The sequence below is a fragment of the Mauremys mutica genome, chromosome 8 (assembly GCF_020497125.1).
Source record: "Mauremys mutica isolate MM-2020 ecotype Southern chromosome 8, ASM2049712v1, whole genome shotgun sequence".
Classification (NCBI taxonomy): Eukaryota; Metazoa; Chordata; order Testudines; family Geoemydidae; genus Mauremys; species Mauremys mutica.
Window position 1 is genome coordinate 64838625 of NC_059079.1, and position 135420 is coordinate 64974044.

At 49.7% G+C, this 135420-nt stretch overlaps 3 protein-coding genes across 4 annotated transcripts; 1 reads left to right on the top strand and 2 right to left on the bottom strand.

Annotated features, from left to right (window-relative positions):
* Positions 1–841: 841 nt before the first annotated feature.
* MYOC (myocilin) lies at positions 842–22316 on the bottom strand. Its single transcript, XM_045027999.1, has 3 exons — positions 21669–22316; positions 5795–5923; positions 842–3450 (listed from the first exon to the last, which is right to left on the bottom strand). The coding sequence occupies exons 1-3, from the start codon at positions 22258–22260 to the stop codon at positions 2666–2668; spliced, it is 1506 nt and encodes a 501-aa protein (XP_044883934.1). The 5' UTR covers positions 22261–22316; the 3' UTR covers positions 842–2665.
* Positions 22317–40562: 18246 nt separating this feature from the next.
* Positions 40563–77878, bottom strand: VAMP4 (vesicle associated membrane protein 4). 2 transcript variants are annotated; one of them, XM_045028000.1, is made up of 8 exons: positions 77709–77878; positions 74860–74989; positions 69699–69745; positions 69194–69244; positions 53738–53838; positions 50578–50657; positions 46467–46518; positions 40563–41186 (listed from the first exon to the last, which is right to left on the bottom strand). In XM_045028000.1, exons 2-8 carry the CDS (start codon positions 74923–74925, stop codon positions 41158–41160), a joined length of 426 nt encoding a protein of 141 aa, XP_044883935.1. In that variant the 5' UTR covers positions 74926–74989; positions 77709–77878; the 3' UTR covers positions 40563–41157. The 2 variants fall into 2 exon arrangements, with proteins under 2 accessions (XP_044883935.1, XP_044883936.1); XM_045028001.1 differs by having other exon boundaries at positions 77688–77878.
* A 33044-nt stretch (positions 77879–110922) lies between these two features.
* METTL13 (methyltransferase 13, eEF1A lysine and N-terminal methyltransferase) lies at positions 110923–127727 on the top strand. The gene is made up of 8 exons (XM_045028191.1): positions 110923–111232; positions 114182–114935; positions 118197–118396; positions 121978–122173; positions 122743–122907; positions 124648–124863; positions 125966–126097; positions 126969–127727. The coding sequence occupies exons 1-8, from the start codon at positions 111080–111082 to the stop codon at positions 127241–127243; spliced, it is 2091 nt and encodes a 696-aa protein (XP_044884126.1). The 5' UTR covers positions 110923–111079; the 3' UTR covers positions 127244–127727.
* Positions 127728–135420: the final 7693 nt, after the last annotated feature.

Consider the following 135420-nt stretch of genomic DNA (forward strand, 5'->3'; position numbering starts at 1 on the left):
GATGCAAAACAAGATTCTGTCAGTCCTGCTCTCGGCCAGAGGCTGTCCAGAAATGCTGGGTTTAGCTCCCCTGCTCAAAGGGGCCGTTTGCTCCTGGGTGATGTAGAGAGAGGTGTTAACGTGCAACTTTCCAAGATTTAATGCTGATTTAGACCTTTTTAGTTGCTTTTTATACTGAAAGGGCTGACACAAGTTATTTCTTTACCTCCCCAATACTGGAGGTCCCCTCAAGATAATCAAATACAGATGATCTGAGGCTCCATCAGTTAGGGGTTACAGCTAACATATATTCTACTGGCTGTAAAAGGTAATCAATTCGATATTTTTAAACCAGCTAATGTTAATTTCCCAGCTTTCTTGTAATCAATCAGCTCTATCTCTACTGCAGGCTTTACGTCTTTCCATTTCTCTGCCTCCTCTTATTCTACAGTGGCATTTGTTATAGTCATGGTGATATTCGTTCAGTAGATGAAATCCTGGCTCCACTGAAGTCAATGACAAAGTTCCCCTTTACTTTAGTAATAGTAATACCTAGCTCTTATCTACTGACCTTTATGAAGGAGGTCAGTTTCATCATCTCCGTTTTCCAGATGGGGAAACTGAGGCACGGAGCAGGGACATGACTCAGCAAAGTCACCCAGCAAGCCTGTGGAAGAGCTCAAATTAGAAACCAGACCCCTTATTTTAGTGCCTATATGGGAGCTGAGCTCCTGAAAATCGAACCCTGTTTGCAGGGACTGAACTCTCCTGTAAAGGTGGCTTTAGCCTGGAATTCCCTCCAGCATGTTGCAGTGAAACAAGAAATCTGCCAACAAGAAGCTGCCACTGGATTGTTGTGGGGGAGGAGGGTTTATTATCGATTCTTATCACAGACTACTTCCACGTAATCATCAGCACATTGGACCTTCGCTTTCATCCAGGAGGCTTCAATGCAACAGAAAAACCAAGTCAGCTACAGGATTTACACATTAAATACTTCAAATGTGTGTGTTCTTAAAAACAGCTGTATGCTTAGCCATACCTGCTCTAATGCTATGCCTATCCCAAAGAGTGTCTAAACTACAGTGTAATCAGGGGAGTTATCTGGATTGAGAGCTAGAAACGGCAAGAACAGTTAGATGTTGCTTCTCTTTCTGAGTTAATAACCATAATCTGGGATAAATAGAGATCTGTTCTATTGCTCACTGGAGTCAATGGGAGACTTTCCATTTGACTTCAGTGGATTTGAGATCATGCCCTAAATTCTAGGATCCCGTTTTTCATGAACAACAACCCTCCTTACTTTTATTTTGCTAAAATGTCTAATGACTTCACAGAATTGTGTTAAACAAGTAATGCTTCATTTTTGTCTTTAATGGAAGGGGAGCTGAGGTGGCCATGTTTCTTGCAGGTAGGTGGCTAGTTCAGTCAGAGCCCTGCATGCTCAATGGCTATTGTGATACACTGAACAGACTCAAAGCCCCTAGAGCGGAATGGCCCTATGCTTAGGTGAGGTGTGGATCATTGGACCTGGCCTCTCTGCAGCTTGGGCCCATCTTTGACTCCTGCTTTAATTACTGGTCAATTGCCACTGCAGAGCAGTTGCTTACGCTGCAGAGATACCAAGCTGGGTGAGTTCCTGTCTTCTCCTCCCCTGTTCTCTGGCTCATGATAATCTGTAGTGGTGGCTGGTTGGCTCCCAAGGGAAGCTTGGTCCTGACAAAGCGTGCACTGTGCTTAGGAGGAAAGAGGCTGGCAATGGAAGGGTTTATATGCAGCAGCTGAAAGCTCTCTTGCAGAGTGCCCACTGCCCGGGATGTCTAGTCATTTTTAACTCCTGCAGCACATTTCTGAGATGCCCCCGCCAAGTCAACCCACTAAGGACCCAATCCAAAGCCCAGTAAAGTCAGCTGGAGTCTTTCCATTGGCTTATTTGGGTATTGGAGCTAGGTCTTTAAGGCCTTGATGTTCTCCTACTGAATCTGGGTGTGACACAACTTTGCAGAATCTCCTCCTGTCAATGCCACTTTGGCTAGTGCCCGGTGTTGACTGCATAGCACATTCCCCTTGTCTCAGCTGATGCTGGGCAGGAATATGGTTGGCTGATGGTCGCTGGGTTTTTATTAGCCATTCTGTGAAGGTGGTACCCAGCCACCTCCCTCCCCTAAAATATTATTTGCCTCCTGCTGTGAACGGTTTGGTCTGCTTGGCTAGAATCGCAGTGTCTTTTAGCCAAGGGCGCAGGCAGGTTTAGTCATTCTAAATCTATCCCTGTACAATTGGCCCACACATGCCAAATGTTGCATAACGCTGAACAACTTGTTACTTTTTTTCTACATTGTCCAAATTCATCCCGTGTGTAATTCAGAGAGAGGCAAGGGGATTGACGCCAGGGCTGTAATTGCCTATGCACATATGTTCTCAAGTGGCACAAAGTTATTCCCACTCTATCGTTATTTGAGCCCCACCAGTGCTCTCAGAATATGAACCTCCGATCTAGGGCAAGGCCTGGAGTCTTTGCCCAGCTCAGTGAACGCTCTGCCTTAGTAAGGGGCTCACAGCTGAGTCCAAGGAAAGCTTAGGAAAAGCGAGTGTATGAGACTGACAGCTGGCTAGACTTGCCCCTAGCCCACAAGCTGCTAGTTAGCAATGAGCGTGGTGTGTCCTCCTCCTGCCCTGAGGTTCCTCATATCATGGAGAGTCTGATGTCATAGGTGACCATGTTGAAATTGTCCCAAGCGAAGAGCTTTCTCTCCGTGGGGTTGTAGTCCACCATGCTGCTGTACCCATAGCGGTTCTCGAAGCGGATGCTCAGCGGCTCGCTGGTGCTGGTGGCCGTGTGATAGGCAAAGTTGACCGTGGCGTCTGGGGCTGAGTAGCTACTGATGGTGTACAAGGTGCCACAGATCATAAAGGAGTTGGCCACAGCTTGCTTGCGGATGTTGGTTTCCCAGGTCTGCTCAACCTCCAGGGTCTCTGGCTCCAGTTTGGAGAGGACGATGGCCCCTTTGGCTTTGTCTGTGCTGTATGTCACCCACAGTCCCATCTCATCAACAGCTAAGTCAATATCTGTGTACCCACCCCAGGAATAGGGGAATTGGCCATGGTAGCCAGCACTGGGGATGTCCTTTTGGACTGTGATCGTTTCTGTCTTCAGGTCGTACTTGGCCATCGTCCTGGATTTGCGTTTCTGGAAGTACAGGGAGCCCCTGTATATGATTGCTCCGGTGCTCTCCATGGACTGGGGCAGGACGTGGACCTTGGAGGGATAGCCCTTCATGAACTGATCAGCATTGTCATATTCAAAGACCTGGCGGATGTCAGTGCCAATGGCATCGACTCTCCAGGTGGTCTCACGGGTGTAGGGGGGAACAGGCTCTGGGTCCTTCATCCACATGCCATACTTGCCAGCAATAGTCTCAGCCCTGCGGAAGGTCACAGGTTCCCCCACCCAGACCAGCTCTCCACACCCTGTTCAAGGAAGAAAAAAAGAGACCTTCAGTTATTCTGTCTGTCATCAGTGGCAGATTTCCTACTGAAAGGCTAAAATCCACAAAAGCCACACTTACCCAGCAATAACTAGCAGGAAAGATCATTTACAGGATTCTAAGTAAGGAAATAATTCCATGAAGCTGATGGAGATACCCCCCCGCCCTCAATTTACCAACAGCAGCCTTCCAGCACTCGTCAACACACCGGCATTGCCAAGGCTATGCTCCTCAGTAGTGCAGGCAGACAGAAAAAAGAGGAGAGGACAAGGAGAAAAGAAGCAGGAATCATTGTCTGTGAAGAGAGACGGGAGGTGGGGGGGGTGGGGGAAGAGGTGAATAGTTTGGAAGGGGATTTCACAGCATGGACTTTCTTGCTCAGGTGATATTTAAAGGTTTTAATGATGTGGTTAAGATGAAAGACCAAGATGTTCATTTTTCTCCCCCCCCAGTGGGACCTCAGCTGCAATAACCCAGGCACTGTGTTTTAATAGATCCACTTGGGTTTCCTAGTAACATTTCAGATAGGACAGGGGAGCATCTGCAGTATGAACTCTGATCTGATGTGGCAGCTACAAAGTCTCAACTGTTAAATCCTAGTTTTAAAAATGGCTCCTGATGTCCAGCCAGTGGAAGTCAGAAGCCAAGGGTAGAAATGTCCTAGGGACTGACTTTATTTCTGAAAGGCAGAGGCTGGGTTGCAGGGCTTAGATGGACAATGTATAAAGCAGCAGCATGGAGGGAAACCATTACAAGAAACCAGCCCAGAAGAGTAAGAGTCTTTGACCACAATGAACAAAGTCAATGAAAGGCAAGCTCAGAGGGTGCTTTAACAATTCTCCTGTCCACCATCTGCTACCACCCTGCCGTAGTTGGACTTCACCAGGGGTGTTCCTTTCGATGGCCAAAGAGGTGGTTTACAAGCAGTAGGAGGCCTTCCCTTTTCCTCTGTCATACTCCGTCTAACAGCACCAGGCACAGGTAGGTGGACTGGGAATGGACCCCAGAGCGCTTAGCTACAGGCCACTCAACCAGCACCATCCCTTCCATTGCTCTACCTCTGGGATTAAAAAACAGGTCAGTGACCCCTTCCAGCAATGGTGCTGACATAGCTGTGGACAGTGCCAGACTTGTCTTGGTGGAGCTCATTGTGGTGTCACACCAAAGCTGAATCCAGGGCTTGTTTCCATTGTGCATGGGCCATAAGGGCATTTTTGGTATTGCCAACCCGGCAGATTCCAAAATCCTGAGTCTGACCCTCCACGATCATGAGATTATGGTTTTCAATAACTTTTGTGGCTGCTTTCTCTTTGCCTTGGGGTTTTTGGGCCTTTTGTGGGCTCTCGCTTCACCTTTTCAAGCTTTTCTCCACTGTCATGCAGGCTGGAACCTTTTTTATTTAAAGTAAAGCTGAGCTGCTCATGCCTACAGGTGCTGGGACTTTGGGAAAACACCAAAGTGTGTGCGAAGTGACAGAAGCTGGCAGCACAGCAGGGATGTGCTAATCAAAGAAAAGTGATTCAAGTTCACAGTTTGTTGCTTAACCAATAATAACAGAAGGAAACATGGCATGGTGCCACCGACCTCATTTTAAGAGCAGCCTCCTGATTCTATTAGGTCTTACAGGTAGGGGGAAATCCCCATAAGTTCTGTACTAAGTGTTTGTGCTTTATTACTTAGAGATGGACCTGATCCCTGGGTTCCGAGCGATCCTGAATTGCAGAGTGGTGGACATGCAGACCCTGCTCTGAATTTTGTATTTGGAGTCCTCTCTGATGGAGTTGTTCAGGGACTGCCTAAGGACAGTGTCAGTGAGTGCCTGAGTCTCTTTTGGCCAGCTGAGTCATTTCCAGGGGACAAGTTCAGCCCTGCTCCCTTCTCTGCCATGGGGAAGACCTGGGGCTAGCCAGATTCCAGCCTGGGCTCATGCTCTGGAAGTGCGCACAGTGAGTCTGGCTGCTGGAGCAGGGGTTTGAACTCCATTCTTGGGTCTGGCACCAAGTGGCCATATCCTTGCCTGGATTGCTTGGGGTTCAGCAAAGGACAGGACAGACAGGCTGGCCAGGATAAGGTGGGGAAGTGGGGTGAGAGAAGGAGACAGAATAAGAAGCAATGATGAAATAGAACCAGATAAAGGAGCTGAGAGGCATAGAAGCTGATATTTCCCCAGCTAGGTTCTTCCTCGGTGCTGGCAGTGAGGCCGACAGTATTAGGAGAGAGGGTAGGGGAGGAGAAGAAGAAAAGTGACTGCAGCAATGGTGCTAGAAGGACGAGGCCTAGCTGTATGAACCCCCAAGGAAGGAAAGGCATTAAGGTGATCTTTGTACCAGTGGCCCTGTCCCCAGTGGCAGGGTGGCTGGGGGAGGGGCGCTCCTCGAAGATGCTGGAAGCAGGCACCTCTGTCAGCTCAGATTTCAGCTCCTGATAGTCAAAACTCTCCAGATCCCACTTGGAAACTGCAGGGCAAGATGGGAATAGACACTGTGAGGGTGATGACAGGAACATGGTGAGGACGCGGCTTGGTGGAGCGTAGAAGGGTGTGTACACACTCCTGGGCATGGTTGGATCTGCCCTCTCAGCTGGGCACACACACAAGCGCAGCTGCACACATGATTACACACAATCTTTCACACACAATCAGCAATCCACTAGCCCTGCCATTAGCATGGTAATGTACATGGGTCAGAGCATGTTTCTGCCTTGTGTCCTGGGAGCTGGGGAGTAACCTTTCTTTGAATTCACATACTGCTCCTCCCTGCCCCCGCATAGCAACATCAGCACTGGGTGCTGATGTCAGAACCCCATAGTAGGCGGGGCAGGGGGAGCAAATCTGTCCCCATAGAGGTCTCCTCATCCATCCCAACTCAAACTTGGCTGGCCAAAATGGCCTCTTCCCATCATGCCAAGATCTGCCCTGTCCTGGGATAATGAGCAATTATCATTTAGTTGTTTTTTTTATCCTAGCACGTCGGAGCCCCAGTCCCACCTCAAGGCTGCATGTGTGATAGGAACTGTACGGTAGCACCTAGGAGTGCCAGTCATTGACCAGCATCCCCCTGCGCTAGGTGCTGTACATTGGGTATTACAGTAGGGCTCCTGTCCTTTGCAGTGAAAGTTCTGCTTGCAGCCGCCAAGAGGGCGTGTGTGCCATAGGCGTCTCTGGCTTTGTGGATGCTTGTTATGGTTTTACACTGCTGCTGAGGTCTAGATGCAGTGTCTGAAAATCCATACCAGCTACTGGCAGGAGTATCAGATAGCTCCCTTATTTCTGCTCGCTGGTAGAGAATGAACATGCAGTGGCTTCAAAAGGGACCAACCCTGGAGCCTTTGCTTCTGTGTAAAATAAGCATTCAACTCTCCTCAGATTCCTGCTTAATGTCAGCGGGCACTGGGGCACGGCAGTGGGCAGGAAGGGTCTGTCTTTCCTTCGGAAAGTCACTGTCAGGACAAGTTCAAGGCTTGTTAGCAACATAAATCTAACTCACTGCACACCACCAGCACTGTCCTCATTCCTCTTTCATTCTGTCCACTGAGCTTGTCTGTTCCATGTGTGAGAGAAGGCAGCGCATTGGAGCTAACTGGTATCTCGCTGGCTGAATGGTGCCAGGGGACTCAAGGCAGACATAGGCTACGTCTACACTACCCGCCGTATCGGCGGGTAGCGATCGATTTTTCAGGGATCGATATATCGCGTCTCATCTAGACGCGATATATCGATCCCCAAACGCGCTTATATCGATTCCGGAACTCCACCGCCGCGAACGGCGGTGGCGGCGTCGATATGGAGAGCCCCGGAGATCGATCCCGCACCGTGAGGACGGGTAAGTTATCGATATAAGATACTTCGACTTCAGCTACGTTATTCACGTAGCTGAAGTTGCGTATCTTATATCGATTTTTCCCCTTAGTGTAGACCAGCCCTCAGTGAGGAGGGGCAGTAGGGAAAGGAGCTAGGCTGTACAGCTGTAGCTGTAGCAAAATCTAGTGCCTTGGGGTTCCTCTTACAGGGTCCTAGAGGAACATGATTCTAATTGTAAGCATGTTGCAGTGATTCATCCCCTCTGGATGAATGTTATAGAAAATAAATTCTTTAATACAGGTAACACTAGGAGACTAACAACTTGGATAACGTCCCCAGCATTACATGGAGAATTCCAACCGACAGATCAGGTCCAGCTATTTATTACACATCATAAACTGTTTTAACTTAGCCATGCTGGAAATCCAAAGGGCGGAGAAAGCAATGGCAAACTCCCACAGGCTACTCGGTCTTTTGAACCAATCACTTCAGCTCCCAGTGCCGGGGGTGGGGCTGCTCAGCATACAATGAGATTTCAAACAGAGATCTGACCAGTTCCAGGGGTGGATTTTAAAACTCCCTCTGGAGCAAAGTTAGGCCATCGCTGAGGGCTTTTAGCATCGGATGTCTGCCCAGCGGTGAGACGAAAGGAGCTACGCAGTATAAATGCAAGACACCATAGTTATGAGCTTGACGGTCATAACTTCTCACAATTCCTTGTTTGATTCTAATGCTTGGCAAAGTGTTGTGACCAGGGTCCTAGCGAGGGCCAGTTATGGTCACTTAATGAGGGTGAACTGCAAAAAATGGGGCAGCCAAACCCCAAAAAGCTGGTGGATATTCCAATACTTAAATTTACCAAGCCAGCATAAAACAGCTTCTTTATTACCTTACTGGTTACTCCAAAGTCCAAACACCACAGTTCCCTTAAAGTGATCCAGCTTCCATCCAGGTGCCCACGTCAGATATGATGAAAATTTCTGTAAATCTTATTTCATCATATAAAATAAAAGGTTCTACCAATCCCAAAGGACTGGACACATTACCTCCTAGGTTACTGAATATTCCAGATCTTATCCAAATGTACTCTACAGCCAATTCTTATTAACTAAACTAAAATTTATTAAAAAACAAAAGATAGAATGGTTAAAAAATCATTATACATTGAGGTTTAGATTGATAGCGGAGATGGTGAACTTTGTAATTGCAAAGAGTTCCTTTAGAAGTCTGTTCATAGGTTATAGTCCAATGTCTAAACATCATATTCAGGGTGTACCAGCATAACTGGGACCTCAGTCTTGTGACTCAAACTTCCCCAAATGAAGCTTAAACAGATCTGAGACGACAGAATCAGGACCCAAGGTGTTTTTATACAATTTCATGTCCTCTTTGACAAGCTGGGAGTTCCTCCAGGAACAAAAGGTAATTAGGATGACTGTAAAGGAGGTCCATCATCAATACTTAACTATAGAATTAACATAAGGCAATTTGCTTGTTCCTCCACCATTCACAGTATATTTCAAAGAGAGATGAATACCGAGATATCCTGTGTTTACAATTCATTTAAATGCTGGGATGTTCTTTTGATCACTGAACTGTCAGAATACAGTGTAGACAGGGACTGTTGATTATGTTGTGGACCCTATGCGCGCATATATATAGATAGATATAGATATACACAAAAACACAAACATTATCTCCCCATATGTCTTTTGAGGGTTATTTAATTTGCAGGATGTTTAACTCTTTCTGGCCATGCGTCACAGTTGTACTTTCAGCTTCCCTTGAACGGAAAACCTTACAACTAACTCATATCTGCATAGTACACCCTCCTGCTTTACGCCTGGCATTGCTTTAGGGCTGGAAAACCTCCCTAGGGGCTCATTAGCAGTAGCTGACTCCAGCCGCCGGTATTTCAAAATTGGCCCTGGGACAAACTATCCAGCAGCTGTCTTTCCAGAAAATGAACCCAGACTTGCAGCGGGGAGGGGAAATACACTTGCCCTGTAGTTTAAAAAGCGATCATTCCACAGGCTCTCTACAAAGTGCAGCCAAAGAGCCTGGGTTTCTCATTCTTTGGCCATGCGAGCCCCAAGTAGGCAGGGCACATAAGGGTGCCTAACTTTAAGCATGTGAGTAATCCATTGAGATCAGTGAGACTACCTGTGTGTTCGAAATTAGGCCTGTACTTAAGTGATTTGTGGCCATGGAGAATAATTTTACACAGGGGTATTGGAGAAGGGACTATATATCACCAAAGTGTGTGTGTGCTATCTGAACATGGATCTCAGTTTTACAGCTAGATCCTCCCTATAAATGAGTCAAACTCAATTCTGTGGGTCCTAAAAAGACCCACAGAACAGAAATCTGCTTTCAGGGGCTGGCTCAGGTTTGCCAATACTTTTGGCCAGCAAAATATTGGCATTTCCCTCTTGACCACAGTGCCTCTTACAGTGCTGGAAGAGAACTGCAGGCTAATTGGACTCACCCAAAGGTTTAGTCTGACAAGTGGTGGTGGTGGTATGGGCCAGGGGGGAGCCATCTTTGCTGGTTACTCCTCGGGCCACAGATCAGCCCATTCATCCCTGAGCTATGATAGCACAGGAGAAAATGGATATCTCACCAGCACCAGTGTGAAAAGCTGAACAGCGCTCACTTTGCAGCAGGGTTCCATCTCAATGCTGAGTGATAATCCTTCCCCATCCACCAAAGGTGCAGGAGGCCTTCTCCACCCCCCGCAGGATTTAGCTGGGCTTTGTGGGCACTGCATGGATGCTGATTCTCAGTATCCTGTGTCCATCAGCACCAGAGACCAACACCATTGCGCTCCATTGTGGGTGGAGCCCATCTTTCTGGCTCTCCATCCCCCTCTAGTGGCTGGCCTACGTAGGGGGTTTATGATTCAGCTACTAGCTTTAAGCTAATAGAGCTGGGGCTTTAGCTCAGGTAGTCAAGGGTTGCAGTTTGCAGTTCCTAAGGCCCCCTGGGTTCAATTTCCACTCTCAATTATCTGCCCTCGCCCTGAGAGTTGGGGAGGCATGCAGGCACAGCCCCAGAACAACAGTAGAGGACGCAAGGTGCCTAACTGCTAGCCCAGCAAGGCCAATATATGTTTGGTTTTTCAGATGATGCTGGAACGGTTACGAGGGGGATAAAGTGGAAATAAAGTTTATTTATTTTGCTGCTGTTAGCAGGTCCTTGTGGTCCTTAAGGGAAACTCAGATCAGATACAGCCTGGCTGTCTGAGTCAGCCGAGGCCAAGGGAATTCTGGGGCTTATAGTTCTCACAGGAAGTATGGGATGCTAGGCAACAGCAAGGCCTGCTGGGAAATGGGATGAGGCTATAAAAGAGCATTCTTCTGCTCAGGCAGTAGGAGTCTGAGAGTGGGAATAGTTGTTGGATGTAGTGGGTGTTTTGGGCAAGTGCCCTGACAGGGGCCAGCAGGGGCTCTGTGGCCAGTCTGGGGAGGGGGTGGGTTGGAAAATGAGTGGAAAGGGCTGGAAAAAGAAGGCCTAGAGCAGCGGTTCTCAAACTGTGGGTTGTGACCCCAAAGTGGGTTGTGACCCTGTTTTAATGGGGTCACCAGGGCTGGTGTTAGACTTGCTGGGGCCTGGGCCTGAAGCCAAAGTCTGAGCCCCACCGCCCAGGGTGGAAGCTGAAGCCAAACTGATTCAGCCCTGGGCGGTGGGGCTCAGGCTTCTGCTTCAGCCCTGGATGGTGGGGCTCAGTTTCTAGCCTCCCTGCCCAGAGCTGCAGCCCTCAAGCTTTGCCCCTTCCCGTGCAGGGTGGTGGGGGTTGGGCTTTGGCCTCGCTGCTGGGGATAGTAGAGCTCAGGCTTCAATCCCCCTTCCTGGGGTCATGGAGTAATTTTTATTGTCAGAAGGGGGTCATGATGCAATGAAGTTTGAGAACCCCTGGTCTAGAGGATGGGGGCTGTGAAGAGGGAGGGATGAAAGCAAGAGAAGGAAAGAGCCTGAGCTAGAGAAGTGGGGTGAGTTTGAGGCCTAGTGTGTGCAGCTGATCTAAGGGCTTCCAGAGAGGGGAAGAGGAAGCCCCCCCTTTGCTCTCCTATATTGAGGTGGGAAGCCAGAGCAGACTCTTGGGGAGAACAAAGGCCCGAGACTCTTCTCAAGAAAAGAGCCCAGGGAGTGCAAAGTGCGCTGTGGAAAGGGAGATGGAGACTGTCCTCCGAGGGCAATGGAAGCGAGGCCACGCCAGAGAGGTAAGCCAGACTCCTGCACACCTACTAATGTTGTGAGCTAAAGTCACCCTGGTGTGCAGGTTTCACCCATCTGACCCCATGGGAGCTGTCACTCTGGAGGGGAGCACCTCCTGTGGGCAGGCAGGTGGTATTGCACCAGGCTCTCAGTGTGAAAGCAAGGCAAGGCGAGCAGCCTCCTGTTGTGCATGGTGCCAGGAGCACTAGAAACAGTTCAGGGTGTGTGGTTTGATAAGAGAGCAGGGGTGTTGCAGACACCTGTCTGCAGTAGGGGTGCAGGAGTGGGGCCCTCTTCCATGGCAGTGGGGAGGGCTTTGTCATACTTTGCCTCCTGGTGTGTCTGGAGTTCTCTGCCTTCGAGGACCATGCCAGCTCAGGGGCTCCCTAAATCAACTTGAGAGACACCTGCTGGGCTGTTATTGGGATGATATATGTGCAAACAGCAGTGATAGCTGGCTGGAAAGGTATGGGCACTGAACTCAGCCAGGTCTGAGGGAGAGGAAGAGAGGTGTCCTGTCCTGGGGTGTGTCTAAGCCACAAAAGGAAACAGGTTGCCGACTGCTTGAAGTAAAGGCGTTTCCCAGGGATTCGCTTCCTCCTTCCCCTGCCTCACTCCCAATACAGTCAAGTCACTGACTGGAATGACTCCAAGGGGCAGAAGGGCTGTGAGGGGCTGCTGTCAGGGCACATGACTGACTATGGTGCTAAGACATGATCGCTCTGGAGCGTGGTTGCACTTCCTTGTGCTATGCGGAGAGGTTAATGGAGCCTGACGGACCCACAGGTCCCACAGCCACCCAGCCCTGTGGCCAGTCTCCTTCCCAGAATGAATTAACTCCACTGGCCAGAACAGAGATGCTAAGAAACCCTCAGCACTTTACTCTGTTCTGATCAGGGGCAGGGGCAGATTTTAAGTGTCCCTCTCCCCAAAGCTTTGAGCGGGGTGGGGGGCAGGGCCGGCTTTAGGCCAATTCCACCAATTCCCCCAAATCGGGCCCCGCGCCTAAGAGGGCCCCGCACCCAGTGAGAATCCCTTCCCTGGCTAGAGGCGCCTTTTTAATTTTTACTCACCTGGCGGCGCTCCGGGTCTTCAGCGGCACTTCGGCGGCGGGTCCTTCAGTGCTGTCGAAGACCTGGAGTGAGTGAAGGACCCGCCGCCGAAGTGCCACCGAAGACTCGGAGCGCCGCCAGGTGAGTACAAGCCCCATGTGTTTTTTTACATATATATATATATTTTTTTAATAGTCAGCTCTGCCGGGGCCCCGTCGAAACTGATCGAATTGGGCCCCGCACTTCCTAAAGCCGGCCCTGGTGGGGGGGGCGGGGTTTGGGATTCCAGGCTTCTGTTCAGGTCTGGTTGTAAGGGAAACCTTAGAACAGGGCCCCAGAGGTAGGTGTAGCAGGACAATGGGCCAGTCGAGTGTCAGAACACTTTAATCACTGGACAGGGCACCATGATCCTCTTTCTTGCTGGGTAGTTTCTACTTTGCAACCAGGGATCCATCAGGGCTGCTCTTGATTATCCCTCCTGGCTTGGCCAAGTTCTAAGCTAGAAATGGCTGCAGGGAGAAATGCACGTTATGGTGTAACTTCACCTTAAGGTGCCTATGGCTTGTGTGTGGGTATTTGACATCTCAGGAGCCCTGAGATGAAGCAGCAATTCTGTATTTGCCCAGATGAGCTGAAGATGAGACACTTTACAATGGTTCCTGTGACGGCAGAGTGGTGGATTGGTGACTTGGGTGGCACTTCTGTGGACACCGCTGGATGTGGGGAAATAGAGGGAGCTGGACCGTGAGCTGGTGTAAATCAACCAAGCTCCTTCGATCTATCCCAGCTGAGGGGCTAGCCCCCTGCATTTTCCTAGCCACAAAACAATGTGTGCATTTCTCAGCCTTGAGGACTCTCTTAAGGAAACAAACAAGATCTCCAGGGGAGAGGGAAAGCACACAGCAGTCTGCTCAGTAACACTCTGCAGCTGAACAGAAACACAAAATGACAGCTGCCCCTCAAGGACAGCTATATTCCCAGTGCCGTACTGATTTGTGTTAAGGTTCCAGTCATATCTTCAGAAGCGGCCACTGAGTTTGTGTTGGCCTTTGGCTGTGTGGGAGTCCTGTGCGCCCCTTGTCAGGAAGGGCAGCGCACGGCAGCTCCTCGTCTATGGTTGACCCGCTAGAGTGCCTAGTGGTCTGGGCATGATGTCATGGGGTGGAAAGTGTGGCTGAGCAGGACTGGGCTCACTGGATGGAGCTCGAACGGCGCTGAGCATCTCAGATACCTGCAGTGGGACAGGCGCAGCAGGATCTGGGTCCTCAGAGGGACAGGACTCGCTCTTGGAGTGATTCAGCCCTTTTGTGCAGAGGCTGCAAAGCAGCCTAAGGGCCCCCTCGGGAATATCCCTGCATGGGGGAGGGCACAGCTGCTGTGGCTGGCTATGTGCATCCCTCCTACAGGGTCCACTGGTGTGGGAGGCATGTTAGGGGCGGGGGTGGGGGTGGGGATGGCATGGCTGAGGCTTTCCCATAGGCACTGACTCTGTGGGTGCTCCAGGCTCAAGCACCCACTTAAAAAAATAGGGGGTGCTCAGCACCTGCAGGGCTGGATTAATTTTCTGTGCGCCCCAATGCCTGGACTGTGGCCCTTCCCCCTGTTCCACCTGTGCTCTGTCCCAAGCCCTTGTCCTCACTCAGCCTCTTTCCACCCTGAGTCTCCACCCACACTGAGCCTCTCTGCCCTGAGGCCCCGCCCCTGCTTAGTCTCTTTGCCCCAAGGCCCCTCCACCCCGAGGTCCCGTTCCCGCTTAGCTTCTTCCTCCCCGAGGTCTAGGGTGACCAGGTGTCCGGTTTTCAACCAGAACACCTGGTCAAAAAGGGTTGGTGGCAGCTCCGGTCAGCACTGCTGACTGGGCCGTTAAAAGTCCGGTCAGCAGTGCTGTGGTGCTAAGGCAGGCTAGTCCCTACCTGGGCTGGGGCACCGCGCTGCACCCCGGAAGTGGCCAGCAGGTTCGGCTCCTAGGTGGGAGAGCCACGGGGCTCCGCGCACTGCCCCTGCCCCAAGCACCGGCTCTTCACTCCCATTGGCCGGAAACCAGAGCCTCCTCCCACATCCTGAACCCCTCATCCCCAGCTCCACCCTAGAGCCCTCACTCCCTCCTGCACCCCAACCCCCGCCTCAACCTGCAGCTCCCTCCTGCACTCCGAATCCCTCATCCCCAGCCTGGAGCCCCCTCCTGCACCCCAAACCCCTCGTCCCCCATCCCTCACCCCCTCCCACACCCCAACTCCCTGCCCCAGCCCGGAGCCCCCTCCCACACCCTGAACCCCTCATTTCTGTCCCCACCCCAGAGCCTGCACCCCCATTTAGACCCCTCACCTTCTCCCGCACCACTGCCACAGCCCAGTGAAAGCGAGTGAGGGTGAGGGAGAGTGAGCCACCAAGGGAGGTGAAATGTAGTGAGCGGGAGTGGGACCTCTGGGAAGGGGTGGGGTCTCGGTGCAGGGGCAGGCCTAGGGTGTTCAGTTTTGTGCCAATAGATAGTTGGAAACCCTACTGCGGCCCTGCCCACCACTTTCAGGGGCAGGCAGGGGGCGGAGAGGCACACCCACCAGCAAAACCAAAAGTCAGCACCTGTGGGCTTTCCTATGCCCCAGTTATCATCAGGAGACATAACCTGCAGGAGAGTTGCTACAGCTGGGATGCTAGTTAGGGCTCCCATAGGGCTGCTCCGACCTGCACTGCAGGTCCAGCACTTCCCCTTTTTGGGGTGTCTGGGAACTGGGAAGTCACTGCTCCCATCCCAAGACTCCATGGGAGGCAGGTGAAGCTTCCCCTGGGGGAGGCTAGATCCCTATCCCTCCTCTTCCGCTTGCAGCCTCACCCACACTCCACCCTCCCCACTCATCATGTGCATCCCTCCTCTCCTCCTCCACGCTCAGATCCCCCACCACTGCTTGCCACATGCATCCCTCCTTCCTCTCCTCCCTCCACCTCTCCACTTGAGCAGCAGCCAAGCAGGACAGTGGGGAGAGAACAGCAAGCAGCAGCGGCCAGGCCGAGCGGGGAGAGGGCCAATGGGTGAGTAGAGGAGGAACTACGATGACTAGATAGCAAGTGTGAAAAATTGGGACAGAGGGTGGGGGGTAAATAGGAGCTATATAAGAAAAAGCACCAAATATCGGGACATCTGGTCACCCTAGCATAGGCGCCGACTTATATGGGGCTCTGGGGCTTTAGCCCCATGAATAAATCCCAAGCAGGGGCTCTGCCCCACCAATGTTTTTTCTCCCCTGCTTGGAGCGCCCCCCCGCCGCTGCCGCCGCCGCCGCCAGGGCTGCCCAGAGCCCTTTAAATCCCAGCCGCCGCCGGGAATCAGAGGGCTCTGGGCTGCCTGCTGCAGCGGGAAGCCCAGAGCCCTCTGATGCCCGGCGGCGGCTGGGATTTAAAAGGCTCTGGGCTCCCCGCGGTTGCAGGCAGCCCAGAGCCCTTTAAATCCCAGCAGCGGCTGAGATTTAAAAGGCTCTGGGCTCCCCGCCGCAGCAGGCAGCCCAGAGCCCTCTGATTCCCGGCCGCGGCTGGGATTTAAAGGGCTCTGGGCTGCCTGCAACCGCGGGGAGCCCAGAGCCTTTTAAATCCCAGCCGCAGCCGGGAATCAGAGGGCTCTGGGCTCCCCGCCGCGGCGGGCAGCCCAGAGCCTTTTAAATCCCAGCCGCGGCCGGGAATCAGAAGGCTCTGGGCTTCCCGCTGCAGCAGGCAGCCCAGAGCCTTTTAAATCCCAGCCGCGGCCGGGAATCAGAAGGCTCTGGGCTTCCCGCTGCAGCAGGCAGCCCAGAGCCCTCTGATTCCCGGCCGCGGCTGGGATTTAAGGGGCTCTGGGCTGCCTGCAACCGCGGGGAGCCCAGAGCCTTTTAAATCCGTCCCGCGGCCGGGAATCAGAGGGCTCTGGGCTCCCCGCCGCGGCGGGCAGCCCAGAGCCGTTTAGATCCCAGCCGCGGCCGGGGATAAGAGGGCTCTGGGCTGCCTGCTGCGGCGGGGAGCCCAGAGCCCTCTGATTCCTGGCCGCGGCTGGGATTTTAAAAGCTCTGTGCTCCCCGCGGGTGCAGGCAGCCCAGAGCCCTTTAAATCCCAGCCGCGGCTGAGATTTAAAGGGCTCTGGGCTCCCCGCCGCAGCGGGCAGCGCAGAGCCCTCTGATTCCCGGCTGCGGCTGGGATTTAAAAGGGTCTCAGCTCCCCCCGGTTGCAGGCAGCCCAGAGCCCTTTAAATCCCTGCCGCGGCTGAGTTTTTAAGGGCTGCGGGCTCCCCGCGGTTGCAGGCAGCCCAGAGCCCTTTAAATCCCAGCAGCGGCTGAGATTTAAAGGGTTCTGGGCTCCCCGCCGCAGCGGGCAGCCCAGAGCCCTCTGATTCCCGGCCCCGGCTGGGATTTAAAAGGCTCTGGGCTCCCTGCGGTTGCAGGCAGCCCAGAGTCCTCTGACTCCCAGCCGGGGCTGGGATTCAAAGGGCTCTGGGATCCCCGCGGCTGCCAGCAGCTCAGAGCCCTTTGAATCCCAGCCTCTGTCCGCTGATTGCCCCCTCCCCAGACCCCTGCCCCAACTGCCCCCCAGAACCTCCACCCCCTATCTAAGCCCCACTGGTCCTTGTTCCCCAATTACCCCCTCCCGAGACCCCTGCCCCTAACTGCCCCTTGGGACCTCAGCCCCTATCTAAGCCTCCCTTCTCCTTGTCCCCAACTGCCCCCTCCTGAGACCCCACCCAACTTCCCCCCCCCAGGACCGCACCCCCTACCTGTCCCCTGATAAACCTCTTAGACTCCCATGCCTATCCAATTGCTGCCTGTCCCCTGACTGCCCCTTCGAACCTCTGCACCATCCAACTCCCCCTGCTCCTTGTCCCTTGACTGCCCCCCGGAACTCCCTACCTCTTCTCCAACCCCCAAACTGCTTACTGTGCCACTCAGACCAGCGTATCTGGCTCCATGCAGCTCCAGACAGTTGCTGCCATGCTCCCCCATGGAGCCCACAGCCCTCTCCCACCCCCAGCACCTGCCTTCCAGATTTGAACACCTCAAAATTCAGGAGTGCTCAAGCTCGGTTTGGGCAGCTTTTACTTCATTTCTCCCAAATCAGTTTCCCCTGCAAGGTGCCAACTGAAGGTGTTGGAGAACAGAGAGATCAGGTGGCCTCCTAATGCCTGGAAAAGAGACAAAGGCCGGAGGAGGGAGTGTCAGTGCCTGTGCGGACTTCTGGGAAGTGCACGGTGTGGAAGGGGATGCTGTGATGCTTTGGAACATCTCCATACAAAGCCAGTCAGGACTCTGGGGGAGCCTCCTCTCTCGGAGCATACTGTCTCCAGGGCAAGAAGCTTACACCTTCCTGGGTCTGACCTCGGAGCATTCAGCATGCCCTTCCACGTCATGCACTTTCCAAAGTGAGTCTGCCCAGGCTGGTCCTGGGGCAACCAGAGGTCGCTGCACCCCAACTCTGCAGTCAGATGTGACTCTCAGCCAGACAGTAAAACAGAAGGTTTATTAGATGACGGGAACACAGTTTAAACAGAGCTTGTTGGTACAGAAAACAGAACCCCTCTGTCAGGTCCATCTTGGGGGGTGGGGAGCCCAGAACCAAGTTCTGGGTCTCTCCCAATTTCCCCAGCCAGCTCCAAACTGACACTCCCTCCTCTGGCCTCTGTGTCTCTTCTGGACAAGGAGGCCACCTGATCTCTTTGTCCCCAACACCTTCAGTTGGCATCTTGCAGGGGAAACTGAGGCACCCACACAGTATTCAGAGAAAATATTAAGAACATTCCCACTTCATCACAACAGATGCAACAAAATATAATACCGTATATTGAAGTAGGCAAGTGCTGCTTCTGACTTTCCACTTTTAATTGACCCTTGTAATCTTGTGGCGCTGACGCGTTGTAGCTTCATTTTATATCGGCTTATAGGGCGGGAGCGGGGGGGCACCACCATTTTGGGCCCCACCAAAAATTATACAAACCTGCCGCCTATGCACCCTAGGAGGAACCAGTGAGCAGTGGTGGGGACCTCCAGAGTGTGGGGGTGGAGTGCTGGAGAGGAGCAGCCAGGCAGCGGCGGGTGAAGAAAGCTGAGCTTTATATATGCCATGCAGGTTTCTGGGTGGCTGAGGAGGTAATATCTGCTACTTAGTGTCCGGGTTCACCCATAATCTCCCTGGGGAGTCCAAGGGACCCCGGTAGCTGAGTAGCAGATACCGCCTCCTCAGCCACCTGGGGGAACTGCATGATGCATAATAAATAAGCAAAAACTTCCAGCGGAAACCCTTCCCAGCAGGGAGGGAAAGAAGCGGGGCCACCACGGCCCAGGTGTCTGGCAGCAGGGTGGCGGTGGCTGTGCCAGGGGAGGCTCAGCACGTTCACAGGGAGGAATCGGGGTCTCACTGAGATTGCAATGTCCTCTGCCCAGCAGCAAGGTTTCTAGGTTCTTTCCCGGCGGGAAGCTCTGTTTAATGCCCAAGATGCTTGCGCTTGCGGTGTCTGTCCTATTGCTCACATCTCGGGTAAGAGCTGTAGCCTACTGGCTCCCAACTCCATTAATCCCACGTGTCCCAGGCTGCATAGCACAGGAATGGGTCCTCTCCTGCCAGTGGGCTGGTGGAGAAGGGGAAAGGAATTGGAAGGGCAATGGTGAACTAAGCACGTTGGGGAGAAAGAGATGGGGGAGAAAGCAACAGTACAGCTTAGGATATAGTCCCTGGGGCAGGGACAGATAGACGGACACCTGCACAAGGGCACAGCAGAGGGAATGCCAAATAAAGGCACTTCTGGGCATCTATCTTTTGGAGCCAGCTTGTCGGTGGGCTTGGCTGCAGCCGAGGGACTGTGCGTGCGTATTGTAACTCTTTCCCTTCTCTGCAGCGGGAGCTGGGCTCTGGCACTAAGTTCAGATCTGGGTCTGAACTCCCTCGAAGTGTGGGGGCATCTGGGCCTGGGCCCAGTGATGAGCTGCCAAAATCTTAACAACGGGTTCTCTATAAAAAGTTCTGATTTAACAACGGGTTCCCTATAAAAAGTTCTGATTTAAGGGATGTGCGACAGCATGTATTTTTTGTACCAATAGGGTTACCATACGTCCATATTTTCCCAGGAGGTGATTAAGAACCGAAAAGCCTGACATGTCCAGGGAAATACAGATGTATTTTAACCCTACCTAAAGTTCTTTTTTAAAAAGATGGGGCTGAACTAGAAATGAGCTCCGTTTCAAATGTGTGGGTGGTGATCAGGGACAGTCTCAATTTTTGGGTCTTTTTCTTATATAGGCTCCTATTACCCCTCACCCCCGTCCCGATTTTTCACACTTGCTGTCTGGTCACTCTAGGGTGTGCACATGTGTGGGTCCCAGCTGCTCCCTGCCCCCCCCCTCATTAAAGCAGGTGTGCAGGGTTACTGCCCTGGGAACTGCAGGGCACCAGTGGATGTGGGGCTGGCTGCAGATAGGGGCGTGGGGCAGGGCTAGCTGGAGGCAGGGAGTGACACGGGCTGGCTGTGGGCAGGTGATGCAGACGGGCGGGCTGCGGGTGGCTGTGGGCAGGGGGTGGCTGCGGGCGGCTGTGGGCAGAGGCTGGCTGCAGGCAGGGGGTGGCTGTGGCAGGGGCTGCGGGCAGGGGCTGGCTGCGGGCGGCTGTGGGCAGGGGGTGGGGCAGGGGCTGGCTGCAGGCAGGGGGGTGGCTGGGGGCAGGGGCTGGCAGGGGGCTGGCTGCGGGCAGGGGCGGCTGTGGGTAGGGGCTGGCTGCGGGTGGCTGTGGGCAGGGGGTGGGGCGGGGGCGGCTGTGGGCTGGGGCTGGCGGGGGGTGGCTGGGGGCAGGGGGTGGCTGGGGGCAGGGGGTGGCTGTGGCAGGGGCTGCGGGCAGGGGCTGGCTGCGGGCGGCTGTGGGCAGGGGGTGGGGCAGGGGCTGGCTGCAGGCAGGGGGGTGGCTGGGGGCAGGGGCTGGCAGGGGGCTGGCAGGGGGCTGGCTGCGGGCAGGGGCGGCTGTGGGTAGGGGCTGGCTGCGGGTGGCTGTGGGCAGGGGGTGGGGCGGGGGCGGCTGTGGGCTGGGGCTGGCGGGGGGTGGCTGGGGGCAGGGGGTGGCTGGGGGCAGGGAAGGCGGGGGAGGGGCGCAGACACTCACACGGGGGGGGGGGGGCTGGGAGCAGCAGGACGCAGCCGGGGACTCACCAGGCAGCAGCAGCAGCCGGAGCCCCAGGGCCAGAGGTCCAAAGAGCAGGAGCAGCAACAGGGCCAGGAGGCAGCTCACATGGCTCTCGCAGCGCAGCGCCCCCCGGCGGCCGGGAGGAGGAATTACAGGCTTCCCAGGCAGAGCCCATCAAAGCTTCCCTCGCAGGGAAGCTAGTTAACAAGCGGTTCTAAAACCGCTTCTAAATTTAACAACAGGTTCATGCGAACCGGCTCCAGCTCACCCCTGCCTGGGCCTATCTCTAGCTAGAGCCTCAGCCCTCTTGGGAAGGTGGCTCCTGGAGTCTCTTGCTGTTGATTGTTGCTACTGAAGCAGCTGGAAGCTCCAAAGGGGATCACAACCCCATTGGGTTAGCTACACGCAGCGAGATGGCCCCTGCGCCAGAAAGTCTACCATCCCAGTGGACGAGACAAAGAATGGGAGACAGATTAAGTGATGTGCCAGAAAGTCTGTGGCAGAGCTGGTATTTGATGCCAGGTCTCCTGGCTCCCAGTCCAGTGCATTAACAACCATCCTTTCCCTTCCAGACAATCAGGGCTGGCTCCAGGGGTTTTGCCGCCCCAGCAGCCAAAAAAAAAAAAAAAAGCCACGATCCTGATCTGTGGCAATTCAGCAGGAGGTCCTTCGCTCCGAGCGGGAGTGAGGGACCCTCCGCCGAATTGCCGTCGAATACCTGAAAGTGCCGCCCCGCTCCAGAGTTGCCGCCCCAAGCACCTGCTTGATAAGCTGGTGCCTGGAGCCGGCCCTGCAGACAATGGTCTAAGGACAGAAATCGAGGCAAGGGAGACTTATTTCCCACACCCCAACTGTACGCTCCAAGGGACAGCCACACACGTCCAGGTGCAGACTCTGCACGGGCATCCTCTGCTGCAAAGGAGACAGCGAGGCTGTGTGGCCTACTGGGGCTCAAAGAGCTGAACCAGGTGTAAGGGAAACTCAGTGAGAGACTGGGTAAGTTCCCATGAACCTTACCTTCTTGGGAGCCTTGCTGGGAGTCCTGGGCGAGTGCCTCGCTGACCTGGTGATGCTGGCTGGCCCTCAGCCGAACTATCTCCTGCGTGCTGCTCTCCAGCCTCCTTCCCAGCTCAGCTTTTTCCTGCTCCAGTCGCCTCTTCTCCTCTTCCAGAAAGGACTTCTCCTGCCCAAGGGTGCTGTAGGCAGCCTCCAGCCTGCTGATTTGAGACTCCTGCTGGGCTTTCTCCATCCTCAGCCTATCCAGCTCTCTCTGGAGCTCTGCAGCGGAAGCGGGGGAGCCCCCTGCACCCAGCGCCACATGCAGCTGGGTCACCAAGTTCTCCAGGAGGCTCAGCCTGGCCTTGGCTGACTCCAGCTCTGAGCGCTGCACGTTGCTCTCCCTCTGGAGCTCCCGGATGGCTGATGTTGCCTGGCCCAGTTCTGGACAGCTGGCTTCATTGGGGCTGGGGACGGCAAATGAGTAGATGCATCTACCGTTCCTGTCATTGGCTCTCCTGAGATGGACTGTACTCCCCAGAGCCACACGGGCCAGGCCCACTGACAGGAACAGCCAAACCATGAGCGTCTTTGCTATGGATGCTGCCCCCATCAGCACTGCACACGGTACCCGTCAGTGCCTGGGAGAGGAGAGCTGCTTCCTGAGCTGCTGGCTACTGAGTGAGGGATGCCCGCCAGCTCACCGGAGCTTCATTTATACAGCTGGGACTCGGGGCAGGCGGAGGGAGAGGGTTGCTGTGCCAGAGCCCTGGAATAACAGGAACCTCCCAGAGCTGGCTTTAGAATTTCTTAAAGGAACAGCATCTCCGATCCCCACCTTCCCTCCTGCTCGCAGCCGGACTTTTAGCAAAGAGTGCGGTCGTGTTCAGACTTGAGCCAAAGGTTCCATGTGGGGCTGGGGTCTTTGGGTGTAAATCAGAAGTTGCTCTGCTGAACGCAATGGGGTGACGCTGCTGTAAAATCGGCGTGAGCGAGAGGGGAACAGAGCACTAGGGTTTTCTTTTGCAATGATAACCTGTCACGCTTGCCAGCCCAGAGAATCAGTGTATTTAGGGATGTGGGGGAGGGATTCACACTAGACTGCTGTCTGTAAGAGAGGATGGGCTGACGGGCTGGCAGGCAGAGAGCTGGGTCATGCAGGCAGTTGCAGTCTGAGTTCGGTTAAATCTCCGAGCTCTACATGTGTAAGGCCTGTGTTTAAAAAAACCTGTGTAAGGGGAGGTAGCTAGCTAGCCACCTCAGTACATGCCCATAAGATGTTCCCCATACGTTGAAGTCCATGCTGCTGTGGCTTCACTACTATTGGTATCCATGCTAGCTAAATCAAAGCTAGCTCAGGTATGGGTCTCTGTGCTGCAGTCACACACCCTGACTGCGGTGAAGACCTACCGCAAGAGACAGAGGCTGGGAGAAATGTAGCTTCTTTTACCCTTTTGCACTTCTACAAGTGTCAAATCTGCCCACCCGTGGTTCTGCTGGAGCATTCATTGGAGGAGTCGGGTGGGTTAGGATGTTTCCAAACCCTTTGCTGAAGGGATGGGCTTGCTAGATCTTGACCAGCACCAGCCTTTCTCCAATCCGGGGCAGGTGTGCGAAGCTCAGCATGTTTTTTAACAAGACAATTTGTTTTTTTAACTGCTCAAAATAAAAATCTGTTCCATCTTCCCCCAAGCACCTGGGTTGCTGCCCCAGCAAGGAGACCATGCATGATCTGGAGAAAATCCACCAAGTATTGAATTAGTGAGTTCTGACCACAGTTAGTGATACTGCCCCCTGTTGGGTGACTGGGGATATTAATCTTTTGTAACCCCACTGCATCTCACGAGGCGGCAGTCAAAGGATGTGACTGGAGCACATGTAGACGTACCCAAGCTAGCTTGGATTTAGCTGGGCTCGGGTACAGGTAGCCATGAAGCTGCAGCAGCCCGTGCTTCGATGCAGGCTAGCTGCATGAATAATCACCCAGGCTTCTTGACAACTTCACCACTCCGGTAGCAAAGCTAGCTCACTTCAAGCTAGCTCAGCTTTATCACCATGAGCTGCATCACCCCGCACTCCTCTGTGCCAGGCCTTTACTGAAAGGCACTGCTGCCAGGTGAGACCGTTGAGCATCACATTACAGACCTGCATCATAAGGCAAAGGGCTGTGAAGCGGAATAGGTAGACTAACTGTGGACCATGTTGTTTGTGGCATGACCAATAACCAGCTCACAGCAGGGGTATTAGGAAAAATAGGCTGGACCCTGAAGGCAGGTGGACGGTTGCAGGGCTCCCCTGCTTCCCAAGTGAGTATTAGAAAGCAGAAAAAAGTACCTCCAAGTAAAAATGCACACCAAAGCATAGCGATGGAATAATGATACCTCACTCATGTATGGTGCTTTTCATCAGCAGATCTCAACATACTTTATGAAGGTTGGTTTCATTATCCCAGTTTTACAGATAGGGAAACTGAGGCACAGAGTGGGAAAGTGACTTGCCCAAGGTCACCCAGCCAGGCTAGTGGCAGAGCAGGGAATGGAAGCCAGGGGGGTGAAAAATACACACCCCTGAGTGATGTAGTTCCAATCCAGTGCTTTGTGCACTAGACCACACCAGTAAACAGCAGAGACTATAGACTTGTTTGCAGGAAATGTGGAAGCAATCAACACAAAGGAGTCCAGCCATAGGTCTGCAGTGTTGTACATGCATTATAGACTCATAGACTTCATCGAGTCTGACCTCCTGCACATTGCAGGGCACAGAACTTTTCCACTCCTATCTGTGCATGGCCCTCCTGTCATAGATACTCCGGGGGGAATTCTGTTCCATGGACTGTTCTGTGCACATGCACAGAATTTATGTCCTCCACAGATTTTTTGCTTTCCTGAAGCAAAATGACTTTGACGGGGAAGCAAAGGGAAGCTACAAGAGTTGCCATGCCACCCTCCCCAGCAGTATGTTTCAGGGGCCCAGGGTAGCCGGCAGAGCGGTAAATCACTGTGGGGCAGGAGGCGGGACTAGGGAAGACCCGGCTGGTGGCTCCTACCCTGCGCCAGGCTCAGCTGCTAGTCCCATCTGGGCTGGAGAGGACAAGACTTCCTCTTCCCCTGCACAACATCCAGAGCCGGGTCAGACCCATGGGCTGCAGGAAGCTCTGCAAACTTTCCCCCGCCCCCTTCCTGCACCCATCGCTCCTCAGCTGCAGGGGGAGAGATCCCTGTACAGGTAGATGCTCCCCCATTCACCCAACACCCATGCATCCAGACCCTCCTGCCGAGCCTCACCCCCCCCACACTCAGAACCCCACCCATGACTCCCAGTCTCCGGACACCTGGACCACCCAGACAAGCCACTGGCACCCAGATCTCCACCCCACCAAGCCCTAACCAGCTGCGTCTGGACCCCTCACTGAGCTCCCCCACACCAACCCCCCCAAGCTGAGCTCTAGCCCTCCAGACTCCCCCCACTGAGCCTCAACCACCTTCACCTGGACCCCCCTGCAGAGTCCCATCACTGTTGCACCCAGAACCCCCCAACAAGCCTCTGTGCATCCAGATCCCCCCTGCAGCTGGATCCCCCACTGAACTGCCCACACCCAGATTGCCCCACACAAAACCCTCTCAACCCACACCTAGATCCCCCCACACTAAGCCCCTCCATATTTGGATCCTGCCTTGCTGAGCCTGCCTGTCCACACCTGGTGCACCTGGCATGGAGAAGCCCTAGGGTGTTTCTGGGGCAGTCCCGTCCTTGCGCTGTGTCAGGATTGGGTGCAGCCTCACTGCTGAGTCCATGTCCTGGGGGGTGGGAGCCGTACAGTGATCTCCTACCTCTGTGCAGCCAGTGGCCTGTACTCCCCAATGCCATGCTGGAGCCTCCACATTTATTTGACAGATACAATTGGCAGAATTTTAAAATAATGTGTATTTATTTATTGGTGCAGAATTTTTAATTTTTTGGCGCAGGAGTAAATAGACCCCTAACCTGTGGCTGAGTTAGCAAAGTCCTCAAATCATGGTTTAAAGACTTCAAGTTACAAAGAATCCACCATTTATTCTAGTTTAAATGTAAAAGGTAATAATTGGAGATATACCAATCTCCTAGAACTAGAAGGGACCTTGAAAGGTCATTGAGTCCAGCCCCCTGCCTTCACTAGCAGGACCAATTTTTGCCCCAGATCCCTAAGTGGCCCCCCTCAAGGATTGAACTCACAATTCTTGGTTTAGCAGGCCAATGCTCAAACCACTGAGCTATCCCTCCCAGTGCCCCACGCTGCAGAGGCAGGTGAAAACCCCCCAGCGTCTCTGCCAATCTGACCTATATGAAAATTCCTTCTGGACTCCAAATCTGGTGATCAATTAGACCCTGAGCACATGGGCAAAACCCACCGTCCAGACACCTGGGAAAGAATTCTTTGTAGTAACTCAGAGCCCTCCCCATCTAGTGTCCCATCTCCAGCAGTTGGGGATTTTTGCCACTGGCAGTCGCCAAAGGGCCATTAAATGCAACCATATTGCAAAGGTGTGTTGCTTTGTATGCAAATTGCAAATATATAGGTATTCCCATATAAAAGCATATAGTTGGAGAAGAAAGCAGTGGTGCAGAAACAGAGCTCTTTGCTCAGTCACAGTACACTTACATAGCCAAGTGGTTGTGTACAACAAATTGGTTTGATACTGGAAATAAATAAACACAGAGTGATTCTCCGAATAGATACTGGAGTTAAGGGCAATGTAAGCCCAGCAGGTGTGTGAAAGATGATTGACATCGCAGCATCATCTGGGAGATTGTAGTGGGGCGGATTGGCTGCCCACAGACCTGGAGGGGGAGGAGCCCTTCATTGAACCCTGGTGGGCGGAGCCACACCATGCTAATCCTCCCGCCGGAAGTTAGTGGGCAGGACCGGAAGTACAAAAGGCGGGCTGGAGCACTCAGCTGGGAGGTAGCTGCCAGAGAAGCCAGATGCCTCCTGTGAGCTCCCGAGCTGGGAGGCTGCTGCAGGACTGGCCAGGGCCATTTACAGAGCCAAGCAGGGAGGAGCTGCAAGTGCTGACAGAGGCCTTCTTCCCGGATGACCCTCTACAGAGCCAGGTACACCTTGAGGGGGAGTTAGGCAGTGTCCCAGGGGAGCCGACACCTGTCTGGCTGCAATGTTGACAGTGAGTGAGTCAGCATGTTGTGGTCAGGTTCCTGCTGACCCAGTGGCAAACCGCTCCGCCACTGCTAGGGCCCTGGGCTGGGACGCAGTGGAGTGGGTGGGCTGGCGTCCTCCCTGCCACCCCAAGCCGTGGGTGGCAGTCTCGCCATCTCTTAGGCAAGAAGCCTGCGCTTGTTGGCCCTCTGCCAGAGTTAGGAGGCCCAACTGTTTGCCGCTCAGCCTGAGAGCAGGCCTGAGCCAGAGACTCTTTGCTGCGCCGCCCTGACCAGGGGCTGGGGCTCCATAACTGTGTTTGTTGTTTGGCCCTGATCACAGGCCCGAGCTCACGACTCCCGTCACCCCACTGATTCTCCATGTCAGGTGACCCTCCCCCCAAGAGATGTAGTGGGGCAGCTTGGCCGCCCACAGACCCAGAGGGGGAGGAGCCACTCCCCTCAACGGACTACAGAGGTGTAGAGTCTACTTATGAGGAGAAGCCAGGCAAGTAAGTGTGGCTGAGACAGCTGGACTGACTACAGAATGGGCATTCTTGTAAGTAGGAGAGTTCAGTGGCCAGGGATCTGGGTTCAACTCTCAGATTAGCCAGCCCTCCAGTGTGACTGTGGGCAAGTCACTTACATGGTCTTGTGCCTCACTGATTTAAGAACTGGGCAAACTCTAGGTTCTTAAGCAGCATTTCTCTTACTTTGCCTAGCTGTACATTTCAATTAACCAACACTCACCGACTGAAAACCTGCTCCTTCCAAGCCCACGTATGGCCAAAATATCGAAAACCTTCCATTCTTCTTGTTTACAGTTTTGGAGCAACATTCCTATAGGGGATTTATTAAGACTAGCTCCCTCCGAATTTGCAGTGACTGTAGAGGTGCTCTCTATGCTTTTTTGCCTGAGGGCAAGTCTACACTTAAAACACTGCTTGGCGCAGCTGCACTGATGCAACTGTAGTGCTTTAATGAAGACGCTCCAAGCCGACAGGAGAGAGCTCTCCTGTCGACGTAGTTAATCCACCTCCACAAGAGGCAGTACCTATGTTGATGGGAGAAGCTCTCCCGCTGACATAGCGCTGTCTACATGGGGGGTTAGGTCGGTGTAACTATGTCGCTCAGAGGGGTGGATTTTTCACAAAGGAAGCTGACCCTGGGTGACTTGGTAAATGCCTGACAATAATGGTGCCAGAATATAAACTGGAAGCTCATTGGGGCAGGGCCATCTTTTTGTTCTTTGTTTGTACAGCACTAACGCAGTGGCATTGTGGTCCATGACCGCTGGAATTCAGAGAACAATGCAGAGACTGAGAGTATGTCTGCACTACAATTGTAAATTGACCTATATTAGGTCAGCTTCTAGCCAACACAGTAATTATTGCGGTGGTTCATGTCTATACTCCTTGGGTCAGTGGTGTGCATCTCACCAGGGACGCTTCCACTGACTTAAAAGGGGCAGGGGGTGGCTGGGAGCCCAGTCTCTCAGCTTCACTGGCAGCTCCCTGCCAGGAGCCTGGCTGCCCCACAGGCTCCAGGGCTAATGGTGGGCTGCCTCCGCTGCTCCCCGTTGCCTGCAGGGAGTGGGGGGAAGCTGCCTGGGGCTTCTTGCCCCCCATTGTTCCCCACTGGGAGCCTGGGGAAGCCACCTAGGGCTTCTCGCCCCCCCTTCCTCACCCCTGCCTGCTCCCCACAGGGAGCTGGCCTGCCTTGTCAATTTCACAGCTCAAGATTGCCAGGTTCCCAGCAGGGAGTGGGCAGGGGGACTCTTGGGCTTCTCCAGGGGAGCTGGGGCAGGGAGGCATTTTCTTGTCAATTCCACAGCTCCTGCGTTACCTTAACTACACCGATATAAGCCCTATGCCTCTCATGGAGGTGGAGTTTTTATGTTGGTGTAGTAGGGTACTTACATCAGCGGGAGCAAGTCTGTAGGGGAGACACTGACATAGTTAGATTGCCATAACGTGCCTTACCTTGACTTGTGTAGTGTAGACCAACCCTGAGAGAGATGGATAGGAGGGTAGTTGGATCAGTTGGTGTTAATCTGGTGTAAGGCATGAGCCAGAGGCAGTGACTGAGGAGCAGCACTGGTGTTCCAGCTGCCAGTCAGCTGGACAAGTGGTGCTGCATTAAAGCCCACACCCTGATGCCTCTGGAGAAGCTGATCCATTGCCCTGCAGCACCGGCTTTTCAAGGTCTGCAGGCTTTGGTGATGTGTTCAAATCCCCCTTTCTGCATGGTGGGATGTTGAGACAACAGATTCAGTCCTATTGCTTGCACAGGGGCTCAGCCTGCAATCGCTCCAGTAATGCTGAGTCCACAGTCTCCCTTGGCAGTTTGTTCCATTGATTAACTGTTCTTATTTTCCTGCACTCCAACCTATTAATATTTAATTTTCCCTTCTGCAGCGTAAGCTTATTTCTTCTTGTTCTTTTCTTAACAAGTGAATAATCTCTCCCTGCCCTCTTCATAACCTCCACCGATGTTCTCTATGAGTTATCCTCTCCCTCCTTTAGTTCTTTAGCCTCAACATATCCAACCTCTGATGCCACATTATTTTAGTGCCATTTTCTCGCCTGTGTGGACCATATTTTTTTTAGGAATGTGCTCTCAAAAACTGATCCGATTACTCTACCTAATTATAGCAGGATAATTACTTTGCTTATCTTACACACCATCGTCTCATTAATATCTCCCAGCAGCCGTATTGCCAACTCTCATGACTCTATTGCAAGACTCATGATATTTGGTGGTTGGTTTGTTTGTTTTTCTTAGCCCCAGGGCCACAGGCTGACCCATCTTTTTTTTTTAAAGAAAGTCTTTAGCTCTCACGGTTACGTGGAAATGTGACAATGTTCACACTAAAGAGTCAAGCCCAAAATTAAGTCAAATTCCTGATTTCTGGGGACCTGACCCATGACTTTTGAATGCAGGGGATTGACAATGTTGCAGCATGACATGGCTTTTTGTCCCAAATGTCACATGGCTAACATTCATCCAGTTTATCTGGTGATGCCAAGTCATAAAATCTTCCCATGGTACTGTCTAGGCCAAACTGAAGTTTCTGGGTTTATACCTTCTAGCAAACACTTGTATTTGGTCTCGCTGATTTTGGGGGCAAATTTTCCCAACTGTATGAAGGTGGCAGTGCTAGAGACTCCATGAAATCTGTTAGGACCATAGTAATTGCCATGGATTTCACATGAAAGGTGCTCTGATACTATGGTAGTGGGCAACAGGCTAGAACACTAACATTGTTTTTGTTTGCTTGCTTGCTTTTTTTTTTTAATACTCCCATTGGCTGTTTCCATTGGGTGCCTACATGGTAACTGAGCAGAGTAATCTTGGAAATCTAATCCTGCCCTTCCCTAGCTATCAGATTCATATTTATAGATTGATATGCAGATTCCTAGGCCAGAAAGAGCCTTTGTGATCATCTAGTCGACCCCCTGTGTAACACAGGCCAGAGAACTGCCCCTAAACAATTTCTAGAGCAAATCTGTTAGAATATCATCCAATTTTGATTTTTAAATTGTCAGTGATGGAGAATCAACCATTGGTACATTGCTCCAATAGCTAATTACTCTCACTGTTAAACATTTACATCTTATTTCCAGTATGAATTTGTCTAGTTTCAACTTCCGGTCGGATTGTGTTAGACCTTTCTCTGCTAGCTTGCAGAGCCCGTAATTAAATATTTGTTCCCTGTGTAGATACTTTTAGACTGTGATCAAGTCACCCCTTAACCTCCTCTTTGGTAAACTAAATAAATTGAGCTCTTTGAGTCTAAGGCATGTTTACTAATCCTCTAATCCTTTAATGTCACCCATGTGGAGACTCTGGAAGCTGTGAGAGTAAAGCGTGATTTATTAATAAATACCCTGCATTTCCCTAGCACTCAAAGCATTTTAATAGAGGTGTGCGAGTATCAGCAACAGCATTGTAAAGATGAGGAAACTGACTTCCCCCAAGGCCATGCACCAATTCATTGCCAAACCCATCCTCTCACCTGCATCTGCTAGTTGATGATGTGTTGAGTAAAGGACTCATGCTTCCCTTTGTCATTCTTGTGCATGTTAAATCTTATTACTAAGAAATACCACGGTTTTAAATCTGTTAAGAGTTTGTGTGCTTTAATCTCTTCATTTCCTCTCTGGCTAGCCCTGTTGCACAGAGAACATCCCAGCTCCTTGCAGTGGCACCAGCTCAAGCCATGGGAAGGGTGCTGTGTGAGATTGACAGCACTTACATTAGCACAGCTGCTAGCAAAATTAATATTTTTTTACAAAATGCAATTAAATCTGCCTCATGAACCCAGGGGATGAGAGAGAGCTGAGGGGGAGAGGACACATAGGCATGGATGGACATGTGCACGCTCAGTACTGCAACGAGACTGCTCTGGCCCAGAGCAGTCAGCTAAGAATCTGAGCCAACATAGCTAATGTCTGGCTCTGTGCGCAGAGCAGCCCATCTGTAGCTACAGAACGTCATCAGCACACACACACACACACCCGCCTCTCCCTCGGGTGTATTCTGGGCCCGCGGGTGCTTGCAGTGACAAACCTGCATCCCAAGCCGCTCTGAGCCTGAGAAACAAAGTTCCCCAGACGGCTGAGACGCTGTGCCTCAGAGCCAAGTTACCCCAGGAGAAGGGGCTGTTGCTGGCTTGCTCCTTGGCACAGGTGGGGTCTGAGAGGGCCACTGGGTGGAGATGAGCCACTGTTCAAGGGCGGCACGACATGTCTACTCCTCATCTCTCAGCAGTTGGCTCAGGGGCCGTCATACTGGCTCTCTGTTTGGGATCTAACGTGGGTGCTGGGATCAGGGCCTGGGAAACCTTAACCCTTCCAAACTTTAACAGCCAGGGGCCTTTCCAAGGGGCAGGATTGGTAACAATGCCAGGTTGGAGGGCACGCCGGTTGGACTCTGCTGAAGCAAATTCAGCTTTAACCCTTTCCAAAGCTGCTCTGGTTGGAAATTTGCCTGCTTTGTCACCAACTCCAAAGGTTTAAACCAGCTCGACAAGGCAGGCCCAAAGGCAGAGGTGACACTCTGTCAAAGTGTGCAGGCGGCCATGCTTACATACAGGAGCTGCATGGAGCAGCAAGGACTCAGGGCAGGACAACATGTGGCTACAGACAACGCTGCCCTTAGCTTGTCTGCAGTCCCCGCTGTAGGCACAAGTAGCCTCACCTGTCTACGTCCTGCCTGGGTCTATGTACAATTTGCCTGCAGTGCATGTAGGCCCCCATTAATGTACACAGATGGGCCTGTGTCTTGCCGATGCCACAGCAGGGCTCCAGCCGCACAGAGCTCCCTAGCTGTAAATACTTTTGTTTGGCAAGGAGAAAAGCATGGCCCCAGGTGGGAGAGGGAGAGGGTTAGAAGGACTGGAGCTGACGAGCTCTGCATTTGACAGGCAATCAATCTAAGCGTGGGCTCAGCATGTTATTTGTATGGCTTATGCATCTTTGCCTGGAAGGGCTCGCTTTCATGTACAGTACAGCAGGGCTGCCGTTGGCCCAGATGGTCTATGTCACACAGGCGTTGTGTAATCACGCTCAGCTCCTACCACTGCTGCATGTCAACAGGACCCGCCTCAACCCTCAGTCCCCGGGCACTTCCATGCACATTCTCTGCTGCTACTGATGTATTTGATCAGTGCTTTGGTGATGCAAATCAGTCCTGACCTGCAACCCTGCTCTTCCAGGCATTCCCCTACACAGCTCTGCTACGGTACCTCCTGCCTCACCTGCTATTCCAGCCCTGAGCCACGCCTGTGAACTGTGCCAAAATGGGGCATGGACCACTAGTCATACAGCGACCCAGTGACGCCTGTCAAATGCATTTCACTTGGGGCCTGAGCAGTCGTTAGGGTCACACCTACAGACGTTAACATGCTGGGGGTGCCCTGCCTCACCCCATGCTGTAGGTCTCGTCATTTTGGTTGTTTGGCGTAATCGATGTCAAGGCCAGAAGGGAGCCCTAGCAGATCTCATCTGCTCTCATCCGATCACAGGCCAGAGAACCTCACCCAGTGACACCTGTATCAAGCCCAATAATTTGGCTAAAGCAACTTCCAGCAATTTGTCCTGTCTTGCATTGAAGACCAAGCAATGGAGATGTCACCATTTGCCTTGGTAGCTTGGGCCAAAGGTTAAACACCCTCATTGTTAAAAACGTGTTTAGTTCTAATTAGAACGGCTTTAACTTCCAGCCATTATTGCTTGTTATGCCTTTTGCAGCTAGATTTAAAGAGCCCTTTAGAACTGCATATATGCTCCCCTTAAAGGGAGGCCTGCCCCATGGGTAAGACATGCCTCAAGCGCATCAAGGCATTTGCTCCGCTCTCATCGTGCCAGAAATAGCCACAGATGGCCTCATCCTACTAGCTAACCTAGCATGCAGCTGCACCACTTTCCTACCTTGCAGCCACAGAAATCAATGTAGCTGTGTTCACATGTTAATGAAGCAGTGACCAGCGTGAGAAATCGGGAGCTGGGGGCCTTTCGCACACGCTTTAGATAAGCAAAGACTTCAAGAGGAGCATTTACATCACCTCCTGTTCTCTTGTGCCAATATTTATTTAAAACCCTCGGTAGTGTTTCTTTCTTCCTTGTGGCTCAACAGTAGGGCTGGTCAAAGCTTTTCAACTGGAAACGTGTCATGGAAAGGTTGGCTTGACACCACTGCCATGTTTTCACACACATTTTGATTTGGCCAAAATTTCTCACAACATTGCAACCCATGCACCCGGTTACAAAGCCACTCCCTTCTATTTGCCCTGGCGGCCCCTCCCTCACGCTGGAGGGGTGGGGGCAGGCCAAACCTGAGCAACACTGTGACCTAGAATGGCAAGGTGACCTGCCTTGGGGAGCGGGGATGGAGGGGGAGGACATGGCGCCAGGGAGTGTAGGGGAGGCTGGAGAGCCAAGGTGCGGTTGTGGGGGGCGGAGCTGAGAAGATTGGAGGGACACCAAGGTACATAGGGGGCTGGATAGGGGGCCTGTGGAAGTGGAGGGGGGGTTGCACAAGGAGCTAGGGGATCTCCTGGTTTGGGGGGGGGGATAATGTGGCTAGCCCAGGTATGATGTATGGCCAGGTCCAGGGGGCCTGGGCGCTTGGGGACTCTGGAGGGGGTGTGATGGAGGGGGAATCCTGCAGCCTGCGGGAACATACAAATACATGGAGGGTCTGGGAGGGAGTCTATTTAAGAGCTAGGGCACAGCAGGGTGTGTGGGGGTAAGGGCCCAAAGCAGGGGAGTGGGGGAAAACCTAGCCAGCCAAGGAGTCCTGGAGCGGTGGGGGGTGGAACTGAGGTAGCTGAGGGATCCTAGAGTATATGGGGGGAGTTCATAGGTGTTGGGGGGGCAGGGGTTCCATGGGGGAACCAAGGATGTATAAGGGGTTGGGGGATTATGGCTTGGGCTTCATAAGAGGCTGCGGATATATGCAGGATTCTAGGGGTCAGGATTGTATGGGGCTGGGGTTGTGCTAGATTAGAAATGGGGTTGCAGATTACGTCCATGTCTTCTCGTCCATGGCCACGGAGACCAAATGATCACCATCATCTTTATAACAACACTTAGCATAGTCAAAGACTGTTACCAGGTGCCCCCTCAGGCTTCTTGTCCCAAGAGTAAACACACCCAGTTTCTTTAACTTTTCCTCATAGGTCAGGTTTTCTAAACCTTCTATCCATCATTTTTGTTGCTCTCCTCTGGACTCTCTCCAATTTGTCCACATCTTTCTTAAAGCATGGCACCCAGAACTGGACACAGTACTCCAGCTGAGGCCTCCCCAGTGCCAAGTAGAGCGGCACATTTACTTCCCCGGTTTTACATACAACAGCCCTGCTAGTACATCCCGGAATGATGGTACCTTTTGGTTTTGCAACTACATCACACTGTTGTCTCATATTCAATTTGGCATCCCCAGAGCCTTTCCAGCAGGGAGCGTCGTGTGGAACTGGATTGGAACTCAAGAAGGATGTGTTTGCTTTCCGGCGCTACCCCCAACATGCTCTGTGACTATGGGCAAGTCCCGGGAGGCGCAATTTTCAAAGGGGCTCTGCTGACCAAAGTGGGTGCTGACCGATTTTTGAAAATCTGTCCTTAATCTCTGTGTGCCTCAGTTCCCCAGCTGTACAATGGGGATAACAACACTTCCATCTGCCCACCCTTGGCTCTGTCCTGTTGCCTTAGATTAGAAAGTCTTTGAGTCAGGAACTGTCTCACCATGCGCAAAGCAGAGCATAGTGGGGTACTCATGCACTGCAGACTTGGAACTCCCATGATGCACTGGGGTGGCTCAGCCAGAGGGCAGACCACAATGCATCATCAGAAACGTAGGCCATGCAGGCAGCCTAGAGCACACAAACTACAAATCCCATGAGGCACTGTGGCAGCTCAAGTGGATCCAGCGCAATTCCATTTTTCAAACAAACATTTGGGGGTGACCTAGTCTCCCCCTCCACTCCCCAAAACCATCATTTCAGTTTGCCACTGGAAAAATTTTGGTCTAATCAACTTTTTTCTATGGAACAATTTGATTGTCTGGAAATCCCATTTTCCCCTGAAAAAAAATATTTTGACAGAAATTGACCAGCCAGCTCAAATACATAATTAAACCAAATGAGTGTAGGAAACAGGTACACCCTGTTCGAAATAGCAGCCATTCCCACATGTTTACCATGCTGCAAGTTCTGTATAACGATGTGTGTGTAAACACGCTGCAACTGCATTGCAATGCCCTTGGTGGGGTTGGCATACAGTGAAGTGGTTTTTTTATGAGATCTCCACTTCTAACGTGACCTCCTGCCCACAATAAGCCAGTCAATCCTTTAGCCCCCTTTCTAAATAAACATTTCCCCAAAGCCTGTAACTTATGATAAGCCGCCTTAGCCTTCAGCTGTGCAGGCCAGTTATGGGAGGATTTGTAGAGGCAGAAGGAAGCAATATGTTATAATGCCGATAAGTACCTCCTGGCTGGCCATGCTGGCTCTCCCCGAGCAGTCACCATACTGGCATCTTCTCCTTCCAGCATTAAAAGCAGACTGGCACTGGGTTCCAGTACTGGCCATGCCTTTGTAATGACTGTATTGGTGGAGGCGCCCTTTGCACTTTACTGTGCGATGGCATTGCATAGAAAAATCCACTGGGCATTTGCTCTTATGGCACCACTCCTCCCTAAATTCATATTGCAGCTGTTTGAATGCCAAGCCTCCTGCAGAGAAGTAGTCAGAGCCTGTAGGATTGCTACATGATGTAGCGTTTATAGGGCTCTGGCCTGCCACTGCCAAACATTAACTAGCTGGATTTTGCCCTAATTGTTCTTACAGCACTTTACAGCTGCCTTATCTAAATACCCCAGCGGGCGGTATTATTCCTGTCTGACTGAACGGGCCAGAGACATCAATCAACCAAGCCCTCAGTTTTCAAGTGTCCATTAACTTTGATTTCCTCAACTTTTATAGTCGCCTAGGCCCCACTCCTCAAAGATCTGTAGGTTGCTAACTCTATTGAAATCACTGGGCATTAGGGGCCTAAACACTTGGAGGACTTGGGCCACAGAGGCTAGTTTTCAGAAGGGATCCCTTGATGCTGCCTGCTGCTCCTGGCAGAGAATGGGCATCACCATCACATGTGGGTTCTGGGGCTTGTTTGTGAGGGCAGCAGAGCTGGGACTAGCACCTAGCTCTCCTGAGCCTTGTCTGCTGGCCCACACCACCTTGCTGCCTACTGTCTAGTCCTGTTATGTTTCGCCCTGGGCACCGTATTTCTGCAATGTGCTGCTTGAAGGGCTAATGCAAAGCAGGTGCCGTCCCCCTCCTCCCCTGGCCCGAGGCAAGATGTAGCAATGAGTCCTCTTAATGGCATAAATGTGTACAGTGCCCATATTTCAAACAAACCCGTTACCCACAGAGCCTGCCTTTGGGTGCTCTCTGAAGCCTATGTCTGCATAAGCCAGGCACTGGCAGGGCTGCAGTTGCCTGCGGCTGCTCTTCTATTCATAACAATTGGTTGGTGCGATTTCGTGGGAATGTTTGTATTGCACTTGGTGGGAACAGCTCAAGCGCTTACACAAAACAGGCTTAGCTGAAACAACTCAACCCCCAGCCAACACGACGGCTGGGATCACCACCTGCCCAGAGCAAAGCAGATCACTTGGCCTCTCCCCCAGCATCTGGACCCCCTGCCGAGCCTCCCACACCCAGACCCCCCCCTGCCAAGCCCCAACCACCTGCAGCCAGACCCCCCAACAAGCCCCTGTGCAAGCAGAGCCCCACCACACCCAGACCCCCACTGAGCCACCTACACTCAGATTGCCCCCCACACCCCACATCTGTATCTTGATTACACCCATGCAAACCCACTGAATACACAATGCAGTTGCACAGATGCAGCACAGGAATTGCTCACACCCGAGGTCCATCTAATCCAGTTTTATCTCAGATGCTTCAGAAGAAGCTCAAAGAATCTGGCAAAGGGCAGATGTAGAATACTCTTTGCTCAGGAAGCTTTCATCTTAATCCCTACTAGAGGGAATGGCTGAAGCTGTGAAGCATGAGGTTTTTATTCCTTCCATTTCAAAGCATGATTTCTGCTCCCAGGATCCCTGTAACTTTTTATGCTTTAAGAAGGGGAAAAACCCCAGCTTGACTTTCAGATCCCAGGCTAAGTTTGCAGGATTGGCAGTTTAAAAAAAAGCCATCTCTTTCTGTGTGACTTGAGCAAATGGGTTTTGTGATCAGATGTAATATGACCATGTTATTTTTCATCACTTTTGGGGAGTGAGCTGCTCTCTCGTAGAGGCTGGAGTTGTGTGCGAGTGGACAGCATTTTTGCTATTAATATGCTGTTATTTTTAGGCAGCACATTTTATTTGACTACCATCTTGTGACCCATCATAGTAATCTAGCACCGGATGTATGGTGTAGTGGGAGACTGGAAAAGTGAAACTTTTAATCTTTCCCCTGTAGTCTTGACCTCCTGGCTCTTATTTCTCTATGATGCATCCTTTTCATTCCTGTTTGTATAGGTGCGTAGAGATACATCTGTCTGGCAAGCCCTGCTTTTTGAAACATCAAGATAGAGGAGTCAGCCTGAAGGGCAAGTCTTCAGAGTGGTAGAAGGAAAAGCTGTGAAGTGCCTGAGAATAGGGGCTTATGAAAGTGCCTCCAACTAAAACTACAGTACTGGCATAGAACAGTCTCTCCCAGGCTTAATGAGGACTGGTGTAGCATCTACTAGTGAAATCTCCTTATGTGCGAATCGGGATAGGATTGGCTATGAGACTTCCTACGATCATTTTTCTACCTTCCCAGAGAGACCAGCACCAGCTGGCACTGCAGGTTGGAGGAGAGCACTCTTAATGCTGCCTCAGCTGATAGGCACAGTGGTGAGCCCACAGGGAGTCTGCAAGAATTTCTATTTTAAATGCCCCAACCACAGCTCCAGCTCACCTGTGGCACAAACCATCCCTTAATGAGTGGGAATCTTAGAGGCTGCCCATACTTGTTCAAACCCTCCCTTCCCCGACTTGTTTCACAGGCTCTCCAGTCTCAAGTAGCACGTATGGCCCTGAATATTAAGATGACCTGTCCACATTGCACATAGGTTGTTTCTTTTGACCTGTGGCTCACTCTCTCAGCGTATGCGCAGGGGGCCCAGCCATTTGATAGCATCGTCATCAGCCAGGTGGAGAGCCAGTAGCTTGCCAGCAAGTGTCAAGGATATGGAACAGTATGAAGTTGACCACATCTACACCGCGGATCATTAGAGAAACCCCATTTAAAGACACTGGCTGAAACCAGCCTCGTGTGAGACGAGTGACACCAGACAGGAGCACAGTACTCTGGTGTTGAATAGCAGAGGGCAAGGGCTGATGTTCTAAATGTCCAGGTGCTCGCATCCCAGGTTGAGTCAGACAGTTTTCAGTACATACTGTTCTGAGTGCTAACTTTGGCTGCTGTCTTCTTCAAGTGGTTGTGGGACATCAACAGTGTATCCAATGTCAGGTGGAGGTAAACGGGGTTTGGGTTGTCCTGCAGGCGTGGGCCATTTAAGAAAATCTTTTAACTCCTGGCTCATGCTTGCATTATGCAAATCAAATATGCTAGAAACTGTCTTGGAAAAGCTCAGCTGCAGGTGCCATTGACTACAGTAGCCTGCCGTGAGCTTCAGATCATCAGTCAGGACCTCGTCTCACTCATCTGTTATCAGTCCGAGTTGCTCAACAGGAGTGGGGATCTTGAACATCCTGGGCATTATTACCACTCTTGTGCGGAGGACGAGATGCGGCCCAGGAGCTTGTAGCAGGACTGCAGGTTTTCTGTCACGACAGTAGGGGCAGTCAGAGATCAGGCTTGGTCACTTCTGACATTCCTATCTTTCTCACACAGAATGCAGCCTGCCCATTGTTTGCTGGGCCAGGTACGTATACTGGAGGACCAGTTCCTGGCAGCAGCCAGGGGTCTGTGAAAGCCTGTTGGTCACAAACTCACTGCAGTTTGGCAGCCTCACATACCTTAGGAGTTAGAGAATTGATATAGCAAAGCAGCCCAGTGTTTGCCCCTGGGTAACTGCAGGCTGAAGAGGTATTATAAAAAATGGTCATAATTCAAGCAATAGGGTCTTCCACAGCTTCAGCCCTCGCCTATGAAAACTCCATTGGAGCAATAGCTGGCTCTTTCAGCTAAAGCCAGAGTCCTTTTCCTGCTGGAGTGGTTCTCTGAGTGTTTATAGGATAGTCCAACTGATGTGATTACCAATGGGTAGCTAGAATGCAGAAATGGGGGAGACGCACATCTATAGCTTTGACAGCAGTAGGGGAGTGGAAGGACAACAGTGAGGGAAACACACAGCTCTTGTATGCGGGCTGAGCTCTGCAGGTCCTAGCACTTGCTACGCACAGTCTCTATTGCCTCACTTTGCAGCTGACTTTAAATCTACCCTTTTCAAATTTACGTCCCTGTGCATCTTACAGCTGCCCTTTCTCAACAGTGGCACTGGAGAACTAGCATGTTTCCTCTGAGCCCCTCCTATGTTCAGCTTTGTACACACACACTCCTCTGCCATTACACACCCATGTTTAAGATTTTTAGGGAGAGGAGGGGTGGCTGTGACTTTTGCGTCCCTGTACAGATGCCACAGTGGGAAGGTAAATATGCACATTAACTGCTCAGTAGGCGACTATCTGTGGTTCTCAGAGCTAAAGAGGCTTCGCATGTTTCCAAGCAGTGGTGCTGGAACTTTTAGAGTGGGGGTGACATGTGTTCACGCTGCTCCATGGCTCCGGGAGGGGGAGATGTGGACAATGGCAAGGGGACCAAGGCTGCGGGTGGTTGTGGAGCTCTGGGTGCGGGGCTGGGAGCAGAGCCCTGCATAAAACCTGGGGATGCTGCAGTACCGCGCCCCCCCCGCATCTCTAGTTCCCACGCCTATGTTCCCAAGAGGACGATGTGTTCTTTCAGTCAAGTTAAAAGTAACACAAATGCAGGCACACTTCTAATGCAGTTCTTCAGTCATCAGGGCAAACTGATCATATTTAAAAAATCATCAATCTAGCTTTGGTGTAATAAGACAGCGGAAAGCTGATCTTCTGTGGATTCCTGATAACCTATGAGCACTTTCAGTACTTAGACCCCCCCCCCCCACTATAGACAGGCAAACCAGCATGTTTTTCAATTCTTCTGCTGCCTCCTGTCACGCTCTGGCATTCTGCAAATCACAAGATGCATTTCCCCCCCCCAGAAAGCCACAAAAGATTCACCTGGAGTTCCACACTTACAGTCAAAAATAGGTTTAGTGGAATGTCTTTAGTCACAGCTGTAAGCAGCAATACTGAAAACACTTAGCTTGCACATCTCCATGACAGTACAGAAAGTTTCTTGGTTTGCAGAACCTAATTTTTTTTTAAAAAACTGAGAAAGTGACATCCTTGCAATTATTCACAGAATGGTTAGATTCCCTTTAACATAATGCTACTTTCCTCCTCCTTCACTTGCATGAAACAACTGAGCTCCTACCTTCGGCAGCTGGCAGTAGGAAATTGTGTTTAAATTATAAATAACCTCATTACTACTTAACTATATATACACAAATAAAATGTATTAGCAAGTAGCTAGTTCCAAACTGGGATTCCTGGAATATAGCAAAAAATAGGGTTTGGACATTCAACCTTGTTATAAATCAATGTATGTGGAAAAGGGTCATTTGGCAGTTCTCAGAATGCCCTAGTTAGAACTGGCTACTTGCCTCTTTCACCATCTTGAAAAAAATCACCTCAGTTATATACATATGTTTCATTTAAATTACACAGCAGCTTTATCATCCCAGAGCCACTTCCACAGAGCTCTCCAGCCATCAAGTCAAGTGTGGTATTTCAGGATGATAGGGACTGTAAGAGAAGGAAAAAACAAAACAAGTCTTTAAAACCATACATATGCAAACCTAATATCCATCTACTGATCAGAGCTGCAGAAGAGAAAAAGAAAAGGCTACTCGCCTTGTGCAGTAACTGTGGTTATTCAAGATATGTCCACCTATGGGTGCTCCACTTCTGGTGCACATGCGCCTCGCAAGCCCTTGATCAAAGATTTTCTGTTAACAATTTCCGTTCAGTCCACACATGCGCCCTATACAGCCTTGTGCCGCGCTCTGAGGGTGTATAGGGCTGCACAGACGAACTACCCTCATTTCCTTCTGTATCCGAACGTCCAACAAAAACGGGGAGGAAGGAGGGCGGGAATGGAGCACCAATAGGGAAACGTCTCCAAAAACCAGTTAATGCACAATGTGATTAACCTTTTTATCTTCTTCAAGTGGCGTCCCAATGGGTGCTCCATTAGGTGGCTCCCAAGCGGTATCCTCACTAGGAGCACGGGGCTTCAGAATCCAGTCCAAGACTAAAGACAGTACAGCAGAACCAAGCACTGCATCAGATCTGATGGCATGGACCAAGGCATAGTGTTCAGAAGAGGCATGCACTGGGGTCCACTTAGCAGCTCTGCATATCTTAGACACAGGAATGTTTCTGAGTAATGCTGTGGTAGTATTATCTTTTGGGGTGGCAAAACACAAGCCGCATCATAGCAAGGGGTACTACACCCAGAGATCACCTTGAAAGTCTCTGTAAAGAGATCACGGACCCCTTCGATCTTTCTGCAATGAAGACAAGTATAGGTGATTTCCAACGCTGCTTGGTTCAATCCAGATAAAAGAGGCCAGTGCTCATTGTACATCTTGTGTATGAAGGGAAGTCCCCCACTCAGATTTATGTGGGTCAGGAAAAGGTACCAGTTGATGAATAGACTGGTTAAGATGGAAATCCAACAGTACCTTAGGTAAGAACTTTGGGTGTGGTTGTAGGGAGACCTTGGTCTTTGAAAAATATTGTAAATCCAGGGTCTGCCATCAAGGTTCCAGTTTCTCCAACCCTACAGGCCGATGCAATAGCTACTATAAAGGCCATCTTCATAGACAAGTGAAACAAGGAGCAGGTTGCCATAAATTCAAATGGAGGTCCCATAAGGTGGTAGAGTACCAAATTGTGATCCCAAGTCACAGTAACCTGGGGATAAAGATTCCCTAGACCTTTAATAAATCTGAAAGACCTAGGGTGTGCAAAAATAGAAACTCCTCTGGCGGGGAATGAAAAGCTGATATTGCAGTGAGATGAACCTTTGAGATAAATGATAAACCCTATTTTTAAAATCCAGCAGATAATCCAAGATGGTTGACAGTGGAGACGATTCAGTGGAGATGCACAAGGGAGTGATGGTGATAACAGTGGTTGAAACCTCTTCCGTTTCTGAAGATAAGTAATTCGAGTTGACTCCCTTCTACTGTTCAGAAATAAAAATCAGTAGACTTCTACAGTACACTCAAAAAAGCTAACAGAATGTTAGAAACAATTGGGAAAGAGAGAGATAATGAGAGAGAAAATATCATAATGCCACTATAGAAATCCATGGCAGATACATTAGAATTGAAAAAGTACAGAGAAGGGCAACAAAAATGATTTGGGGTGTGGAACAGCTTCCATACAAGGAGAGATTAAAAAGACTGGGACTGTTCATCTTAGAAAAGAGACAACTCGGGATATCATAGAAGTCTACAAAATCATGAATGGTGTGGAGAAAATGAATAAGGAAGTGTTATTTAACCCCTTCACATAACCCAATGAAATTAATAGGCAGCAGGTTTAAAACAAACAAAAGGAAGTACTTCTTCACACAATGCACAGTCAACCTCTGGAATTCACTGCCAGGGGATGTTGTGAAGGCCAAAAGTATAACTGGATTCAAAAAGGTTAGGTAAGTTCCTGGAGAATAGGTCATCAGTGATTATTAGCCAAGATGGTCAGGGACGCAACCTCATGTTCTGGGTGTCCCTAAACCTCCACCTGCCAGAAGCTGAGACTGGATGACAGGAAATTGATCACTCAATAAATTGCCCTGTTCAGAGGGAAGCACCTGGCACTGGTCACTGTCAGAAGACGGGATACAGAGCTAGATGGACCATTGGTCTGATCCAGTATGGCCATTCTTATGTTCTTATAATTAGTAATACGTGTATTCCTGTTCAGCAGGTGAATTCTAATCCCATGAACCATCTAAGAGACATGCTTGTTTACAAGCATCCTCCACCAGGGAATTAGGTGGGGGTTGGAAAACAAAAATTCCCAGTCCTTCAGGAAACATTTTATTTTTTAACTGCCCCCTTACAAGTTGGCAGTATGGTGGAAGGAGTTTGCCACACATTTGCTGGATCCAGGAATGCTTCACTAATAGGTAGTGCGACCCAAGTGAGTGTTGCCAACTGCAGAATGTCCAGGAGCTTGTGATGCGAGTGTAACTTCCTTGAGAGGTATCTAGAGGATGTCCACCACCCTCTTCACAAGGTTCTGGAATCGACTAACAGTGTCAGTCATCGATGGTGGAGGCACGTCTGCCTCAACTGGAGACAAAGACGAAGAAAATAGGGGCCTGAGTGGTAGTCTTTTTGTTCGCCCTAGCCTCTTGTCATCAAAGGCCTCCTTGTGCTGGGGGTTTGGTGGAGGAGGCTGTGGGACTCTAGGTTTTCTGGTGTGGCGGAACCAGAGGTTTGGCAAATTGCTGCTGATACACTGCCCAAGGATCCCTGTATGGCCAGTGGGGAGGCCCATATGGGAGAAGGGTTGGTACCCAGGACTGATCCCACCACCCCAGACATGGGCAAGGGGCTTTGTCAAAGTATGGGTTCCAGTAATGGGGACTCCTGCATTGATAAGGAGAAGACTGAATGTCTCCTTCATCCTCTGCAACGTCCTCCAGTGGGCCCAGTAGAAAAGGGTAGAGAATCCTGAGGTATCAAGAAGCACTCATCATCCAGAGACTGGCATCTTGGTACTGAGAGTCCTTTGGAACCCATAAGCAGCAGGGACTCTGGTTCGTCTAACACTGACATTCGCTGAAGTAATGGAATTCCTGCGGTACTGAGCGGGTCAGTGCTGATGCAGCAGTTGGCTTGGGAGGTACTGTAGGTTTGTAGCACATAGGCACAGGGGGCTGAAGATGTGCACTTTGATTTTGTCAGTACCAACTGGGCCAAACGGGAAGGCACCGCTAGTAAGTTTGAAATAGACAGTGTTGATCTGGAGGCAGACGATACTGGGGCCTTGCTGGTGCCATGTTTCTCTGAAGTGATCTGGGATGTCCCTGCTCCACTGGTACCACAGGAGGAATCTTTCACCTCCATGGTACTGAGTCAAGACTTCCGACACTGTAGACCTAGCACAAGATCAGGACTTCTTGGGAGCTGGCTGTTTGGTGGGAGACCAAGCTCCTTCCTCTTCAGAGCCTTCCCTGAGTCCCCCCTCTTAGGCGAGCCATTAGCTGAAGTCAAAGGGGGCACTGGATCTGTCTGGAGACAGATGTACGGGGAAGATGTCTCCAGACCTGACTTGGAAGTGAGTCAAAGGGAGCACTCCACCAGTAACAGCTTCAGTTTGGTTCCCCTTCTTCTGAGCTTTAGATTTTAGAGCCAGGTGACAGTTATACCTTTGGGAGGTATGGGATTCTCCTAAGCAACAGATACATTTAGAGAGGCAGCGTTTGAAACCTGGTGAGCCAGGCACGCCCACAGCCAAGCCAAATAACTTCCTGAAACCTCTCACAGCTATCTAACTAATTCGGTACTCACAACTAACCCTAACTAGAAACACTACATTAACTAAACAACTTCAAAACAGGCTGAAACGTGCATGAGGTGATATGCTAGGGCTCTCTGTCAGGCCAAGGCAGCCAGAGTGGGGCCCCCGCACAGCCCTATATACCTTTGGCATGCAGCACGAAGTTGTATAGAGTGCATGTGTGGGCCAAACGGACACTGCTAACAGAAAACCTCTGATCCAGGACTAGGGAGGTGCATGTGCACCTCAAGTGTAGTACCCACACAGACAGTACTTGCAGAAGAACCAGATTTCCTTAGTCGACCAAGGGACCGCAAGTAAAAATATATTTCCTTGTTCAAATGGATGAAAATGGCAGGGGGTCTTGTCCCTGTAGCATTTGTGCAGGATGCAAACTGAATCCATTTCCAACTCCCCAAACCAAACCTGATGGGATTGTCCATCAACGTCACTCCAGTCGCTACCATTCCAGCTGTTGGCTCTAACTCTTTCACTTCCTGACTGCATTCCAGCAGGATGAGATAGTCCCTAAGGATATGTTGCATAAAGCTACACCTGTACCACTGCTCCTACATGGATGGGAGAATTTTCTCCCGAGATCAGCAGCACAAGAAGGGCCTTGTGTTGTGCTGGCCTCCTGGGGTCCCTTGTTAAAACTTGGCCATCCATCTCAACGGAAGGGTGGAATGACTTCTCTGCCTCAGAGCAGCACTCTCTCTGGTTATTGTTTATGTCACTGTAGAATCTAGTGCAATGGGAGCTCTAGACACTATAGAAAACACACAGGACAGGGAGTTTACACTCTAAATAGACACGACAGGCTAAGAGTGGGAGGGGAAACAAAGGCACGGAGAGGGAAGTGACTTGCCCAAGGTCACACCGCAAGGCCAGTGGCAAGGCTTGGAATAGAACCCAGCTCTGAGTCCCAAGCGTATACTCAAGCCACTGGCCCACACTGCCTACCAGAGATTATTATACAAGCCCCTTTTGAAGGGAACTGTGTCTCAGAATAGACGAATTGCCATAGATTACAGGTATTTTCAAACATTTTCTGAGAGAAGGTACCTCAGACCCTTTGGGTCTTCAGTCCATCTCCCTTCAGACTTTGCAAGCTGATCACGGTGCTACGCGCTGAGTTTCCAGGAATGGAGTATTTCTTTTGTTGAGAAAGTGCAACTCCATTTCCTGCCTTGGTAATGGTTATTAGAAGGTCTTTGTTTAAACGAGAAGCAATTTCCCACACACATGCCTGTAATCCCAGCATGGCAGGGGTTCAGCACAGGCAAGGGGAGCCCTTGGTTAAAATACTGGCTGCATGTGACTGAACATCCCTAAGGAACAAGACTTGGGGTCACTGGCAATTTCTGCTCAAGTGCTACTGATCAGGTCACACGGGGATGGCAAGGAAGTTCTAAGTGTCAATTTTAACATTATTTACAGCAAACAAAATGTTTCAATGTAAAAAAAAACCCACCAACCATGCAGGGAAGGGTTGTCAATACTTACTAATGATCACTAGCAAGAGGATGACAGCAACCAAAGCAACAAGGGCCTTCATCTGCAAGAAGAGTGCAAAGAGAGGGAGGAATTACCTTCCTGACATGAGACCGCATGTTTGGCTTGTTCTAAATTAAATGAGTCACCTCCCCGTTTAGATCCAGGACAAGGTATCTGTTCCCCTATCCCAGAATACTGTTGACGCCACTCCGTAGATCCGATGGAAGGGAGTGTATTTCAAACAAATCACTTTAGCTGACACCAATTCCTATACCAGGTCTCTGGTGTCTCTTGGTTTAGAAAGCAGAAAGACAGAGGGGAGTTTGAGGTAAGCTGCATACCTGATCTGGAAAAAAAAACACCCCAATATATCAACACAAGAGTGGGTACAGATGTGATCATATACAACATCTATCAGCACTAGAAAAATGTTCCCTGATACCTCAAATGCCGGGGCCAAATTTTTTCAAGCCTAGGTACCTAAAGTAAGACTCTCCCAAGTAACAGTGTCCTGATTTGCAAAGGGTTGAAAGTTCTGGCCTGGGTTAAATGCTCTCCCTCTGCTCTGTCATCCTGAACCATCTTCGGAGCAAAGCTTTCTGCAGAGGGAAAGTACAGAGCACTGCACCACTATCCATCTCAAAGAGCAGAGACGGTGACTGGGTAGGAGTTGTAGAGTGGCATTGATGGTCAACTGAATTACAGCCATGTGTGGGGGCACAATTGACATTAATGCTACACATAGATGGAAACTGGACTAGAAAATCCTCAACACAACACCGCCATGTGCTGATAGAATAGACATGACTGTTTTCAGCTGGAAGTGCAGCCAGCTCAGAAAGATAAACACTCATGGTCCAAGGCTGTATTATTAATTACACATTTTAAACTGTGTCCAAGCACTCTGCACTGCATTGGAATCTCTTCCACACTGCAGACGAACACTAAGCCGCTAGTTCACAGTTTATAGATTCTAAGGCCAGAAGGAGCCATTGTGATCGTCTGGTATAACAGATCATCCAGCATAACCAGAGGCCATAAGGCTTCCCTGAATTAATTCCTGTTTGAACCAGCATCCAATCTAGATTTTAAAATTTGCCAGTGATGGAGAATCCACCACTTTCCTTGGTAAGTTGTTCCAATGGTTAATTACTCTCACTATTGAAAATATGCACCTTATTTCCAGTCTGAATTTGCCTAGTTTTAACCTCCAGCCTTTGCCCTTTTTAGACCTTTGTCTGCTACACTGAAGATCCCTCTATTATCAAATGTTTGTTCCCTTAGAACAGCACACTCCAGGAACACCCAAAGTCTGAAGGGTCCCCAGGAGGCAAAGCAGCCCCAGACCCTGCAGTAAGCTAACTCCTACATTTGAAAAGAAAGGCATGTGTGCCGGCTTCAGGCTTATGGCGCTCTCCAGACCTGTTGTAAATCCCAATTGCAAGGAACAGAGTGTGAGAACTTGCCCAAGGCAAGGATAAAAATTCTGCACACAATATTTTAAAATTCTGCAAAATTCGGCATATTTCATTTGTCAATAAATAATATGGAGGCTCCAGCATGGGACATAGGTCACCGGCTGCACAGAGATGGGAGATCACCCTGCAGCCCCCTCCACTGAGGACATGGACTCAGCGGTGAGGCTGCACCCGACCCTGACACAGCACACAGGCCAGGCCTGCCCCAGGGGTCCATGCTGGGAGCGGGGGAAGAGAGGGAGAAGGATGCAGAATTTTAAAATAGTGTGTGCAGAATTGTGTTGATTTTTTTTGGTGCAGAATGCTCTCAGGAGTAGCGGGTAAAGCAACTCACTAGGGCTAGCAGCTACACCAGGCACATCAGGCGAGAGTAGGCAGGTTCAGCCAAGTGTGGAGGGACTTAGTGTGAGGGGGTCCAAGTGTGCAGTGAAGGGGGTTCTGTGTGGGGTAATCTGGGTGCAGACAGTTTGGGGGGGGGCGCGCTAGATGTCGGGGGGTTCCCAGCCAATGGGAGCTGCAGAGCTGGCACTTGGGGCAGAAGCAGTATGTAGAGACGTCTGGCTGCGCCTCTGCCTAGGCGGGAACTGCCAGCCCCACCAACACCCCACCCCAGTACCCGCAGGGGTCCTAGGCTGGCACCCACCAGGCTGCCCCCCTCCTCCCCACAGAGCACCCACGGCATCCCCCAGGCTGCCCCTCCCACCCCAAGAGTTAGTCAGGGGTTTATAGTACAAGGTGTGGACTGGTCACAGGGCCATGAATTTTTGTTTACTGCCCGTAACCTGTCCATGATTTTTACTAAAAATGCCCATGCCTAAAACATAGCCTTACTCATACGGTGTATTTGTTTATTCCTTGACTGAATCAGCATAGATCATAGAAGCAGATTTCCAGTGTGAATACTGTGAGTTAGAAGCTTGCTTTCCACAGATATTTTGCTAAGATCTCTTAAAATTCCTGTCTCAGTGAACACTCCAGCTAGCAAACTTGCATTCTAAAATATTCCTGGAAAATCAATTAAAAGGGGACATGAACAAAGGGAAAATGAATTCATTGGGAGCACATGAGCAAACGTCCAGGAGTGAATTTTTTGCAGATTCACCCTGCCTGTAGTGTTAGAGTACAGTGCAAGCTGAATGTTACAGATGCATTAAGAACAGAGGATCTACACTGATGTGCTAATTTTTTAATAGAGCTGTCAATTGTTGCAGTTAGCTAAAAAGATCAATCACGATTAATCACAGGATTATCGTCTGCAAATTGTAAACAAACTTGTTTGAGCGATTGGCTGAAGTAGGACTGAGCAGACTTGTAGGCTCTTAAGTTTGACATTGTTTTATTTTTGAATGCAGGTGGGTTTTTTGGTACATAATTCTACATTTGTAAGTTCAACTTTCATGATAAAGAGATTGCATTACAGTACTTGTATGAGGTGAATTGAAAAATACTATTTCCTTTGTTTTTTACAGAGCAAATATTTGTAGTAAAAAATAAATAAAAAGTGAGCACTGTACACTTTGTATTCTGTGTTGTAATTGAAATCAGTATATTTGAAAATGTAGAAAACATCCAAAAAATATTTAAATAAATGGTATTCTATTAACAGCGTGATTAATAGCATGACTAATCGCGAGTATTTTTTAATTGTGCGATTAATCGTGATTAATTTTTTAATCGCTTGACAGCCCTAATTTTTAATTGTTCAGTTAATGTCTTGTACAAAATTTCAGCTTGCCTCAATTTAAAATAATCTCAGCATTTTGATATCTTGATTAAGGATGTACAAAGAAAATCTAGAAAAGCAACTACAGAACAAAGTGGCATTGAGCTCAGATAGTTATTTTCTGGTAACAATGTCTAAGGGTTTGCTCCTTGCATTGCTGTTAAAATATAAAAAAATATATAATTTGAGATATACCTATCTCATAGAGCTGGAAGGGAGCCTGAAAGGTCATCAAGTCCAGCCCCCTGCCTTCACTAGCAGGACCAAGTACTGATTTTGCCCCAGATCCCTAAGTGGCCCCCTCAAGGATTGAACTCACAATCCTGGGATTAGCAAGGCCAATGCTCAAACCACTGAGCTATCCCTCCCCCCTACTGTTACTTAGCACCACCACTTTGCCCTTCCATAGCACCTTTCCTCTGATGATTTTAAAGCCCTTTGTAAAATACTCTTGTAGACCACATAATACCCCTGTGAATAAAGAGTTGCTGTTACTAACGGCTTGGATTTCTATCCTCCAGTTGTCTCTCTCCTAAAGACGTACCCACTTCTGTAACTCACTCACAGCTACTGTTGCCTTAACAGGCGTAAGTACAATCCATTAATCCAGGGACAGCGGAAGCACAGCCTTCAATACAGAGCTGAGGCCTGCAAAGATTATCTTCCCCAAACACACGATACTCCCATCTTCACCAAGCAAAGGCTGCTTGAAGTAGACAGAGCAATGCATGCTGGTACTCATGGTCTCTGCTGGCCTCAGCTCTGGATTCAAGATAAGAGTGGCTGCAATATGCCCCATTTTCATACAAGCTAGATAGAAATCTCAGATTCTGGCAACCTGCCCACGTTACTCTTAGTAGGACCAAGTTTTAAGAATGTACATTAAGAAATCCACTCCTTCCCCTCTCCATTTACTCACCTTGCACCCTCGCCACCACATCTGTCTTCGAAGCTGTTTGGATCGGTTGCTGAACGCTGTTGCATTGTCTGATAAACTTTCTGCATCACATGGAGAGAGAAAAGAATTAAAGGCATAGCAGCACGGGCACATCTAAAAGCACAAGCACACCAGAAAAAAGGCCTCCGGTTCTGTAAATTCACTTATTCTTAAACCATAAACTAGGCAACCAGGGAATATACACAATCGCCAAGTACTTCTGCAGAATTATATTGAAATTCAGCATGCTGTGTTTCATCAACATGCTGAATTTCACTAGCAACACAGTAGAACTTTGCCAAGACAAACTGACTATAAATGGTGAATGTATTTTACAAATTGTAAGTGAACAGACAAGAAAAAAAAATGGTCTTTGTCAGTTTGCCTAAGAGTAGTTTAATTGTGGCAACACCATAAGTATACTAGAAACTATAAAAATCATGAAAATCAGCATTACAAGACTTGATTGTAGTGTTCTGCAATTAAGCCTTTCTCCTGAAACACAAGGTGAAATTGCCAAGCATTTTCGGTAATGAGAATTTTCAGCTCTGCAGAATAGCAGAACAAGAATGACTGAGGTTCCACAGTAACTTGTAAGGGTCCCACATACATTATAACATATAAAGTCAAGTCTTTTATAAGTGGACCCTTCAGGTTAAAAACAAAATAGGCTGAAAGAGGGAGAATTAAATTTAAGTTGAAATATCCAATAGGACTTACAAAAAAAAAAGCAAAGTGCTGCTGCAAGTGACCAGCTCAGGCCAGCAACAGATGAGGGGTATAGAAATCTAGAAGGTATGTGAAGAGAACAGCCATGACACGATGGGGACTTACCCCTAGCTGTGAATGATACTAACTGAGGAGGTGCTGCAAACATCAGTGAGGTAAGAAAAATTATACAAAGGGACCTACAGAGGTTAAACATCTGGACAGCAAATAAAATGACGTTTAAGCTGGCAAAATGCAATGGCAATACATTGGGGGAATGCTAATCTGGAATGCAGCTATTCGGGGGAGGGAGGATCTCTTTCAAGACTCCTGCCTTCCCAGGGTAGGGGCAGAGAGCTGGTAAACAAGAATTTGCAGTTCCAATTTAAGGGCAACGAAAGTCAATGCAGAGGTATCAAGGGCAGATTTACAAAGGTATTTAGGCACCTAGCTGCATCTTTAGGCACCTAAGTATCTTAGTAAAACTGGTCCCAAGTCATGACCCAAGTTGATAACAGCGTTTTATATAGGGCTCTGGGGAGATTGCATATGGAGCATGGCACACAGGCTGAATACCAGCAGGCTGCTAAGTCTTTACTCCTGGGAGAATACTGCACCACTGTGCATGTGCAGAATTCATGTCCCCCGCAGATTTCTTTGTTCCCCAACAGAAAAATGACTCTCTCACGGGCAAGCAAAGGGAAGACACAAGAGCGGTCATGCGACCCTCCCCAGGTTTCGGTGCCCAGGACAGCCGGCAGAGAGGTAAATCACTGTGGAGTGGGGGCAGGACTGGGGAAGGCCTAGCTGGTGGCTCCTACCCTCTGTCAGGCTCAGCTGCCAGTCCTGGCTGGGGTGGGGGGAGGGGAGGGAGGACAGGACTTCCTCTTTCCCTGCACGGCATCCAGGGCTGGGTTGGACCCACCCCAATTTCTCCCCAGGCTGCAGGAAGCTCTGCAAACTCCCTCGCCTCCCCTCCTCCCCGCTTCCAGCACCCATCACTCCTCAGCTACAGGGGGAGGGATCACTGTATGGGGAACTGCTCCCCCAACCCCCTCTATCCAGACCCCCTCATACCCAGATCCTCCTGCCAAGCCTCAGCCCCCCCAGAACCCCACCTGCTGAGCCCCACTCCCCCTGAACCTGGATCACCCTGATGAGTCACCCGCACCCCCACTCCACCGAGCCCCAACCAGCTGCACCTGGATCCCCACCCCACTGAGCCCCACTCCCTCAGCATCTGGATCCCCCCCAACGGAACTCCCCACACCCAGACCCCCCTGCTGAGCACTCGCACTCTCTCTCTCTCACACACACACACACACACACACACCCCTGCTGAGCCCCAACCACCTTCACTTGGACTCCCTTGCAGAATCCCATTACCATTGTACCCAGAACCCCGCAACAAACCTCCAGATCCCCCATTGAGCTGCCCGCACCCAGACTGCCCCACACAGAACTCTCACCCTACACCTGGATCCCCCCACACTAAGCCCATCCACACTAGGATCCTGCCTTGCTGAGCCTGCCTGCCCACACCTGGCACAGATGGGCCGGGCCCTGGGGTATTTCTGGGGCAGGCCCAGTCCTTGTGCTGTTTCAGGGTTAGGTGCAGCCTCACTGCTGAGCCCAGGTCCCAGGGGGAGCTGCAGAGTGATCTTTCACCTCTGTCCAGCCAGTGGCCTGTGCTCCCCAGTGCTAGGCTGGAGCCTCCACATTTATTTGACAAATAAGATTTGCAGAATTTTAAAACATTGTGCACAGAATTTTTTATTTTTTGGTGCAGAATTCCCTCAGGAGTAACAAGTGGAGGGAACATGAAGAGCAACTACCGCACGTAAGGGGATGGAAGGAGCGATGGACGAGGAATATTTAGAGATCTATTCCTGGGCTGTAGAGAGACGAAGTCGGGGGAGGAAAATGATACACGGCAAGTTATAAGCACCCAGGGAAAGAAAATGTTTAAGGAGGCTCAAGGAAGTACAGGGATGAAAGTGGAAAAGGGGACACTTGGCTTCCTAAGAGACAGACAGTAAGATCAGCAGTCTCAGGCTGGAAACAGCCTCCCAATGGAAGTGGTGTATCCATGGAGACACTTCAAATAGAGGTTTATCCAGATTAGGATATTGTAGGAAACAATCATGCCCTGGGCCCATAAGAAAATGTGCTTTAGCAGGTCATCGTCTCACTCTGATTTCCAGAATCTGTTGTCATGAAATGGAATCAAACACCACTGCCCGGCAGAGAGGGATGAGGTATACAGCAAAATAACCACAATCACCAGGGGAAAGAAGAGGACTTTCAATCCCTTCACTAAGGTTATTCACAGTGGTGTTTTAAAGCTGCCTAGAGGAGCATGCTGTTCTCCAGGTCTCAACATGAGGGAGGGGAGGCAGGAAGAGAGTTCTAGAATATTATTACGTATTCCCACCTGATTTATCCTGTAAGTCATCCAGTCTCTCTCCCCTTTCAATCACCTTGGTGATGTTCTCCTGCATGACGTCAATGACTTCATCCACCTGGTTCTGGACACTAGAGGAAAATAAAGCTATTAGAAATCACACAGGCCTACCAGTAGCAGGTGTAATGGACTCTATATTCCAATACCGGTGCTTCAGTGAAAGCTGTTTGCATTGAAAGAATGAGCAGCAGTTCACCAATGATAGACAGACAGGCCCAATAGCGGAAAGGTCATTGTGACGTTTGAGAAAGTCTGTGGTGGGCAAGATTAACCCTGCGTGTGATGCTGTTCCAGGAGATAGGTGGGTTCTCTCCATAGCGCCATTTATTCTGCCACACTTTCTCATCCTCACCCCATGCTCAGGCCAACTGCCTGGAAAGTTGGAGCAATATGTTTATAGATGAGGAATAGTCTTGGTCCATGAACTCAAGGTGATTTTTCCTGGCTAAGGATATTAGCACTTTATTCTTAGAGGAAAAGGAAGGAGCTTTAATAGCATTTTGTTGCTCTTGCAATTCCTGCCATATTGTGCTGTTTGATTTTTTTAATCCAGCTTCAGATCTCTCAACGTCAAGAGTTTGAGCTAGAACCTAGCTCTGGTTTCCCTGCATTAGCCTCCAGGTCTCCGGGCTTGGCTACACTGGAGAGTTGCAGCGCTGGTGGAGGCTTTACAGCGCTGCAACTTAGTAACTGTCCACACCTGCAAGGCACATCCAGCGCTGCAACTCCCTGGCTGCAGCGCTGGCTGTACACCTGGTCTGCTTGGGGTATAACGAGTGCAGCGCTGGTGATGCAGCGCTGCTCGTCAGATGTGGCCACACACCAGCGCTGTTATTGGCCTCCAGGGTATTAGGAGATATCCCAGAATGCTTTTAACTAAATTACTCTTTCTTTTGTTATGATGCCTCTCTTTGTTTTGTTGTGAACTCGGGGCTCCGGGAGCTGCTTATCTAAAAAACAAACACAGCTCCTGTTTGCTGTGATCAATCTGTAACTGACTGTGAACAATCAATTGAGATAACCTACTACCTTGCTGTGAATGAGGCAGGCAGGGGGATGAATGTCTACAGCCTAGTGTTTGCTTGAGGAGAGAAACGGGGGGTGGGGAGGGGGAAAAGGGAGTCCGTTGGAGCAGCTGCTTATCTGGTCTGCAGGCTAATTTGCAGTTAAGAGTGAATGAGGGGTCGAGGAAATGTTCAGATTTTCAAGGCAGGGAGCTGACACACAGTGTCGGCTCCAAAAATCGACTCTCTCTCTCCCCCACTCCCTGTCACACTCCACCCCACCCCCCCTCTTTTGAAAAGCACGTTGCTGCCACTTGAACGCTGGGATAGCTGCCCATAATGCACCACTCCCAACAGTGCTGCAAATGTGGCCACACTGCAGCGCTGGTAGCTGAGAGTGTGGCCACACACCAGCGCTTTCCCTACACTGCTGTACGAACACAGCTGTAACTCCCAGTGCTGCACATCTGCAAGTGTAGCCAAGCCCTCCTTCAGGACTCACTCCACACTGCAGAGGGGTACGGAAGTGGCTCAGGGCTTGGCTACACTTACAAATTTGCAGCGCTGCAGCAGGGTGTGAAAACACACCCTCTGCAGCGCTGCAAATTGCGGCGCTACAAAGCGCCAGTGTAGTCAAAGCCCCAGCGCTGGGAGCCGCGCTCCCAGCGCTGTCCGTTATTCCCCACAGGGAAGTGGAGTACGGACAGCGCTGGGAGAGTTTTCTCCCAGCGCTGGCGCTTTGATTACACTTAGCGCTTCAAAGCGCTGCCGCGGCAGCGCTTTGAAATGCAAGTGTAGCCAAAGCCTCAGTCTCTTAGATTGGGATTTTTAAAAAGGGGTTTACAGAACTATGTACCCGGCTCACTGAAAGTCAGTGTGAGTTGAGTGTCCATCTGCCTGTGTCTTCCTATCAAAAGGAGAGCAATGAAATGGAAGATCTGAAAGCGTTCTCAATACCAGAGTCACTTTTTCAAACAAACAATGTTGGGAGAATTAATTAAATCTCTTCTATCTTTGCTATTGTTGGGGTGCTATGATTTGGCAGGGACTGAGGACATCTGTTAGTTAAGTGTGGCCTTTTAAAGATCTTGTCAAAGATGTTGAGAGCTTGGAATGGAGGCTCTTTTGTTGCAGAGTAGTAGGTTTCTTTTGTTTTATACACCCCAGTCACTATGTCCTTTCTGGAGTGCTAAACCTCAACACAGGGTTGTTAAATAGCCTGGGGATGAAAGCATCAGGAGGGTGTTTCCCCAAGGAAGTCTACAACTGTATTTGAAGAATCAGTTGCATTTGCCCAAAATGTGTTCAAACAAATTCCAAAGGAAGAGGTAAAGTAAATTAAGATGAACTATCATATCCCAGCTTCTGAATTCCATAACAGAGGTTAGCCAATGATACAGGTAGTTATTTTGCTGCACAGTAACCAGGTTCAAATCCCTAAACTTCTGAATTTGCAATAGCCTAATGGACAATGCCATAAAATAACACTCAAAAGCCACATATAACAAAAGTACTTGAATACATTTTGGAAATAATGCACATTTGTCTTTACTGGAGATGGGAATCAGAAACAGCTTAGGGCCCCTGCAATATAATAAGAACGGCCATACTGGGTCAGACCAAAGGTCCATCCAGACCAGTATCCTGTCTACTGACAGTGGCCAATGCCAGGTGCCCCAGAGGGAGTGAACCTAACGGGTAATGATCAAGTGATCTCTCTCCTGCCATCCATCTCCACCCTCTGACAAACAGAGGCTAGGGACACCATTCCTTACCCATCCTGGCTAACAGCCATTAATGGACTTAACCTCCATGAATTTATCTAGTTCTCTTTTAAACCCTGTTACAGACCTAGCCTTCACAACCTCCTCAGGCAAGGAGTTCCACAGGTTGACTGTGCGATGTGTGAAGAAGTCCTATGAAATGTACTGGCTTCATGGGACAATGGCAAGAACAGTTGTCTCTGAGGCAATAAAAGCTAAGCATTGGACAAAACAACTGTTTTCTTCAATGCAAGTAGGTTCTAGGCTTTACTCTGGTAAGATTATTTTGTTCAGTTTCTTTGACTCATAAAATGAATGGATTGAAAATACATTAAATGCCTTGCGTATACTGAATCTGCATAGTTTGAAAAGCTGATGTAAACATGAGAAGGAGAAAAAAAACAACTCTAGCCATTCCCACATATTCTTGGATATACGTGTCATGTACTAATGGAAAAGATCCAATGCTTTCCCTATGGCAAAAGATACATTAAAGAACATTTCCAATAGCTAATAATTCACGCTTCCTTAGCAACTACAATCTGAGGATCTCAAAACACCTACCACCAATGATTTCATCCCTGAAACAGGGCCGTGGGATAGGAAAGTATTATCCCTCCCCATTTCACAGATGGAGAAACTCAGAAAAGTGACTTGCCTCAAGTCACAAATCCAGGAATAGGCCTAATAATGATGATACCACCTAGCTAGCACATATACAGTGCTTTCCATCAGTAGAGCTCAAAAACATTTTACAAAAGGGGTATTATCATCCCCACTTTGCAGATGGGGAAACTGAGGCACTGAAAGGTGAAGTGACATACCCATGGTCACCCAGAAGACCAGTGGCAGAGCCAAAAATAGAATCCAGGTCTCCCAAATCCCAGTCCAGTGGTCTCTCTGTTAGCCCACTCTGCCACTAGTTCACACTCACCTAATTTTTCTGTCTCCTGAGACCATACTTTCCTCTCATCTATAGCAGAAGAGATTATGTGGATAGTTATGCATGGGGCACATATAAGAACTCCTATTATAATAAACTGCAGATTTGAAAAAAATCAGGGTTCAGAATAAATGAAGAAAGAGCTTTGGGGGTCTGCAGCTCAAGCAGTCTTACAATCTGAAAGGGATTTAAAATATACAGCATACAGATAGAGAAGCTGCCATCAAAACTGCTCCAGATGCGAAAGGCCTAGAGATGCAACTGCAACTATTAAATCGGAAGTTCCAAACATTTCGAGATGAGTAGCAAAAGCCAACCCAGCACCACAACAATTGTAGGGCTGATCTTCAAAGGCACAAATGTCCCTTGGGTGCCACACTTCTGCGGGCTTTCAATAGGAACTGGGCAGCTAACTGCCTTTTGTGCCTTTGAAAATCTCCCCCTACACGTGCTCATTGCTCCAAACTAGAAAAGAGGGAATCCAGTAAAAAACAGAATAGCAGCACTTGGCTTTTCAAACCTCTATTAATAAAAAACTGGAAACACAGCAGCATAGCCATGGGTGGTCGCTAATTAAATAGAGAGGGCTACGCATCTGTCTTGGCATTTCATGCCAGGCTTTGCAAACTACTGCAGCCACACTTTTGTAGTTCCCATCATCAGCAGAACCCTCTAAAGCAAACTGTTGGCTTAACACTGAACTGGAGAGGCTGTATTTTTATATGGACGAAAACAGGCCACAAAGTATTTTTTGTGCAACGGTAGAATAATAAACTAGCCCTTTCCTGCAGAATATCATAAATCCAGCATGAATTGTTCTGCTACAGGTAGAAGCCTGACTCCCCACAGCTGCTTGAAATCTTCTGCTACAGAAGGGCAGGAGGAGCTGCTAAATCTATTGTCAACCATTCCCTATTTTGATGAAACAGGCCTGAATACTCACCCAGTGTTTCATCAGCTGCCTCTTAAAGAAAACAATATGTGACTCATGACCAAGGCAATCTTAACAGACTTTTTTTTTTTTTAAACTTCACATTCCTAAACAAAACATGGCAGTAGAAGTGCCAGCTATTCCAAACAGACCATCTTCAAATACCGGATCTACTAAACACATCAGAATCACTTCCAGTGAATTAATTTTCTTCCTTTATCATGATGTGCTGAGACTACCCAGGGGCTGGCAGATGCACTCGTTTTACACTGGATGCACACACCCAAATACCCATATAATTAAAACAGTGATTCACAACCAGCACCTAAACAAATACGAGTCATGTCACAAAGCGTAGGCAGTAGGAGCCCTGGACAAACTTGGGTGACTCACAGGCAATTACTGCTTCCAAGCATACGATGGGTGATGAGAGAAGAAAAACAATCACTGGAAAATTAAAAATGAAGGGGCTGATCCCACTAGCCCTCTGTTTACCAAACTCTCACGGTTTCACATGCGGAGGGCGAGCAGACTCAGGGCTAACATTTGAGACACATTTACTTTGCAATATGTGGATGTTCTTAAAATTATTCATTGGCTTTAAAGTAATGAAAAGTCCTCCCAATGACAGGTCTGTAACCAAATTCTCTTGGTTAAAATCACCAGCAGGAATGTATAAGGGATGTTGGACACTTCATACCTCAGCATCCCAATGTCCTCTGATTACAGATAAAAGCTATGCATTGGGTGCTCCAGATCATTATTTATTTGTGTTATAGTTACGTCTCAAGGCTCCAATCGTCATCAAGCCTCCATTGTGCTAAGCACGGTACACATGCACGATCAGAGAGAGCCCCTACCCCAAGGAACAATCTATACAGACAAGACAGAGTGCAGTAGAAAAGAAGGATTATTTATCCCCATTTTACAGACAGGAAATGGAAACAGATTAAGAGGTTGTCTATGCCACAAGCCAAGGGGTGATTGTAGCCCAGGGAGACATACCCATGCTAGCTTTAATCTAGCTAGCACAGAGAACCGCTGAAGACAACATGGTGGCACCAGCTGGGAACCAGATGACACACCCGCCAGGGACCATGGTTACCTTCTATGGTTCCTCACCTGTGCTAAAGCCCATGCCACCACATCTTCATTACTATTATTACCTGTACTAGCTAAATTAAAGCTAGCCCAATTATGCCTACATTAATTTGCAGGGTACACCTACCCTAAGTGACTAACCCAAGGTCACTCAGAGAGTCTGCGACTGACCCCTGAATTAAACCCAGATCTTGAACTCCACTCCAGTCCCTTAACCACAAGACCAACCTTTCTCACTGTCAGCCAAAGAGGCCTCTCTAGTACGGAAGTTAAAGATCACAACGGTCTACTCACAGTGCAGTTTTGGAGCAAATTTACCATTTTCAACTAGTTCTATCTGCTTGAGGTTGGAAATTCAAGCAATATTGAAAACAAAACATTTTTCATTTTATCAGAGTCCACTCCCCTGCCAAGTAAGGAATGTATTTACAGGGAGAGAACTACTGGCTTTTCAATAATTTTGCTCCTGGGTCTGTATCCTGCCAGGTTTCCAAGTGGAAAAAACTGAATTCATTCTTGCCAGGAAAGTGAGTAAAACAAAAGCATACACGTCTCCCATGGCCCCACTTTAGACTGATGACTACAAAGATGCTGGTTTTAAGAAGGACAGAACATCACACAAACCAGAACACCAGCAATGAGATCACTCTCAGCTTAATTCTATTTAGTGTCTGCCTTAATGGTCTACCAAGTTCTGAAGGAAAGGAACCTATCTTTCCCTTTTAGATCCACTGGGCTATGAACTGACTAATATTAGGTGCAATTCATACTGCCAGGCTAAAGAAAGGTGCCACATTCTTCAAGTGGCAGAGACGAGTGACGAAAGACAGCATGCTACCAACGTGACCTGGGCGTCCTCTCCATGCCTGTTTTGGGGAATAGTCAGTTTTCTAGCAGGCAGTATTGGCTCCACGTCCCCTCCCATTCTCAGTGATGTGTTGTACACCTGGATGTTATCACTGAGGTTCCATGTACTCTGTGGCACATTAGACCTCTGATGCAGCCACCTGGAAGGCAGGGAATGAATATGAAACTGAGTTAGGCATCAGCTTTGCTGATTGTATTTTATGCATTTTGACATTATGTTATTTCGCACAGCCCCCAACATTTCCAATATGGCTCACATTTTCCTATTGACAACGCAAAACTACACTGCAGAAGTCGTTGGAGGTGGAAGGAATATGACTGGAGGATTCCTAGAGCTAAGAAAGGGGCAGTTGGAACCTTAGAGCACGAGGAGGCGGGGGGGATGTATAGCCATTTGGGGTTGCAGGAGAAACATTTGCTGCATGCTTCTGAAAAAATGATCAGTAGTGAAACACTTCATGTTGATCACTGAATGGCCATTCTCAGGTTTCAGAGTCAACACAACTGCAATCAGTGAGGCAATTTGCACCTCTCTTTAGGCCTGCAGACACTAGAAAGGTTAGCACCCATATTACAGCAATGGTGCTTTTGCACAGTTGGTAGCAATAACAAAAAGGAATCAAAGAGTCAAGGTGGGAGAGGTAATACACCTCTACCCTGATATAACGCAACCCGATATAACACGGGTTCACATATAGCGTGGTAACCCCGACAGTGGGGCTCGGGTGGCGCTTTAAAGGAAGATTGAAGTGTTCTCCGACTGGTTTTTGAATGTTAACAATCACTCGATTACAGAACTAAAAGTCGCAATATTACAACAACAAAAACCTTCAAAAACAGAGTCCAACGAGAGAGTGCTGAATTGGAATTAATTTGAAAAATGGACACTATTAAATTAGGCTTGAGTAAAGACTGGGAGTGGATGGGTCATTGCACAAAGTAAAACTATTTCCCCATGTTTATTCCCCCCCATACACACACACTGTTCCTCACACCTTCTTATCAACTGCTGCAAATGGACCATTTTGATTACCACTACAAATAGTTTTTTTCTCTCCTGCTGGTAATAGCTCACCTTAACAGATCACTCTCATTAGAGTGTGTATGGTTAACACCCATTGTTTCATGTTCTCGGTGTATATATATCTATATCTATATCTATCTTCCTACTGTATTTTCCACTGCATACATCCAATGAAGTGGGCTGTAGCCCACGAAAGCTTATGCTCTAAGGTGCCACAAGTACTCCTGTTCTTTCTCCCCGACCTTGTCTCTCTAATACCCTGGGAGCAACATGGCTACAACATTGCAAACAGAAGGACTCAGGTGATTTTACCCCACATCATAAAAACTTGCCTTGAACAATTTTTTCATGATCCATTGAAAAATGACTGAGTCCTCTTTACAGTAGTAGTCAAACACTGGTAGAGTTCTGCTGTGGCTGTAATATGGGTGCTAACATTCCTACTGCAGATGCAATCTAGGAGCAATTGTTTCATACTTTACATATTCAGAAAGACAACGCTACTCTGGTTTCTGTTTGATTTAAATTTTTAAGGTCAGCTTCAAAAGGCTAGAATCAGTCATCATCTCAATGAAAGCCTTCATTCTGGAGCACAATTTGGAAGCAATCTCCAGAGCTGCAGAATCCACTGGGCCCAGCTCATTAGCATAACTAAGAAATGTGCTTAATGTCAACTTGTGTAAGTGAATTGTAGTAAGGTACTGTGAAAGGTGAAATAACCACAAGTGTGAGACAACATTTACCGGTATAGTCAGTGGAGATAAATGTAGCACATTGGGAGAGGTTTTCTAAAGTACCTAAGGGATTTAGGATCACATCTCTGCCTTAAATGGGACTTCTGCTCCTAACTCCCTTAGGTGCTCAAGTATCGCATGGGCTTAGCCTTGGATTATTCCAGTAAACAAAATTCTAAGTAATATTAATAACCCTCCTGCCCCCCAAATGGTTGGAAGGCTTAAACACATATGCTTCCAGATTGTCTACCATCAAGCGGCAGTAGGTACCTGCAAACATCTGGTGCATAGGATCCAATACCTACCTGAGACAACCGATTGACATTTCCCCCCGTGTAAACCTGTTTTAATGTTTAATATTGGTGAGACGTGCCAATCTCAGAGCCCTGGATTCCACTGCCATTTCTGCAGAACAGGTATGGTACATGGGCAGTGGTACATGCTTCCCCACCCATTCATCAGTGCACCTGAAAAGGTGACTTGCAAAAGGGAACACAGCGTTAGGGTTATGCCCTTTTTAGGTTCTGTTGATGTAGAAAGGCAACATGAAAAGTTTGGGGTTTGTTCAATTCTGCTCATTCGCTACAATCAGTGACCGACTCCTAAAAAAAGAAGTACCAAAAGTGCGTTCCAGCACTATCGCTTCTAAGTGATAGTACCGGAAGTATTAAAACACCCAAATAAATACTGCAACAGCATTCTGCAACATTTCAACACGACTCAAGCCCTGGTTACATTAGACATTCATCCCTTCTCTAGCTAGAAGACGTTCTTATGATTGGAGAGTTAGCACAATGACAACATCATGAGGACCAAGGCCCTAGGGTAAAATCATATTTATTTCTTGAAACAAATGGCTGTGCAGTGTCTAGCCTAGTTTTCATAATCGTGTTGTTAACTAGAGTTAAATTAGTGAACAAATAACTCAAGTTAAAGCAGGAGCATAAACTCTAGTCTAGACCAGGGGTCGGCAACCTTTCAGAAGCGGTGTGCCGAGTCTTCATTTATTCACTCTAATTTAAGGTTTTGCGTGCCGGTAATACATTTTAATGTTTTTTAGAAGGTCTCTCTCTACAAGTCTATATATTATATAACTAAACTAGTGTTGTATTGTAAAATAAACAAGGTTTTCAAAATGTTTAAGAAACTTCATTTAAAATGAAATTAAAATGTTGATCTTACACTGCCGGCCCGCTCAGCCCGCTGCTGGTCTGGGGTTCTGTTCACCTAGGCCGGCAGCGGGATGAGCGAGGCCTACGGCCAGGACCCCAGCTGGCAAGGGTCCGTCAGCCAGAACCCCAGACCGGCAGCAGGCTGTGTGGGGCCGGTGGCCAGGACCCAGAGGGCTGGGGGCAGAGGGCTGGGGGCAGAGCTGGGGAATGGGTATGTGTGTGGGGGGGGTGGGTGTAGGTGTCAGGGCAGAGTGGGGGCTGGGTATGGGTGGGGGTGCCAGAGTCAGGGCTAGGGTTGTGGGGGGGAGGAGGGATGAAGGAGTCAAGCAGAGGGCTGGGTGTGTATGAGGGAGGTACAGGGCTCACAGCAGGGACCTGGGGGGTGTGCAGGGCTCAGGGGAGAGGATGTGGTGTGTGTGTGTGTGGGGGGGGGGGAGTCAGGAGAGAGGGCTGGGTGACTGCCCCCCTAAGAACTCCCAACCCCGCTGCTCCTTGTCCCCTGACTACCCCCTCCTGTGACCCCTGCCCCCAACTGCCCCCCCGGACCCCACCCCCCATCTAAGCCTCCCTGTTCCTTGTCCCCAGACTGGAGCCTACCCTCTACCTGTCCCCTGACTGCCCCAACCCTTATCCACATCCCCGTCCCCAGCCAGACCCCCGGGACTCCCATGCCTATCCAACCACTCCCCGCCCCCTGACAGAACCCCCAGAACTCCCGATCCATCCAACCCACCCCCACTCCCTGCCTGCCCCAATACCTCTCCACACCCCTGCCTGCTGACAGGACCCCCAGAACTCCCAACTCATACAACCCCCCCAGCTCCTTGTCCCCTGACCACCCCCTCCAGAGACCCCTCCACCCTAACTGGCCTCCCCAGGACCCTCCTTGCTCCCGGTCCCCTGACTGCCCTGACCCCTATCCACCCCCTGCCCCCTCACAAACCCCAGGATTCCCATGCCCCATCCAACCCCCCCTGCTCCCTGACTGTGCCCTCCAGAGACCCCCGCCCCTAGCCACCACCCCCCGGGATCCCACCCCCCCATCCAACCCACCCTGCTCCCTGTCCCCTGACTGCCCCCATCCCTTATCCAATTCCCTCAGCCCTGGGCCCCTTACCATGAGGCTCCATGCAGAGCCAGATACGCTGCCCCGTGGGAGCACACAGCCCCCCCCGTCAGAGCACTACGCGCGCATCAGCAGAGCTCCGGGTGAGTGGGGAGCGTGTCTGCCTCCCTGTGGAGCCAAACGCTGCCCCACCGGAGCGCGCAGCCCCAATCCCCAGAGCGCTGCACGCGGCGGCAGGGCTCCAGGGGAGGGGAGAAGGCGGAGGAGGGGCCGGCAGCTTGCTGCGCTCGGCCCGGACTCCGGCCCGGGAGCACGGACCCCACAGCTTGCCGTGCCGGGAGAGTGGGGCCATGTGCCCACCCCGTGTGCACGGCTATGCTTCTGCTCCCTGCCCCCGCGGGGGGAGCAGAGGGCAGAGGAGAGCGGACTGGGCAGGATTTTTAATGGCATGCTGGAGTCCCGGCAGGCTCCAGCGTGCCATTAAAAATTGGCACGCGTGCCATAGGTTGCCGACCCCTGGTCTAGGCTCTAAGACTTTCTTTCTAGAGTGAGAGCTAAGCAATGGAGAGGGGAAGGGATTTTTAGTCAGACTGCTCAGAAGTTTTTTTTAATGCCAATGACTCAACCTTGTTCCTTCGGCTCAGGCATTAAGAGCTCACAGTAGTCACTCCAAGACCTCCCAAAAGTCCTCCACGCAAAACTAAGGAAACTAGACATTCCTGATATTTCTGAGGTTCAAAATACCTTCCAGGCCTCCTTCACAAGTACATCATAAATATCGGCAAAAGGGCACAAACCCAATTTAAAAACATTCCCGTGCCAGTGACCTTTAACCCTGAGCACTAGGGGCAAGAGCATAGCTTAGGCTATGCAGCCCATTCCACCTTCACCTTTCTGCCAAAATCACCTGTTAGCGGCAAATGCGAAGTGGACACCCACCTACTAGCATCAGTCAGATTCACCAACTCACTGAACAACAGTGAGAAGCCAATGATTTCCATGGAGGTTCTTTCCAGAACTACTAGGAATGTGCTGAATACAAAGGAGCGAACAGTTACATAAGGAGCAGCAAACCACAGACCGACAGGAGGAAATTCCTTCAGTCCACCCCACAAACGCAGGCAGATATCCGAGAGAGTGCAAGAAGCCCAACTGGCCTGTTTCCCAGTGTAAAGGGTACGAACTCCCCCTCAGCAAGCTGGAAACTTGGCTGGGAAGAAGCGACTCCACCAGCCACTTCTTATTGTAAAGCATGGGTGAGCAGACGCCCTAAATCTTTCCTTTCCCCTACACCTGACAACACTTTTATGCCTCTGACGTCCCTCACCTCAACTAATAGGACCCCCATGCCGCTCTGCTCTACCTTACAGGCCACTGCTAGAGTCTCCTTCCCCTCTTAGGGAACCCTCACCAATTCCCCCTACCTCTCATGTTCAAGACCCTCCATAACTTTCTTCCATCTCTGCTCCAACTCCCCCATTACTCCTCCTTACCTATTCCCTTTGCATTCTTCTATAATCTTCTTTCATTCTGGACCTTTTATCTCCAACAGGCTCTCCTGTGTGCCCAACAACGACCCTCTGTTCATCCTTAAAAACATCTCTCCCTTGCAGCCTTTCAGCAACAACTGAACACCCACCTCCCTCCCCTCCCAAAAAAAACAACAAAGGGGAAATCTGCACCATTGTGAACTTGCACCTTCCTCTGGCCAGCAGGTACAATATGCATCTAAACCATTCTGGTGGAGCAGTGACTGTTCCAAGATCATAGATTCCAAGGCCAGCACGGACCATTGTGATCATCTCATCTGACCTCCTGTATAACACAGGCCAGAGAACTGCCCCAAAATAATTCCTAGAGCAGATCTTTCAGAAAAACTTCCAAATTTGATTTTAAAATTGCAAGTGATGGAGAATCCGCCACGACCCTTGGTAAATTGTCCCAGTGGTTAATTACACTCTGTTAAAAATGTACACCTTATTTCCAGTCTGAACTTGGATCACTTCAGCTTCCAGCCACTGGATCGCAATATACAATATCTGTCCTCCATGTAGGTACTGTACATACAGAGTATAATCAAGTCACCCCTTAATTCTCCCTTTATGTTCCAGACAGCACCAGCACTTACTAAATAAAACAGTACAAATAGAAATGGCGTTCCACTGAAGAATGAAGGGTGGACTACAGATACACAGCAAGCAGCCTAGTATAAGAATATAGATAGACACAACAACTAGCTAGTCTGTGGGAAGCACCACTGAGAGAGACAGGTTCAGAAGAGACATTATGTTTGCCAAACTAGATCACCCCACTGGGATCACATCTCTGGCACTGGCCAAATCTCAAAGCTGATGCGTGTTGGACATTAGCCATGCCATAGAGTTACATATGTATTGTTTAATGCACAAACACTATAGATTTATCCCACTTTCATTTTTCTTCCCATCACAATCTCTGCCTTTATCCTCCATCTCCCACAGAATGCCTCAAAGGAGACTCCTGCCAGGGAGAACAGACTTGATACCCCCTGGCTACTGTCTGGCTCAACACCCATTCCTGACCAGCTGTTAAAGATATCAGTAAGAGAACAATTCCTGGTTCCCTTGCCTCTAGAGACTACTGATGATCTGGTGTTACTTCCCTTTGTTACAGAAGCGCTCTCTTTGCTAACACTTGCCACTTTCCACACACTAGGACTTTCATGAAAGAGCACAACAGATGAGGGGAGGGATAGCTCAGTGGTTTGAGCATTGGCCTGCTAAACCCACAGTTGTGAGCTCAATCCTTGAGGGGGCCATTTGGGGAACTGGGGTAAAAATCTGGGGATTGGGCCTGCTTTGAGCAGGGGGTTGGACTAGATGACCTCCTGAGGTCCCTTATGATTCTATGATGTTCTTTTAATTTAATAATCAGAGACAGCACTGGCAGAGAAGGTAAGATCTCAGTTATTACATTTAGTGACATTAGCTTGTTGCAGTGACTATAATCTGCTTCTACCCTGGCCATACAAACTTGTCTGCCCAGATGATGGTAACTGAAGACTGGCAATTGGGTGAATCTACCTACTTATTTAGTTCTAATTGACTAGCCCAAGGTAATTAGCACTATGGAACACCATGTCACCTTTCCCAATAGCCTGGAAGTAAAATAGCTCATAAGGAGAATCATTTCAAATGCACAATGGAGCCAACTTCACGGTATCAATCTATAGCTCCTAATCTGAACCATGTCCCGTCAAAATTTCTATGCTGTGCAGGTGTATGACTCAGGTCTGGCCAGAACTGCTTTTAACCACATGAGATCAATGTAGATCAGTGATTCCAAAATTTGTCCTGCCGCTTGTGCGGGGAAAGCCCCTGGCGGGCCGGGCCGGGTTGTTTACCTGCTACGTCCGCAGGTTCGGCCAATCGCGGGTCCCAGTGGCCGCAGTTCACTGTTCCAGGCCAATGGAGCTGCTGGAAGCGGCGGCCAGCATGTCCCTCGGCCTGCGCCACTTCCAGCAGCTCCCATTGGCCTGGAGCAGCGAACCGCGGCCACTTGGAGCTGCGATTGGCAGAATCTGTGGATGCGGCAGGTAAACAACCCGGCTCGGCCCGCCGGGGGCTTTCCCTGCACAAGCAGCGGAACAAGTTTGGGAACCTCTGATATAGACTAATCTCAGAGAGGCACTGGCTTTTCCTCACATAAAACTAAAGAAGAATAGAGATTCTGAAGCCACAAACTAGATGATCTAATCTGGTTTACACAAAGCTGATTGCCATCTAGATTTTCACTCTTGAGAGTTAGAATAGAATTTTCAGAGGGGAATGTACATGAAACACAAATATATTTCAACAAACTGATGGTCCATTTATGACACACATTCTCCAGCTGCGGCCAACCTTTCCCCTCAGTCACTGTGCAACAAATGCTACCATTATAGAGTCGAACAAGCTGGGACTCTCAGTAAACAGAAGCACTGAAACCATTGCCAGGAAATTACTCTAAGAGAAGGGATCTAGTTTTGTTAGTTTCTTCCTTTTTGTTCTGTATAATTGATGGTTAGAATCCAAATTTTAATTGTTTCCTGTTAGTTCAGCTGTTTTGATCCTATTAAATCTTTCCAGGTCTCCAAAAAGTCATATGCATCTGCTCCCTGTATGATAAACTGAAGTCCAAAGGACTGCCAGGTGCATGAGAAATCTGGGTAGCACTTACTCCTGAGCACAAGGATCTACTTGGAACACCAAGGGGGCAGACAGGAGAGGGATAATAAGGCAAAAGATGTGACAAGAATGGATGGAAAAGGCAACAGCAGTGGAGGCACAATAGTGGCTCAAATTGAAAACACTATCTTTACTATTCTGTAAGGAAGTTTAGTTATGAAATGTTAAATGGTTACCCAGCAAATGTGCTATTGAAAACTATTGTTACATCAGGCTATAGTGCTACAAACCAATTTGTGTCCCCATGCTAAAACACGATTAACTCTTTGATAACTTGGGAGTTGAATTTCCTCTGCTTGAAGGCAGATGGACTAGGAAATACTGGTGGAGATAAGATTAAGTAGGAGTTGCATTCCCATTGTAAGACTAAGGAGAAACGTGTTGGTAACTAGAGGTGACCAGATGGCAAGTGGAAAAATTGGGACACTTTTTTTTTTGGGGGGTGGGGGGGGGGGAGAGGGGAATAGTTGCATATATAAGACAAAGCCCCTAATATTAGGACAGTCCCAATAATATCAGGACCTCTGGTCACCCTATTGGTAACAAAGCAGCACAATTTAAAAACACATACATAAAATGGTATCTGGACTACGGATCCAAACTCTAAGGAACTTACTGCCTGATCTTGTCATTCCTGGGTCCAAACCTTGGTCCTGCAGGTCCTCTCCTGCCAGCACAGAACAGACAGAGTGATCATGAATCCAATGCACACAGGAAAGCCTGTCTGACCCAAATGGTTGGGTCTTTCACAGGGTTCACAAAGAGGTGACATTTCAAATTAGGTCAAAGCACATGCAACAGGAAATGATCCTCCATCAGCAAGGAACTGAACCAGATCCCAACCAGAGGGTCTCTTCCACCCCTAACTGGCGGGCTGCCCCAATTTTATTTGCTTAATCTTAATTTATATTCATTGCTAGTGCTCCCCCGATCTCACAGCTGCTGAATCAATCAGAAACAGATGGCAATGTTTCATACCAATCAGTTCTACCCGTTAGTAAGAAGGAGCTGCCTTATATTTTCAATTTCCCCAGTTCTGGTTTGAACAGCGACTTGGCCCATGATATAGCATATCCCCCCACTTACTACAACACCCACACAATACCCATATAGCTACTCACAAGAAAAAGTCCTCCTCCTCATCGGAATCTTCTTCTAAAAGGTTTCTCTGCAAACACAGAAAAAATGTTAGCATCAATCAATTAGAAACCAGAGTTTCTCTCTCTCTCATATATCCACCATCCTTCTCAAAACTGGCTGTACATGACTTTGGAACACATCAATGCTCCTTGTTAAATGACCAGAAGGGGTATTCTTTTCAGCCGCAACCCCACCTCTCAGGAGTGGAACTGGAAGTCTCTGCACCATTACCAGTAAACAAGAGACATTTGCCAGTTCAGCAAATTACAGAGAACTGCTACTAAGCCACTGGGTTAGCTCTCTTGTGGCCAGTTTTAATGGTGAAAATGAAGTCCGTTACAATGGATTTCTATCAATTCCTGTTTCTCTATGTAACACACGGTCCAAATTCACTTTAAAATAAGACTAAATAAAACCCCTAGGTACTCCAGTCCTTAAAGCACTATCATATACAGATTAAATCCCAATCAGTTCCCAAAGGGCCCATCTGTAAAACATTACATTCAAACCACACTAACTACTGAAGTCTTTTGACACCTTACACCTCATGTAATTACTGTATATACTCGTTCATAAGCTGAATTTTTTTAGTAAAAATTTAGTAAAAAAGGGAAGCACCAGAGAAGGGGCTCAGTTTATGAGCAGGTATAGAGAGGGAGAGGTGGGACACTGCCCCTCCCCCCAACAGGAGCAAGGAGAGGCAGCAGAGCCAGAAGGGAAGAGGCGGGGCCAGAGTGTCTCCGCTTCTGGCCACGCTGCTCTCCCCGCAGCCTCCAAAGCAGCTCCAGGGCTGGCAGGCTGCGCCCGCCCCACCCAGTCTGGCCCGCCAGAGCAGGCTGCGGCCACGCCGCCCAGTCTACCAGAGCGGCTCCAGCCAGGCCAGAGGCATCCTCCCCAGATAAGGTGGGAAGGGATGGGATGGGCAGAGTGTGGGGGTCCCGGGCTAGGGGTAGGATCATGTGGGGGGTGGTCACAGGGGTTACTCCCCTGACTCCCAGCTTCTCCCCCCGAAAATTTTTTTCCACCAGTTGCTGTCCCGGCCCGTCAGGGTAAGCAGCTGGCGCGCCAGGACACTTTGTTTACCTAGGTTTACCTCCATGCCTGCAGACGCTGGAGGTAAACAAACCATCTCGGCCCATCAGCGGCTTATCCTGATAGCCAGGGAGCCAAAGTTTGCTGACCCCTGAGTTATAGGGTCGGCTTATGAACAGGTTATAAAAATGTTTACTTATCCATCTGGAGGGGAAGGGGAGTCGGCTTATAAATGAACCAGCTTATGATCGAGTATATACAGAACTTTGTTTTGTCCTACCCACATGGAACACCATATGCATTTCCATCTCAGAAAATGCTGTGGTTTTTAAATAAACTGTCACCTGATGATATAAAGAATGGGAATGAGGATTAAAGTTAATGGATCCTCTCCCCCACCCCACCAGCAGAGAGGGTTTGGTTGTTAACAGAGAGGATGAACCTTTTCAATTTTCACATTGGGGTTAAGGTTATTAGTGGTTTATAGGGGGGAGGGATAGCTCAGTGGTTTGAGCATTGGCCTGCTAAACCCAGGGTTGTGAGCTCAATCCTTGAGGAGGCCACTTAGGGATCTGGGGCAAAAATTGGTCCTGCTAGTGAAGGCAGCGGGCTGGACTCAATGACCTTTCAAGGTCCTTTCCAATTCTAGGAGATTGGTATATCTCCAATTATTACCGTTATTACCTAGTGGGTTTTATGACTAGAATGCTTTGCACTGAGTGACTAGTTCCTATAGTATCCCATACTGTAACTGCCACAAAGATGCATAGGGTGGAGTTGAATTTGACATCTGGATTTTCCTCTTGTTCAGCAACAGGGTCTTGGAGAGGGAAGTACATTTCTGGTACTGAGGTTATTTTCACACTCTCTTATGTTACATGTTGCACAGTTACCGCAACACTCTAGTAATGCATTTTGGCCTCCATTACAAATCAGTGGATGATCCTAAGTCAGTCTTGAAAAATCCTATTGTTCCGAAAGTTTATTTGACAGGTAAAATATCATTAGAGTTTATCATCATCATAGTAAGGAGAGTCAAGTAGATTGGGCACCTGCGCTGAGAATTTTCATGACAATCTTGTAAGGTTAATTTAAATATAAGACATTGGCTTGGTTCTTCTTTTAAATAAATAAATCTCTCCTTTTAGGGGCTGTTGGCATGCTTTATCTCCATAACAGATGCTCCAACTCTTCAGGTCTATATCCTTTTTTAGAATTAAAAAAATAGTTGAGAAGGAAAAACTTCTTTGGGGTTCTCTGTCCCGCACTGGACTCTCAGGTCTCACCCCATCCTCACAATGCTTAGAGATACTGTTCCCCTTGTAATGTGGGAATTTAAAACCAAACACAAGTGTTGAGGCCCATCTACACTACCTTAAACTGCATTTACTGAACCAGTTTAAACAGAGTCTAGAAACTGTGTTCTAGCCTACGTATGGACTTTTGTGGTGCAAAAGCACTTCCCCTTGCAGCCAAGTTGTCAATCATCTCACTAGGAGCTATTATGAGCTAAGATAAGCAGTATTTGAGGCTAGAGCCTGGCTTCCAGGCTTGGTTGAAACACTGTTTGACCCCCCTGCAGGCTAGACTAATCATGTTCAAATCCACTTAATATGTAATAATGATTTAAACCAGTTCAGCACGAATATTTCCAAGCCCAGCATAGAGGGGCCTTCGATACAGAAAGTAAATTTCACTGTGATATATAATACACAAAGTATAACTTTACAGGAACATTTAAAACATCATATTTGGGCATGAGTAATTGCAACACAGCCAGTACAAGGTTTGCCTAAGCAGTGTTTCTAAAATGGAGCCACCGTGGTCGCATGCAGCCACCAGGGGTTTTTCTTGTGGCCACAGCCTCCTGGGCAGTGATGGGGGGAGTGATGTGGGGGGGGGCACAAAGCATTCACCCCCTCCCTGGGGTCACCAGTAGGGGTTGGGCCCTGCCCCCCTCTGGAGCCACAAACACCACAGAAGCAGACAGCTAGTGTGAGTTCCCCCCTTTCCCACAGGCCTCCGGCCGTGGGCTCACCATCCTGCCCCCCATCGCCCATAGCCCCCGCTGCCTTCCGCAACCCTCCATTGCCCCTGGCCCCCACTGCCTCCCTACCCACCTCTCCATTCAGAGCTTAATTTGTCCTCTGGCTTGCCAAAGCTGAGTACGTTTGCTGTGAAAGGCAATAGTAACACCCCTACAAATATCAGTTTTCACAGGGGCAGACTTAACTAGCTAGCAAGTTTTTGTTGTTTTTTGTTGTTGTATTTAAAATAAAAGACCAGCAACCAAAAAAACAAAAGAAACAACTACAAAAAGAAGAACTTGCAAAACACCTTATTTTGTTTCTATTCTGTTTAGGTCCAGTAAAGAATAGAGACAACTGTACATGATTTTTATTACTGAGTCTGCAAAAAAACCCTGTGTCACTTTCTACAGCCTAGATTAACTGAACAGAGAATGCACAAATTACAAGACTAATTTAAAAACAAAGCTATACCAGAGTCTCTTATCTTAAGGACCTATGCGATTAGGATGCTACAGATAAGAAAGCTGCAATTTACCCTTCCCATGGCATATGTCATTAATTCCCAGCCTAGTTATTTCAGTTACCGTAGTGCTCATTTAGAATGTAAGTGCCCAGAATAAAAGATATCTGCATGCAAATTACAAATAAATTACACAAGAAAATATGCAAGTTGAGAATCCTATAGTCTAGCAATTCCACTGCACACAGAGAAATGTAATAAAAAGCACTGCTGAACACCCTGCCTTGAATTAGTTTAATGCTACACTTCATGGTGAGGGGTGCAAATACTGTAACTGCTGTACTGCAGCAGCACTCTGCACAATCAAATAATCCATGACTGGGACATTCTGATATTAAGCGCTTTTTTCCCACTCCCCATCTGTAAAGCGCCACTCACACCTCTACCACTAAGTAAGTAATAGATGCAGCTAATCTGTTTAAAAGTAAGAACCACCCTACAATCTTTGTTTCATATTATTTATATCTAATATTTCCTCCAAAATAAGCAGTCCACACCAGGTGACCTGAAAATAAAAATAAATCAAGTTACTTCACCAAGTGTACTGAATGTCCTCCACCTGCCAGGCTAAGAGGAGGTATTCAGCATATCTAAAAATAATGTCACTTCATTCATTCTCTTTATATCCCGCCAGCCAGGTCCATGAAGCTGCGGAGCCCTAAAATATATCACTGTGTTACACCACAGTTACAAGAGAACCCTAATGGAACATGAAGCAGCCTTTGAGGGTGGGGAAGAAAATCTGGCATTTAAATCTTTATTGTGTATCCTCAACACAAACACTGACACACACATCATTTACAAAATGGAAAATACTTAGCATGCACACACAGCAGTCTGTCCCAAGCTGCCTCCATGTCCCAATGGACTTGTGAAGTCACTGAGGGTAGGTCTATACTCACCGTCCGGGTCGACGCGGTGAGTTCGACTTCTCGGAGTTCGAACTATCGCGTCTAATCAAGACGCGATAGTTCGAACTCCCCGTGCGCTCCGGTCGACTCCAGAACTCCACCACCGCGAACGGCGGTGGCAGAGTCGACCTTGGAGCTGCGGAGTTCGACCCCGCCGCGTCTGGACGGGTAAGTCAGTTGAACTAGGGTACTTCGAGTTCAGCTACACTATTCGCATAGCTGAACTTGCGTACCCTAGTTCGACCCACCCCCCCTTAGTGTAGACCAGGCCTTAGTGATGAATTCAACAGAATTAGGATTGAGTGGAGCTAGACAGAAGAATTCAATGAGTCCTCCCACCACGCTTTTTGAAAAGGTGCCTTTTCAGCTAACACACTGACTGCCCCACTTAGGCTGTTGGTGGGGCTACTCAGTATTGGTGGATTTCATCCATTTGCAGGCCACTTTAAATATGCCCTCCACTGTTTCAATGGCACTGAAGTCATCAGCAATGAAGCTGTGTGGTTAAGCTCACTCAAAGATGGCTCTCAGGCCTCCAGGGACTGCAGAGTTAGCAAATACTCATCCCTTTTAATTAAGGTAAAACAAGGAGGGCTCAGTACAAAACACCAATAAATGCAAACAAAGCTACTGGTGGTCAGGCACTCACCCTTTCGCTTTTCACTGAGCCGGTGACATCATCATCATTTAAGTGACGCTTGAATTTTGGAGGCATGTTTTCTTCTCACAAAAATGGTCTTGATCTTCCTGTACAAGGCGGTGGCAGAGAAATACACTGCCTAGAAGGGAGAGGGGAACAAACATCTCTGAGATCTAATTGTGCTGCATACAATTTTCTATCAGATCATGCAAAGAGTTAGTCACTCTCCCCCCTTCTCCAGTGCCCAGGAAAACACAAACAAGTTAAACAGAATCCATCTACAAATGCCATAGGCAAGAGAATGAAAAAAAAATCAATGAACAACCACAGAAATGTTATGCTTTCATGGACCCCAAAACCCTTCTTAACGGAACAGATCATTTAGTTTAGTCTAATTTCTTAGGCCTTGATCCTGGAAACACTTAAAGGTACATGCTTATCTTTGAGCCTGTGACTGAGTGCCACATGTGAGTGTCTGTATGATCAGGGCCTTAGCCTTTAAACAATATGGGGCAGGGAGTGTGTTTTTCTACATCTTTGTACAGCACCTGGCAAATAGCTGGATGGCTTCAGAAAGTCCTTTGGTACAAAACCCAACAGAAACCAATTTTATAAAAAAAACACAAGAGTAACTAAAACAGGAAAGAGCAGAGCTTTGGCCCAATAACTGAGAGGTCAAAGGTTCTGGATCCAACCAGCAGTAGTTCCCTGAGCCACCCAGTTCCACCCTAAGCTGCTTTCCATCCCAAGAGGATAGAGTGTGACTTTGCTGGTTTGATCACCACCACATTCCCCTACCCGGGGAGTCAGTGGAGATTTAGGCTATGGCTACATTAGCGCTTCAAAGCGCTGCCACGGCAGCGCTCCCGCGGCAGCGCTTTGAAGCGCTAAGTGTAGTCAAAGCGCCAGCGCTGGGAGAAAGCTCTCCCAGCGCTGTCCATACTCCACCTCCCTGTGGGGAATAACGGACAGCGCTGGGAGCACTGGCGCTTTGTAGCGCAGCAATTTGCGGCGCTGCAGAGGGTGTTTTTTCACACCCTGCTGCAGCGCTGCAAATTTGCAAGTGTAGCCATACCCTAAGAGTTAAAATCCCAGGGACCCTCCACCCTGGAGAGGGCATGTGAAAAACTGCACAGATACCAATAAGGCTGTGACAATACAACAAATGCAGGAAATTTAGCAAACAGCCCAGCAAAATGAGCATTGTCTGCTCTCCTTAACACAACCTGTCATAGGGCAACAGGGCAAGAGTAATTTAGTGATTCACAACCAGAAGGATGGGATTGCTAATGCAGGTAAACAATAACATTCCAGAGCCAGGAGCACAACAGGAACAAACTACGGATTCTAGGTGAAGTCACCCAGCCAGCTGTCAGGTACCAGTGAGTACAACGGTCATAGGCTGGGGGAGAGGGGGGTGTCACCCAGCTGGCTGGGACAGAAGCAGAGACCACAACAGGCACAGGCTGGCTATCGGGGAAGCAAGGAATACCATGGGCCAGGCCAGGGGTTATCAAGGGAGTCATGTGGCCATTATCAGAGGTGAAGCAAGTGCAATGGACACAGACTGGAGGAAGTTGTATGTTTGTTTGTGCAAGGAAACTGCTTTCCCCATGCTTCTCTTGAGGAAACTTGTCCCCCACCCCCAGGTTAACCCCACCACCCTTATGTAAAATACAGAGCTTGGGAGCAGAGGAAGGAGCCACTTCACACAGCAGACCCTAATACAGGGGTAGGCAACCTGCGGCAAGCGAGCTGATTTTCAGTGGCACTCACACTGCCTGGGTCCTGGCCACCAGTCCAGGGAGCTCCACATTTTAATTTAATTTTAAATGAAGCTTCTTAAACATTTTAAAAACTTTATTTACTTTACATACAATAGTTTAGTTCTACATTATAGACTTATTGAAAGAGACCTTCTAAAAGCGTTAAAATGCATTACTGGCACGCGAAACCTTAAATTAGAGTGAATAAATGAAGACTCGGCACACCACTTCTGAAAGGTTGCCGACCCCTGCCCTAATACCAGCTCCTGGACAGTATGAACATATGAAGCACCACCAGACTACAGCAGAAAGGGAGAATAACTCTGCAGCCAAACCTATCTGGGGGCCCCTAAAGCCCCTCCCCCACATAACCTCCTCTCCAACCCCACCCTGCACAGATCCCCCTCCCCAGGGCCCCCAAACCTGTCCCCATCACAGAACCCCTCCCCAGGATCCCCAAACCCTGTCCCCCATAACCCCCATCACAGAACCCCCTAGCCCTGTCCACAGAACCCCCCCAGGGCCCCCAAACCCTGTCCCCCATAACCCCCATCACAGAACCCCTCCCTAGGACCCCCAAACCCTGTCCTCCATAGCCCCCCAGAACCCCTCCCCAGAACCCCCAAACCCTGTCCCCCATAGCCTCCCCCCGAACCCCCAAACCCTGTCCCCCATAACCCCCATCACAGAACCCCTCCCCAGGGCCCCCAAACCCTGTCCCCCATAGCCCCCCCACAGAACCCCTCCCCAGGACCCCCAAACCCTGTCCCCCATAGCCCCCCCACAGAACCCCTCCCCAGGACCCCCAAACCCTGTCCCCCATAGCCCCCCCCAGAACCCCTCCCCAGGACCCCCAAACCCTGTCCCCCATAGCCCCCCACAGAACCCCTCCCCAGGACCCCCAAACCCTGTCCCCCATAGCCCCCCCCAGAACCCCTCCCCAGGACCCCCAAACCCTGTCCCCCATAGCCTCCCCCAGAACCCCTCTCCAGGGCCCCCCACAAAACCCCTCCCTAATGGCCTCCCGCTCCATGTAGCAGCCCCTCCGCTCGGGGGACGCGTTCCCCCCACCTCGTCCCCGCTCCCGCTCACCGCTCCGGGCCGGCTGGGAAATGGCCGGGGCTGCGCGGAGGGCCCAGCAGCAAGTCAGCTGCTCTATCGAGCACTCGGCGCTTCCAGCAGAGGCGGGGGCGAGCGCCGAGTCATCGATTCCCAGCGCGCTGAGTCCTACCGGCTTCCGTCCCCGCTGGCATTAGCGGGGGGAGCGTGAGAGTGCGGGGCACAGCCCTGGCTGGCTGGAGAGGGGGAGGGGACGGAGCCCTGGGGAGCGAGGGGGTGGATGGGGAGGGGGCGGGATACTTAAGTTAAATACACGTGTAAAAGTTTACACGCTTGAGGCCTTCTTAGCTTTTATCCTATGGACCCATCAGTGCAGGCCAAGGAGAGGCCCCTGCCACCAAGGAGTCGTTCTTACAAGATAATATGGAAGCGGAGTTGCTTTACACCGGAGAAGGCAGCCCCTCTGTTTGAACCCTAAATAGGCCAATAAGCAAGTAGCTACAATCCTGAAGGGTACAAGTCTCTCATATCCTACTGCAAAGACAGAGGAGGTCTGAGACTTGTGTCCTATAGACCAGGGGTCCCCAACCTTTTTAGGTCCAGGGACCGGTTTCGTCTGCGGGAGGTCCAGCTGAGCCGCGGGACGAGCGCTCCCTCCGCAGTCGTGCCTGCGGGAGGTCCGCTGCTCCCGGGGCTCAGCTGGAGCTTCCGCAGGCACGCCTGCGGGAGGTCCACCGGCTCCAGCTGAGCCCCGGGAGCAGCGGACCTCCCGCAGGCACGACTGCGGAGGGAGCGCTCGTCCCGCGGCTCAGCTGGACCTCCCGCAGGCATGCCTGCGGAAGCTCCACTGGGTCGGTTCGCGGCCCGGTTTCTAAGAGGCCGCGGACCGGTACCGGGCCGCGGACCGGGGGTTGGGGACCCCTGCTATAGACCAGGCTTTGAATAAAAGTTGGTCATTCTTCAGTTGGTTTGTGTGAACACATATTATATGTGTGGAATTTGTCAAGTAACATCACAGTTAATAAGAGCTACATTTTTCTATATCAGTAGTTCTGACGATTCAGTGTTTTTAAGTATCTGCGGGGTAGCCGTGTTAGTCTGTATCCACAAAAAAACTAAGGAGTCCGGTGGCACCTTAAAGACTAAGGCCTGGTCTACACTAGGACTTTAATTCGAATTTAGCAGCGTTAATTCGAACTAACCGCTCAACCGTCCACACCAGGAAGCCATTTAATTCGAACTAGAGGGCTCTTTAGTTCGAATTCGGTACTCCACCCCGACAGGTGGAGTAACGCTAAATTCAACATGGCTAGCTCGAATTAGGCTAGGTGTGGATGCAAATCGAACTTAGTAGCTCCGGGAGCTATCCCACAGTGCACCACTCTGTTGACGCTCTGGACAGCAGTCGGAGCTTGGATTTTCTGACCAGCCACACAGGAAATGACCCGGAAAAATTTGAATTCCTTTTCCTGTCTGGGCACTTTGAATCTGATGTCCTGGCTGGACATCGGGGCGAGCTCCGCAGCACCTGCAACGATGCAGAGCTCTCCAGCAGAGGAGTCCGGCCAATCCAAGAATAGAAAGAGGTCCCCAGCATGGACAGACCGGGAAGTCCTGGATCTGATCGGTGTGTGGGGCGAGGAGTCTGTGCTGTCGGAGCTGCGCTCCAGCAAGCGGAATGCAAAGACCTTCGAGAAGGTCTCCAAAGCAATGATAGAGAAAGGATACAGCCGGGATGCAATGTAGTGCCGCGTGAAAATCAAGGACCTGAGACAAGGCTACCAAAAAGTCAGAGCGGCAAACGGACGCTCCGGAGCCCTTCCCCAGACATGCCGCTTCTACGAGGCACTGCATGCCATTCTAGGTGGGTCTGCCACCACTGCCCCACCAGTGACCGTGGACTCAGTGGATGGCATAGTGAACCTGGACAGTTCCTCCTCGATGTTCGCCGATGGGGAAGATGAGGAAGGGTCTGTGGAGGACGGCGCAGGCGACAGCGAACACAATACCGCTTTCCCTGACAGCCAGGATCTCTTCATCACCCTCACAGAGATCCCCTACCAACCCTCCCCGGCCGTTAACCCGGACTCTGAATCAGGGGAAGGATCAGGCGGTAAGTGCTATAATCATGTAAACATTTATTTTTTATAAAACAGGTATAAAAAATAGAAATACTATATATAAAATTTTCAATGAAAAACTATATGAAAAGTAGGTCCACACATATAGGGATTGAACAATAATCCTCCAGGGACAATTCAAGAAAGGTCTCATTTAGGTCCTCGAAAAGCCTCCGCAGGAGGTTCCTGGGGAGAGGTGCCTTGTTGGGTGCTCCGTGGAAGCACACTCTTCCGCGCCAGGACATCCTTATGTAGATGGGAATCTTCGCCTCCACAAGCATGGCCGCATATGGTCCTGGTCTCTGCAGGGCTTCCCTTAGCATCCGCTCTTTGTGACTCCGAGGGACCCGCATCAGGGTGATCTCGTTCATGAAATGCTGCATCTAATTAGGGCAATTAGTGTATTGTTACTGTTGTGAATGGTTGACTTTTACTTTGCATAACAATGACCCTCGCTTAACAGCCACGTGTTGTAGGCCACATAGGAAAAGCATACATTGATCTTTCCCGTGCACTGGCGGGAGTGGCTGGAAAAGGGTCAGAGTATATGATTTCCAGATTGCCTTTAGCGGGAGGGCACAGCTATCCATTAACTGATAAGCAGAATGTACTGTAAGGCTTACCAGGACTGTCTGCTAGACAGATTCAGCTGTCTCTCCCCACTTGTCCGCTCTCCTGTGCAATGCCGCAGCCAATGAGAGCGTATTCCGAAATCTCGAACTTGTCCTGAGATCTCGTGAGACTTGTTGCCCTGTATGGTCTTGTTCAGAGAAACTGACTAGACTGTGTTCACTGTTCGCAAACATGTATCTGTTCAAGGAAATCAGTTACTTTTCCCATCACACAGCTTCGGCTCTTTCCCGGACTGCCCCGGCATCCCCCTCGCAGAGGCTGGCGCAGATTAGGCGGCGAAAGAAAAAGACTAGGGACGAGATGTTCGCGGAACTGATGGCCTGCTCCAGAGCCGAGGCGGCAGAGCAGAGACAGTGGAGGGAGACCCTATGTCAACAGCATCGCACACACATCAAACGGGAGGACAGGTGGCGGCAGGAAGACCAGCAGGCGACTCAAACGCTGCTTGGGCTAATGAGGGAGCAAACGGACACGCTCCGGCGCCTTGTTGATGTTCTGCAGGACCACAGGCAGGAGGACAGAGCCCCCCTGCAGTGTATCTGCAACCGCCCTCCCCCGCCAAGAAGTCCTGCCCCCCCCTCACCCAAAAGTACAAGACGGAGGGGCGGTAGGGGCCGTGAGAACTGTCACTGCACTACTGCATAGCGCTAATGTACCACACACCTCTCACGCTATAAATTTGTAGAAGTGCTTCCCTTACAGGCTCACCCAGTCCCAAATCCAAGTTTCATCCCCCCACTGTGTATTAGATTATTAAAAGCTGTTTGCTGTTATTCACTGTTTCGGTCACGTCTTTCGTGTCAGAGGATTTTTTTGTGTATGTGGGGGGAGGGGATTTATAATTGCACGGTATAGCCTACATTACCAGGGTACAGACTTGGGGCCATGATCAACTGCAGGGCACACACATACTGCAGTCAGTAGGCACCAGGGTCACTCTGTGTGGTGTATGCTGCCCCGGGTCATTCTGTGATGTGTATGCTTGTCCAGGGTCCTAGCGCCTGCCACCCCCTTAATGTTAAGGCACGCTGCCCTTACCATGCACTTCCACCGTAGCAACGAGCCTCTCCGCTGCCCTGAGCCCCAACAAGAGCCCTCATCCACGGACAGATACTCACCCTTCCCCCACACCCCTCACCCCTTCCTACGCCCAAACCCGCAGCCCACTGCCGTCATCCAAACCCCTATCCAAAGAAGGCACCACTCGCCCCTTCCTGCAAACCCACCCCTTCCTGCAATCCCTCCCCTTCATGCACAACCACTTGCAACCGTCCCCCACCCCAGAGACCTATGTAGGAGCAGGAGGATGTCATTCCTCTATGGAACAAGCGGTCTGTACATCAGTGCACACCGTGCCCAGCACAGTATGCGTCCATGTTTCAACACCTGAACAGAAATGCAAAGTAAAACAAAGATTTATTAATAATGAGTGTAACAATTAATTTGCTTTAAAACGTGCTTTGGAAGTGGGGGAAACTTGGAGAACGGGGTATGTAACCGCAGATCGAAATCGACACATACAGACACAGGCCCAGGGTCAGTTTCTCTTGAAAGCAAGTGGAGAGTCATAGGTTACCCTGCTCTCCGAGGAAACTTGCTTTCAAAGCCTCCCGGATACACAGCGCTTCCCACTGGGATATTCTCTCGGCACGGGTGTCTGGCTGAGCGTAAACTGCAGCCAGGCGATTTGCCTCAACCTCCCATCCGGACAAAAAGGTCTCGCCCTTGCTCTCACAGAGATTGTGTAGCACACAGCAAGCAGCAATAACTACGGGGATATTCTTTTCGCTGATGTCCGAGCGAGTCAGTAAGCTCCGCCATCTCCCCTTGAGACGTCCGAAAGCACACTCCACCACCATTCTGCACTTGCTCAGCCGGTAGTTGAAGAGTTCCTTCTCTCTGTCCAAGGCGCCTGTATAGGGCTTCATGAGCCAGGGCATTAGCGGGTAGGCTGGGTCCCCGAGGATCACTGTAGGCATCTGCACATCCCCAACCGTTAGTTTGTGGTCCGGGAAGAAAGTACCTGCCTGGAGGCGTTTAAACAGACCAGAGTTCCTGAACACACGCGCGTCATGAACCTTGCCCGCCCACCCAACGAAGATGTTGGTAAAACGTCCCCTATGGTCTACCAGTGCTTGCAGCACCATTGAAAAGTAGTCCTTTCGGTTAATGTACTCGCTGGCCTGGTGGGCTGGTGCCAGGATAGGGATGTGAGTCCCATCTATAGCCCCACCGCAGTTTGGGAATCCCATCGCGGCGAAGCCATCTATGATGTCCTGGACGTTTCCGAGAGTCACTACCTTTGAGAGAAGTTGCTCAACGATTGCGTGGGCTACTTCAATCACAGCAACCCCCACGGTAGATTTGCCCACGCCAAAGTGGTTCGCTACTGACCGGTAGCTGTCTGGCGTTGCAAGTTTCCAGAGGGCTATGGCCACTCGCTTCTGCACACTCAGGGCTGCTCGCATCCGGGTGTCCTGGCGCTTCAGGGCAGGGGACAGCAAGTCACAGAGTTCAAGGAAAGTGCCCTTACACATCCTGAAGTTTCGCAGCCACTGTGATTCATCCCAGACCTGCAGCACTATGCGGTCCCACCAGTCCGTGCTTGTTTCCCGGGCCCAGAATCGCCGTTCCACACCATGAACTTGACCCATTGCCACCATGATCTCCACGGCGCGGCGTACCCTGCTTTGTGAGAGGTCTGCGCCACTCTGTGAATTCCTGTCCTCACCGCGCTGCCGGAGCCTCCTCGCCCGATTTCTCAGCAGCTGACTGTGGAAGAGGTGGACGATAAGGTGCGAGGAGTTGACAACGGCCATAAGTGCAGCGATGATCGCAGCGGGCTCCATGCTCGCAGTGCTGTGGCGTACGCGCTGTAACTGACAAGAGAAGGGCGCGAACAGATTTCCCGCCGGAGCTTTCAGGGAGGGAGGGCGTGATTGACGGTTCAATGACAACAGTTACCCAAAAGCACCCTCGACACATTTTTCCCCCAGGAGGCATTGGGAGCTCTACCCAGCATTCCAATGGGCAGCGGGGACTGCGGGAACTGTGGGATAGCTTCCCACAGTGCACCGCTTCCAAAGTCGACGCCAGCCCCGTTACTGTGGACTCAGAAATTCGAATTAGTGTATTTACTGTGGATACACAAATTCGACTTCATAAGGTCGAATCCACAAATTTGACTTAAGTAGATTCAAAATAGTCTTGTAGTGTAGACAAGGCCTAACAGATTTATTTGGGCATAAGCTTTTGTGGGTAAGAAAGCCACTTCTTCAGATGCATGGAGTGAAAATTACAGATACAGGCATAAATATAGACTGACACATGAAGAGAAGGGAGTTACCTTACAAGTGGAGAACCAGTGTTGAAGGCCAATTCAGTCAGGGTGGATGTGGTCCACTCCCAATAATTGATGAGGAGGTGTCAATATCATGAGAGGGAAAGTTGCTTTTGTAGTGAGCCAGCCACTCCCAGTCCCTATTTAAGCCCAAATTTATGATGTTAAGTTTGCTAATGAATTGTAGCTCTGCAGTTAGCATTTCTGATGTTGATTTGTGTCCATTTATCCTTTTATGTAGAGACTGTCTGGTTTGGCCAGTGTACATGGCAGAGGGGCATTACTGGCACATGATGGCATATATCATGTTAGTAGATGTGCAGGTGAATGAGCCCCTGATGGTGTGGCTGGGTCCTATGATGGTGTCGCTAGAGTAGATATGGGGACAGAAGGCAACAGGGTTTGTTACAGGGATTGGTTCCTGGGTTAGTGTTTCTGTGGTGTGATGATGTGTAGTTGCTAATGAATATTTACTTCAGGTTTGGGGGCTGTCTGTAAGCAAGGATTGGCCTGCCTCCCAAGGCCTGGGAGAGTGGGGGATCATTTTCTAGGATAGGTTGTAGATCGTTGATGATGCACTGGAGAGGTTTTAGCTGGGGGCTTTACGTGATGGCCAGTAGTGTTCTGTTATTTTCCTTGTTGGGCCTGTCCTGTAGTAGGTGACTTCTGGGTACCCGTCTCGCTCTGTCAATCTGTTTCCTCACTTCCCCAGGTGGGTATTGTAGTTTTAAGAATGCTTGATAGAGATCTTGTAGGTGTTTGTACGTGAGGGATTAGAACAAATGCAGTTGTATCTTAGGGCTTGGCTGTACACAATGGATCGTGTGATGTCTCCTGGACGGAAGCTGGAGGCATGTAGGTAAGTATAGTGGTAAGTAGGTTTCCGGTATAGGGTGGTGGTTTTGTGACCATCATTTATTTGCATTGTAGTGTCCAGGAAGTGGATCTCTTGTGTGGACTGGTCCAGGCTGAGGTTGATGGTGGGGTGGAAATTGTTGAAATCCAGGTGGAATTCTTCAAGGGCCTCCTTCCCATGGGTCCATATGATGAAGATGTCATCAATGTAGCATAAATAGAGCGGGGTGCGAAAGGGGACGAGAGCTGAGGAAGCGTTGTTCTAAGTCAGCCATAAAAATGTTGGCATACTGTGGGGCCAATGTTTCAATGTTTTTATTTTCCTTAAACAGCCAGACACCCTGTTTATGACACCTGACAGTGTTATTAACAGGAAAATAAATTGGATTTGAACAAGCTGAATTTGAAACCACGCTATGTTTTCTACCTACAGTAACAGAATTGTCAAGACTTTTGTTGTTGCAACTACAAGCGGAATCTGCCCTTTTCCCTCTCCAAATTAATTGGAGGATGAACTTTGACATAGAGGAAGAAATTTGTTTCTCTTGCTTGCTTACACTGAGGAGGACTAACCAGCTGAGTTTTCATTCCAAGCAATGATTTCATGTTTTTAATTTTTATTTTGTGCCTTTGAGACTAAAATATTAAAAGGCTAAATCTAACACCCAGAGAAGCAATGGGATTCTTCTTATTACTTTCAGTGGTTTTGAATAAGGCTAAAAATGTTTACACAACCACATGTACCATATGGTTTAAAAAAAAAAAAAGAGGTGCTACAAGCCAGATTCTGGCCATGGATACATATACAACTTGCATTGAAATTAATAGAAGGTGGGGGTGTACATGCATGTCCGACAGCAGAATTAAACACTACCAACTTCCTTATGACCCTAATGGATGTAGAATCACCAAGCGAAGCAAGAGAAAACAGACCACAGTAAGGGCAGGTCTACACTACCCATTTATATCAGCGCGGCTGAGCTGCTGTAGCAAATCTGGTGAAGATGCTCTAAATTGACAGGAGAGAGCTCTCCCATTGGCTTAATAACTCCACCTCCAGGAAAGGCGGTAGCTGTGTCAGTGGGAGAAGCTCTTCCACTGACATAGTGCTGTCTACCCAAGGGGTTAAGGTCGGTATAACTATGTTGCTCAGGGCTGTGGATTTTTCACACCCCTGAGTGACTTGTTATATCAAAGTAATTTTGTAGTGTAGACCAATCCTAAATTTGCACTTCACAGCCTGAAGAAAAAGAAAAAAGCAGTTGTTTACATTAAGTAGGTGTTGATATGCCCTGTTATGCTACTTTCTGAGGCCCAGATCCTCAAAGGTATTTAGGTTCTTGACTCCCATTGAAATCAAGGGGAATTAGGTGCCTAAATACCTTTGAAGATCTGGATTTTCAGGCTTTTATCAGTGAGACCCCAATCCATATTAATAGACTCAAAAGATTTTAAGCCCAGAAGCGATCATAGATCATTCTAGTGCAGGGGTGGGCAAACTTTTTGGCCCAAGGGGCATATTGGGGAATAGAAATTGTATGGCAGGCCATGAATGCTCACAAAATTGAGGTTGGGGTGCGGAAGGGGGTGCAGGCTCTGGGGTGGGGCTGGGGATGAGGTGTTTGGGGTGCAGGAGGGTGCTCTGGGCTGGGACTGAGGGATTCGGAGAGTGGGAAGAATTGGGGCAGGGGTGCAGGTTCTGGCTGGGGGTGCAGGCTCTGGGCTGGGGCTGTGGATGAGAGGTTTGGGGTGTAGGAAGGTGCTCCGGGCTGGGACTGAGGGGTTTGGAGAGCGGGAGGGGGATCAGGGCTGGGGTAGGGGGTTGGGGCGTGGGGGGAGGCTCAGGGGTACAGGCTCCGAGCGGTGCTTACCTCAAGCGGCTCACGGAAGCAGCGGCATGTCCTTTCTCTTGCTCCTATGCGGAGGTGCGGCCAGACAGCTCTGCATGCTGTCCCGTCCACAGGCACTGCCCCTGCAGCTCCCATTGGAGCACATAGGAGCCAGAGCAGGGCCATGCCATTGATTCAGGAGCTGCGTGGTGCGGCCCCTGACCCTGCACCTCGGCTGGAGCGCCGGAGCAGAACTGAGACGCTGGTGCAGCTCCCGACTCAGCGCCCCAGCCAGAGCAGAGCCGAGCCGCGTGGTCCGGCCCCTGACCCAGCGCCCCGGCCAGAGCAGGGCCGAGCCGCGTGGTCCGGCCCCTGACTCAGCACCCTGACCAGAGCAGGGCCGAGCCGCCTGGTCCGGCCCCTGACCCAGCGCCCCAGCCAGAGCAGGGCCGAGCTGCGTGGTCCGGCCCCCGACTCAGCACCCTGACCAGAGCAGGGCCGAGCCACGTGGTCCGGCCCCTGACCCAGCGCCCTGGCCGGAGCAGGGCTGAGCCGCATGGTGCACCTCGCGGGCTGGCTTAAAATGGCTCGCAGGCTGGATCCAGCCAACGGGCCGTAGTTTTCCCACCCCTGTTCCAATGTGACTTGTATAACATGCCAGAAAATTTCATCCACTTACACCTGTATTAAGCCTACTAACTTGTATCTGACTCAAGTACATCTTCCAGGAAGGCTCCAGTCTTGATCAATAGGCACCGACTTCATGGGTGCTCTGGAGCACCCATGGGGAAAAAATGGTGGGTTCTGAGCATCCACCGGCAGCCCCACAGATCAGCACCTCTCCCTCCCCCCAGTGCCTCCCGCCCATTGGCAGACCCGCCAATTAGCGCCTCCCATCCACCATGATCAGCTGTTCCGTGGTGTGCAGGAGGTACTGGGGGAGGGGGAGCAGGGTTGGGAAGAGGCAGGGCGGAGCAAGGGCAGGAAGAGGCAGGAGGCTTGAGGGAAGGGGTGGAGAGAGGGCAGACCCGAGGCAGAGTGGGGGTTGAGCACCCCCCAGAAACCAACAAATATTTTTATCTATCCCTTTCTTAATGATTCCCAACATTGTTTGCTTTTTTGACAACCACTGTACATTGGATGTTTTCAGAGAACTATCCACAATGACTCCAAGATCTCTTTCTTGAATGGTATCAGTTAATTTAGACCCCACCATTTTATATGTATAATTGGGATTATGTTTTCCAGTGTGCATTACTTTGCATTTATCAACACTGAATTTCATCTGCCATTTTGTTGCCCAGTCACTCAGTTTTGAGAGATGCTTTTGTAGCTCTTCGCAGTCTGCCTGGGACTTAACTATCTTGAGTAGTTTTGTATCATCTGCAAATTTTGCCAACTCACTGTTTACCCCTTTCTCCAGATCATTTATGAACATGTTGAATAGTACTGGTCCCAGAACAGACGCCTGGGGGACACCGTTATTTACCTCTCTCCATTCTAAAAAATGACCATTTATACCTACCCTTGTTTCCTATCTTTTAACCGGTTACCAATCCATGAGAAGACCTTCCCTCTTATCCAGTGATGAGCTGCCAAATTTTTAACAACCGGTTCCCTCCTCCCTCCAAAATTTTAACAATGGGTTCCCTCCTTCCCCCCCCCTCCGGGGGGGGTTGTGCCCCATCCAACCCCTCATGTTCCTTGACACACACACTCCGAGACCCCTGACCCATCCCCCCCTTCCCTGTCCCCTGACTGCCCCTTGCCGCCACCCAACCCCTCCTCTCATTCTCAATGGCCCCCCCAGAACCCCTACCCCATACAACTACCCCTTCTCTCTGTCCCTGAGTGCCCCCACCACCTCATCCAACCCTGCTCTTTCCTGACTGCTCCCCGGGACCCTTGCCCCCATTCAATCCCCCTGTTCCCTGCCCTCTGACTGCCCTGACCCCTATCCACCCCCCCACAACCCACCCCCTCCCTGCCCCCTTACCACACTGCCTGGGGACCGGGTCCACTCTGCCAGGACCACGACCGGCGCCGCGGGGCCCAACTCCCCGAGCCCGGCCGGAGCAGAGCAGGCACCGCTCGGCGGCAGCCGCTCGGCCCGACTCCCCGGGCCGGCACCGGGGCCCAGCCGCTCGGCCCGACTCCCCGGGCCGGCACCGGGGCCCAGCCGCTCGGCCCGACTCCCCGGGCCGGCACCGGGGCCCAGCCGCTCGGCAGCAGCCACGGGGCCCGACTCCCCAGGCCGGCGCTGGGCTGGAGGGAGCCGCGGTCTGGGACCGGGAGCTGCTGAGCCAGCCACACCTCCCCTCCCCCTCCGCGCCCCAGCTTACCTGCCTCCATGCTGCTTGTTCAGGCTTCCCGCGAACATCTGATTCGCGGGAAGCAGGGGAGTGGGAGGAGAAGGGGGCGGAGCAGGAGAGGAGCGGGAAGTGAGTTTGGGCCGGAACTTTTGTTAAATTTAGCAGCCCTTAACAACCGGTTCTAAAATGGCTGCTAAATTTAACAACGGGTTCGCGCGAACCCGTGCGAACCGGCTGCAGCTCACCCCTGCTCTTATCTCATGACTGCTTACTTTGCTTAATAACCTTTGGTGAAGGACCTTGTCAAAGACTTTCTGAAAATCTGAATACACTATACCACTAGATCCTCCTTGTCCACCTGCTTGTTGACCACCTCAAAGAATTCTAGTAGATGGGTGAGGCATGATTTCCCTTTACAAAAACCATGTTGACTATTCCTCGACAAATTATGTTCATCTATGTGTCTGACAATTTTGTTCTTTACTTTCAACCAGATGGCCTGGTACTGAAGTCAGGCTTACTGGCCTGTAATTGCCAGCATCACCTCTGGAGCCCTTTTTAAAAATTGGTATCACATTAGCTATCCTCTAGTCATTTGGTACAGAAGCTGATTTAAATAATAGGTTACAGACTACAGTTAGTAGTCCTGAAATTTCACATATGAGTTCCTTCAGAACTCTTGGGTGAATACCATCTGGTCCTAGTGACTTGTTACTCTTTAGTTTATCAATTTGTTCCAAAACCTCCTCTAATGACACCTCAGTCTGGGACAGTTCCTCAGATTTGTCACCTAAAAAGAATGGCTCAGGTTTGGGAATCTCCCTCACATATTCAACCGTGAAGACCGATGCAAATAATTTATTTAATTTCTCCACAATGGCCTTATCATCCTTGAGTGCTCCTTTAACATCTCGATCATCCAGTCGCCCCACTGGTTGTTTAGCAGGCTTCATGCTTCTGATGTACTTAAAAAAATGTTTGCTATTATTTTTTGAGTCTTTGGCTAGCTGTTATTATTCTTTTTTGGCCTTCTTAGTTATATTTTTACACTTCATTTGCCAGTGTTTATGTTCCTTTCTATTTTCCTCAGAAGAATTTAACTTCCACTTTTTAAAAGAAGCCTTTTTGCCTCTCACTGCTTCTTTACTTTGTTGTTTAGCCACGGTGATTCTTTTTTGGTTCTCTTGCTATGTTTTTTAATTTGGGCTATACATTTAAGTTGAGCCTCTATTATGGTTTCTTTAAAAAGTTTCCATGCAGCTTGCAGGGATTTCACTTTTGGAGCTGTACCTTTTAATTTCTGTTTAACTAACTTCCTCAATTTTGTGTAGTCCCCCCTTTCTGAAATTAAATGGTACAATGTTGGGCCGCTGTGGTGTTTCCCCCACCACAGGGATGTTAAATTTAATTATATTATAGTCACTATTACCTAGGGATCCTCCTATATTCACCTCTTGGACCTGATCCTGTGCTCCACTCAGGACTAAATCAAGAATTGCCTCTCCTCTGCGGGGTTCCAGGACCAGCTGCTCCAAGAAGCAGTCGTTTAAGGTGTCAAAAAATTTTTCTCTGCGCATCCAGTCCTGAGGTGACATGCACCCAGCCTATTATATCAATATCCTCATTTAATATGAGGTACTCTAGTTCACCCATCTTAATATTTAGACTTTTAGCATTGGTATATAAACATTTTAAGTGCCAGCAATCTGGTTCCATTTTGGAAGTGGTGATAACAATGGGAATATTGGTTTCGCTGAGGTCTATCCGAGTCAGTAAACTGCGCCAGCGCACGTCCAAATGCACATTCTACCACCATTCTGCACTTGCTCAGCCTATAGTTGAACAGCTCCTGACTACTGTCCAGGCTGCCTGTGTATGGCTTCATGAGCCATGGCATTAAGGGGTAGGCTGGGTCCCCAAGGATAACTATAGGCATTTTAACATCCTCAACGGTTATTTTCTGGTCTGGGAAGAAAGTCCCTTCCTGCAGCTTTTGAAACAGACCAGAGTTCCCAAAGACGCGAGCGTCATGTACCTTTCCCGGCCATCCCACGTTGATGTTGGTGAAACGTCCCTTGTGATCCACCAGTGCTTGCAGCACCACTGAAAGGTTCCCCTTTTGGTTTATGTACTCGCTGGCTTCGTGCTCCGGTGCCAAGATAGGGATATGGGTTCCATCTATCGTCCCACCACAGTTAGGGAATCCCATTGCAGCAAAGCCATCCACTATGACCTGCACATTTCCCAGAGTCATTACCCTTGATATCAGCAGTTCTTTGATTGCATTGGCTACTTGGCTCACAGCAGCACCCACAGTAGATTTGCCCACTCCAAATTGATGCCCAACTGACTGGTAGCTGTCTGGCGTTACAAGCTTCCACACGGCTATCACCACTTGCTTGTGAACTGTGAGGGCTGCTCTCATTTTGGTATTCTTGCACTTCAGAGCAGGGGAAAGCAAGTCACAAACTTCCATGAAAGTGCCCTTATGCATGCAAAAGTTTTGCAGCCACGGGGAATCGTCTCAGACATGCAACACTATGCGGTCCCACCAGTCAGTGCTTGTTTCCTGGGCCCAGAATCGGTGTTCCATGGCATGAACCTGCCCCATTAACACATTGATGTGCACATTGCCGGGGCCCGTACTTTGAGAGAAGTCTGTGTCCATGTCCTCATCACTCTCGTCACCGCACTGTCGTCGCCTGGTTTTGCTTTTGCAGGTTCTGGTTCTGGATATACTGCAGAATAATGCGTGTGGTGTTTACAGTGCTCATAATTGCAGCGGTGATCTGAGCGGGCTTCATGCTTGCCATGCTATGGCGTCTGCACTGAAAAAAGGCATGAAACAATTGTCTGCTGTAGGGAGGGGCGACTGACAACATGGCTTATAGGGTTGTCACACAGAATGGCCCCCTCAAGGATTGACCTCACAATGCTGGGTTTAGCAGGCCAATGCCCAAACCACTGCGCTATCCCTCCCCTCACTATTGAGGGAGGGAGGAAGGGGGAAGCAAATGAATACAAATGAATACAAAACAAAGCTGGTCTCTTTGTTGTTTTGATCCACTCCATCTCTCTTATACATCTTAGGCTGGCAGCAGACAGTGCAGTACGACTGCTAGCCATTGTCGTCTCCTGGCTGCTTGTCAGAAGATGATGCAGTATGACTGCTGGCCATCGTCATCTCTCATTTATGTCCAGGCACCCCCCGCCGACCTCACTGAGGTCGGCTAAAAGAGCACCCAGGAGATGACAATGATGGCTACCAATCATAATGCACCGTCTGCTGCCAAAAGGCAATGAGCTGCTGCTGTGTAGCAATGCAGTCCCACATCTGGTAGCACCCAGGAGACATACGGTGATGGTGAGCTGAGCGGGCTCCATGCTTGCCATGGTATGTTGTCTGCATGGGTAACCCAGGAAAAAAGGTGAGAAACGATTTATTGCCGTTGCTTTCACGGGGGGGGGGGGCTGACAACATTTACCCAGAACCACCAGTGACAATGTTTTTGCCCCATCAGGCATTGGAATCTCAATCCAGAATTCCAATGGGCAGCAGAGACTGTGGGAACTGTGGGATAGCTACCCACAGTGCAACACTCCGGAAGTCAACGCTAGCCTCGGTACTGTGGACGCACTCCGCCGAGATAATGGTCTTAAGTAGGGACACACACAATCAACTGTATGAAATCGATTTCTAAAAAATTGACTTCTATAAATTTGACCTAATTTCGTAGTTTAGACATACCCTTAGTCTCCCACTATAAGGCCTTTTCTCTAGCCCTTGATCCTGCATTGTGATCTGTGCAGGTGATGTGCTGTGTTTAAATGGAACTCCATGGATTTCAATGGGGATCCATGTTGGCACAGCAGTCCATCTGCATGGGTGGCTATTGTAGGAGGAGGGTTCTAGTAGTTTTTGTTTGTATTTTAACTCTGTAGATCACATTTAAGAAGCCTGTATCTTCTTCCTCACTTACCCACACAGGGCTGTTCTCCAAAAAGTTGTCCCGCAGCATTGTGCTGACACTTCCAGCAATCACTTTATTTGTCTTTAGAAAATGGAGATTGAGGCATTTCCTCTTTGGAGAAAAAACGCACACACATATGACAAATCCATGAACTTTGCAAAATGATACCTGCCAAAAGGAAAGTCCAATTTGGGGCTTCCTGAGGGATGTGTTTAAAGTACTGCAGTTTTCAGAGCCAGTTGCAGTCGTGCTGGAAAGCAGGATGCCTTGGGCATACTTACAACAACCTCCCACAATCGATCTGCCTCTAACTGTAGTCATTGTTATAAATCTGCTTTTTGAAAATACTCTTTTGAGATTCTGATTAGTTGGGTTGTTATTGAAGCAGGAAACAAACCTAATCTACTGAAAGATTTTTTTTTTCAGGCAAAGGCATTAATGCCATAAAATAATTCTCCATCTGTTATTTTGTCAAGTATATGAGCTTCTCTCTAACCAGTGTATGCTGAGTGTCTGTTTATGCCAATGTAATTATAAAGCACCCTTTCCCTCTGTTTTCAGTAAACTGCAGTTGAACATTTGGCTACTGTCAGAATGTGTGAATAACATGGGCCAGATCCTCAGCTGGTGTAAATTCATCAATGGATATGCTGATTCGGATCTGGCCGCATCTCTTCTGAACAGATATTTTTGGCAGAGGCATTAGTGTAGCCTATAGGATGGTTCAGGTTAAGAAATAAGTAGAAGTTAAGTTTGGGGACTAAGTTAGCCTAAGTGTAGAGGAGGATGGAAAATTGAAGTTGCTAACGTGAGAAAAGCCAAAGAGAAGTTGGAGACAGAGTGTTATGGGAAAGTAGTGAGCAAGGCCGTGACCCAAGGTTATGTTACCATTATGCTTCTGTTATAACTGGTTTAAGCAAAGTTTATAATGGGTATTTTTGAGAATTGTGAATGTTTTATTAAAATGCTAGCTTGTATTGATAGGATGGGAAGGACGTTGGTGCAGATGTTAATTTAAATAATGTGTCATGTAAAGAGCCAACGAGAAGGTGGTGGAAATATAATTATGGGAAAGGCAGTTTTATGTTAATTAGTGTTATTATGGAGCATAAAAGGAGTAGTTTTGCTAAATTGTGAAAGAGCTTCAATAAACATCCAAAGGGCACTGGTAGGTTCCATGATTATAAAGCTCTACTTCACTCTCTTGTCAGTGGACTGATCACCTACTGATACACCATTTCATTTTTGAATGTGAGTATAATAGTAGCATGTATTTAAACAGCAATTGCATGCTGTTTGCTTAACTAGTCATTTTTCTTTGTAATTAAGTTTGGTTGTATAGAAGTGTTGCCTAGTGGTCTTCTACTAAATACATTTTCTGTAACCGACCAAAAGGCTTGAACTAAGTTGGGTTTTATTTTATTGCACTCTTATCTTTAACAACTGATTATTAATTGGGCACATGTCAACAGAAAGTTTACCAAAGGTTACACTAACTTCCCTGTGCTTTTATATATTACAAAACAATTTAAAATCATCATTGAAATATAGCCTCAGGAAAACCCATTGTGTAGTGCTTTTAATGGTTTATTTTTGTGTAACTACACTGACATTTTAATTCCCTGCAATCAGTTTCTTTCACCCTAGTTTCCCAGAGCACTGTATCAATAATGGCAAACCGAGGCACACACAGATTAAGTGATTTGCCCAAGGTCACATATCAGATGAGTATAAGTGTCAGGAACAGATGCCAAGAGTCCTGACTCACAGAACTCTGCTCTAACCACTAGACTGTACTCCCAAACTTTCATCAGTGGGAAGCGTTTTCTTTTACTCGATGTACATAAATATACAACTTAAGCATTGCAATTCCTGCAAGTGTTTAGTGGGGAGATTGTTTCTGAATAACCTGAGTTTGGTGGACCCATAGTATTACCTGAACTTTGTATCTTTGAATCAGATCCTCAAAGGTATTTAGGTGCCTAGCTCCCAGTAGACCTTTGAGAACCTGAGCCTTGTAAATTCCCAGTCCTTGGAGGGATTTACAAATGTTAGACAAACATGTGTCAGGGTTAGTTTAGAGTCTTAGACACAACAAATCCTGCATCTTGGCAGGGGGATGGACTAGATCAATGGCTCTCAGCCAGGGGTCCAGGCCCACTAGGGGGCCCCAAGCAGGTTTCAGGGGGTCTGCCAAGCAGGCCAGCATTGGACTTGTCTGGGGCTCAGGGCAGAAAGCTGAAGCTCCACGGCATGGGGCTGAAGTCCGGGCCCTGAGCCCTGAGCCCGGCCGCCCAGGGCTGAAGCCGAAGCGTGAGCAATGTAACTTCATGAGGGACCCCCCTGTGGCATGGGGCCCTAGGCAATTGCCCTGCTTGCTACCCCCTAACGCCAACCCTGTCTTTTATATGCAGAAAATCAGTTATTGTGACACAGGTGAGCCATGGAGTTTTTATAGCATGTTGGGGGTGCCTCAAAAAGAAAAACGTTGAGAACCCCTGGACTAGATGACCCTTGCGGTCCCTTCTAACCATACAGTTCTTTGATTTCTAGGATACTCTTGAACACACTCTATTGACACCTTACCTATTAACACACTATTTCCGTATATACAGACATCTCTCTTTCACAGAGTACTTCATTAGCACGGCTTCTAAGCCCCATTTTACTCACCCTGAATGGAGTAACCAACACCAGAGGCTACAAATTGAATGGAGCCAGATGATTCCACTAGAGCAGCCTTTTTTTCCCTTTTCCTTTGCTTCCATCTTTCTTCCAGAGAAAGCTTTGAAAACAAGCTGCGAGTGTGCAAACTTCCAGAGGCCTGTGCTGTTTTGGTAGGCAATTTCTCCAAATGCCTGAGGTTTTTAAAGATGGGGGAGCTCTGAATTTTCCACTCCTGAGTACTAAGAAGAATTCATTTTGTTCTAATAATGGGAAATCTTCCAGTAATGACCCAATACGTTGCATATGCCTGCTCAACAAAGCTGAAAAGAATAAACTTGTGGTTAATTTCCTTCCCATCCCAAATTTAGCATCAGTTTGATTGGACCTCGCTCTGGCCCTTTGCACAGAGGTGAATTCCACCCTGTACACCTCCAACCAGTACCATTTGGACAGCTCAGATTCCATCCAGGAAAGGGCAATGAGATGCAGCCAATGCTGCAGATCTAACAAAGGAAGGGGTCTGGGGGGGGGCAACACAAGAGAGGTGTTCATTTGCCACCAACAGTGTGATCCGGGGTGCCTGAGGTAGCCGTCAGTGGACATGCAAAAAGGAGAGAAGATTCTCCCAAGACTGGTAAGTAACACTGAAGTTAAACTCCCCACCCCCTCTGAAACCCCACACTGGTTATCGAGAAGCAAAAAAAAAAAAAAAGAAGAAGAGGAATCACCTCTCATTGCATTCCAGTTCTCTGCCTCCCAGTCAGCATGTAGGTCCAGTATAGTGAGAAGTTATTTAAAAACTCTGCTTCCATATGCAAAATGTTCTTCTGATCCCAAAAGGCCAGTCACATTACCAGGCCAATATTGGTTTGGATCTTACCCAAAATACCACGCTGCCAGCCAATCCTTTAGTGTCTAAAACTAAAGATTTATTATAAAGAAAAAAGAAAGAACAAGAAAAGAGTTGTCAAATGGTAAAGCAGTCCCAGTCACACAGAGACTTCAAAGTCCATATATCAGGTTCTTAGCAGTATTGGGGAGTTTGCTGTCTTGAAAGTTCCTCTGGAACACATCCACAGCTTGGATGGGTCATCCAGTCCTTTGTTCAGAGCTCAGTTTGTAGCAGAGTTCCTCCAGAGGTAAGAATCAGGAATGAAGATAAAATGGAGATGATGCTGCAGCTGCCTTTTATATTCCTTTTGCCATGTGGGTTGTACTCCCTTTGTTCCAAACACAAGCTGTCTAGCACACAGCATAGAAAAACCTTAGAGTTCTGTCCATAGGCATGCCCCTGCCTGCCTTGCTGACTCATAAGGTATAGTGGCCCTTTCAATAGATTCATTTTACAGTTGATGTCCCTTGATGGACCATCAAACAGGACCAGTGCTGATGCCAATCTGTCTGGGGGTGTCATCCAGAAACACAGACCAAGTTTGGAAATACAGATATACTATACATATCTATAATTCACAATACAAAGGTAATACAAACATATAAACAAAATTATCATACTTGGCAAATAACATTTTCACAGATACCTCATATTGCATATCTGGTCAGATTTCTTGCAGTTTTACAATATTGGTATTCATAATATCATAAAGTGTCTCCCATAGTCCATACAGCATCACAAGCAGTATTGCCAACCTCAAGCTTTCAAAAACCATAAGCCAGACCTCCAAAAATCATGATATTTGGGGGGTTCATTATATTTGCTGTCTGGTTTCCAAGCCTTTGGGTTACTCTCATAGGCACCGACTCCCTGGGTGCTCCAGAGCTGGAGCACCCAGGGAGAAAAATTAACAGGTACTTAGCACCCACCAGTAGCCAAGCTCCCGCCTCTCCCCCCCCCACCCCCCAGTGCCTCTCTCCCCTACTGGCGGCCCCACTGATCACTCCTCTCCCTCTCTCCCAGTGCCTCCCACCCACCATGAACAGATGTTTTGCAGCGTGCATGTCAACTCTGAGAGGGAGGAAGGGGAAGGAGCGGGGATGGAGCATGCTCGGGAGATGAGTCAGAAAGAGGTGGGGTGGAGCAAGGGAGGGAAGGGGTGGGGTGGAGGCTTGGGGAAGGGGTGAAGTGGGGAGTGGGACGGGAAGAGGTGGGGCAGGAGTGGGGCCTAGGGGGAAGGGCTGGAATGGGAACAGGGGTGGGAAGAGGTGGGGTGGGGACTTGTGGGAAGGGGTGGAGTGTGGGCGGGGCCTGGGGCAGAGGGGATGGGGTCGAGCACCCCCAGGGTAGGGGGGAAGTTGGCGCCTATGGTTACTCTTGTTTCATGTTTTACAGCTTTTCTCAACAGCCATGAGAACTAGAAACTTCCTTTTCTTTTAAATGAAAGCTGAGATTCCCATGGAAACTCATGACTCCAGGAGCTGCAGCTTTAAGAAAAACACCAAATATCATGACTCCCGATAAAATTGTGAGTTGGCGACTCTTGGGAACATTGATGGAGGTGCGTCAAGGGAAGCCAGTCCTTTTTCCCCAGTCCTCTTTCTCCCGTTTGTCTCTGTACACTTGTGAGTTCCACATCCCATTCTCTGCAAGCTCTTTGTTTTTAATACACTTCCCTTCCAAGGCTGCAGTTGTGCTGTTCTCTTCCCCTAGATATTTATATGGGAAGGGAAATCCAGCGTCCGCCCCGCCCCCCATCCTCCCCAGATCAACACACAATAGAAAGAAAAAGGATGGAACAGTGATTAGGACACTGACTAGATGGACACATAGGAGACCTGGGCTCAGTTTAATGCTCTGCCACAGAGTTCCTGTGTGACCTTGGGCAAGTCACTTAGCCACTCCATGCCTCGGTTTCCCCATCAGTTTAATTCCCTACCTCACAGGGGTGTTGGGAAGATAGAGACCTTAAAAATCAGGAGGTGCTCAGCTACTACAGTTATGAGAGCCATGCAAGCCCCTAAGACTAATACGGTCAGCTCAGTGTTCCTGCAGCTTTGACTTTTTATCACCTAAATCTTTGGTTTTGGAAAAGAAACTTCTCTTTTAACAGTGATTTGTTTGAGAATTGAGGCCCACTTCAGAAAAATGTGGCCACTTGCACCATGTTGGTCATCTCAAAAAAGATATATTGGAATTGGAAAAGGTAGAGAAAAGGGCAACAAAAATGATTAGGAGTATGGTACAGCTTCCATACGAGAAGAAATTAATAAGAATGGAATTTTTCAGCTTGAAAAGAGATGACTAAGGGGGGATATGCTTGAGGTCTGTAAAATCATGACTGGTGTGGAGAAAGTAAATAAGGAAGTGTTATTTACTCCTTCTGACAACACACGAACTAGGGGTCACCAAATGAAATTAATAGGCAGCAGGTTTAAAACAAACAAAAGGAAGTATTTCTTCATACAATGCACAGTCAACCTGTGGAACTCCTTGCCAGAGGATGTTGTGAAGGCCAAGACTATAACAGGGTTTACAAAAGAACTAGATAAATTCATGGAGGATAGGTCTATCAATGGCTATTAATCAGGATGGGCAGAGATGCAAAAACAGGCCCTGAATTGTCTCTAGCCTTTGTTTGCCAGAAGCTGGGAATGGGTGACAGGGGATGGGTAACTTGATGACTACCTGTTCTGTTCATTCCCTCTGAAGCACCTGGCATTGGCCACTGTTGGAAGACAGGACACTGGGCTAGATGGACCATTGGTCTGACCCAATATGGCCGATCTTATGTTCTTTTGTACCTCTTTCACAAAAAGGAGAATTCCCAGTCCAAAGATTTATGGATAGCCCTGTGCTAGCTCTAGCAAAGCACATGTGGGCCTCCAATCCATATCCAGAAATCTGGGAATTGTGGATTCTTAACAATTTGTCTTCTTGGCATCCTGCTGGAACTTTGAATTCAACCCCTCTCCACTATAAATCACCACCCTTGAGACCCTGGACTACCGCCATCATCTCTTTGGGCACAAAGGAGTGGATGAGAAAAGCCCTTGGAGCCCAGAAGAGGCCCCCTTTAGTCAGTTTTATGTAATGGTAGAGACATTGCTACAGTCTTTCAGCTAGGGATCTGGAATTCATGCCTGATTCACCCTCTCCTGATTCCTGGGCAATGGATGAACTGAACATGCACTAGATCTGATCATGTTAAGCCAGGAGCTGTTAAGAACCCCAGTAAAGATAGAGAAATAAGATAAAGGGAGTTAGAAATGTGAGCCACAAGTAATTAAATGGGATCTGATCTAGAACAATGCAAGTGGATACGTCTGGGGGGATAATTCCCCAAGCTATGGCACCCAACTGGTGAATGGATTGCCTTGCTCCCCATAATGCTCCTGTATTTTGCAGTAGGCTTCACAGGTGCCAACTTTCCAATGTACCAGGGGATGCTTGACCCCCGGCTCTGCCCCAGGCTCCGCCCCCACTCCACCCCTTCCTCCAAGGCCCCACCCTGCCCTGCCTCTTCCCACCCCCACTCCACCCCCACCCCATTCCGCCTCCTCCCCCCAGCACACCACACCCTTGTTCCTCCCCCTCCCTCCCAAAGCCTCCTGCATGCTGCAAAACAGCTGATTGCAACGGGCGGGAGGCCCTGGGAGGGATGGGGAGGTGCTGATCAGTGGGGCTTGCTGGCAGGCAGCTAACACTGGGTGTGAGGGGAGAACTGATAGGGGGACTGCTAATGGGTGCTCATCAGCCACCATTTTCCCCCTGTGAGTGCGACAGCCTATGGTAGACTTGAATGTTTTAACTGGGTTCCTCTGTGTGTGCATTTCAAAGAGCTCAGCTCTCCAAGGCTGCATGAGATTAGAATCTCTGCCAGGCTTTCAAAAGAGTCAGTCTCAGAAACTAGTCTAGTATCATTGTTTCCAGGGGGAAGCAGTAATGCATGACACATAGTGCAATGAGGAGCACCCACATGCTCCCTTGTCTCTGGCACTACTCTATTTCCAGGGAGAAGCTGAGGTACCAAGGCACAGAAAGCAGGCCTGGTCCTTGGGCAGCTCTCAACCACGTCATACAGGGGTTCTCAAACTGGGGCTTGGGACACTCAGGGAGTCGCAAGGTTATTACATGGGGGTCGCAAGCTGTCAGCCTTCACCCCAAACACCGCTTTGCCTCCAGCATTTATAATGGTGTTACATATATAAAAAGGTGTTTTTAATTTGTAAGGGGGGGTCGCACTCAGAGGCTTGCTGTGTGAAATGGGTCACCAGTACAAAAGTTTGTGAACCACTGACCTAACAGAATGTCACCACTTCCTGGGAGGCACCTGAGGTGAGCGGCGCCCGGAACCCACACCCCAACCCTCCTTCCTGCCTGGGGCTGACCGGACTTTTAACGGCCCAGTCAGCAGTGCTGACCGGAGCCACCAGGGTCCCTTTTCAAATGGATGTTCTAGTAAAAAAATGGACACCTGGCAACCCTACCCACCTGTGCTGCAAGCAACAAGGACACTCAGAAGACCGAAGACTCCAACAGAGGAGACTGGCCCAGGTTTCAAGGGTGAAACCTGAGTACTATGAACTGCGATATCCAGTGGGGTGAGAAAAACTGCTTAATCTAGATGTTGCCCAGTTTGATAGGATTGAGAGTTTAGACCAGGGGTAGGCAACCTATGGCACGTGTGCCAAAGGCGGCACGCAAGCCGATTTTCAGTGGCACTCACACTGCCCGGGTCCTGGCCACCGGTCCGGGGGGCTCTGCATTTTAATTTAATTTTAAATTAAGCTTCTTAAACATTTTAAAAACCTTATTTACTTTACATACAACAATAGTTTAGTTATATATTATAGACTTATAGAAAGACCTTCTAAAACCTTTAAAATGTATTACTGACACACAAAACCTTAAATTAGAGTGAATAAATGAAGACTCGGCACAGCACTTCTGAAAGGTTGCCAACCCCTGGTTTAGACTGTGTGCTTATATTTTATTTTCTTTTGGTAACTAACTCTGACTTTTTGCCTATTGCTTAAAATCTATCTTTTGTAGTCAAACTTGTTTTACTGTTTATCTTTACCATTGAGTTTGCCTGAAGTGTTTGGTAAATCTGCTCAGGTCAGCAAAGGCTGGTGTATCTCCACTTTCCATTGATGAAGTGGTGAACCAATTAATAAACTTGCCTGCTCATGTTGAGCAGTGCAAGATAGTGTATTCCTGAGGTACAAGGCTGGGATCTGCGGGGATTTGGCTCTGGTGCCTTTCTCTCTGTGATTCATGAGTTGCTCTGGGAGCATTCATGCAATATAGCTGGGTGTGGGGCTCGACATGCTGTTGTGCTGAGCGATAACAGTCCCTGGAGGAGTTTACTGCTTGTCATTAGCAAAGCATTGTGAGAGACAGCCCAGGCTGGAGAGTTAAGGGGGCACAGCGGTCCTACAGTCCCAGGCTGCAACCCAGGCATCCCATCACAGGTGTAAATATAAAAATCCCACTTGAGCAGACAACCTGTCTTGAATCAATTTACAGCCATAAAAGCATCATCCTCTAACACTTGAACTAAAGGGGTAAATCCATTAGCTGGCCATTATAGTAGACACTTATCCTTTTATGTGGACCACCCACTAGTGGAGGACATCCCCTCCCTCCCAGGAAGGAGAGAAATTATTCAGAGTGCTGAGTCAGGTGGTATGGATTGGGAGCAATCACATGAAATTGAACAAGGGAAAATGTGAGCTGGAAGTCAGGAAACATTTCCCAGTGGTAAGATCTATTAACCTGTGGAATCGTCTCGCAAATGAAAAGGTAGAAATCTCCATCACTTGAATCCTTTATAAAACAGAACTAGGCAAAGTACTGGACTCTATACTGTAGGGAAGTACATGTTCGAGTAGATCTTTCCAGCTTGATTGATGCTATGAAAGAGCTGCCAGCCTGTCCAATGCTTCTGCAAGTTTAGGATAAAACTCCTAGCCCCACTGAAGTCAATGGGAGTTTTGTCACTGACTTCACTGGGGCCAGGATTTCACTCTTGAGATCCAATGATCCAACTCCCAGGGAAATCAATGGAAGTTTTCCTATTGACTTCAACAGAAGCAGGATTAGGTTCCAGCTAACTAATGATTTTACCTTAAAACAGAGTCAGGGAAGCAATACATTGGGAAGGGATTCTGACTACCGTACAGTTGTTGTCAGACACAACAGTACAGGCAGTGCAGATGCCATTTTCTCCGTGATCATGCAGCCTATACTTCATGTGGTCCAGAAACCTGCATTTTCCTGGCTGTGCTCATACTGACTGACACCTCTGCCCATCTCTGGGTTGTTGGAGTGTAACTGACCATAGGAACAGATTCCTTTTTCAAACTGTCCAAAATTAACCTTTGCCTTTTTTCAGGCTCCTTCTCCACCCCTTGCCACACCTGCATCCTGTGCATGAGCAATGAACAGAACCAGCCTCCGGCACAGGCAAACATGAGTGACAGACAGCTGGGGCCTGTCCCCATCAGTCCTGTTCCAACTCAGCAACTCACAGAATCAGACTTATTGCCTAATCCAGGAATGGGACCCAACAAGAGGAAATTCACAGGATTTATCACCACCCTTCCCTTCTTATGCTTGGAAACCCCACAAATCAGAAGACCCCTCCTGTCACTGAGACCACTGGGGACATGGCATTGAGCATAGTCAGTGCTGGGTGACATAAGGAAGATGCAAAAGTAACAGCAGGAGGTTACTGTAACCAGTGATCCTTGGCTTGAGCAGGTACCGTATTGATTCGCACTAGTTGCTTTAACAGCCCTCTCACAGGTTCTTAGTATACATAGGAGAGGGCCTCATAAAGGGAGTCATCATTGGCTAAGGTCAAATGCATCCAGCAAAGCCATACTGTTCTCTACAAAAACAACTTCCAAACAACTATAATGAGGAATGGCCTCTTGATGAAGTGAAAAATGGGATAGAAATTAATAAAACAGAAACCATCCTTGGCCAAGGGAATTGTTTGTGTTAACAGATCTAAAACAGAGCACATTTCTCTCCCAACACGACTGCAGGTGGTTTCCTTCGCAAATTTCTAATCACTTCAGATTACATCTACTTGGGCTCTCTTGTATATAACATTCCTCCAGGAGTACCAATACAATTTGTAAAAACAACGAGGAGTCCGGTGGCACCTTAAAGACTAACAGATTTATTTGGGTATAAGCTTTCGTGGGTAAAAAAACCCACTGCTTCAGATGCATGGAATGAAAATAATGAAGAAGTGGAGTTTTTGACCCATGAAAACTTATGCCCAAATAAACCTATGTGATAGATCCAGGCCAGTTGGGTATAGCAGAAGGCAGATATACTAGCCACTGGATTAACAGTTTTCTGTTCCCTGACTGACCAGAGCCCGGGCTGCTCCAGGCTAATGAGAACACCTGACTCTAATTAAGCTGTAAAGAGTCAGGTGAGGCCATTCAGTTAATGTGACCACCTGACTCTAATTAAGGCACTGCTGATACTATAAAAAGGACTCACTCCTGTCAGGCAGGGGAGTCAGGAAGCCAGAGGAGAGGAAGTGCGGCTGAAGGGCTGGTTACTGAAGACACCTTAAAACATCGTTAAAGGAGCCCTAAGGTAAGGGTGAAGAGGGGAGAAGCAGGAGAGCTGTGAGGAAGTGGCCCAGGGAAATGTAGCAACTCTGGCAGTGAAAGGTTGGCTGCCAACAATTGCTGCCATTAGGGTCCCTGGGTTGGAACCCGGAGTAGAGGGTAGGCCCGGGTTCCCCCCAACCCACCACTATAGGAACATCTCCTGGAAGGGGAAGTCAGGCCCCTGTCAGGACAGGAGGCTGAACAGAGACTGTGGGAGTTCTCTCACCAACCTCCTTGCAGGCCTATGATGAAAAGGGCTCAGTAGACTGTAACCCTGGCCCTAGAGAGAGAAGGGCTACGTGGAGGGTCACAGTGAGCCACTGAGGCTAGCATAAACTGCCTAGAAGCGCAGGACTCACAGGAGCAAGATCAAAGCTCTGCCACAACTGTTAGTCTTTAAGGTGCCACCTGACTCCTCATTGTTTTTGTGGATACAGACTAACACGGCTACCCCTCAGATACTTAGTACAATTTATGGCTCTGAAGTTTTCCAATCCACTCTCTAGACTTCACAGAGCATAACTTGATATACTTTAGTCACACTTACCATAACTGGGCTCAATACAGGAATAAATGGATGAAATTCTAGGGTCTATGCCTTAAAATCTGTGAAACTGAACACTGACTAAATAAAAACTATTGCCATTAATATTACCCAGTGTTGTTTTGTTATTCACCAACAACTTAATTACCCAGAAATTGCTATCTCTTGGTTCACTGATTATGTCTTTACCCAGACCCTATTGGGATTTTGTCTATTCAAGTTCACCGGCATGGACAGTATTTTTCAAGACCTTAATCTAAAACCTTTAGCCACATGTTCTTTACAAAATATAAAGAATAGCTGAAGTCAAGTTATTTCTATCCTAACCTTCGGCACTGGGAAGATTTCTCTGCAATGCATGTCAAATTCTGTTTGCATCTTGGATAGCCTAGGGGCTTATTTAAAAATGCCTCTTGTCCCTGTGCCTAAATCAGATATCTTCCTTCAAAAAGGACTCGGCTTTAGTAGGAAAACGGACAATAAAATCCAGTGGTTACTCAAGATGTTTCATTGTAAAAAGCTTTTCAAGCTGAGGTGAAATAGGTGAATTCAGTTGCCTTTGTTTGCTAGAGCAGGGGACTGGAAATCAGATCTGGGTTTTATTCTTGGTTTTACCAGAGGCTTCCTGTGTGAACTTGGGCAGGTTACTTAACCGCACTCTGCATCAGTTTTCCCATCTGTAAAACATGGAGAAAGAAGTGGCCCCTCGATTTCTGAGCAAGGTGGACTGGTGAGAGCATATTCCCCAGTACTCTGCACTGGCAGCCAGTCAACTCCCAGGTGCTACTCAACCTGCATCTACAAAGCCCTGTGGGAGCTAGAGCTCAGCTACCTCAGGATCACCTCTGTCATCATGTCACCTGACTCAAGCTAATGGTCCCGTGGGCGAGATCCAAGTTCCTGGTGATTTGCACTGCCCTGCCCTTTGCAATTTGCTCCTGTCTGAAATATATCTAAGCCTGAGCCTGGCCACACTGAGAAATGCTGTGGGATCCTCCCCTTTGCCCAGGTTTTTCACTAACTGATGGCTCCATCCTTAGCAGTTAGTCCACCAGCAAGGTTTTCCTCATCGCTACCATCTCAGATCACGACGTAGAGGATTTGGGGATATGTGGAAAATGATATTGCCTTTTATCTATGCTAGAGGCTCCCAAATTGTGAGTCAAGGCCTGTAGCAATCACTGCAGCTGCCTTTACATTCCAAGGATTAAGCTGCATACAAATCCGCGTGAGGGACAGCTGTGAAGATCTGCCAGCTCGCTGTTCGGAAGGGGGCTAGGCTGCTCCAAAATTTGAGCCCCTCCTACATTGGCAGGGAAATGACAGTAGATGGCACTATTAGCTCTCCTGATCCCTGATACCCATCTCCTTTCACTAGCCTGAGAACAGGGAGGCCAGCAGTGGCAACTGCCATGTTTGCAGACACTTGGGCCACACAACCTGAGCGCCTCCACTGACTCTCCCGGTCTTAGAGCAGTGGGTGACCTCTGGGGTTCTCAGGTTGATGGCCCCTGCTGGCTACCTCCTCCTACATGCTTGACCCACCAATCCCTATTGCTTCCTTCACGTTTGCTCTCAGTTGACCCATTTCTTTATGGCTCTCTCCATTCCGTCTGAATGATGGGCTGGGCCATTGATATCTCTTGGACAAAGTCACCTCCAGAGGGGTCCTGCAGACAGAAATCCATAGGAACAGCCAAGCTCAGAAAGGAGTGTAGGTTGCATTTTGCTTGTTGCTTGGTTAAAAGGAAATGCTAGGAAGAAGGTAATTTGAACCATAGTCTGAATGTGCGCTGTCAGGAGCAGAGGGGGAACACCAGTTACTTACAGTAAAGTAGAGAGATGATGCACCAAGTCTGATTAATTCTATAGAAATGCCATGCACATGCTGGCAAAATGCAGTAGCCACGAAGAAAAATGAGGAGTACTTGTGGCACCTTAGACTAACAAATTTATTTCAGCATAAGCTTTCGTGGGCTACAGCTCACTTCTTCGGATGCATGTCAGGTGACATGCTGAAATAAATTTGTTAGTCTCTAAGGTGCCACAAGTACTCCTGTTCTTTTTGTGGATACAGACTAACACGGCTGCTACTCTGAAACCTGAAGAAAAATCAATATGTCCCTCTCTTCTGACCTCCCTCTGTCCCACTCCTCCTTATAATAGCAATGACAGTTGGGGTGCATGACATCGCCAGAGGATTAATTACTGGTTACACCTCAGCCCTGGGCTCTTCCCAGGCATTAACCCTTTGTTCTGACTATTGTTGCTTCACGTGAAACTATGAACTTGAAATCTAGTCATATATGAGTTAAGAAGAGCCCTGACTCCCCCGCCAATCACTGTGGCATTATGGACATATTTTCCTGCCATTTAAAATGTTTTTCTCTCCTCTGTTGTTGTGGGATGGACCCATCCAAATATCAGAGGAAACTAAGGCTATGTCTATACTACGGACCTTACAGCAGCATGGCTGTCCTGCTGCAGCTTCACTGCTGCAAGGTCTCCTGTGTAGCTGCTCTATGCCAACGGGATGGAGCTCTCCCACCTGCATAATTAAACCACCCCCAACAAGTGGCAGTAGTTATGTTGGCGGAAAAGCGTCTCCCACTGACATAGCGCTGTCCACACCAGCACTTTTGTCAGTGAAACTTATGTTGGCCAGGGGTGTGTTTTTTTCATGAACAAAGTTGAGTGTGTGCCTGTAACTAGTACCTTACAGGTGTTTCAGTAATGCAATTTAGAAGAATCAATATGTCAAAATGCATGGGTGAGAGAGACTATATTTTAAGATGTATTTACACAATCATTTGCACATACAGACCCTGAATTCCTTATGATGTAATGTGATATAAAGATTTTATCTGCTAGTGTTTAGGAGGGGCACATTGCATACAAAGTTATGAGAGTTATGAAAGTCATCCCAAGAAAGTGCCAGATGAACCTTTATTCCATGCCATAGCATCATACATATTGCCCCTGTCATGTGCGCCACAGAAAGAACTATTTGAGAGGTTTGAAGATGTTGTTGAAATTCTTCTATCCCTTTGCCTGAGAAACCAGGTTCCTGAGTTACCCTGAGTCCAACTGTATGGGGTTCAGAGAGAGGAATAAAAATCCTCTAAAAATGTTTTTTGCAGGTAATAATCAGATATGAAAGGTCAATATCTTTTAGACCCACAAGGGGGATGGGGAACATTTCCCTGGCAGATTAATTTTAAAACATGTTGGCTGTTTGAAGCTGCCCAAGGGAGTGGAATGTTAGAATAAGTCCTGGGAGAGGGTTAATAGGCTGAATGTGGGTGAAACCGTCAACATTTAATACTGTTCACAGCTATGATGATTGTGAAGCTTGGTTGAGGTGGTGAAGTTAGAGGGTGGAAGAGGGAAGGATATTTCCCAGGAAATGCCTTGCTGCTAAATGATGAACTAGCACTTGGCTGAGCCCTCAAGGGTTAACACATTGTTGTTAGTGTAGCCTCTCACACAAGGCAGCACGAGCTCGAGGGAGGGGAGATAGCAAAGCAGACAGAGACAGACACACACCTTGTGTGTGGGAAAGAGAGAGAGATGCACACTGCCCCTTTAAGTAAGCTGACCCACTCTTAAGTGTATTGTCTTTTTAAAGTGGATCAGGAAGTTGAGACAGCAGCTGGTGCCCCAAGCTCTCTGTCTCTCTCTGTCGTGTCCCCTCCCTGCTCTATATGGAGAAGGTGTAAGCAGGGTGCAAGAGCAGGAGGGAGGGGGACACCCTGACATTATCCCCCTTCCTTCCCCCCCTGCACAGCTAGCAGGAGTCTCTGAGAACAGCTCTAAGGCAGAGGGCAGGAGCAGCACATGGCAGTGGGGGGAGGGACAGCTGAACTGCAGATTGCTAGCCTGCTGGGTGGCTGCAACACAGGGAACTTAGGAGAGTGGGGAGCTGATAGGGGGGCTGCCAGTGCACCCTGGTTACAAGCCCCCACCAGCTAGCTGCAACGGGCTGCTCTTCCTGCAACCAGTGGACAAAGCAGGTGGCTACCAAACAACAAAGGAGGCACATGTGAAATTGATTCAGCCATATTGGAGGAGTATGCGGTAAGGCTCTGAGTTAATGGTTTAAATCATTTCCATAGCAGATATTATCGTGGATCCCAATACCACTGACTTCATCCTGCCACTTGCGTACGGGGGTCGTGGTTTTAGTAATTCATTGTATTGAAGACAGAACTGTAAAGGATGCAAATAATTCTTTAGCCTGAAAAAACTACCATGGAATGGTACAATGCTAACATTGTAACCAGGCTAGTTAGCACACCACTGGCCTCTACTAGACAGAGTCAGAATCGCTCAACTATGTGCCATAAGTAGGGTTGCCAACTTTCTAATCTCACAAAACTGAACACCTTAGCCCCACCCCTTCCCCGAGGCCACTCTCCCTTCCCAGCTCCTTCCCCGAGGCCCTGCCCCGCACTCATTACATTCCCCCTCCCTTGGTGGCTCGCTCTTCCCCACCCTCACTCACTTTCATGGGCTGAGGCAGAGGGTTGGTGTGCGGCAGGGGATGAGGGCTCTAACTGGGGCTGTGGATTCTAGGATGGGGCCAGAAATGAGGGGTTCAGGGTGCAGGAGGGGGCTCCAGGCTGGAGCAGGGGGTTGGGGCCAGAGATAAGGGGTTTGGGGTGTAAGAGGGGGCTCCAGGCTTGGGGGTGGGGCAGAGGGGTTCATGGTGTGGGAGGGGTCTTGGGAATGGGGCAGGGAGTTTGGGTACGGGGGGGTGAGGGCTCCATCTGGGGGTGTAGGCTCTGGGATTGGGCAAAGGATGAGGGGCTTGGGGTGCAGAAGGGGGTCCGAGTTTGGTGGGGGCTCAGGGCTGGGGCCAGGGGTTGGTGAAAAAGCAAACTCAAAGAGATCAGCAGTCTGGAGATTTACTTATGGCAGTAAACACAAAAGGAAGGGAAGTGGCAGTTGCATAATCTATTAACAGAGGATAAGCCCAGGCCATTAAACTGAAATTAAGGGCTTGTTTCATTTGAGGTAATAGAGTGGGGTGACCAGACAGCAAATGTGAAAAATTGGGAGGGATGGTGGTGGTAATAGAAGCCTAATATAAGAAAAAGGCCCAAAAATCAGAACTGTCCCTATAAAATTGGGACATCTGGTCACCCTATAGTAGGGGTACATACAGCAACAGTGATTTGAGGGTAATAGAAAAGAGAGTTCAAAACTGATTGTGAAAAATAAAGCAGTGTAGGCAGCAATACAACAGCTGGAAAAAGTCTGCCCCCAGCACATATGGGTCTGAATTAGTGAACCATCACTGGGGTAAGTGTGCAAAATGCTATCAGCTTGCACAGCTGTTGCCGGCCCAAAGGGCCCGAGGAGCAACAGTGGGGTTTGTTGCCCGGTGTGCGTCGCACTAATTAACACACCAGGGTGGAGAAGCAAACCAAGTTTATTTGAGCCCAAATAAGGTGCCAGGGAGAAAAAGCATTCTCAAATCCTGCACACCCGCACGCAGGCGGGGTCCCAGCATTTATACCCCCCCTTGTTTTTCCCCCTTCCTCCTTCCCCCTTGCAACAGTTACACTTAACACTATAATGTAGCTTGTTAGAACTGTTCTCATTCGCATGTTTATCTATGGCCTTCACAGCACAGACCCATGCAGACTTTCCTCCCCCTTTTCCCTTGTCTTACTGCCGCTTTTGCTGTTTCGAGCTATACTGCAGCTGCAATCTAAGAAAGCTGACAGTTACACATTTTGCTTGCTGTTTATTAGCATCTTAGGCTGGTTAAAGTTCACAGCATGGAAGAACTTTGGTTCACTCAGGCCTACAGTCACAACTTTGATTCACTTAGGCTTGGGGACACCAACACAGCCTACTAGAGAGACAAGGTGGGGGAGGGAATAGCTTTTACTGGACCAACTTCTGTTGGTAGGGTGACCAGACAGCAAATGTGAAAAATCAGGACAGGGGGTGGGGTTAATAGGAGCCTATATAAGAAAAAGACCCCAAAATTGGGACTGTCTCTATAAAATCAGGACATCTGGTCACCCTACCTGGGGGTGAGGGGCAGGCCAAGGGGAGCCTTTCATCCACACTCCCTCTGCTGGAGGGGCCGATTTCAGCTCATGGGAGCGCAGCTGGGCTGTGTCCTGTCTGAGCGCACAGAGCGCCACAGCAGCCCCTTCAGCCTGGCCATTGGGAGATCCCCACCCCCCACCGCCCTGTCCCGCGATCCACCCCCCCCACACACACCCTGCCTCGCAGTGCGCCGTTCCAGCATCCCCCCCGCCTCGCAGTGCGCCGTTCCAGCATCCCCCCTCGCCTCCCTGTCAAAGTACAAACAACACACACCGGGGTGGGGGAGGTAACGAGCCAATGGGAAGAAAGCCGGAAAAAAGAGACAACCAATGAGCTGGGACGTCGGTGCACGGAGGAGGGGCCCAATGGGCAGGCTCCAACGCGGACGTAGCGTGCAAACGTTCCAGGATCGCACTGTGGGGGCAGCGGGGGCGCACGTGGGGGAGACCCCGGTCCCGGCCCGCTGCGCGTCTGCCCGCCAGGGGGACTCGGGAGGCGGGGTGGGCCCGGCGGGACGCCCCCTTCCCCCGCCATGGCCCTGCTGCCCCGCACCGCGCGGGACTTCGGCTCGGCCCAGTACTGGGAGCGCTTCTTCCAGCAGCGCGGGCCGCGCGCCTTCGAGTGGTACGGCGGCTACCTGGAGCTGTGCGCGGCGCTGCACAAGTATGTGCGTCCCCGCGACAAGGTGAGCGAGGGGCGGCCGGGGGCGCCTCCGTTGGGTGGGGCCCGAGACCCGGGCCGAAGGGTAGAGCGCGTCTGCGGCTCCCCCGATTCCTGTAGGGCACGGGGCATAGGTAGGGTCAGAAGCAGCCTAGGGAAGAGCGGGAGGGTGAAGTTGCTGCCAGGCGGGGGCACTGCTGGATCGCACCGAGAGAGTGGGTGTCATGGGCTCGCTGGGAGGTTGCATCTCGGGGGGTCCTGCCAGGGTCGGTCCTGGGTCCTGTGCCAATGTTTTTATTAGCCGCTTGGGTAACGCAGGGGAGGGCCTGCTTGTAACATTGGTGTCTGGCGCCAGGCAAACGGGGGCAGGGGCACGGGCAGGCCAGGATTAGAATTCAGAACAACCTGAGTTTAACAGGATGGAAGTCAATAAAACACGTTTAAAGTACTGCACTTTGGAAGGAAAAATCAAATGCACAGCTACAAAAAGGGAAATAACTAGCTGGGCAGTACAGCTGCTGGAAATGATCTGGGGTTGTAGTGGAATCGCAAATTGGGTCTGATGCAGTTGCAAAAAAGATTAATGTTATTCTGGGGCGTGTCAGCATAAGCAGTGTATGTAAGACACAGGATGTAATTGTCACACTCTGCTTGGCACTGGTGAGGCATCAACTGGAGTAGTGTGTCCAATTCTGGGTGCCACACTCTAGGAAAGATGTGGACAAACTGGAGAGAGTCCAGAGGAGAGCAACAAAAATGATAAGTTTTGAAAACTTGACCTATGAAGAAAGTTTTTTTAAAAATGGTCATGTTCAGGCTTGAGAAAAGAAGGGAGGGGGGAGAAATTTTACCATATTTGAGGACTATTATCAGGCTATTATAAAGGAGACAGGGATCAATTGTTCTCCATGTCCAGTGAAAGAATGACAACAAGTAATGACTTGATTTATAGCAAGAGAGGTTTAGGTTAGATATTAGGAAAACGTTCTAACTTTAAGGGTAGTTAAGGTCTGGAATAGGCTTTCAAGGAAGGCTGTGGAATCCCCGTCATTGGAGGTTTCTAAGAACAGGTTGCACAAACACCTGTCAGGGAGTGTCGAGGTTTACTTGGTCCTGCCTCAGTGCAGGGGGCTGGACTTAATAACTTCTCAAAGTCCTTTCCAGCCCTACATTTCTATGATTCTGATTCTCTTAGGGCCCCATATGGATGTATGAAGAGGTATAGGCAGGGGCTGGGCTGGGCTGATCTCCTAGGTGCTGAGTACAGATTTCTTTGATCCACAGCCCAGTGTCACAATCGGGTGGTTCAAAGCCTAAAACATATGCAAGATCCATCCCAGCACAGGAGACTCCCAAATGCTACTTGCTTGGGTGGATGTGGATCTATGATGGCGATGGGCGAATTACACCCCGTGGGACTGTTCTCCCCGGCCCCTGAGCTCCTGGCCGTGAGGCTAGCCCCCGACCCCTTCCCTGATGTTCCCCCTCCCTCGCAGCCTCAGCTCACTGCGCCACCAGCTCACTGCGCCACCAGCTCAATGCTCGAGGCAGTGAGCTCCTGGGGCAGGGCAGCTGCAGATCCCGGCCTGACCGGTGCTCTGTGCTGCGCGGTGCCTGGCTGGCTCCAGCCGGGCGGTGCAGCGGCCTGTCATGGTGCAGCCGCACCGCCAGCCACTGGTGCTCCAGGCAGCGCAGTAAGGGGGCAAGGAGGGGGATTGGATAGAGGGCAAGGGAGGCCGGGGGTGTGGATAGGGGTCGGGGGGTCAGAGGGCGGGGAACAGGGTGGTTGAATGGGGGTAGGGGTTCTGGGGGCGGTCAGGGAGAAGGATGGGGCAGAGGTCCCCAGGGGGGCAGTCAGGAATGAGAGGAGGGGTTGGATGGGGCGGCTGGGGGCAGTCAGGGTGGGGATTCTGGGGGCAGTCAGGGGACAGGGAGAAGGGGTGGCTGGATAGGGCAGGGGTCCCAGGGAGGCAGTGAGGAAGGAGAGGGGGTGTTGGATGGGGCGGTGGGGGGCAGTTAGGGGCGGGGAGTCTGGGTGCATTCAGGGTGAAGGAGTGGTTGGATGGGGCAGAGGTCCTGGGGGCGGGCAGTCAGGAAGGAGGAGGGGGTTGGATGGGGTGGGGGGGCAGTTAGGGGCGGGGGGACAGGGGCTGTCAGGGGACAGGGAGCAGGGGTGTGGATGGGGCAGGAGTCCCGGGGGGCCGTCAGGGGCGAGAAGCGGGGGGGTCAGATAGGGGGCAGGGGCTGGGCCACGTCTGCCTGTTTAGGGAGGCACAGCCTCCTCTAACCAGCCCTCCATACAATTTCTGAAACCGGATGTAGCCCTCAGGCCAAAAAGTTTGCCCGCCCCCGGTCTACGAGTAGGGAAGCAGCTTGGCAGCCAATCTCATGGATCCTCAGCTTATCCACTCCAGTATCTCCCCATAAGTTGTTTGTTTTGGTTAGTGCTGAGCTAATGGCCCAGCCTGGTGTTGGGAGATGGTGACCAGTAGATAAAACCAAGATCATGTCCATTTGTGGTCATAAATGATCCCTCGGCACTTCTTAGAAGAAATGGGGTATGGCTCCCTTTATTCTGGCTAAAATCTAGCTCAGATAACCACATCCTGTCTCCCTGAATTCCATGTGCAGTTCAGGTTACATCCACTCGAGTTCACTGGTTGTTGTGCACTAGTCATCAGATGGTGTCTTCCACCCCGGTGCAGCTATAGTGCAGTGGTGGGGAAGGGATTCCTGCATGTGTGTGTTTAACAGATACATGTCGAATGCCTCCTTTGCGTGTGGTGAATCCCTCTGTAGTACATTTATTTCAAGATCCCCAAGTGTTGGTTAGTGAGCATTCATGGTGGATTTGTCTCCCAGAGAATCCGTTTTGCTGATCTACATGGTGTGTGTATGTGTGTTTGGAATTGGTTGGGATAAACAGGACTGTGCTGTGTATCCACAGGGAAACTTATCTCTTTAAATTTCTCAGGTTCTTGTAGTGGGTTGTGGCAACTCAGAACTGAGCGAGCAGATGTATGACGTGGGCTACCAGGACATTGTGAACGTAGACATCAGCGAGGTTGTGATAAATCAGATGAGGGAGCGGAATGCCCACAGGAGGCCGAAGATGAGCTACCTGCGGATGGACATGCTGCAGATGGATTTCCAGGACGCCCAGTTCCAGGTGGTATTGGACAAGGGCACCCTAGATGCTATCTTGGTTGATGAAGAGGAGGCCACCCTCCAAAGGGTGGACAGGATGTTTTCTGAGATTAGCCGGGTGCTGCAGGTTGGAGGCCGCTACCTGTGTATCTCCTTGGCCCAGGCCCATGTGGTGAAGAAGGCGGTGGGCTACTTCTCCCAGGAAGGCTGGATGGTGCGTGTTCACCAGGTCTCAGGCAGTGCGGATGGAGCGGCCAAGCAGCAGTTTGTTCTGCCCGTTTTTGTCTATGTCATGACCAAGTTCAAGAAGATCCCAGATTTGGTTCTTCAGATCCTTGAGATCTACACTGAGGAGCAGGACAAGCCTGTGCGGGTGGAGAGCGCTGAGCAGCTGATCGAGGCAGTAAAGGAGAGGCAGCTGTATGCTCTGCTGCGCAGCCAGCTGAATAAAAACCCCACCGCGAGCCACGTCTCCCTGGATCTGTGTGATGCAGATGCTGGGAAACCTCGGTACACTCTGCATGTGGTGGACAGCCCCTCAGTGAAAGCCTCCCAGAACAATCACTTTGCCATCTTCATCAGTGAGTTCAGCTCCTCTGAGAGGATATTTCTCTAGCTGAGATGTTCAAAATAGGGATGAAATCTTGATCCCATTGAAGTCCATGGAAAAACTCCCATTGACTTCAGCGGGGGTCACCATTCAAGCTAAGCTCTTAAGCTTCTGGTTAGGTATAATAAGATAGGCCTGATTTTCACCAGTGCCGGACACCCAACAATTCCCATTCATTTCCATGACAGTTGCTGGGTGTTCAGCACTAGAGATTAAGAGATTTTCCAACTGAACTTATTCTGCTGGCAAATGCCAAGTTGGTGGTATGAAATATTTCACCAAATCTATTACAGACTTGACGAAACTTTCATCAAAACACAGCCAGGTTCCCCCTCCTCCCCCAAAGTTCTGGGGATGAGCAGCATTTCTCCAGCTCCCAGAACTGGGGGCTGGTAGGGAGGCTCAGTGATTGTCCAGCAGCTGGGCTGAGATTTCCCAAGTGAGGGTGGTCAGGAAGCCAGAAACATTTCGTTTCGTTTCAGTTCTCCTGAAATGGAATTTTTCTTTAAATTCGTTCCCGTGAAAAGTTTTCACATTTTTTACAGTTCATTCCAAAGTGGGACGAATTCCCTCCACCCTCACCCCAAAAATCCAAAATTTTTTGCAGAAAGATTCCCTTTTTTTGGCGAGCTCTGCTCAGCACTTCTGAAAATCAAGTCAGTTATCAAAGATGCCTTTCAAGGCTCCTGAGCCCCTAAATTTAGACACCTCATTTCTGAAAATCTTGGTCTCCAGGAGCAAAAGAACAAAACACATTAGCTTGCCAAGGTATTGTGTGTAGACAGAGCCCAGTCACTGACCAAAGAAGCAGTGCGGTGCTGTGGCCTGATATGAAGCCTTAATCTGACATAGGGGACTGGTCATGAAGATGGGCGGTGGGACAGATCACATTTAACTGCCTCATTTTTCATCTCCAAAATGTGCCCATTGGTGTAATCTGAAGATATACTGGTAAGCACCTGGGCTTTATCGCATAAGTACTTGCGATAGTTGGATAGCCCCCTACATCAGCTCAGAGAGCAAATACACAATACAAGATACAGCTGTTAGCCAGTAGGATCTGATTCTGCCACCTTCCCAACAAGCTATTCCCAACCCCTATGAATAGCCCCATTCATTTCATTGAGGCTACTTATGGAGAAAGATACCAGCAACTGAGGCCTTGGCTACACTTGAGAGTTACAATGCTGTTGGTGGCTTTATAGCGCTGTAACTCACTCCCCGTCCACACTGGCAAGGCACATACAGCACTGTATCTCCGTGGCTACAGCGCTGCTTGTACTCCACCTCCCTGAGAGGAATAAAGAGTATAGCGCTGCTGCTGCAGCGCTGGGGTGCCAATGTAAACAGGGAATAATCTTAGTACACTGTAACTGACCTCCCGAAGCTTCCCATAATCCTTTTAAGTGAAGGTTCCGCTCTTTGTTTTATTGTGAACTCCGGGCTCCCGGAGCTGCTTATCAAAAAAACAAACACAGCCCCAGTTTGCTGTGAATGAGCAGAGGCAGGGAGCTCCCTTTGGAATGCCCACAGCTAGTGTTTGCTTGAAGAGAGGGGGAGGGAGGGGGCTTGAGGAGAGAAGCAGCGCGGGGCGGGGTGGGTGTCCGTTTTGGAGCAGCTGCTCATCTGGTCTGTGAGGAAAAAACCAAACAGCTGCTGTTTGCTTTCAGTGAGTGAGGGAGGGGGTCAAACTTTTTTTTTTTTTTTTTTTTAGTTTGTTACATGTATTTAATTGCTGAAAGGAAGATGGAACAAGCAAGTTGGATTTCTAGTAACACCATGAAAGCACCAAAGAATATTCACTTGCAAGGCAGGGCGCTGACAGTGTCAGCTCCAAAAATCCACGCTCTCTCTCCCCCATGCTCCCTGTCACACTCCACCCCACCCACTTTTGAAAAGTAAGTTGCAGCCACTTGAACGCTGGGATAGCTGCCCATAATGCACTGCTCCCAATGCTGCTGCAGATGCTGCAAATGTGGCCACAACAGTGCGCTGGTAGCTGTCAGTGTGGCCACACTACAGCACTTTCCCTACTCAGCTGTACGAAGACAGGTTTAACTCCCAGCACTGTACAGCTGCAAGTGTAGCCATACCCTGAGAGTTCTGGTGGCAGAATCTGCCCTCTAGTAAATAGCAGATGCTGATAATGGAGCATTCATGTGTTTGTTACTAACTTTCTCTGTGATGCTCTGTTGTTGCTACCAGGTAAAAGTTAAATAGACAAATTTGCTCTGTTTTAATATCATAAATGCACTCATTGCAGTTAGACATGCATCCAACAAGAAAAGGCTATTGTATTTATAGTGTGTACAAACTGCCAGCTTCCTTAGGATCAGCAGGAGCTCTGAAGTAGCTCCTTTCTTGAATTTGAGAGCGCTCCACTATTTACAAAAAAACAAAAAACATTTGACTGAGATTTCAGTGTATGAAATCCAGGCCTCTTTAACAGAATGCAGAAACCTCTCCTCCTCTTAGCCACACACAAAGCAGGTCACACTGGTTAGTGCATTTGTAGTATTTCTTCAATTGCCTTCTTCCAACCTGTTACCAATAGTGGAATTAATTTTTCACATTATTAAGGCAGATTTGTCAGCTAGACAATAACAATAATAGATGGCCTGTTTGATTTTAATCCAAGGAGGCAACGTAGTCCAGTGCACAGGGCTGAGAGTTGAGATTCCTGGAGTTTGTTCCCATCTCTGACTCATTGTGTGACCATTTAACCACTCTGCATCTCAGCTGTCCTATTCATAAATATGGGGCAGATACTTGCTCCATTTTCCAAGTGCTTTGGAATCTTCAAATGGACGTGATCCAGAGGAGTGCTAAGTCTTCTTGTTTCATTAGCACAGACTCTAGATACACAGACCTGTAATACATTCAAGCCTTTGTGTTATGAATGCGTTGGAGGAAGGGGCATCCAAAATGGATTCAATCAAGGGGTGTATTGGCAAAGCTGCCACAGGGCTGCATCTAATTTGTCAGATCTGGAAAAGGTTGCAGTTGTTGTTGTTGTCATCAGTATAACAGGAGCACGCTGTTTACCAGTTCCATCTCGATCCAAGCAGCACAGACATACTGTGTTCTGGAGCTTATCTGTACTAGAGATGATGGCAGTTGCTTTGGCCGCTCCTGGCTAAAGGCTAAGATACATTGGTAGCACTGTACTTCTAGCACCATCCGTTTCTGCCACTGTGGTCTCTGCTCTCCTGACTGAGACCCCTTTCTCCAGTACCACAGGGCAGAGAGACCGAGTGGCTCTTTGGGACGGAGGCGGGTCGGAAGCAGCTGGCTGTCAGCGCAGGCTTCAGGCGGCTGATAACGGTGGCCCTGCACAGAGGTCAGCACTATGAAGGGATGGAAGGCATCCAGGCAGAGCTGTCGGGGAAGGTGATGGAGCTGGCGCCACCCAGCCTCCCGTCCCAGCAGCAGGTAAGCGCTGTTCCCAACAGCTGTGTTCAGGCATCTCCTTGGGCAGAGCTGCAAACCCAGCCTGCACCCCACACATCCATAGCCAGGCTCTAGCTCCTACTTCAGGGCCTCCTGCTGCTCTCTGTTGCCGTCACATGTTCTCCTTTCAGCTGGAAGTGGGCTCCAATTGCAAAATTTGATCTGGTTCCAGTCAAGGGAGGGGTTCAGCTCAGGGGCTTAGTTCAGCCCAGAATCTAGCTGCTGTTTTATTCTCCTCTCTGCCCCAGCTCCAGTCACTTCATTTCTTTAGGCTGTGATTTTTGGATGCCTTAATTTGAGGGCCTCAAATTCAGATACCCCAACGGGGCCTGATTTTTAGAGGGAGGGCATCTCAAGTTGGGCACCCAAAACCACTCGCCCTGTTTGCAAATATTGGCCTGAATCTCTTCCGCCTTCCTGTTTCTTTCTGCAGCTTTCTACCCACCTCGCTGAGGATTGAACCATTCAGCAACTTGTAAAACGTGTATTATTGCTGTGACTTGTTTCCTGCATCTCAGCTAATAACTAGATAACCATGGTGAAAAAACTGGCCAAACTACTATGCCACACAAACCTGTCCAGTCCTCACGCTCCCCTGCTATCCTCAGCTTCCTACAACAAATATCCTTTCAATTCCTAAGATGCATCTGTTTCAGCTTGGCTTCTTAAGAGGAGATGTAGAATGGTTTATTGTGCCTCTCAGTATTAGCAGGTCAAACAGGGATCTATCCTGGATCCAGTTCTATTCAGTATCTTCATAAATGATTTGGATAATGGCATACATAGTAGACATACACTGACAAAATTTTTGGATGATACCAAAGGGGGATTTTTTGCAGGTTCTTTGGAGGACAGGATTAGAATTCAAAATGATCTTGACAAACTGGAGAAATGGTCTGAAATAAATAGGATGAAATTGAATAAGGACAAATGGAAAGTACTCCACTTGGAAGAAGAAATCAATTGCACAAATACAAAATGGGAAATGACTGCCTAGGAAGGAGTACTGCAGAAAGTGATCTGGGGGTTATAGCAGGGGTCCCCAACCTTTTCAGGACCAGGGACCGGTCATGCCTGCGGAGGGAGCGCTCGTCCCGCGGCTCGGGTAGACCTCCCGCAGGCACGCCTGCGGGCGGTGGAGCGCTCGCCCCGCGGCGCGGGTAGACCTCCCGCAGGCACGCCTGCGGGAGGTCCACTGGGTTGGTTCGCGGCCCGGTTTGTAAGAGGCCGCGGACCGGTACCGGGCCGCGGACCGGGGGTTGGGGACCCCTGGGTTATAGGGAATCTCAAACTCCATATGCATCAACAATGTAACACTGTTGCAGATAAAGTGCACATCATTTTGGGCTATGTTACTAAGGGTAGGTCTATACTTACCTGCTGGGTCGACGCGTAGAGTTCGACTTCTCGGAGTTCGAACTATCGCGTCTAATCTAGACGCGATAGTTCAAACTCCGAACGCGCTCCCATCGACTCCGGAACTCCACCACCGCGAATGGCGGTGGTGGAATCGACGGGGGAGCCGCGGACTTCGATCCCGCGGCGTCTGGACGGGTGAGTAGTTCGAACTAAGGTAGTTCGAGTTCAGCTACGCTATTCGCGTAGCTGAACTTGTGTACCTTAGTTCAACCCCCCCCCCCACCAGTGTAGACCAGGCCTAAGAATGTTGTAAGCAAGACACAAGAAGTATGTCAAACAGGCCATCTACATAGAGCAGACAAATCTGCCTTAATAATGTGAAAGATTAATTCTACCACTACTCAGCAATGAAAAGGCCTCAATTGGAGTGTTGTGTCCAGTTCTGGGCACCATACTTCAAGATAGATGTGGACAAATTGGAGAAAGTCCAGAGAAGAGCAACAAAAATGATTAAAAGTCTAGAAAACATGATCTATGAGGGAAGATTGAAAAAATGGGCATGGTTAGTCTGGAGAAGAGAAGACTGAGGAGGGACATAATAGTCTTCAAGTATGTAAAAGGTTGTTATAAAGAGGAGGGTGATAAATTGTTCTCCTTATCCACTGAGGACAGGACAAGGAGCAATGGGCTTAAAATGCAGCAAGAGAGATTTAGGTTAGACATTAGGAAAAGCTTCCTAACTGTCAGGGTAGTTAAGCACTGAAATAAATTACCTACAGACTTACCTACAGAGGTTGTGGAATCTCCATCTTTGGAGGTTTTAAGAACAGGTTAGACTAACACCTGTCAGGGATGGTCTAGATCAAGTGGGCAAACTACAGCCTGCAGGTTTCTCTTGCCCAGCCCCTGAGCACCTGGCCCGTGAGGCTGCTCCCCCCACCCCGCCGCTGTACCCTCTCCCGCAGCCTCAGCTCGCTGCACCGCCAACGCAATGCTCTGGGCAGCAGGGCTCTTGCAGAGCCGCGGCCTGATCCGGTGCTCTGTGCTGCGCAGTGGCATGGCTGGCTCCAGGTGGGCAGAATGACTGCCTGTCCTGGTGCTCTGGGCAGTGTGGCTGTAGCCCCCCCAGCCACCAGTGCTCCAGGCAGCACGTGGATAGAGGGCAGGGGAGTTCTGGGTGGTGGTCAGGGGGCGGGGGTGTGGATAGGGAATGAGGCGGTCAGAGGGCGGGGAACGGGGATTGAATGGGGGCAGTGGTCCCGGGGGAGCAGTCTAGAATGAGAGATGGGGTTGGATTGGGCAGCGGGGGGGCAGTCAGGGGCAGGGATTCCGGGGTGGTCAGGGGACAGGGAGGGGTGGATGGGGTAGAAGTCCCCAGAGGGCCATTGGGGGCAAGAAGCCGTGGGGGATCAGATAAGGGGTGGGGGCCAGGGCACGCCATAAAATTTCAGAAACCCTCAGACCAAAAAGCTTGCCTGCCTCTGGTCTAGATAATACTTAGTCCTGTCCTAGTGCAGGGGATTGGACTAGACGACCTCTCGAGGTCCCTTCCAGTCCTAGATTTCTGTGACTCTGAAACTGTTCTTCTGGTCTCCTGTTAAAGGCAAAAAGTACAGGAGACCAGGCAAACTGGATTCTATAATCTGTCTTCCTTTCAAATTTCAGTAGATGTGGGAAATCAGATTCAAACCCCTGTAGATCTAGTTTCAGGTCTGGTTCTGAGGCAGTTGAAATTATTCATGTCCAAGACGTTAGAATTCTCATGAGAACAACTGATTTCCTAAGAATCTTGCCAAATTGGACAACAATCTTAAAAGAGCAATTTGATTTTTTTAAAATTTATTTTAGCATCACTGAAAATCAGACCAGATCCTTGCTTTGACCTGAAAGCCAAGCTCTGAACCCATCAGAATCTGTATCCAAACAGCAGCCCCTTGGACTATCATGCTATATGGGGCCCTGTTGAGCCGGGATGCAGTGCTATTGGCTTGGTCTTCAATCAGCCTAGACAGGGATTGCAGGTGGGAGTTTGCACAACACCGATTTGAGCAACAAACTGCCTTGTGTTCATGGCAGTCTTGTTCTGGTGCCATTTTCCTATTGCAGTCCCTGGGCTGGTAGCTCTTCCTCTGGTTCTTTCTGTAAAGCTCTCTGGTGTCTCCTGTGTGAGTTAGTTTCCCCTATTGCTTTTCTTTCTCCCCCAGGTGCCGTTTCTCTCTGTAGGGGGGGACATCGGGGTCCGTACCATTCAGCACCAGGATACCAGCGCCATGAGTGGGGAATACCTCATTGAGGACGTAAAAGGGGACAACATGTGCTATTTCCGGCGGCTCATCTTCCTCAGCAACAGGAATGTAGTGCAGTCGGAAGCCAGGCTGCTGTCCAGTGCAGCCCCTAGAGGTGTGTAAACTTGGGCCTAGGAGTTTGGGAAAGATTATCAGGGCTTGGGCAGCACAGTAAAGGGCTGGGAAGAGTTGCAGTATACCCAGGAGCCGTTGGATGGCTCTGGGCAGCAATAAGCAGGTTGGAAAGCAATGGGAGCACATCATGAGAATAAATGGAACAACCACATTGGGTGACATCTAGCTCATCCCAGGGGGCCACTGTGGAGAAGAAAGATTAGGGTGTATTGGTCAATCACAAGATGACTGAGCCGTCACTGTGATGCGGCTGTGAAAAAGGCTAATGTAGTCCTAGGATGCATCAGGCAAGGTACTGGTGCAGACCTCATCTGGAATACTGTGTGCAGTTCTGGTCTCCTATGTTTAAGAAACATGAATTCAAACTGGAACAGGTGCAGAGAAGGGCTGCTAGGATGATCAGAGGAATGGAGAACCTACCTTACAAGAGGAGACTCAGAGAGCTCTCTCCCAACGATATGCCCTGCTGTCCCCAGCACATATCGGGTGTGCCAGCCCCTCTGCATGTCTGCCTGGGCATCTGACTAATGTCTCTCCTGTGTTGTTCAGGCCAGAAGCAGCGGAAGAAGGACAAGAAGAAACAGAGGTCTGGTTCCACCGAGGCCCCCCCAGCATCAGCTTGCCAGGCCATTGACAGGAGTTACCTCTGCTGTGAACACCATAAGGCCATGGTTGCGGGACTGGCTCTGCTAAGAAAGCCTGAGCTCCTACCAGGTGCGAGGCCCATGAGCTAAGAGAAACGACACCTCCCCACCACCACCACCATAGGAGAGGGCAAGTCCCTAGTACAAGTCTTCCCTGTACTTGTACCTGGTCTAGTCAGCTCAGTGCCAGGGACAGCTAAGGGGAGGGACGAGTGTCTCCATCAGTGACCGAATGGCAGGCCGGGCCCAGGGACTCCTCTCTGGCTGCCGCTGGTGCTAGTCCATCTGTGTCCTCTCCCTATCCCAGAGGCATGGGTGAGTCTCTGGTGCTGTCTGGACACGTGGATAGTGCTGTAGCCTCCCCCATCATGAAAGATGCTACAGCAATGGCACACAGTCGTTTTGGTATGGAGTGGCTGCGGAGGCTAGTGCTTAGAGCAGGAGCCTTGGACTCTGGACTCCTGGTTTCTGTTCCTGGCGCTGACACAGAGTGCTTGTAGGTTGATGTCTGTGCCCCAGCTCCCCTGTCTGTAAAGCGGCAAGGACGACACTTGCCCACGTCCTGCCGGAAGGGAGGGGAAGCTCTGCTAGCTCAAGCTCACCAAGCACTTTGAGATCCTCCCATGGCAGACCCTGGAGGAGCGCCAAGCACTATTGGTCAGAGGGAAGGTCCTTGGACTGGATTTCCAGTCTCGTGGATAGGTAACTGGGGGATGTTGGGTTGGGGAAGTGCTTCTGGCTGGGCGGGGGGACTGGGTGCTAGCACTGGGGTCTCCTGGGGCTCTGGGTTAGGGCGCTTGCCGCCTGTCGCTACAGAGCTGGTTTAAAAGGCTGGCAAGGTCAGTAGGCGAAACGAGCAGTGTGGCTTCAGCGTGTTCCTAGCAGGTGTCGTGTACGTCCCAGGCCCAGCACCCAGGCCCAGTCAGCCGTGGCTGATTGGTATTGCAAAGCCAGGGAAGTTTCAGGGCCCACTAGGTTGCATTGTCTGAGCAGAGCAGAGAGTGGTGGCCTGCTGCCGTCTGCCTGGCTCTATTGCTCGCTCGCTATCCTGGGTGCTCCCTTACCTTCCCATTCAGCAGCTGATGGCCTGGTAGCTGGTGGGCTGCCACAGCCTCCACAAAAGGCTGCTGCTGTCTCAGGATACCAAGAGCTGAGCAAAAGCAACTGTACCCCCAGCCAGTGAGGCAGCAACATCAACGGGAACACCAAGGTGCTGGGCAGGAGTCCCTCGACTGCCCTGAACTTCCCGGACATGTACGTCCCTGTTACACAGGTAGCTTCTGTAGGAGCTGAGTTGCCGGTGGCTTGAATTTCCCTGGACTGTCGCCCGCAGTTGATTAGCTTCGTTCTCACCCTGAAACAGAGGGAAAAGGGGTGAGGGGCCTGGTTTCTGGACTCCACGGTGACCCCAGTGTGCAGCTGGAAGGCCATATGTGAGCTGTGTTAAAATGAAAACTTCCCTCTGAAAGCTTTCTAGCTAAATCAACTCAAGGAGGAGAGGGAGCAGGCGGGGAGGAGATGGGTCCAGAGCAGCAGAGAGCGAACTGAATCCAGCTGCAGGAGGGAAGGGGTTAAAGATGTGTTTGGTTTAGATAGGGGGGACCCAGGGACTGCATAGTTGAAGAGGAAGCCGCTTCCGCGCCCAAGCTCTACCCCAGCAGGGACCCTGTTGCCTAGCCAAAGCCAGATGCAGTGGTGGGTGGAATGTGAGCATAGTGTTCTCCCACGCTGGCCTGGAGGGGACAGCGTGGAGCATGGAGGGTTCAGGTTGCCATGGAGGTTAATTTCCCGGCTTGCTTCCCGCTTGCAGGAGCCCAGCTCTCGGTGCTGGTGATTGGGCTGGGCGGAGGCAGCCTGCCTCTCTTCATCCACGACTATTTCTGCCAGTCCCACGTTGAGGCGGTTGAAATCGACCCCTCCATGCTGGAGGTGGCTACCCGGTGGTTCGGCTTTTCCCAAGGCGACAGGATGAAGGTTCACATCTTGGACGGTCTGGACTACGTGGCTGAGCTGGCAGCAGCAGCAGGTAATGGACAAGGGTCCCTGCAGACTGATGCGCCCCTGAGGACCCCCATCCCGCCTCCCCATTCTTGAATGCTGTAAGAGGATGGTATCGGTTCCACGCCTGTAGCTGCTAGCCAGGGTCACCGCAGAGCAGTGCTGAGCACTCCCTTTGCTTCTTGACCCTGGGCACTTAGTGCAGCAACCTCAATGCCTATCTTTCAAGCTCCTTGTGGTTGTTTAGCCTTGTACCCCATAGGGATGGGGCAAGGGGATGGGGGGACTCACTGTTCCAGAGAGCCCACAGTGGACAACTCTGACTCCTACCTTCCCCATTTCCCCACCCAATTGTGTCTTCTGCTGAGAGGTTCTCTTCCATTCTGAGCCACACCACCTCTCTCTCCTCTGCCCAGTTCCTCCACACTAGCCCATCACTGCTTTACCATCAACCATTTAATTTGTATGTAACACACACGTGAGCTGAGGTGCCATTAGCAAGGTATGGCAGGATATCTGATTCTCTTCCACCTGCAGCCATTAGCATCATGCGCTATGACCTTTTCAGCTCTCCTAAGCTAAGCAGAGTCATCCTTTGCTGGTATGTGGATGGGAGACATCCAAAGAGAACCCAAATGCTGGAGAAAGTGGTGGTGTTGCATCATTGGTTGCATTCTTTCCCCAATCCCTACTGAATTAATGCCACAGCCTGGCATTGGGGGGTCACTGTGCTGCAGGAGGGCTCATCTTTCTGGCAAGATGTCAAATGGGCGGCGTGATCACTTGTGATCATTTAAAGATCTCCTGCCCTAGTGCCAAATTCCAGTCTGGCTGCCTATAGTTACAATGTGACACAATGTTCTTTGCTTTCTCTGTTAAGTGTTGAGCAGCTGCCACACTCACTCCAGAGGTGGCTGCATTTCTGTGGAAGGGGAGAAGACTCCTGCAAGTGTCATTCATAAAACCTTGGATGGAAGCTGCTGTGCAAATGGCAGAAGAATCTCTTTTAACCTTCCAGCTTTTATCTCAGCCACTTGCCCAATGACTATGGCAGTGAGCAGTGCTTGGCTCATCCCACGCTATTGCTGCCTTGCTCTTTGGATGCTAACTGGGCTGTTCTCCTTCCACAGCTCCAGCCCAGTACGATGTTGTCATGTTCGATGTAGACAGCAAGGATCCCACGCTGGGAATGAGCTGCCCGCCCCCAGCTTTTGTGGAAATGTCCTTCCTGCAGAAGGTTAGAACCATCCTGGCACCGGAAGGTACGGAAAGGCTGTCCGACAGCCTCGTGTGTGCGCAGATGCTGCGCTACGGCTCCTGCATCCCAAACGGCTGTCTCCAGGTGTCAGCATCCTCTTAGAGCAAGCGTGACCCTAGTGGTGAAAGCTGGGCGCTGGGTGGCAGGATCCCTGGGTTCTGTGCCTGGAGCAGCCTCTGTGACTCGGCCCCGCTCTGTAAAACCGAGCGAATAACAGCCATCTGACGGGAGGCTCAATGGTATAACGTTGATGAGGCAGATGCAGCCGCTCAATGGATATACAGGGCGGTGTGGGTCAGATTGCAATACCCTCCCCTAGGATGACTAGCACCTTGCTCCATGAGCAGGCCTGCTGATACCAGTGGGTCTGCTCATGGAAGAAGGGGCAATGAGGGATGGTAGGCTGGCCCTTTGTATGCTCAGTGATTCGCTGGCATTAGCGACAGCAACGGGACCCCTCTGCTAGACACTGGAATCAGCTGCTAACTAGCTGCAGGCCCATGGCTGCTTTGCAGGGGCCTCTCTTCGTTTGCGCTGTGTGCCAATACTTTCACCAGGTGGCCTTCGGTGCTGGTGCTCTCAAGCTTTACCCAGACAAGGGCCATGGCGCCGCCTTGCTGTTAATTCAGGAGTTGCACCAAATGGGCATAATGGAGCAGACTGAGGCTGCAAGCCTGGCTGTGCTGCTGTGAGACCATTGGTTCCAGCATGCTTCACTGCTTGGCTCCAGTTGGAGCTCAGTCTGCTGGGATCGGTAGTCCCCCAGCAGCGCCTCTATTGGTGTGGAGGGTGGGGAGTAGGGTGGGGCAGGTTGCCTCTGATCACTCCAGTTCCAAACGTGCCTGTGCTTTTGGGTCTCTTTCCCCTTGCTCCAGGCGTTTTTGTGCTCAATCTGGTGTGCCGAGACACTCTGCTCAAAGACTCAGTTCTGGCTGCCCTCAAGGAGGTCTTCCCTCTGCTGTACGCCCGGAGGATCGAGGGGGAAGTCAACGAAATCCTGTTCTGCCAGCAGTACCCTGAGGGGAAGCTGGCTGCCCTGGAGCTCCTGGAGACAGCTAGGACTCTGGAGAGGATGCTGAGGAGGCCCGGCCAAGCATGGGATAGCTCCTACGTTCTGTCGGACATGCTGAAGGCAGTGGAGATTGTGTGAGAGAGACGTTCTGCCTCGTCTGGGTTACCGCCTGTGCTCTCGGTTTGGAGAGAGGAGCTGAAGGCGGTTGTGCCGTCTGACTGTAAACACGGCAAGTGAAGAGCGGAGCCCTCCAACGCCACACGTACATGCTCCTCCTGGCTGCTAGGGCCGGAATGGTGCATCTCAAGCAGCCTGTCCAAGGGAAGGCAGGATCCTGGGAGGGAAAGCCTCCCTCTGGGGAAAAAAGAGAGGCTGCCAGCCATAGTGAAAGGACTGGAGTGACCCCTGCGCTCCCCAAAAGGGTCTCAAGGCAGCAGCCAATGGTGTGAGAAGTTCTGTTCCTTCTCCGAGTGGCTGTGAGCCAGCTGATTAGGGGAGTGGGGCCTGGTCTAGCTCTGCTCCTTATTGCTGTGGAGGCCAGTCCCCTGGGCACCAGCACTGGGTGTTTGCTGCAGGAGCCTCCCCCACTCTCTGCTTTTAAAATAAAGGCCTTTTTCCTTGGCAGATGTAGAATTGGGGAAGCAGGGCCTTGGGTGTGGAGTGGGAGGCCAGCATGAAGGGTGGGAGCATGAGGGCCAAAGCTGGAAGGCTTGGGAAAAGTGAGGAAGTCCATTTTACAACAGGGGGCTGCCTGGGTCTGTCTCTGACCCCAAATCCCACCCGTCTCCTGTGTCTCCGCCTAACTCACCCATGTGCAGTCTTGTCACTAGCCCTGCCTGCCATTTGGACACTCTCACCCCAGCTCTCCCTTCAGCTGCCCCACGCTCCCCACAATTTTCTCTGACCCTAGGTGAATAGGTGGGATCTGAGCAAGAGGTAGGCCCTGCTCTGAGCTCCTCAGGCCTGCATGGCTCTCTCTCACTGAAGTCAGAGGGAGTCCCTGCTCTGTAAGGACATTAGAATGGGGTCTTGAGTGGATCTGTTTGTACTACCATGGCTGCACCCCTAAAGTGGTGGACATCTGATGTGTGTTTAAAAATGCTCTCAGCCAGCACCAGTATGTCCTCCTGTGTCTTCCAGGAAGAACATAGACTTTTTGACAGTCTGAGGATCAGTGTCATACTGCAGCTACATCTGGGCTAGAACACAGCTAGGTTGAACAGTCCATAGCAACTTTAATGGTGTTTTGTATGATGAGACATGAAGGAGAACTCAGGGTGCTGAACTAGGCTGGCCTGAATGTAAACACCTGCCTTGTCACGTCAGCCCACGCTGGCTCTTCCTCCTAGTAACTGCTCAATGATGGTCATTTGTCTGAGCACTCAGGGCTTTGTCTTTGCATCTCTCCTAAAACTTAGCCCTTCTTCCAGCACAGCAGCTGGCTCAGTGCAGCTGTTGCAGGAGGGATGTCACTGCCTGAATGAGCACAATGCTTCCTGCTGCACCAGTGCTATGCCTGGGCATGTATCCTATCCAGGTGTGAAACAGACCCAGCACTGCTGGCTCTGGGAGATCTTCCCAGGTCAAAGCCTGAGGGGCTGGGGCTGGGACTGCAGGCAGATGTGACTCAGAAGGGGAAATCATGTCCCTGTAGCCCCGAGAAACAGACACAACAAAACTAATTTCCCTTTGTACTAAAGACAAAACTCAAATACTACCAACCGGCCAGGCCCAGGGACCTGCAAGCCCTACCCCAGCATGCTGCACTGTGGGTCAGCTCTCTGGTCCACCTTAAGGCACCCCTCAGAAGGAGGTGGGTGCCTGATGAAGGACCTCCAGGCTACAACTACCACCTAACCCCTGGACCCACATCAGCCCAGTACCCAGTCATTCCTCTGCGATTGCTGCCGGCGCCCTTGGCACTCACTCCCATGGCCTGTCAGCCCCTTCCTGCCAGCACCAATACTGCCTCCCACTTGGGCTGTTCCTACCCATCCTAGGCCCCAAGCTGGGATGCCAGGTGTGATCGGTTAAGGTCTTGGCACCAGCCCAAAGGCCATTTTGCATAGACCTCTCATAGAATCAGGTACCATCCGCCACTTCTGCCCTAGGTCTCTGGAGCTTTCACCTCTATGGGAAAGGAGGGTATCTAGCCACTAGCCCTGAGACTGACTCCTCTGGGTTAATACTGGAGGAGTGTTGGGGTGCTGGCCTGACCCCTGCAGAAGTGGGGCAGTGGCCTCTCCAGCAGAAGGGCTGGGCTTCAGGGAAGCAGAAGTGAACTCTCTGGGGAACAGCTGATGGAAGTGGGGGGAGGGGACGTCAGAAGTGTGCCAGGAGGGTTAACAACAGGTGCAGCAGAGTCCCTTTGAATCGTTCCCCTGCAATATCCATCCCCGGACATGCTACTTACAGAAATCCCACATCCTCTGCCCCAAAAGGAGCCCTGTAGTCCAGTTTGCCGGTTTTACCTCAAACCTCTGCTCCTGTATAACACACAGCACTTGGGAGTTAATAGAAATGAGAGTGTGCTGGAAACAAATGGTTACAATACAAACCAAAACAGGCAAATCTGGGTTTACACTTATCAATAGTTCCCTTTCCTATCTAAAAAAGTAGGTTCTCCCCTCCACCACCCTAAAGCACACTCTCAGTATCCATTATTCCTTAACTATTACCCATACAGACATCTCTCAATGATTATGAATCTTGACAAGTTACGAGCTTTCTGTAGCTACCTGACTTGTTACACTTTATGGATAAATATTCTGTAAGACATGTTTGATGTAGTGAGTTTGTCAGGTCTCAGGTGAGGCTTGTTTGCAAAGAACAGGACCCTTTGTGAAGAAGCCTCTGTTACAGTGACCCTGGCCTTTTGCCTAAGCATGGGCTGTGCAAATCTTTGTTCTGCACCTCTCTTGTGGGACCTGGCCTCTACCATCCAGGGGGATTTTTTTATTCTTGAGAGAGGAAACCAGCTGCCTGAAAGCTGCCTTTGTTCCACTCCAACTGCCCGTGTGTCCCAGCAGCTCTCTGCCAGTGACACTGGTGTGGGACAAACTAGACATGGGAACATGGCAGTGAAAGGCTCTGTAGCCCATGGGCAACTCCGGAGGCAGGCACTCCCCCATCCAAGGCACTCTGGAATATTTCCCCGATATTCTTTGGACTTTTTACAAACCAGTGCTTGTGAGAGGCATTGAATTAGCCCATAGTGGGGCTTTGACCACTCTGCCTTTCCCATGTTGCTAAAGGGGAAGGACATCTTGGCTAGAGATGGGGGGGTTTTCCAGCATAGCAAAGTTTGGAAAAGGCTGAGAACTGATGGATTATTTATTATTGAGCTGTAAGGGGATCAGCCAAGGAACAGGGTTTCCTGAGTGTCTTTTTCTAAACAAAGGTGGAAGTCTCCACCCTTCTAAAAACCAACATCAGTTTACTAGCAAGCTGCCCAGCTGGGCTTGGAAAGCATGACCAGCCCAGGCTCTCTCAATGGGCAACCCACACAGGGAGAAGATTTCTGACACTAAAGGGCTCCTCAGTCTAGCAGACAATGGCATAATGAGATCCAATGGCTGGAAACTGAAGCTAGACAAATCCAGACAAGAAATAAGGTGCCAGGGTTTAGCAGTGATGATAGTTAACCGTTGGCTGGATAGGGTGGATTCTCTATCACATGGAGTCTTACAGGCAACACTGGGGGTCTTTTTAAAAGAGCTCCTCTAGCTCAACCAGAGGGCATAGGCTTGATATAAACATCAGTGGAAGGAGGGATAGCTCAGTGGTTTGAGCATTGGCCTGATAAATCCAGGGTTATGAGTTCAATCCTTGAGGGGGACCATTTAGGGAACTGGGGTAAAAATCTGTCTGGGGATTTGTCCCCCTTTGAGCAGGGTGTTGGACTAGATGATCTCCTGAGGTCCCTTCCAACCCTCATTCTGTGATGCTGAATTCTCTGGCCTTGTTATGCAGGAGGTCCGACTAGATGATCATAATGGTCCAATCTGGCCCTAAACTTGATGACTATTTAGGTTTTCATACCATGCCCTTCACTGCAATGCCTGAGTGCCTCCAGAACTAGGACCCAGATCCACAAAAATGTTTAGGCTCTTAAGTTCCATTGATTTCAGTGGAATTTAGAAGTTTAAATACCTGTGAGGATCTGGGCCAATGGTCACAGTGGAGTAGGAAGCAGGTATATGGAATGGCCCCCTCCCCTGTTCACATGACATGAGACCCTGCCCCTAGAAGGTCCAATCCTGGAGGCACCATTGGGAATCTCCATCTGGCTGTGGTGTTTCGCTGGTGTCCATCACCTCAGAGGCTGCTTGAGCATTGGGAGAGCCAGCAGAGGGAAGCAAACACTCCACCCCAGCCTCCCCAAGGTGTCTCAACTTCAACCAGTGCCTGGGGCAGGGCTTTGTTCCCATGGGGCTACTTTCTCCCTACAATTGGCATGATGAGGACAGTCTGTTTTTTACTTATACTGCAGGGAAATATTCCTGGCACTGGACAAACAATCCATTTGCCTAGGTCTGTTCCATTTGCTGGCTTGGGAGGGAATTTTCTCTCTGTGATGCAGCGTTTCTAAAGCATGCAGGTTTGCTGAGATCTGAGCCCTTTTCCAGCTGGCTGTAGCTCCACCAGGTACCCACCATCTGCAATATGCTTCATCTCAGAGCCCTTGGGAGTTGGTCGTTCTTTGTTAGAGAACCCTCTATGAGCGATCACTCCACCTTTCCCTTACCTCTCTCAAAGGCCCTGTGTTGCAGCAAAGTTCTTGGGCCGAGGAGGACTGGAAGGGATTCCCTCCAAAGTGGATTAGCTGGGGAGGCGGTGTTGTAAAGTCTAGCAAGTTTCTTTCTTCCCAGGACTGAGCACACTGGCTCTGCAGTAGCTTCCAGCCCCTACTTTCCCAGGGAATAAGAGAAATGGGGTGTGCTATTTGGGGCTGCTGGGCTGGGGCTTTTACTAAAACTCAGGAGTTGCTCAGGAGGAGAGTTACAGCGAAGGGCTGTTAATGAGGACAGTTTACAGCAGCTATCAGGAAATTGACCTGGGTGGAGCATCAGTGTTGTTTACTGACTACATGAGAAGAATGGGGCTCTCTGCCCTTTCCCAGAAGCGCCTCTGCATTTGAATTCCTTAGCAGGGCCAAATTATGAGCAAGTATTATTAGAGAAACACCTCATGTCCACAACCAAGATCAGGGCCTCATTGTGCTCAATGCTGTAGAGACACAAAGTGAGAGACAGTCCCTGCCCCAGGGAGTTTACAGTCTAAGACAAAAAGTAAGAGGGGAAACTGAGGCACAGGACAGGGAAGTGACTTGCATAAGCTCATCCAGCAGGCCAAGCCAGGAATAGAACTCTGGTCTGTTGGCGCTAAGGACTCAATCCACTGGACCACACTGCCTCTCAGTTGCTTTAGGATTAAATAGTCAGCACAGAGAGGAAGCCATGTGATGGTCATGGAGCTGGGGGCTCTTACAGCTGGAGATGCTGCTGCTAATCAGAATACTTCATTTGTTTCAGTTCAGCATGCCAAAGATTTCATGGAGTTGGTAGGCCAGGGCCAGAAGCTTTTGGGCATTGCTGGTCGAGTGATTGGAGCACAGCTGAGAACACCCTTACGAATGGAGCTAGTTCCTGCCTCACCAGCAGAGAGCACCAGCCCACGTATCCTACAGGACGTCTGTTACAAATCCCTGAAACCATAATACGGTTTCCACTGCTGCTACACGCCACTACCCCGCTCTGCCTCTCTTCTCTGGCCGAGCCCTGTTCTCTTCCCCCCACTAATTCTCTATCTCTTGACATGCAGGGCCGGCTTTAAGCCAATTCCCCGAAATCGGGCCCCGCGCTTTAGGTGTCTTAAATTTTTTTTTCCTCACCTGGCGGCGAGTGTGTGTGTCTGCTCCGAGGCTTTGGCGGCATTTTGGCAGTGGGGGGCGGGGTGTCCACTCCGGGGCTTCAGCAGCATTTCGGCGGCAGGGGGTCCTTCAGTGCCGCAGAAAACCCTGAGTGGACCCCCCACCGCCAAAGTGCCACTGAAGCCCTGGACCTCCACCGGCTATTCAAATCAGGCCCCGCCATTCATAAAGCCGGCCCTGTCGACATGTCTGAGCCCTCTTCTCTCCCCCGCACTAATTCTCCATCTCTCAATCTTTTAGCCTCAGTTTTTCAGTGCTTTGCCAGCAATCAAACTCAGCCAATGCCTTGGGGGCAGGTGTATAATGTGAGAACATGATTATGATAATCTGCATTTTGGTAGTGCCCACCATATGCTCAGAGCTTTAAAGCCCTTCTGCTCTGCCTGATGCCCTCTTACTTCACCAGGATTAGCTGGCTAATTTCGTGTTGAGGAAGATGGGAAAAGTGAGTCTTGCGGGGGGATTTGAAGGAGAAACATCTTAACAAACTGCCCTTAGCAATCAGTGCAGGGAAGGCATTCCAGGCAGGAGACCTGAAAGTGGGGGCGAAGTTGGTTTTCTGGGTCATACTTGATGTGGAAGGGGTGCTGTGGTTAAAGATGAGAGTGGCTGAGTGAGGCGGAGCAGAGCTGAGAAGTTCCATGGAGAACAAGATGTCTGAACTCGATGCAGTGGGCAAGAGACATTGGTGGAGGTGAGCAAAACCGTGTGCAAAACAGTGGGCCAGAGATGGGAAGAGACCTGCGTTTTGTTCCTGGCTCTGCCAATGACATGCTGTGAGTCCTAGGGTAAGTTACCGCCCCCCTCTGTGCCTCAGTTTCCCTCCCACCCTGTGTCTGCCTCATCTGACTGTAAGCTCTCTGGGGAAGGGACTGTCTCTTATTATGTGTACGTGCAGCACCTAGCACAGTGGAGCCCTAATCTCGGCTGGGGCTATGAGTCATTACCACACTGCACATAATTAATGATCACTGTGTACTAATGCCTAGCAGTCCCAGTCTTTAGAAGTTGCTGAACGTTGATCAGTTAAAAAACTTAACTGATCAGTGTTCAGGGGCATCTACAAACTCTTTGAGCTGATGTTTCGGCACCTCTCGGGGTAGAAGTAAGTGCTGTGTTCCACTTGAGGGCTGAGACAGTCCCCTTTCTAATGCTAGAAAGCTCAGCTCTCCGGCTCGCGCGAGAAGAGACCTTCAACTCCGCACTTGCTCCAGATTCAAACTTGCCCATCCTGCAGCACTAGCCACTTCCTGAATCCCCACTAACTGCCCCAAGATCTCATTGGAAGGGGTTGAGTGGCTGAAGAAATCCCCCCAATTCAATGCTGCTATTCAGTGATGTAGGCTTGGGGTCTCCCATTCAGATCAATGCACCAGCACTGCTTTGGCCTTGATTTATTTTATGAACCAAGCTGTTAAATGTCCTGGTATATGGACCAGCTTCACAGCTGCTGTAAATCTGTGTAGTTCCATTGACGTCAGTGGAGCTGCCGCCAGCGGAAGGTCTGGCCTCGTGTCTCTGGTGTAGCCAGGCAGGTTACAGTAGTAGGGGAGATGTAGGGCCAAATCTTTGGTGCAGTTGAGGAGTGGGGATTGGCAGCTGTAAGCCACATTTCTGCTCCTCTGATTCTGGGACCACCAGTGACCAAAATGACCCCTGGTGTAATTCAGAGCAGCCCTAAGCAGTGCCCTGCACTGACTCTGACATGCCCCCTACCAGGAGCCAGCAATGCCAGATTGATTACCTGAGGATCCCCCTATGTCAGGGGACTCCTCGGCTGCTCCTCTGGGGCAACTTTGTGATGACTTTCTGAGTGCACAGCAGCTGGAATGGGGACTGAGGGTCCAGTTCCTTAATGCGGGCATGCCCTGGCTTTAGTGCATTTCACTGCTCAGCCTCCACACTGCGCTAGGGTAACTTGTGGCCATGCACAGCCCCTCCCTGTCATGCTTAACTCTCTGCATGGGGGAAGGGCAGGCTTACATTTCTTCCAAGATGACGTTGCCACTTTCAGTCCAAGCTTTAGAGTGGCAACCCCTTCATGCTACCCGTCTGCAGCCAGCACAATGGGCCTAGTATGGAGCCTGAATGATGATTCACGAGTTGAGAACGGGTTGAGGCGAGGGCAGGGGTCCATTAGGCAAAGCAGCAGAGTGAAGTTCTTTGTAAACATCTGCCCCCAAGTGACTCCTCCAGGCAGGAATGGGTGGCTCTGTTTCCCAGAACTGTCTACCCCCATAATCGACTCTGTGCACAAGCCTCTATTGATCAGAATAACATGAAGGAAAGGCCATAGAATTGTTCTGGTGGTGTGCATGCGCTTGTGAGCTTATTTCCAGTGCTATTGCTTTGGGCCCCTATAGAAACACCAGCAGTGAAGCTG

Coding starts and splice junctions, on each gene's coding strand:
- MYOC (XM_045027999.1), bottom strand. CDS start 22,260: ATGGGGGCAGCATCCATAGCAAAGACGCTCATGGTTTGGCTGTTCCTG. Junction 5,924..21,668: donor CCAGCAAGGCTCCCAAGAAG/GTAAGGTTCATG, acceptor CTTGCCCTGCAG/TTTCCAAGTGGGATCTGGAG. Junction 3,451..5,794: donor CACTGGGGACAGGGCCACTG/GTACAAAGATCA, acceptor TTCCTTGAACAG/GGTGTGGAGAGCTGGTCTGG.
- VAMP4 (XM_045028000.1), bottom strand. CDS start 74,925: ATGCCTCCAAAATTCAAGCGTCACTTAAATGATGATGATGTCACCGGC. Junction 69,245..69,698: donor GAGGAGGAGGACTTTTTCTT/GTGAGTAGCTAT, acceptor CTGTGCTGGCAG/GAGAGGACCTGCAGGACCAA. Junction 41,187..46,466: donor CCTCTTGCTAGTGATCATTA/GTAAGTATTGAC, acceptor CTTCTCTTACAG/TCCCTATCATCCTGAAATAC.
- METTL13 (XM_045028191.1), top strand. CDS start 111,080: ATGGCCCTGCTGCCCCGCACCGCGCGGGACTTCGGCTCGGCCCAGTAC. Junction 114,936..118,196: donor TCACTTTGCCATCTTCATCA/GTGAGTTCAGCT, acceptor CCCTTTCTCCAG/TACCACAGGGCAGAGAGACC. Junction 118,397..121,977: donor GCCTCCCGTCCCAGCAGCAG/GTAAGCGCTGTT, acceptor TTTCTCCCCCAG/GTGCCGTTTCTCTCTGTAGG.